A 108307-nucleotide genomic window follows, 5' to 3' on the forward strand; every position below is an offset into this window, starting at 1 on the left:
CCAACCTTCATATTCCCGGGAATCTCTTTCCAAATCTTGAAACAAACGCCTCCTTAGCTTCTCTTTTTTTTTTTGGTTACAGACTTTAGCTTCTCTTACACTCAAAAATTGAATCAACATCATCATTCAGTTATATATCAGCAGTTTAACTAGTTCCAATCCACCCATTTCAAGTGCAGTTGTGTACAACCATAGATTAGAGCCTTCTATTTCTTTTAAAAGCTATTTCTAATAGCCTTCTATTGTGTGTTCCGTTTGTCTCATCATCGTCTTATATCTTTTTTGAGTTTTTTCAATCCTACAATTTTTAATATCAAAAATAGTTTTCATATTTTTAACATAACGTTTGCAGAATTGATTCTAATATGTTTGAGTATTTTAAATGTAAGTTAAATTAACGTGATTCATATGAAATTGATTTCTTTAACAGACCTCTCTTTAAATAACTTGATTTGAATTGTTTTTGGATGTGTATAATATATAATGTCCAAAATGATAATATATAAATTAAAATATTTTTAAGTATATATTAATAAAAAAAATTAAATAATGATAATATATAAATGATATTTAAATTAATTTCATTAAGTTAATAATGATATATTTTTAATAATTAATACATGGGCAGAATTAATTAAGTTTAGATAGTTTCAAAAAAAAGTTTTATATTGATATTAGTTAGTTTTTTAAATCAAATGCTTTTTTTAAAGAATCAAATTTGTGTTAAAATATATAAAGACTATCCTTCAATTGTCAATTTCAAGAGGACAATAATTTGGAAGGTGAGGACCAATAAGGTGTAAATTAAATCCTTAAACATCTAGTTTAAGGTTTGTTTCCTGGGCAATGTGTGACTATTTTTACATATTCGTTGTCACCTTTGCAAACTGATGTTAACACACACTTCGAGATAAAAAAGTGAGTGAAACAAGAGTAAAACAAAAGCTCATTTTACAATAACCGGATATTCAAACACACTAAATCATGCTACACTTGCAGTCTTATGTCACACTCTGTCACAACCGGTCCCTAGTTACTTTGCAGAATTAATTATGATATGTTTATTTTAAATGTAAGTTAAATTAACGGGATTTATATCGGTTACATTTATAACAAAATGTATCCAAGGATGATGAATACTCACCATCACCGCTTTTCATCTCACTATTTGGTGGCCGTGGCGATGGTGGTGATGGAGGTAACGACGGTGATGGTGGCAATGACAAAGGTGGCAACAGTGACATTGATAACAGTGGTGGTTGCAACGACGACGGTGGTGGTGGTCAGTGGCGGAACTAGGATATAAAAATTGAGGGGGCCAAAATAAATAAGATTTCAATTCATGTCTATATAATATAAAAATAAAGATTAAACTAATTCATATACATTGAGGTTTTTTTTGTTACAATATAGTGAGAATTTATTATAAGTTAGAATAATAATTTTAAAATTTTACATTTCCTTTTATAAATTTTTTGATTTTTTAAATATTCTTGTACCCTTAAATAACATTTTTTATAACTGTTCTCACAAGGCTTTTATTTGAAAAGGAATTTAATTTTTTACTCTTAATTATTATTTTTTGAGAAAAATTTACCACATTCAAATGTTGTTATCTTAAAAATATATTTTTTTACCTTTAAACGTCATTTTTAATTATTTTGACAAGTTGATTAAAAAAAAAATTGACAAGACTTTTTATCTAAGCTCTTGTTAGTTATGTAAAATAGTTAATAGGCTGAGTTCAAAAAAAATGGATTTGAACCTGGTTCCTTGCGTTAAAAGGGGAAAGCAGTAACCACCGGGGCTCTGTAAGTTATTTGCTATAACATTAATATTTATAGTACATATACAAGAACGTTTATAAAGTTTGGGAGGGCCATGGCGGCGGTGATGGTGGTGGTGACAATAGTGGTCGAGGTGGCGATAGAGTGGCAGCAACAGTGATCGTGGCGGTGGTGATGCTGAAGGTGGTGGTGGTTGCAGCGGTGACGACGACAACAATGATGGCGACGATGAAGGTGGTGGTGGTGGTTGTGATGAAGACGGACCATAACTCTGAAAACAGGTTTTTTGTTTTGTTTACTGGTTTGGTCATATTTTAGAAAATATTTTCGAAACCAAACGTGTTTTTAGGTGTAATTTATGTTTTCTTTGAAAATGAAAATAGAAAAATAGACAAATCAAACACACTTCATTGTCACTATATACTTTTCTTAGTCTTCTAAAGAAAAATGTAAAAGTGATTGAATGCTCTCACGTGGCCTCGATTTCTAGTTGGGAGTGTCCAGGCTTGGATCAAATACCAGGTGTGTGGTCCTCATGGTTCCTTGTTTGCTACAGCTCTTTGGGGAATTTGGCAGTGGCGTAACAATGCAATCTTGGGTGATAAGTCTTTGAACGCTATTAGTACTGTGAATTGGATTTCTACAGAGCATCACGACTATTCCTCCTTTCTTTCTAGTGATCTGTCCACGACATTGGGCATGGGTGGAGGTGCGTTTTGGAGAGCTCCTCCCGCAGGTGAATTCAAGCTCAACACTGATGGTGCCTTTGACTTGACCGGAGCCAGGATGGGTATGGGGGGCTTAGTGAGGGATGGAACCGGTAATTGGGTAACCGGGTTTTATGCTGGCAGCAGTGGGGGGAATCCCATTACAGCGGAGATTGGAGCTCTTAAGCATGGTTTGGTTTTACTATGGAACGCCAACATTCGAAAAACGATATGTGAAGTCGATTGTCTTGAGATTGTGAAGGCTTTATCTGAGAATAGGTATCAGTTTCATGAGTATGCCTCAGAGCTCCTTGATCTTAAACTCTTGTTGGATCGAGATTGGTGCATAGAGCTTACCCATATTTCTAGGGATGCAAATGCAGCCGCGGATTGTCTTGCTGGCATGGGGGGAGGGCTCCAATGTCCTATAGAGTATCTTGAGGCTCCGCCTCAGCAGTTAGCTCCCATCTTGGCTAGGGACTTGTTAGCCTTGTAGTTTTTTTTTCTGTTGTCTTTAATTTCCCGATGTACCAAAAAAAAAAGTGAAGGTATTTAATTTGATAAATATTCGTTCATGTTAATTTTATTTTGCAAAATATGAATTAATGTTAATTTCCGATGTACCATAAAAAAAAATTGCAAAATGTTCCTCATCATCTCCCTCCCACAATTGCTAATACTTAAAACCCTATCCATTGAATTCTAAACAAAACCCCAATTTTGTAAGACGGAAAGCGGGTAGAGATGGAGGAGTGTCTTCACCGGAGAAGTGAGAATCTTCAATCGGAACCCTAGCTTCTGCAATCGCTTTCGATCTTGCAGCTGTTCAACGCCGGCCATGTGCTTGCTGTTGCTTGTGTTTTGGAAGCGAAGCGCCACTAAGCTGCACTACGGCGTCATTGTGCTTCTGCACCAATTCCATGAATTGCTAGTGTGAGTATTCATCATCCATGGAGAATTAGTAATTCATTTTAAAATTACTGCATCATCTTTGAATTATCTTCTCATCTTGCAACAATTTGAATTCGTATCATCTCAATTTATAAACACTGGTTGCCGCTACTACTGTTTGGTTTAGAATTTAGATGGAAGGTAATTGCAGAACCAGAAACCATTTAAGTACCAAAATAAGCTTCCTCATTGCTAGATATAAGCATAAATATCTCAAGTAACCAAGTATTGGTAGGAATATGAGTATGACTCAAAAAACATTAACAGGAGAAGAAAAGAAGGAAATGCCAAAATGGACAGATTCTTATATAATTATTTGTACCTTACATTCAAGTGTGTGATAACTTCATTTTGCAGGCACCCAGATAGTACAACCAGACAGAATGCGTCCTTTCCAACTCTGAAGCATCCAATTGCTGTCTTCATCAATCAAAAAATTATCCGGTTGCCATTTCCTTAACTTGCTCCTAAATTTGGCCATTAATTTCTGGTTCAGAGGAAGCTGCTTGAAGCCAGCCCTTGTGTTCCTAACCTGCCATTGTTTGTATGTCTCAGGCCTCTCAACCCTCTCAAAACCTTCACATGCTATTACATTCATAGAGTTCGGACCTATGATCTCCCTCTCATTCATCATCCTCCATTGGTTTTCCCGGGATATGACAGTGTCAAGCATGTCAAAAACAGCAGAAAAATGGAACAAGGCCTCCCTAAACCGTGTGGCAAAGAAAGGGGTACTGAAAGATCCATTAATGATGGCCTGAGCGAAAATATCTGGATTTATCTTCCTGATCAAAAGCAGAACAGCATCTCTGGGACTGTTCATTTCACTAGTCTCATCCAGCAAATTCTTGAACCTCATCATGCAGTTTACCGCAACAAACTCGTTGCTCTTAATTTTAAGGTCTTCAACTCCAATGGTTTCCCAGTTCCGTGATGCTATGGCAGTGTACTCAAAGGGAACATTGAAACGCTTGCAATAGTTAGCCAAACGACGACCAGTCTCCTCAATCCTTTGTGTGGGGCGAAAGCCAGGTAAAGGGAACTCTATCCCTGTGATCCTCAGCTTCGGAGGTCCACCTTCTCTTTCTGATAAAAACTTGATGAGTAATGGCCACTGGAAGCCATATAAGATACCAAAATCAATAATATGCAGAGTTTCAGCTTTTGCAGATGCTTTCTTAATCATTTTGTTAGCATAGAAATGTGCAAACTTTCTGCTTGGGTTAGGAGATAGATAAACTTGGTAACCTTTTAAGAAATCATCAGCAGAGGTTGTCTTGTGGGTAGGAGTAGAATTAAATAATTGTGCACCGGTAACATCCCCAAACAAGCGTGCCTCAAGGCCATTGGCAAAGTAATGAGCCAATCTTTGTGACCCATCACCAAAGGGAGAAGAATGCTGCCTTATCTGCTTTAGAAGTTCACTAGCGCCCCTGTTGTCATTGGTATGAATAGCTTGTGCACAAAGAAGCAGAAGTGCCCTCAAATCCACTGTTTCTTTCTTCCTGCCTTGTTTCTTTGGATGAGCCTTCCCTCCATCAGATGATGGTGTCTTTTCACCTTGCTGCATCTCTTTTGCTGCGCCACTCTCTCGGGAACCGTGTTCATTACCAAGTGGCAATTGTTCCATATGAACCAGCACTCGATCAAACATATCAGATAAGTCATCCACCTCATCAACAACACCAACTGCTGATTGCTTGTTACTTCTCTTTTCTTCCTCAAAATCACTTTCTCCACGCTCACGATTCTTTCTACTACCCTTTAAACCAAATGAATTCTCTGCAACTGTATCCGATGATTCTCCACATGACCCTACACCAGTCACAATCTGGGGTTCTGGAGGAAGAAGAAACTTGGTAGCTTCCTCTAATCCTCTCCTAAATTGGGAGACAGAATCTGCATGACTGAAAATATTTTGTGCCAATTGATTGGTAACAGAAGAATCCAAGTCTAGCAGTCCATGAGAGTTAAGCTGAAAAGCATGATCACCAATAACAGCTACTGGGGTATCAAGAGGAGGGGGATTCAACTCACAAGAATTGTAGTGTAAATTGCTGTTGTTGTCACTGTCACTGCTAGTGGTTTCACCGTAAGGGCTTTGAACATCTAAGGGGTGTTGATTAGGCGATAGAGATGAGTTGTTGTCTATGAGAGCATCATGGAATGATTTCTCTGTGAGTTGCAGGTCCAGGGAGTCATAAAATGGACCCTGTTCAAGGTTCTCTTCCATCAGGATTTGGCTTATGAACTTGGTGGTTTCTGAGAAGTCAGTGTCTTCCAGAGAAGGATCTGTCACAGAGTTCATGGACATGGATGTCACAGAACCTTGTACAGGGCTCGTATTTGCTGCAAAACCAAGGGGTTCAACATCTAAGAGGTTCCCATGTTGATGAAACACATCCCAGTATTCTGCATATGGATTTGGATCCGCGACAAATATGCTCCCTTCTTCACAAAACTGGTATCCGTTTGTGAAATCGCTGGCCCCAGAAAAGATTGGATCCATCTTCCTTTCTTTTTTCAGAAACAGTCACCAATACCCAACTCAGATACTCAATGAATGCTTCGTTAGAGAAAGCATTAACATACAAGAAAATGGAACTATGGGAGAGAATAATATTAAATAATTAGATATTGTGGTGAGATAGGTTTGAATTCAGCTAACCCTGAATTATTGTTCATTCATTTTAAGAAGGAAAATCATTGTAGACATATAATTCAGACATTTAGCCGATATTAAAAGTGAGAAAAGAAGATTCAATATGGAAAAAATTGAAGTGATAAGAAGAGTGTGATAGAGAGAAAACTGAGGTGTTAGTTAGATATCTATATGTATTATTTATAATATTCAAATATCATCACTATTTTAAGTAAGATCCGAGAAGAAGAAAGAGAGATGAGATGACGGTGAGAGACAATCTTGTGTAATGGCGTTGACCGTTGCCTACAAAAAAATGAGATGAGAGGACCGGAAACATCCTGGAATATAATCATTATCTAATAATCTAATACATCCAATACAAAGAACAAACTTACAGATAATTAAAGATCCGATATTAATACATAAAAAAATGAATAAAATTAAAGAACTTCAAACTTGATGAAGAAAAAAAATTAATGGTCAAATTAGTTATTGAGTTTGTGAACGAGTTTGATTTTAGTTTCTCTGAGAAAAATGACGTTTAGTAACTGTAAAAAACTGCTGGTAATTGTAAAAATTACCGTTGTTAAACGTCATTTTTCCTTTGAGAGACTAAAATAAACTTATTTACAAACTCATGGAATAATTTGATCATCACCCAAAAAAACCTTCAAAACTTTACCAATTTCTTTGTCAAAAAAACTTGTTGAACTTCAAACATTAATATTACAAAATATTGTTAACTAATATTTGATTAGACCAAAAAAAAGAAAAAAATAATAATATTTATAGAGTTTAATGGATATGCACTATCGTTGTAAAATAGTTTTACACTGACATCTAATATGTTACGTAGGAGAGATAGTTACATTTATTTTTAATTTAAATTAAAATATTTAAAATGTTTAATTTAATTTGTCATATCATAATTAAATTTGAATTGAAAAATATTTAAAATGGAATATGATTGGATGCATGTGTAAAAAAAATTATACTGTTAGCACATGTAAGTGAAATCCTATTCATAATATGTTAAAAACTAGTGTGTTTTACCCGTGCGTTGCACGGGGAATTTATTTATTGTATTTGAAACATCAATTAATATTTTAAATTATAAAAAAATTAAGATATTAATAATGTAAGAACAATCATAATAAAGATGTAGATATTTAAAGAGCATAAATTCAGAAACTCAATTCTAGTGCTTTGTAAGCATATACTGAATTAACTAATATAAAGTGGCCAAAAAGATAAATTATCATTAAGACTTATTTTGCCTTCCAGATGTTGCATAGAAATCATATCAAAACTTATTTCTCTATGCTCGTTCCCCTCGTATGAACTTTTAATTCTTTAAACATAAATAAATATAAATTATATATGTACTAATGTTTTCTAATCTCCGCACAAAAAAAATTACCATCAAATTGAGAGTTGCCCAAAAATAAAAACATGATATTGTGTTGTATAGTATAAAAATTATATCAAAACTTATTTCTCTATTAAATTTTTCATGCTTGTTCCCCTTGTATGAACTTTTAATTCTTTAACATAAATAAATATAAATTATATCTGTACTAATATTTTCTAATCTCCACACAAATATTTTTATCATCAAATTATCAAACAGTTAATTATACTTACATCTAAAGTTGGTTTTAAAAACTAAAAAAAAGTACTGAAATGATATTAAAATTAATTTTTATGTTAGTTTTAACATGAAATTATTTGTATGCGAATATATTAATAGTTCTCTAGTCGTCGTACGACACATAATTTTAAATGTTACATTGAGATTAGTTTATGGAGCATAAGCCATAAATTACATACATGGAAGTGAAGAGATATTTTTCATGACATAATTCACTTGCAAGCAGTGGCGGAGGCACAGGGGTGACTTGTCCATACTTAGTCACCCGTGAATTTTGGGAATGTCTCAAGAAAAAAAAATTGAAGCAGTGTGAGAGTTGAGAAGGAGAAGAGAGAAACTACTCACTACAAATACCATAACAACTTTTCTTTGGACTTTGAGATGAGATCAATCCCCCATTCTCCCAAAACTTTCTTTCACCAGAAAAATAAAGTTTGCAGACCAAAGATCCAACCCAAGGACAATGGTGATGATAGCATTTAAAAATTGTCACAATACTTGACCAGACTCAACTTACTTAATGCAAAGCAACCGCAATTGAGAAGACAGACTCATAGAATGAAGCATAATTATCTCATAACAATGAAGAAAATCCTGATACACAAATGAAAAGAAAAACTTATAAGAAAATAAGCATAAACAATGACAACTAAGTTCAACCTAACAATGAAATTGAAATCTAGTGAAGAAAGGATTTGAATTTCATCATTTAAGCGTTCTCATCTTATCTCGGCTAGCAAATTAACTCAAAAGAGAAGGAACATCAATTAATTAGCCTTCATGCATCATAACCAACTTGAAAAGAAATATAATGAATGATTAAACATAAAAGAGATTTTTGATACCAAATATCTGAGTTGAAGCCATAGGGAAAATCAGCAAGCACCTCCGAGCACCTGTAACTTGGGGTCTCCACAATCTAGCATGAATCTCACCAATGAAGTAATCACAATCTAGAGGGGGGGGGGGGGAAACTTATAAAACATTCTCACATCGAACCTGAATCAGAAACTCACCACTCACGCGGACTTAGATTCTTCTTTCTTCTCTTGTCAATTATTGGGTTCCTATAGTTTCTTCTCGTTAGGATTCTCTTCCTCCTACTCAGAAAAGAACAAAGAAATAAAATGAAAACAGAAAATAAGAACCTAAATAAATATTGATAATCCAAAGCAAGAAGAGAAACAATACAGAATTGAATACCTTGAAACGCGAGATGGAGATTTGACTCATACAGAAATACACCGCAAGCTCCTTCTTTTCGAAAAAAAAAAATCAGGGCAGAAGATGAATTAGTTTCAATTGCAAAATTCAAATAAGGGACATTGGAACAAATATATCAAAAGAGGATGAGGAAAATAATCTAATTACTCAACAACATTTATGTCAAACACTTTCACAATTATCACATTACACAATTATCAACACCACATGAAGCAAGTTGCATACTCGAGAGATCTTCCTCATTTTTCCTCCATGTCAACCAATTCACAGTAGAAGCATATAGGGGAGGAGATGAGAATTAACTGAGAATGACACGTGGAATTTTTTTTATGAGAATTAACGTGAGAATGACATGTCACTAAGAATTAACGTGGGAATGACACGTAACTAAATCAGTGTTTTTCTTTTCTAATATATATTGATTGATATTGATTTAAACATTTTTCCTAACTTATTTCACCTACTTTATTTTACTTTACATATTTTATTTATTTCTAATATAAAAAATACATGGGTTATATTTTTTATTTGGGAACCATGTAGTGATGAATTTCTATTAAATATGGGCTAGTTTTCAAGAAAAATTGAACTATGATGCAAACTAGCCCTGCTCTCGTAAACCTTTATTTATTTTCTTTATCTCATGTGAGAGTTAAGTCATAGGGTATTTCTCTCTCTCAATCAATCTGATGCTTTGTTGCAACTTGCAAGACTAGCACGAACCTCTGTCACTCATATATATATATATATATATATATATTTTGGTCAAAATATTTCTTTTCCATTTTTCTCATTGCAATCACATAAGTCGAACAACAAGACTAATCGGAACGAATGCTCTCATGTAAAATATTTTTGTATGAAGATAATCAGAGCGATGATAGGATGTAAATAAAAGAACATTTATTAGAATTTAGATAATGTATTTTCTGTTAGATATGTTTCAATAAAATCATGTTCAAACAAACTTACTGACAGTTGGAAATTTGAAGGAAAAACCTCAATCATTTATTTTCCAAATCTTGCACTAGCTATGCGAGCTCTTCTAGTGTGCCCACACTTCCCATCAATGTGATTGTGAAGGGGGAAAATTAGAAGTTGAACGAAAGAAGAGAGATATGAAGAGAAATAAAGTAAAAATGAGATAAAAGAAAAATAGAGGTATGCATGAATTGTAATCTTTTCGAATGAGTTCATGAACCACCCTGAGCTTAAAAACGATTAATTTTCTTGGATTTAAATATTTTTTCTTTTTTTTATAGGCTAAAGATTATTACTTGATTATTAGTTGCTTGTGGTTTCTCTTACTCCAAACTAGACATTGAACCAACTCTTAGTCAAATTTCGGCCTGATTTTAATAATCATAGTAAATTCACATAATTAGAACTTTGGTGGCTAATTATTAATATTCAAAATGACAAGAGACTAATATGCACCATTTTTAGGTGGTGTAATTTTACACCACCTACTTTGACCAGGTATAGCAGGTCAACACATTATTTTTTTAAAGAAAAAATATCATTAAAAATTTGTCATATATTAAATTTCTTTAAAAAAAGATGTGTTGACCTGTTATAGCAGGTTAAAAAAAGTGGTCTAAAATTAGACCACTTTAAAAGTGGTCCACATTAGGGGTCACCTTGATTTATTACTCTTTCAACTTTTCTCTTTGGTGGATTGCTTTGTTCCACACAATTGTTTATATAGTTTGGGAGGTGCGAAATGAGGAGTTTTTTTCGTGGGAGGAGGTTTTCCTTACCAGCAGCAATGCGACGAGTGGTTTCTCCAAGATGTTTTCCTTAGCATTTTTCTTCCTTAACCAACATTAGCAATGAGAGACTTACATTTACATTGCAATACACTCCAACATGTATAAAATATCTTATCATGATGAGTCTCTCATTCACCCTCTTCATGAGCCTGCTCACATGATTTGGGTTCACCCGGTGGGTTGGTGTTATGAAGTCAGGGGAAACAAATGAAGAAGGAATTAATGAAAAGGGCATAATAGACAAAGAGGTGGGTCACGTGGCACATGACAATGAGAAACAGAAATTGAGAAGAAGCACTAGAGAGAAAATAACCAATTCTCAATTGAGGGATTACGTGTGTGGCTGAGAGGGATATAAGCATGGTTGGGGGAATGAGAGAGGGTGGGGAATATTGTGGACTCACCTCTCTTCTCTAGTCTAGTCTCTGTGTCTCTTCTGAGTGTTGTTATCTTTTAGTTATTTCCATTCCATAGAAACTCTACATCCATTGTAAGAAATTTCATACAGAAATACAGAAAAGTTTACCCACGTACTCTATACTGGTACTGTTATCCACTATAATTCAGAAAATTCTCTTAATTGCTTGTTTGTTCTTTACATTTGGTGCTTTCATTGACCTCCATGGCTGAGAACACAAGGTTGAAGGAATTGTCTGCTGATGTGAAACGGCTTATGGAATTGATGGAGAAACGAGATCTGCAATATTCTGAGCGATTTGATCAGATTGATGCTGCAATGGGCAATCTCGGTCAGATTCTCGCCGATGGCGGCTCGAACTCAAGTCGACCTGTGCAGCCATTTCAGGTAAGGAACATTAAGCTTGATTTCCCACGTTTTGATGGTAAGGATGTGTTGCAATGGATTTTTAGGGCTGAACAATTTTTTGATTATTACAAAAACCCTGATGAGCAACGTTTAACGATTGCTGCGGTCCATATGGAGAAAGATGCTGTGCCATGGTTCCAAATGATGAATCGAAACAATCCATTTCAGTCCTGGAAGGGTTTCACCAAATCATTGGAGCTGGAATTCGGTCCATCCCCTTATGATTGTCCACGAGCTACTATGTTCAAGTTGTCGCAATCTGGGTCTGTGAATGACTATTATGTTGAGTTCACCGCTCTTGCTAATCGAGTTTATGGAGTTAGTTCTGAAGCATTGGTTGATTGTTTTGTGAGTGGGTTGAAAGATGATATCAAACGGGAAGTGATTGCTCAATGCCCCACTTCCTTACTCAAAGCTGTGTCTCTAGCCAAACTCTATGAAGAAAAATATATCAAACCAAAACCAACTTATCCAAGTTCATTTCCCAGAACTCAAAACCAATCATACAGAACTCCCACCATGGCTCCAATCTTACCAACACCAAACCTTAAACCTACCACACAACCTCAACGAAATTCTAATGTCAAAACCATGTCTCCTGCTGAGATGCAATTGCGCAGAGAAAAAGGCCTCTGTTACACATGTGATGACAAATTTTCCTTCAATCACAAGTGCCCAAATAAGCAGTACTTGTTTTTGCAATTGGTGGATGATGATAACATCACTGCTGAACCTGAACCTCCTGACAATTCTGTTCAAGATGGTGGGCAAGAAATACTTGAGCATCATTTATCTTATAATGCTTTAAAAGGTTCTACGGGTTTAGGAACTATGAAGTTTCAAGGATTGATTAATGGTCTTCAGGTGCAGATTCTCCTAGACAGTGGCAGTTCTGATAATTTTTTGCAACCAAGATTGGCTCATTGTCTCAAGTTACCTGTAGAACCTGTTGCGGAATTCCCAGTAATGGTGGGCAATGGTCACTCTTTAGCTGCTGAAGGACTGATTAAGGAAGTCCAAGTCCAGGTTCAGGGTCACACTCTTAAATTACCTGTTTATCTTCTGCCAGTTTCAGGTGCTGATTTAGTTTTGGGAGCTACTTGGCTTGCCACATTGGGCCCTCACATTGCAGATTACAGTGCTCTCACCATAAAGTTTTATCTGAATGGTCAGTTTGTAACACTTCATGGAGACCAACCTCAGTTACCATCTGCAGCTCAATGTCATCATCTCCGGAGGATGAGTAACACACATGCTATTGCAGAGTTATTCACATTGCAGTTTCAGCTTGTTGACACCTCACATGATCAGTGGTTGGACCTTCCTGATGATATGGAACCTGAATTAGCTCTACTGTTGCATAATTACAGGATCATATTTTCTCAACCTGTTGGCTTACCACCACCGAGATCACAGGATCATTGCATTCCCTTGCTTTCCGACAGCACTCCAGTTAAAGTGTGACCTTATAAATACCCACATAGTCAGAAAGAGCAAATTGAAAAAATGGTGCAGCAAATGTTAGAGGAAGGCATCATAGTTCCAAGTAGAAGTCCTTTCTCTTCTCCTATTGTATTAGTCAAAAAGAAAGACGGAACTTGGCGGTTTTGTACAGACTACAGGGCTCTAAATGCAATCACGGTGAAGGACAGTTTTCCTATTCCTACTGTGGAAGAATTATTGGATGAGTTATTTGGAGCACAATATTTTTCTAAACTTGATCTTAGATCTGGGTACCATCAAATACTGGTGAACAACAATGATAGGTATAAAACAGCATTTCGGACACATCAAGGACACTATGAATGGCTTGTGATGCCATTTGGGCTAACCAATGCCCCTGGCACCTTCCAAAGCCTGATGAATGATGTGTTTAAAGAATTATTAAGGAAATCAGTTTTAGTTTTCTTTGATGATATTCTGGTATATAGTTCATCATGGTCTTTGCATTTACATCATTTAGAGCTGGTTTTACAAATTCTGCAGCAGCATTCCTTATATGCTAAACTGTCCAAATGTTCTTTTGGACTCACTGAGGTTGATTACTTGGGTCATACGGTTTCGGGACAAGGAGTAGCAATGGATAAGACTAAGGTTGAAGCAATATTAACTTGGCCCATTCCCAATTCTGTCAAACAGCTGAGAGGATTTCTTGGGCTTACAGGTTACTATAGACGATTTATAAAAGGGTATGCAACGATTGCAACTCCTTTGACAAACTTGTTGAAGAAGGCTAGTTTCTCTTGGGATGATCAAGCAACTGCTGCTTTTAAGTCATTACAGTTTGCTATCACTAGTGCCCCTGTACTAGCTCTACCAAATTTTTCTCAGCCTTTTATATTGGAGACTGATGCCTCCGGGACGGGTATTGGAGCTGTACTAAATCAAGGAAAACACCCTATAGCTTTCTTCTCTAAGAAATTAACACCAAGGATGCAAAAACAATCTGCTTATGCAAGAGAATTCTATGCTATTACAGAAGCAATTGCTAAATTTCGTCACTATTTGCTGGGCCATAAGTTCATCATTCGTACCGATCAAAAGAGTCTCAGCAGTCTTTTTGAGCAACCGTTGCAAACACCAGAACAGCAAGCGTGGTTACATAAATTTTTGGGTTATGACTTTACCATTGAGTACAAACCTGGTAGAGAAAACCTTGCAGCTGATGCTCTTTCCCGGTCTTGTTTCATGGCATGGTCACAACCAAAGCTAGAAATTCTCCACTGTCTAAAAGAAGCCATTGCTGCTGATTCAAAACTCACTGAGGTGTATAAGTTGTGCATTCAAGGTAAACCGCCCGATCTTCATTATTCAGCACATGATGGGCTATTATATTGGAAAGGAAGATTAGTGATTCCACGGGACCATTCTATGATCCAACAAATATTGCATGAATACCATAGTTCTCCCTTGGGTGGTCACTCCGGCATCACAAGGACACTAGCTAGAATTGCGTCTCAGTTTTTTTGGCAAGGAATGCACAAAGATGTTAAAACATATGTGCAAGAGTGCCTCATTTGCCAACAGGCCAAGTCTGCTACTACACTCCCAGCAGGCTTATTACAACCTTTGCCAATCCCAATGCAGATTTGGGACGATTTAGCCATGGATTTTATTACAGGTTTGCCTCCTTCTAATGGCTTCACAGTTATTATGGTGGTCATTGATAGGTTATCAAAGTATGGTCATTTTGCTACATTGAAGACTGATTATTCTAGCAAACAAGTGGCTGAGTTATTTCTCAAAAACATTGTGAAATTACATGGTTTTCCAAAGACAATTGTCTCTGACAGGGATAAAGTTTTCACAAGTCAATTTTGGCAACACTTATTCAGGTTGAGTGGCACTACCTTAGCTATGAGTACAGCCTACCACCCTCAATCTGATGGCCAATCTGAAGTTGTAAACAAATGTATTGAAATGTATTTGAGGTGTTTCACTTTTGAGAAACCCAAGAGCTGGACTGAGGCACTCCCATGGGCTGAATATTGGTATAATACTTCATTCCATTGTAGTATGAATATGACTCCCTTCAAGGTAGTTTATGGAAGGGACCCTCCCACTATTTCTAAATATGTTCAAGATGCCAAAGACCTTCCATCCTTACAGGAATTGCTTATGCAAAGAGATATCATTTTGTCTCAATTAAAGGGAAACTTGTTAAAGGCCCAGGAAACTATGAAGAAATATGCTGATCAGAAAAGGGTGCATAAAGAGTTTCAATTAGGTGACTTGGTGTTGGTCAAATTACAACCTTATAGACAGCATTCAGTGGCATTGAGGAAGAATCAGAAATTGGGTCTCAAGTATTTTGGACCATTTCCAATTGTGCAGAAAATTGGACAGGTTGCCTACAAGTTACTGCTTCCTCCTTCAGCAAAAATACACCCAATATTTCATATTTCACAGCTGAAACAATGCAGAGGAGGACACCACATATCTTATGTTCCTCTACCATTTAAAACAAATGAAGTAGGCCCTGTTTTATACCCTCAGTCAGTATTAGACACTAGAACCATCATCAGAGGCTCTCAACAAATTTTTCAAGTCTTGATCCAATGGGAAGGACTAGACTCTACACAAGCAACATGGGAAGATGCTAAGGAATTCAACCAATCTTATCCAGACTTCAACCTTGAGGACAAGGTTGTTTTTAATGGGGAAGGAAATGTTATGAAGTCAGGGGAAACAAATGAAGAAGGAATTAATGAAAAGGGCATAATAGACAAAGAGGTGGGTCACGTGGCACATGACAATGAGAAACAGAAATTGAGAAGAAGCACTAGAGAGAAAATAACCAATTCTCAATTGAGGGATTACGTGTGTGGCTGAGAGGGATATAAGCATGGTTGGGGGAATGAGAGAGGGTGGGGAATATTGTGGACTCACCTCTCTTCTCTAGTCTAGTCTCTGTGTCTCTTCTGAGTGTTGTTATCTTTTAGTTATTTCCATTCCATAGAAACTCTACATCCATTGTAAGAAATTTCATACAGAAATACAGAAAAGTTTACCCACGTACTCTATACTGGTACTGTTATCCACTATAATTCAGAAAATTCTCTTAATTGCTTGTTTGTTCTTTACAGTTGGTGGCAATGACTTAGCATTGATGCGTATCAATGTGTCGCTTCCAGTAACATGTAGCGTGATCTTTGTCATTTTAGTCTGTCAAATTCATTTATCAAAAATTGGATGCAAATGTGCAATAGGCCAACCCTATTTTACATGCTATCATAAAACTTCATTTGTTATTATTTATAAGTCAGTTTTCATTAATTTTCACCTAAAAAATATATGTCACTTTGTAATATTAATGAAACTGAAACGTTAAATATTCTTTTAAAGTAACACTCATGTTTAATATGAAAGAGAAACACCTTGTTATAACTTGGAAATAGATAAATTAAGGCCAGCAAGGGGAATTTACAAGCTTAATTTTGACGTTGTTGTGGCATCAATAGGGGCTGCGGGGTTTGGCATGGTTACGCGAAATGTGAACGAGGAGGTGCTTGCGTCGGCGGTGCAACACTCTATGTACGCTTCCGTGACGATCCTTGGGGAGGCTATGACTTTCAGATGGCATATGAAACTTGCTATTGATATGTTTTAGGCGAGTTCAGTTTGAGACAGATTACTTGCAGCTGTTCCAGCGTTGGAAAAAAATCCCGGATGGTCGATCTCATTTATCTACGATTCTACATGATTGTTTTATGTTAGCTCGTTTTTTTGATTTTGTGGATTGCCTTTTGTTCGTCGTTGTGACAATTATGTGGCTGATTTCCTTGTTGGCATCGCTTCTAATTATACGGACATGGTTTGGTTGGAGGAAGTATCAAGTGAGACTTTACATTTTGTGCACTTTGATGTAATGGCTTCTATGCCTTCCTTTGATTAATATATTTGCAGTTCCATTTAAAAAATATAAAAGAATAGATGAATTAGGGCAATGTTTGGATGAGTTTATTTGAGCTTATCTAATAGCATAAGCGCTTATGTTAGACTATGTTTGACATGTCATTTCAGCTAGCTTATAGCTTATTTGACTAGCTTAAAGTTTATTTGACTAGCTTAAAAGCTCTATAAAAGTGTTTGGTGAATAAGCTTATTTCAGTAGCTTAAAACTTTAAGCTATAAGCTATCTCAGGTAACTTAAAGCTTAAAGCTTATAACTTATTAAATATATTCTAATTTTTATCCTTACTATTTTATTAAAATTCCACCTTTAGCCTTATATGTTTTTTACTAAAAAATCTATTTACTTATCAGTTATCACAATTGTCTCATATGCACACCGTTCCCACACACAATTAATTACTACTTTATAATAAAAAATAATAATTTTATATTACAAATTATTTGTTTTATTATATTTAATTTAATAAAAATACTGAAAATTAAATAAGTAAAAATTATATTATATATTTTTAAGATGATAAATAACTTGAGTGAAATTAAAATATTTATAATAATTTTAATATTAATATCAAATAGGTATTAATGTGAAGATAAAGTAATGTTAAATATAAAAAGAATTATACAAGTATGTCATTTTATGTAATTTTACTTTTACCAAACACTATTGTTCAAATTACGTAGCTTTTCAGCTTTCAGCTTTCAGCTAGCTTTTCAGCTATCAGCTAGCTTTTCAGCTTTCAGCTAGCTTATCAGCTAGGCGTGCCAAACATAGCCTTAGTGTTTGAGAGAACTTATGCAAATAACTTAAGGCCTACCATAAGCAGTTTTGATCATAAACTACTTGGGATAGCTTATGAAAAAGAGCTTATGCTTATACATATTTTATTTTTAATTTATTTTAATAATTTTTTTAAAATAACTTATGAATAAGCGCTTATGACATCAGTGCTTATGAGTATAAAAATGAAGGTATTTAAATTGCAAAATATTCCTAACCATCCATTGAATTCGAATTCGAAACAAAACCCCAATTTTGTAAGACGGAAAGCGGGTAGAGAAGGAGGAGTGTCTTCACCGGAGAAGTGAGAATCTTCAATCGGAACCCTAGCTTCTGCAATCGCTTTCGATCTTGCAGCTGTTCAACGCCGGCCATGTGCTTGCTGTTGCTTGTGTTTTGGAAGCGAAGCGCCACTAAGCTGCACTACGGCGTCATTGTGCTTCTGCACCAATTCCATGAATTGCTAGTGTGAGTATTCATCATCCTTAGTAATTCATTTTAAAATTACTGCATCATCTTTGAATTATCTTCTCATCTTGCAACAATTATTCAAATTATGTGGACCAAATTGAACAGTATCATCTCAATTTACAGTGCACTCTAATTCATTATGAGAAGATGATAATCACTGGTTCCTGCTACTGAACCATGTGTTAGGTTTAGAATTTAGATGGAAAGAAATTGCAATGATGCCATTTAAGTAGCTCAAGTAATCAAGTATTGGTAGGACTGTGACACAAAAAACATAACTGATAGTTATACCTTACATTCAAGTGTGTGATAAGTTCATTATGCAGGCACCCAGATGGTAGAACAAGATAAAATGCGTCCTTTCCAACTTTGAAGCATCCAATTGCTGTCTTCATCAATCACAAACTCATTCGGGTGCCAGTTCTTTAACTTGCTCCTAAACTTGGCCATCAATTTCTGGTTCAGAGGAAGCTGCTTGAAACCAGCCCTTGTGTTCCTAATCTGCCACTGTTTGTATGTCTCAGGCCTGTCAATCCTCTCCCGACCTTCACATGCTATCACGTTCATAGAGTTTCGACCTATGATCTCACTCTCATTCATCATCCTCCATTGGTTATCCCGGGATAGGACAGTGTCAAGCATGTCTAAAACAGCAGAAAAATGGAACAAGGCCTCCCTAAACCGCGTGACAAAGAAAGGGGTACTGAAAGATCCATTAATGATGGACTGAGCAAAAATATTTGGATTTATCTTCCTGATCAAAAGCAGAACAGCATCTCTGGGAGACTGGGACTGTTCATTTTACTAGTCTCATCCAGCAAATTCTTGAACCTCATCATGCAGTTGACAACAACAAACTCATTGCTCTTAAGTTTAAGGTCTTCAACTCGAATGGTTTCCCAGTTCTGTGATGCTATGGCAGTGTACTCAAAGGGAACATTGAAACGCTTGCAATAGTTAGCCAAACGACGACCGGTCTCCTCGATTCTTTGTGTGGGGCGAAAGCCAGGTAAAGGGAACTCTATCCCTGTGATCCTCAGCTTGGGAGGTCCTCCATCTCTTTCTGATAAAAACTTGATGAGTAATGGCCACTGCAAGCCATATAAGATACCAAAATCAATAATATGAAGAGTTTCAGCTTTTGCAGATGCTTTCTTAATCATTTTGTTAACATAGAAATGTGCAAACTTTCTGGTCGGGTTAGGAGATAGATAAACTTGATAACCTTTGAAGAAATCATCAGCAGAGGTTGTCTTGTGGGTTGGAGTAGAATAACATAATTGTGCACCGGTAACATCCCCAGCCAAGCGTGCCCCAAGGCCATTGGCAAAGTAATGAGCCAATCTTTGTGACCCATCACCAAAGGGAGAAGAGTGCTGCCTTATCTGCTTTAGAAGTTCATTAGCAGCCCTGTTATCAGTGGTATGAATAGCTTGTGCACAAAGAAGCAGAAGAGCCCTCACGTCCACCGTTTCCTTCTTCCTGCCTTGTTTCTTTGGATGAGCCTTCCCTCCATCAGATGAAGTTGGCTTTTCACCTTGCTGTTTCTCTTTTGCTGCGCCGCTCTGTAGGGAATTGTGTTCATTACCAAGTGGCAATTGTTCCATATTTACCAGCACTCGATCAAACACATCAGATAAGTCATCGTCATCAACAACACCAACTGCTGATTTCTTGGTACTTCTCCCTTCTTCATTAGAATCACTTTCTTCACGCCCACGATTCTTTATACTGCCCTTTAACCCAAAAGAATTCTCCTCAACTATATTGGATGATTCTCCCCTTGACTCTAGACCGGTCTCAATCCGGGGTTCTGGAGGAAGAAGAAACTTGGTAGCTTCTTCTAACCCTCTCCTGAATTGGGAGACTAAATCTGCATCACTGAAAATATTTTGCGCCAACGGTTTGTTAACAGAAGCATCCAAATCTAGCAGGCCATGAGAATTAAGCTGAAAAGCATGATCACCAATTACAGCAACATGGGGGGTATCCAGAGGAGGGGGATTCAACTCACAAGAATTGTAGTGTAAATTGCTGATGTTGTCACTGTCACTGCTAGTTGTTTCACCATAAGGGCTTTGAACATTTAAGGGGTGTTGAGTGGGCGAAAGAGATGAGTTGTTGTCAATGAGAGCATCATGGAATGATTTCTCTGTGAGTTGCAGGCTCAAGGAGTCATAAAATGGACCCTGTTCAAGGTTCTCTTCCATCAGGATTTGGCTTATGAACTTTGTGGTTTCTGAGAAGTCAGTGTCTTCTAGAGAAGGATCTGTCACCGAGTTTATGGACATGGATGTCACAGAACCTTGTACAGAGCTCGTATTTGCTGCAAAACTAAGAGGGTCTATATCTAAGAGGTTCCCATGTTGATGAAACACATCCCAGTATGCTGCATATGGATTTGGATCCGAGTCAAATATGCTCCCTTCTTCACAAAACTGGTATCCGTTTGTGAAATCGCTGGCCCCAGAAAAGGTTGTATCCATCTTCATTTCCTTATTTGAGTTAGTCCGTTAAAAAAACCTTTGATTATAACTTGAAATTACATCTTCACATTCCAAGAACTTCACCATTTTTCAAATGATCAATTGATATCTAAGCTAAAAGCTTCAGTAGTTCATTCTCCAATTTCACATAGCCTCTCTAATGAGTTTTTTCAACGTACAAGTCAAAATAGCAGCCTATAAGATTCAATGTACCTTGAAATGCTTTAAGCCATCGTCACATTTCATATATCAGATCTAGAACAATGATTAATTGCACTAAGACAAGTGGATGAGAAACAGTGTTTAGTGAGTACACACAACTTGATGCGGGAAGGCTTCCAATAACTTCCTCTAAGTGGAAAATAATTGTGAGAGACTAATTTATGAATTTCTTGTTTATATTAATAAGACTTTTTTTTTCTCAAACAACATTAAGCGAGTGTTTAGATTGACGTTTGTCACAACTCAAAATTGATTTTAATAAAATTGATTAATTGAGTTGAAATGAAATGATTATATTTTTATACATTTATGAAAAGTGATACTTGTATAAAAATGTTGTTAAGTGATTCTGGGTGTGAAATTAATTATATAAAATGGTTCATGAACATCAATATTTTCATTCAGAGTTATTTTAATTTTCCAGAATTGGCCAGGATCCAAACACACTCCTTCTTATCTTGTCTCTTTTTAGCCAAACAGAATGCTGACACTTGGACTCTTGGCGGCTCTATGATTTTCAACGGCAAGAAAGAAAAAGACATGGTGCAGAATCTCCCAAATGCAAGTTGTTTCAATATCTATCTGCAAGTGCAAAGTATCCTTGGTTTTTTTACATTAGTATTTTTTAACGTAAAAAAACATTTTAGCATTTTTACTACAGTGTTAGTACAATTATTATCTGATTCAATCTGTCACCTTTTTCTATTTCTTCCGTCGAGCATATGATTCACTTACATTATGTACATTTTAAGCCCACTCATTAACTATACAATTTAATCAATTAGTTTTTTTTTAAATTTCCCATTCTATTTCTCTCAAACATTTCCGTTTCAAGAATAGAGGAGCCAGATATGTACCCGTAAGTCGTATCAATCCATTGATCTAATCTTTGTGTCAAAATCAGAATTCATAGCTATGGTTGGATGATTAATATGTCAGCTGCATCATACAAGAAATACTTAAGTATGTTTAGTTTTAAGTTTTTAACCTACTTCCAACTGTACATGCATTGCTAGAGTCTAGAGACATTGTATATATGAGAGTTGGTAGTGTTAAAGCAAGTAATGCATTGCACCACATTATTATATCATATCCTCTTTTTTTTGACATAGTATTAAAAAATTGATCCCCTCCATCATCTTTGACAATTGTCCCATTTGATCCTTCTCCGAATATTCATGGTGTGATCCCCAAGTATTGTTTACAGATTATGCTCACAGTCATAGATTAGTTAGTCAAAACTCAAAACAGCTGCATCTCTGACTATATAATAACACAGAAATCCAAACATCTCTTTCACCTTCATCTCCATCGTCCTTCAATCAAACCACTATCATAAAACCAGCAATTGTTCATGGTAATCTTTCCTTCAACCATATCAAATTATTATCGGATTAACTTCTTTTTTCTCATAATTAATTCTGTCGCATGAAGTTACTTCATGTTTTCATGTTCATGCTTTTCATTTGCTTTTTTATGTTTCTCTGAACAGAACTATTGAGTTGTGTGCTTTGTTGGTGACTGTTTCTCAAAAAGGAGAAGATGACAGATCCATGGTTTGCTGAAGAAGGAAGCATACTTGTCTCAGATCCAAATCAATATGCATCAGACTGGGATGCCTTTCAACAATATGAAAGCCTCTCAGCGAATTCAAACCCTGTAGAAGGTTCTGTTTCATCCATGTCCATGAACACGGTTACAGATCCTTCACTAGAAGACACCGATTTCTCAGAAACCGCCTTGTTCATCAGTCAAATCCTCATGGAAGAAAACGTTGAACAGAGTCCATTTTATGATTCACTCAGCTTGCAACTCACTGAGAAATCATTCCATGATGCTCTCATAAACCCATCTCTGTCCCCCAATCAACAACACCCCTTTGATTTTCAAAACAGTGAAACCACCACCAGCAACAGCAACAATAGCAGTAACAGTTCTCGTGAGTTGAAACCCCCTTCTCCGGATACCCCTGTTTCTGTTCTTCGTGATAATCATGATTTTCAATTCAATTCCCGTCCTTTGCATGATTTGGATTCTTCTGCTACCAATTTGTTGGCACAAGATATCTTCAATGATGCAGATTCTGTTTCCCAATTCAAGAGAGGGTTAGAGGAAGCTAGCAAGTTTCTTCCGGTGGAGCCTCGGATCGTGACCGGTCTAGACTCGAATGGACAACCGCCAAACATGCTTAGGTTGAAGAATCGAAAGCATCATGATCGCGAAGAAGAAAGTGATTCTAAGGAAGAAGGGAGGAGAAGTAACAAGAGAGGGTTAGAGGAAGCTAGCAAGTTTCTTCCGGTGGAGCCTCGGATCGTGACCGGTCTAGACTCGAATGGACAACCGCCAAACATGCTTAGGTTGAAGAATCGAAAGCATCATGATCGCGAAGAAGAAAGTGATTCTAAGGAAGAAGGGAGGAGAAGTAACAAGCAATCAGCATTTAGTGTTGTTGATGAAGAAAACAATCAAGACCTATCAGAAATGTTTGATAAAGTGTTGCTTAATCTGGAACATTTGCCGCTGTGTAATGAAGTCCATGGCTCGCAGAATGGAGAAGTGAAAGCGGAGAAGGAAGGTGAAAAGGATAAGTCACCTTCAGCTAATGGAGGAGGGAAGGGTCGTCCTAAGAAACAAGGAAGGAGCAAGGAAACGGTGGATTTGAGGGCTCTTCTGCTTCTATGCTCACAAGCTGTTTACTCAAATGACAACAGGGCTGCGAATGAATTTCTAAAGCAGATTAGGGATCACTCTTCTTCCTATGGGGATGCATCACAAAGATTGGCTCATTACTTTGCCAATGGCCTTGAGGCGCGCTTGGGCGGTGATGGAACCGGCGCACAAATATTCTATTCCTCACCAAGCTCCCAGAGGATCTCTACTGCTAAGTATCTGAAAGCTTACCAAGCTCATCTAAGTACAAGCCCATTCAAAAAGTTTGCATATTTCTTTGCAAATAAAATGATTATGAAAGAAGCTGCAAAAGCAGAATCTCTTCATATCATTGATTTTGGTATCCTATATGGTTTCCAGTGGCCAATTCTTATTAAGTTCTTATCAGAAAGAGATGGTGGACCTCCCAAATTGAAGATCACAGGGATAGAGTTCCCTTTACCCGGATTTCGGCCCACGGAAAGAATTGATGAGACCGGTCATCGTCTCACCAACTATTGCAAGCGTTTCAATGTTCCCTTTGAGTACAATGCCATTGCATCAAAGAACTGGGAAACAATTGAAGTTAAAGACCTTAGAATTCAGACTAATGAGTTTGTTGCTGTGAATTGTATGATGAGGTTCAAGAATTTGCTGGATGAGACTATTGAAGAGAACAACAGTCCTAGAGATGCTGTTCTGCAATTAATTAGGAAGATCAATCCGAATATTTTTACTCAATCAATCTCTAATGGATCTTTCAATGCCCCTTTCTTTGTCACGCGGTTTAGGGAGGCTTTATTCCATTTTTCTGCTACTTTTGACATGTTTGACACTGTCATATCTAGGGATAACCAATGGAGGAGGTTGATTGAGAGAGAGAGTGTGGGGCGGGAGGCTATGAATGTGATAGCATGTGAAGGTTTGGAGAGGGTTGAGAGGCCTGAGACATATAAAAGGTGGCAGGTTAGGAATACAAGGGCTGGTTTCAAGCAGCTACCCCTAAATGAGGGACTAATGGACAAATTTAGGATCAAGTTAAAGAAATGGTACCATAAGGACTTTGTCTTTGATGAAGACAACAACTGGATGCTTCAAGGTTGGAAAGGCCGCATTATGTATGCTTCCACTTGTTGGGTACCGGCTTGATGAACTCATACTAGGTATGTATGATTCTGTGCATGTTTGGAAAACACTTCTAGAGCTATTGAATTTCAAAATTGATTCTGATGAAATAAAAGTTTGATCCAAACATATTGTCTATCCAATTTTTTACGTCCTTCTTTTCCCATGTTAATGTTTTGAGCTATAGTCCTACTAATGTTTTGTGGTTACTTAAGAATTGAGACATTTCATCATGTATGTTGCATTGTTGAAGGCATGAAGCTTATTTTGATCTTTAAATGGTTTCAGGTTCTGGTACTCCTTGTTACTTGATCATCAGGTGCTGTGATGAATATTCTTCAAAAGTCTTCCACCAAGTTACTCTAGAAAATTATGTCAGAACAACTTCTCTTGTAGAATTGAGACTTGTGAGTGTAATGCTAATTCAGTAATGATAAGGAGTGTGTATTAGTGTAGGAAGGCCCTTATAGTGTTTGGCATTTTACTTCTTACCAATAAATTGATCATAGGTTTTTGCAGGATACTTGTCTCTTGAGACATATTAGCTACTGAGTTGACAATATGTTACTAATTTGAGATGGATGAATTTGTTTAGTTATTTTTCAAGACTATCAATGGATTGATTATTGGCCTTTGATACAAATAGATTTTCAACCTGTTAACACAAGGACAGTAATTTTTACCCACAAAAGATACAATTCCAAATGCTTATTTAGAAGAGCATAAGAACAGCTCAGTTTGGAAAATCTCCAATGAGTACTAGTATTTCTGTCAAGTATTCAGAAAATAAGTTTCTAATCAACTTCAGTATAGACTACTAATATCAAACATTGATGACAATTTCGTTGGTCTGGTACAGTGACTTAGCGAGTTGGCGACACCTATATCTGAGTTCCTTTAACAGCAGGACATGCCGTTGGTTCATGCTCCATGATAAAAAGAAGTTTTAATAACAGAGAAATAGGCCCGGTTCGAATGGGCTTGAGCTTACATGAGAGATAAACAATTTGTGCAAGTGTTAAATAGAATGAGATTGTCTAAATGATCCATAATAAAGTTTTGGTTAAATAACTCATCATCCAATCACATTGGATATAAATGAGTTGGAAATAAATTAATAAATAAAATATATAAATTTCAACTCACTTATCTCCAATGTGATTGGATGATGAGTTATTTAACCTAAACTTTATCATGGGTCATTTAGACATCCCGAAATAGAATTTATGTAAAAAACTTACAACCTACCTTTTATAAATGATGTATTAAGCTTATTTTCAAATGTTACTTAAATTATGAATAAGGGTTTTTCTTTTTCATATTGCCACCGTACGAAATTTATTATTCAGATGTGATTTTACCTTTTAACGGATAATTAATTCAAGTAATACTAGTTTTTTTTTTTACATCGGAAATATACATTATATGACAGATCATAAATTTTAACTTGTGGGATTGAATGCACATATCAACTTATAGCATGGAAAATAGAATAATCCATCTTTTTAAAATAATTGTTTACGAGAAACATTTGTTTCATGTTCACTTATAATTTCAATTAATTGATGGTTTTTTATAAAATGCCTATGAAAACAATAAATACATAATTATAAATACATTTCAAAATGATGAACTAGGAATACGAATAATGTTAATTGATTTCTTTCTTTGTATACGTGTTTGGTCTCTTCTTCTTCTTTTTTGACAACTTTTGTCATCTCAACATAATTATATACTTCTCCTCATATAAAAATTCGATCACCTGTTATGTATGTGACTTCGGTAACCAAAAAAAAAAAAAAAGAAGAAATATGACTTCACATTTTAATTTCAATGAAAATGGATGGTCCGTGTGGATATTGCTATATGGGGGAAGTAAAGAGAAATATGGATAAGTGGATAGTAGATAACAACAAGGTTGAAAAAGTAAAAATATTTGAACTTTCAGTGGAATAACATCAAAAATATAAAACTGTGGGGGAGTTTACGAATGTCTTCTTGGGGAAATCAAACGCATGATATTGCATTACCTTATACATTATTACATTATATTATAATAGGGGACGGAGGAGTAATATTTTGTGGAGATAATTTGTTAGATTATAATAAAATACAATTCATGTGACTTAATATTTGAAGTTTTTGGAATAATTACTTTTTTAATATAGTATTAGTGCTTTTTTACCCGCGCGTTGCACGGGGAATATGTCTATTGTATTTGATACATCGATTCATATTGTAAATTATAAATATTTAAGATGCTAAGAATGTAAGAATAATTATAATAAAGATGTAGATATTTAAAGAGCACAAATTTTGAAAAACACAGAAGTTAATAAACCAAAAGCTTTAATTTTTGCATATGTGAGGTATAACTGAATTTTATTTGTGAAAATGTATACTCGTGTTGCATAAAGGGTACTGCTTTTGTGTTTTAGATATATAACAATACATAAATATATAATTATTTTTTAAATTATTAAAAATACACTTAAGTTATAGAAAATGAATTTTATTTTTTTTAACTCGTACAAATTTTCATTTTCATGTAAAATGTTTCTCCCCGTGAGATCTCGTAACTCTAATTTGTTAGCACTGATAAATTCAGGTCATAATTTTATAGTACAGATGTATTAATATTTTGTATTCCTCGTACTTTTCTTACTATCAAATTATTATAGTTATATACTTATATAAATATACACTCTTAAAATTTTGAAAATAATACTAAAGTTAATTATATTAAATTTATTCTATTAAAATAATATCAATTAATTAGTTTAGAATATAATGATTGTATAAAAAAAGTATAATGATACATTTTATATAAAACAAAATCTCACGTAGATAGCATTATAGTACTTTAAAATTAAAACATACAATTGAAAATTATACGCAAATACAAACAACAACCGCTTTTAGGTTTCAGAGCAGACTTAAATGCAAATCATCTTACTCAATGGATTCTCATTTATCAGAGAAACAAAATCTTATAAATTTCATAAATCAATATAGAAGGGAAAATTCTAGTGTTTTTTTACCCGCGCGTTGCACGGGGAATATGTCTATCGTATTTGATACATCAATCAATTATTTGATTATTTAAAATATATTAAACAACATATGAAATAGAAGGGTCTCAAATGCTAAGCAAAGTGGACCAAAAGACTTGTCATCTAAGCCTGATTGAGATCAAGATGAAATCGTTTCACATTCTTCATGAACATGAAAACAATGACACAAATAATAGATATAAGGAATCACCAATAAAGCAAACGATAAACACATAATATGGAAAAAAAAGGATGTGATAGTAACACTAATCAGGATTGTAAAAGATAAATCATAAAGTATGACATCATTTTGTGCTTATACCAAGTCATCCAAGTTTGAGTCAATATTGCAAGGTACCAACAAAATTTATGAAATATATCGGAATTTTTTGTTGTTGGTTTGCTCTGTCCTGTTTTCTTTCCGGCACTTTCTAGGTTTTCCTATCTTTCTGTCTTTGGGTTTCTTCTGTTTGGTTTTTGTCTGGCTCGATCTTTGGGTGTACTTTCGGGTTTTTGCTACCGGTGTTGGTTGGTTTGTATTTCCTGCTTAAGAGTTTGCTCTCAAGCCTTTTGATATTATATATATATAGAGGATGTATCTTATGAGAAAGGTAATCTTATGTGAGAAAATGAGAATAAATCACGACCGTTAGATCTAACCATCAACGGTCAAGATTAAAACATTAAGTCATGTGACTTTTTTAAGTGATCATGTGACAATCACATGACCATTAAATTTTTTTAATCTTAACCGTTGATTGTTAGATCTAACAGTCGTGATTTATTCTCATTTTCTCACATAAGATTACCTTTCTCATAAGATACATCATATATATATATATATATATATATATATATATATATATATATATATATATATATTAAAAAAAAGTCTGACTTTTTTATTAGTCGTTTGTCAACACTACTTTAGTTGCATATAATAATAAAATGTGTAAGAAATATATATTGATTAGTCTACTTGAAGTTTGTCTTCTAAAGGAGAAGAGCCGAAATATATAGGGAGTTTATTATCTTTTATAGTATATCAAGTAACGATTTTGTGTCTAAGGGTGACGACTGTCCTATTACCACAACGTGATTCCACCCTTAATACATTCATTAAAAAATTATTCTTTTTTTGAAAATGAAAGAAATAGCACGTGATTCTTTTTCAAAAAATTCAACATGTCAATACATTAGATAACAACTGTGATTCTGTTACATATTTAATTTTTAAAAAAAGTGATTATTAAACAATAGATGAAATAGAAGAGTCTGAAATGCTAAGGAAAGTTGACAAAAAAGAATCACCAATAAAGTAGATGATAAATACATATTAATCATGGAAAAAAAGAACGTGATAGTAGCACAAATCTGAATTGTGAAAGATAAATCATAAAGTATGACCTCATTTTTTTTATTTCAAGTCATCCATGTTTAAGCCAATATTGCAGGGTGCCTACAAAATTTAAGATATATATCAGACTTTGTACATACTTGTTTTAATCAATAAAGAATTATTACATTGTAAGGAAAAACAGAACAAACCTTAAACCGACAATAATATTTTTGCATCAGATGTTCATAAACTTATAAGATGTCATAGACATCATGTTAACAATGAAATAAAGTTAGGTCACTTAGAAGTCAGTTTGTATTAAAAAAACTATTAAGATAAAAAATTAAACTAACCACTCATATATTCTCAAAAACTTCTTGGTAGACAACATTGCGCTTGGAGTTTGAAGCTACCCCTTGTTTATCCCCTAGTGTTTTTTATCCGTGCGTTGCACGGCAAATTGATTGTTGGAGTTGACATTAATAAAAAATATAACAAAATGTGATGAGTATAGAGAAATACGTGTGGTATAGAGTAAATTATATAAGTTGTTTGTATGAGAGTTGTGATAGTAGAGAAAGAATGACGTAGATTCTCTCCCATCGTTGGGTTAAATAGAGAATAAGAGAGGGAATTAGTTTGCCATGAATCGACATTTAAATAAAAATAAAAATATCAAAATATAAAAACAATGATAGGCTTAATAAATTAATAAGATTACTCCCTCCCAATAACCAAAAAAATTAATAAGATTACAATTGGAAAGCTAAAAAAATTGATCAAACTCTGTTCTATGTCTACTCAAAATGAGAAGATTGAAAAAATACATTGGACCCACAAAATCTGCCCCCTTTATCTCTCATCCCTTGCCAATCAAACACACTAACTTTTATCTCTCTCTCCTCTATTTCTCTCTTCTCTTTCACTACCATATCAAACAAAGCATTAGAGAACCTAGTTGAATAGTTTAGCAAGGCTATAACAAAATGGCATAGGAGTTCTTGGAAAATAATTTTAAAATTTCTTTAAATTATTTTTCAAATCTTATCCAATATAGCTTTTGTTTGAAAGTAACATATCCACTTCATTAGCATTCTTTGTGTGCAATCACCATCCTCTCTCTCTGTCTCTCTATTCTCCTGCCTACAACTCATTTCCTTCTTCTAGCTTCTCATACCTTATTTCAAGCAGTGCCTTGATTTCTTTGAGGCATTTGATTCAAATTAGCCTAATTGAACCAACCAAAACACATAAAGAATAAAATTAAAAACAGACACATAAGTAGCTTCAAACCAATACATTAATCTTATGAATCAAATGCTAGACATAAAGAACTTTTAACTAAAAGGATTCATTCTCCTACCTCAGAAATTAAAAGTATTAAGACACATGCTTTTCCTTCCCAAACTCTATCTCGAGCCTTTAATGTACTTCAACAATTCTTCTCTAATTTTTTTTTGAAATCTCCTGCATTCTTCATTCCTTAGCATAGTCTGAGAAAACAAATCATAATGTCTTAGATCAAGAAAATCATTTCAACCTACAATATTATATCAAGAAACTGATTTTGGAGCAACACGCGTAGGTAGATTGGCGGAACCATCACCTATAACCCGAGTTAAAATAAGATTAGACATAAACAAAACTATGCGAAGAAGAAATTTGAAGAGGAAAAGGGATAATGCTCACCACTTTTTCCAGCCAGCTCTCCAATTGAGTCATGGAACGTAACAAAGAGGGGAGTCGAAGCCATCATTATAAATTTAGTAAGGAGTAGTAGTAAATCTTCTTTTAAAATATAATTTATTTAAATCTTAGATAATTAGGGAAAATCTTTTAAAATTCAGGTTTCAAGATAAAATAGCACAACATAAGAGAGACTATCTAACAAATTGACAATAAAAACAAAACAAAATCTTTAAAAAATATTTTATAAAAATACGATAAAAATTCGGATTTTTTTAGAGTATTAATTAATTTAAGATAAAAATAAACAACCTAAATCCTAATTGATTTATACTCTAAAAATAACTCTAAAATAGAATAAAATATTTCCTGTAGAATCACAAACAAAGGAGAATCAGAAAACATAAAAAACAAATCAAAATATTGCAAAATTCCATATAGAATATAAAATGGACTCACCATCCATGACTTCCAAAGAATCTCTTTTGGTGGAATATCTATAAAAAAAAACCTGAAGAAAAGAATTTGAAATTAGCATGGCAAGTGATGAACGAAATTGACCTTGAAGTCAAACATGAGTGAATGAAAGTTAAAGGTAAAGTAAAATAAAATTGAAAAAAACCATAACATATTATGCAAGCAAAGGAAGAAAATAATTTGAAACCTCCATCTGCAACCTTCCCAATCAGTCCAAGGCAGCAAATCGGAGGGATGCGATTGCAAGTCGATGGCAAAGTGGTTCCGTTGAGAGATGAGACGATTTTGTGGGGGTGGTTCCGTTCAGTGGAGAGATGAGATGAAAATTGCATGGAGGAGATAAATTCCATGGAGGAGATAGTGGAGGTAGGCAGGGTTTTAAGAGGGTTTTTGCTTATGGGATGTATTATTGATTTAAATCACTTATCACAGATTTTATATTAAGTTAAAATCATGAAATAAACAACATAAATCCTAATCAAATCTAAAATTTAAAAATGTACCAAATAAATATAGATAAACACTATCAAAATCTAGCAAATCACAATAAAAACTCATAAAATCCGGAATTAATTAAAAATCCAAAAATTCAATAAAAATACCATAAAAAAATAAATAATAATATAAATTAAGATAAAATACAGAAATAAACAACATAAATTCTAATCAAATCTAAAATTTAAAAATGTATTAAATAAAAATAGATAAAAACTATCAAAATCTAGCAAATCACAATAAAAACTCATAAAATCCGGAATTAATTAAAAATCCGAAAATTCAATAAAAATACCATAAAAAATAATTAATACTCTAAAAATAAATAATAATATAAATTAAGATAAAATACAAAAATAAACAACATAAATCCTAATCAAATCTAAAATTTAAAAATGTACTAAATAAAAATAGATAAAAACTATCAAAATCTAGCAAATCACAATAAAAACTCATAAAATCCGGAATTAATTAAAAATCCGAAAATTCAATAAAAATACCATAAGAATTAATTAATACTCTAAAAATAAATCAAAAATAAATTAAGATAAAATCAAGAAATAAAAAACCTAAATCCTAATCAAATCTAAAAATTAAAAATGTATTTTTTTATTAAGGAGAAATAAGGTAAGTAAAAATCAAGGCACATGTGGCAAGTGGGGCTAAGGAGAAAGAGCTTACATGTAAAATATTAGGTGAGAATTAATCTGGGAGCGACACGTCACTAATTTGGCCTGTGAGAGCGACACGTCATGCTAGAAGTTGTTCTTTTCTAATATATATATAGATATAGATTAGAGCCACCGTGAAAATGATCTTGAGTTTTATCATTGTTGCCTCATTATTTATAAAAATATAAAATAAATTTCAGCACATGATATGTAAATATGTCCGTTTCAAACTCAAGTGACCATTGCATGAGTGAGTCAAAAATATAATAAAAAATCATTCATATAACATTTACACATTAACCCGAAAACTTGACTTTAATTTTAGTTACTTAACACAATTGCCCCTTATAAAATAAGTGTTCCAACTGTTAGATTAGGTTGGATAATGATTTAAAAGGGGAGCCCAATTGCCCAAATGTATGAGCCAGACTCTCTTTCTTCATAATTTGAGAAGATTGAATAGAGAGGGTAGGACCGTAGGATGCACCATTTTAATCTCTCTGCCCTTGTGCGATGCCTACCAAAGTAGGGAGCACTCTCTTCTCTATTCTTTCTGCTTAAATCATATCCAAACAAACACAGTTTTAGAGCATGATGGCGCAACACACACAAAAAAATCCCATTATAGTTATTATGTGTATTAATTGCCCCTGGCTTCTCCATTACTTTTATACTTCCCTCACAATCTCATTAAATGTAAATTTACTGGAAGTGATTTTAAATTCCAAAAGCATTTCCTACTTTTGAATAAGGCACCATATATATGGTGACCATAAATTTTTCTTCACATTTTTTTACTGCCCCCCTACTAGTGGAAATTTCTAGATCGGTCATTATAGTGTACCTACCTACCACACATGATTATTCATATCCTCGTATCATGATAGTCATAGTATGATACATTATTAATTAGGTAGTCAAAATCCTTCCCATCTTTTGACAACAGTGTGTCAAGTCTCAACAACATGATCTTCTCCGAAGGTTCGTCGTGGTTAGATAAGTCTTGTTTACTTAGGTCCCGTGCCGGTGGTTTTCAGTTTGAGTTTTCAATAAGTTAAGTTGAATTCAAATCTTTCATACTACCACATCAACCTCTCTGTGAGACACTTGTGTGCTTTGTTGGTAACTTTGAAACCATGCCAATGAACTCGGTCATGGATCCTTCTCTAGAAGACACTGATTTCTCAGAAACCGGCAAGTTCATCAGCCAAATCTTGATGGAAGAAAACGTTGAACAGAGTCCATTTTATGATTCCCTCAGCTTGCAACTCACTGAGAAATCATTCCACGATGCTCTCATCAACTCATCTCAAAATGAAACCACCACCAGCAACAATAGCAGTAACACTTCTCGTGATTTGAAACCACCTTCTCCGGATACTCCTGTTTCTGTTCTTCGTGATAATCATGGTTTTCAGTTCAACTCCCGTGCCATATATCAACCTCTGCATGATTTGGATTCTTCTGCTACCAGTTTGTTGGCACAAGATATCTTCAATGATGCAGATTCTGTTTCTCTATTCAAGAGAGGGTTAGAGGAAGCTAGCAAGTTTCTTCCGGTGGAGCCTCGGATCGTGACCGGTCTAGACTCTAATGGACAACCGCTAAACATGCTTGGATTGAAGAATCGAAAGCATCATGATCGCGAAGAAGAAAGTGATTCTAAGGAAGAGGGGATGAGAAGTAACAAGCAATCAGCATTTAGTGTTGTTGATGAGGATAACAATCAAGACCTATCAGAAATGTTTGATAAAGTGTTGCTTAATCTGGAACATTTGCCAATGTGTAATGAATACAAAGGGTTGCAGAATGGAGGAGTGAAAGCGGAGAAGGAAGGCGAAAAGGAAAAGCCACCTTCATCTAATGGAGGAGGGAAGGGTCGTCCTAAGAAGCAAGGACGGAGCAAGGAAACGGTGGATTTGAGGGCTCTTCTGCTTCTATGCTCACAAGCTATTTACACAAATGACAACAGGGCTGCTAATGAATTTCTAAAGCAGATTAGGGACCATTCTTCTCCCTATGGCGATGCATCGCAAAGATTGGCTCATTACTTCGCCAATGGCCTTCAGGCGCGCTTGGGCGGTGATGGAACCGGTGCGCAAATATTCTATTCCTCTCCGAGCTCCAAGAGGATCACTGCTGCTGAGTTTTTGAAAGCCTACCAAGCTCATCTATCTTGCAGCCCATTCAAAAAGTTTGCATATTTCTTTGCAAATAAGATGATCATGAAAGAAGCTGCAAAAGCAAAAACTCTCCATATCATTGATTTTGGCATCCTGTATGGTTTCCAGTGGCCAATTCTTATTAAGTTCTTATCAGAAAGAGATGGTGGACCTCCCAAGTTGAAGATCACAGGGATAGAGTTCCCTTTACCTGGCTTTCGCCCCACAGAAAGAATTGATGAGACTGGTCGTCGTCTGGCCAACTATTGCAAGCGTTTCAATGTTCCCTTTGAGTACAATGCCATAGCATCAAGGAACTGGGAAACGATTCGAGTTGAAGACCTTAAAACTGAGGCCAATGAGTTTGTTGCTGTGAACTGTATGATGAGGTTTGAGAATTTACTGGATGAGACTATTGAAGAGAACTGTCCTAGATATGCTGTTCTGCGTTTGATCAGGAAGATCAATCCAAATATTTTTACTCAGGCAATCTCTAATGGATCTTTCAATGCCCCTTTCTTTGTCACACGGTTTAGGGAGGCTTTGTTCCATTTTTCTTCTATTTATGACATGTGTGACACTGTCATATCCAGGGATAACCAATGGAGAATGATGATTGAGAGAGAGTTTGTGGGTCGCGAGGCTATGAATGTGATAGCATGTGAAGGATTGGAGAGGGTTGAGAGACCTGAGACATACAAAAGGTGGCAGGTTAGGAATACAAAGGCTGGTTTCAAGCAGCTACCATTGAATGAGATTCTAATGACCAAATTTAGGACCAAGTTAAAGGAATGGTACCATAAAGACTTTGTCTTTGATGAAGACAATAACTGGATGCTTCAAGGTTGGAAAGGCCGCATTTTGTATGCTTCCACTTGTTGGGTACCGGCTGGATGAACTCATACTAGGTATGTATGAATCTATGAATCAGTCAAAGGATTTCGAAACACTTCCCCACTTGATTCTGAAGTTAGAATTAATTCTGGGAAGAAGCTTCTTTGAGTAGTTTTTGAGTTTTAGAATTGATTCTGATGAAATCATAGTTGATCCATTTTACTTCCTTCTTTTCCCATGTTAATGTTTTGAGTTATAATCCTACAAATGCTTTGCAGTTACTTGAGAATTGAAATATTTATTATGTATGTTGCAATGCTGAAAACATGAAGCTTATTTTGATCTTTAAATGGTTTCAGGTTCTGGTATCCCTTGTTACTTGATTTTCACATGTGTTGTGATCTTCAAAGCCTTAAACCAAGTTACTCTATTAAGTTATAGCATAACAACTTCTCTTGTAGAATTGAGACTTGTGAGTGTAGTGCAAATCTTTAATGATAAGGAGGGTATATTAGAGTAGGAAGGCCCTAATAGCATGTTTGATAACAGGTTTTTGCAGGATACTTTGTCTTTTGAGACAAATTAGCTACTGAGTTGCAAAATGTGACTAATTTGATATGGTTGAATCTGTTATAGTTAGTTTTTCCGGTGATAGCTCTTGGTTGTATTTGTTCCTTCTTTGAAACTTTGTTTAATGCAACTACTTCTGTGGAACTTTTGATTTCCACTCATAGCATCTCAATGTAAGAATGACTTGTAATTTGCTCCACCTGTGTGGTTGCACAATCTTTGATATTTTTCAAGACTATTTAATGGATTGAGTATTGACCTTATATGCTGCAAAATAAGATGCTTTCTTTTTTAAGTACCAGTGCAAAAGTGACTTTATACAACAGATTTTCAATCTGATAAAACAAGCACATTAATTTTAACCTACAGAAGACATAATTCCAATTGCTTATTCAGAAGAACATTACTCGGAAAATCTCCAATGAGTTCTGACTGGCATTTCTGTCAAGTATTCAGCTTAGTTTAGACTATTAATATAAAACATTGATGGCATCACTCTTGGTTCATGCTCCATGATAGAAAAAAGAGAGTACAAAAAAAACAGAGTTTATTGTTTGGGGCCTTCAAACATAAACTTTCTGATATTGGCCTGCAGCCCAGCAGCACACGCCCTTGGTTATTATTTGGGCGTGTTAATAAACTCCCACCAAATACTGCATTTTTATTAGTATTTGGCGGTAGTTTATTGGTTAGTGCCAAGAAAACGTTCAAAAGAATCCTTTTTTTTTAGTGGTGTTGTTGTATCATGATGATCCAAAATGAATTATAGAACATTTTTTTGAACAGAAGGTAGAGTAAAACAAAAGCAAACTACACTAGAGTGTTCATACATAAAGACACAATAACTTTCGGAAAATGGACTCTGCCAAACACGAAGATAAGTACCCTCTCTGTAAGCTTGATGGGCTAGAAAATCCGTAACATTATTTTCTCTCGTAGGACATAGTCAACATCCATATTTCAAGCCCAAGAGAGCATGTGGATCTAATTCTAGTAATGGTTTCTCTTGCCTAGTACGTTGAAACATCATTCATGTTACGAAAGACTTGCACCACATCAATGCAGTCTCACACACAACCGATGTCTTAGTAACGAAGCTTCCATACATGCCGCAATCCTACTTCCACCACCAAAACCTCGGCCAGGACGACATTTCCAATCCCAAAAACTCACGGAAACCCCGACAAGTCAAGTGCCACGAACATCGCATATCACAATTTCACAGTCCATGCATCTCACGGAAACCTACCCCAAGCTCAGTGCTTGCTTATGCTGCTTGTTATATACTCCCTCCGTTCCAATTTGTTTGTTGTTTTAGCTTATGCTAGAAATTCTAAAATGGTTGTTGTTTTATATATTCAATGCATTTTTTCCCATTTTCTTCCCTTTATACCCTTGTTGAATAATTAATTCAATGTTTCTCAATAAACCAACCTACCACCTAAATTAACTATCCCCACTATCTCTATTAATTACTGTCCCTATTTACGAAAATGTAAGCCATTATTCTGGTCAAGTTTCTCTCTTGTACTAGTAACTCAAATTTTAAATTCACATTCTCTATCTTATATTTTCAATGGAGAAGATGTGAAATTAGCAGTGTGAGTGTGGAAAATGAGGAAGGAATGATTGACATGAATGAAAATAAATAGAGGTATTTTGGTGAAAATATTAATCTAATGATTAGCTCTTAAACTGTGTGCAAATGCTAAAACAACAAACAAATTGGAACGGAGGGAGTAATATAGAATAGCAAGTAAAGTTCTAGGTATCTGTAAATGTAAAAAAATTCTAATTAAAAGCATAATATGTATATTATATTTTTGAATTTGTAATGAGGAAAACATTTGAAAAATTACATATTATAATTATATATTACTCCCCCCGTTCCTAATTATAAGACCTAGTTTAAAATTTTTCATGTTCCTAAATATAAGACCTTTAACAATAATCTAGCAAAAAGTATTCTACTATTCCATATATATCCTCACATTAATTGTGTGTTTTTAATTCCAAAGTTTTAATTACCACCTACTATTAATTAGTGAGAGAAAATGACAAAGGCTAAATATGGAAGAATGTATGCATTTTTAAAAAATCAATACACTAATTAGACGCATTTAATGTTTTCTTAATAAGCGCAATTTTTTGTATTAAATCTTATAATTATGAACGAAGGAAGTATTAAAGTACAGTACAATAGGTGAGAAAAATCATATTTAATTTTTTATAGGTAAATGTTAATTGGTAGTAAATTAGTTTTTTCACCGCTATTTTTAAGTGAGAAAAATTATATTTAATAAAGTCCTACTAGCGATTATTTAGATACTTGACAGAACGAGAAGAACAAAAAATTGAAAATAATTATGAAACTAAAGTAAAGGTGCAATTCATAAAAAAATGCTTTGTTTTCAGCATGACCATGCATGTACCCATATAAAAAGATGGTAAATTGGCGATAGTTAAATTAAAGCTCAGACAAAGGTGTTATTGTCACTATCTAGACAAAGTACCACCAAATATATAGCTAGCTACTTTGTTTGGCTATCGATTTGTTGTGTGTACATTGATTAATTGGCGCCTTCTCTTGAATGAATAATGTTTCTTTCCCCCCAACCCATGAATCACGGTGCATTTGTCAGCCACGTCATGATGGTGTTGACAGAAACTCCTTTAATTTGGCTTCATGGGGCATGTATCTATGTCATGTGATGCTTAGTCCTCCTCCTTTATATCTCTGGAAAATTCGTAAAAATGCCCTTCATAGATGGATGGAGGAGAGGGAAATAATATAAACTTAGTGGGAGTAATCCAAATAATTGAAGCCACTGATTAATCACATCTTGATGAGGGGAACAAAGATTAGTCTGATTTTTTTTAACTGACATGATAAATTAAAATACCGTAAAAGCTCAAGTGAAAATGATTTAGGGCTGATCTAATTGAACATATATAATTAAGATTGTCTTTGTCTTACATCAAGTTGACAACTCTTGAATATTTTCTGGCTGGCGTTTCATCTGAGATAATAGTTACCCATGAAATTGTCACTCAATCAATGAAGACGGCTCATACAACCTATTTTGTTCTGATTCATGTGATCAATTCTCACTTCTTAGAAAGTGTTTTGATATTTTGGTAATTTCACAAGGTTGTCAATTTTCTTTAACTTACACATGAAGGTGTAATCTGAATCTCTAACCTGTATGTAATTAGGATGACAATTCACACTTGAAAATGAGAATCTTTGTGGGAATTGCTTTGTTTGATCCCATATTTCAAGAAATTTTTCTCAGTTAGGATGGGGGCGAGGATAATAATTTCTTCGATAAAAATTTGTGAAAAAAAATGAGATCATTGCCTGCGGGTTCTTGCCTCATATACAAGTGAATACACTAATATTTTTATAACTATTAAATTGTTTATAATGAAGACTTCACATTTTAGATAAGTTGAATCTTCGATGAAATATTTTGAATTGTAAACCTTATATTTTTTATGGGTTGAATGTTGGATTTTGCATTTCTTATCTATATCTTCAACCATGCATTTTCTTCACGTGTTAATTGACCAACATATGTGTGTGACCAAACTAATGTTTCTTCTCTTTCATGATCGTGTAAACCGGCTGCGCTTAAGGTGGGTTTGTTTCAAAACTGGCCCACCGTGGTCCATTTTCATTATTAGGTTAAAAGACACAAAGCCCCCATCTTCCCTGTTCAAAAAAAAAACTGAAAACCTTTTTTTCTGGGTTCATCGTTGAAGAAGAGAGAGGATGAAGAAGAAAAACTCAGATCTCTCTTCCCCTCTCTCACCGGGACCTGCACCTTGCCATAAAAAAGAACCACCTGAACTGGAAGCTCTGCTAGAAGAGAAGTTGTTGTAGGAGGCGAAGAAACTGCTGTGGGAGGAAAGGAAGAGATGTGCGACCCAGATCGCGACCCACTCCTCCTTGTTCAGATGGAAGAAAGTGTTGTATACGGTATAATTAATTAGGTTACCTTGTGGTTATTGTTGTTGTTGGTGGTCAGGGGATGATGAAGGGAGGTCGAGGGCGGCGCTTGAGGCGGGGAGGGAGTGGACCAGAGAGAAGGTGACGAACATCGTAGCGATCGATGGAGAGGGAGTTCCAGTCAATCAGAGCTTCCAGCGAGTTGACGAACGCTGCCATGGCGTCGTCGTCGAAGAACATCGCGTGTCGCCCAACCAACTCGAGATCCATTGATTCTCCACCCTCCGATTGCTTCGATTTGATGATGATTGTTCGATCAAAACCCAACTTTGTGGGCTCTCTCTCTCTCTGAAACATAGATGATGAAATTGAAATGGTTGCTTTGACCATGGTTTCTTTAAAAGTAGAATCTTCTCCTTGATAATTTCAGATCTTGATGATTTCGTCTTCTCTTGCCTTTCATCTCCAAGGCTGTTAATTTGGAAGTATGATGTTGAAAAATGAGTTTGAGGCATGAAAGGTTTACACTACTGCAATTTTTCCTACAATTTTTCTTTCAAAAAAAAAAACGAATGATGATGGACTTCAGAGTTTTAGGAAATTAATATGTAAGAAGGGTGTTTTAGGAAATTGATATGTATTAAGTAAATGAATTTTTTATTGTTAAAAAATCTGAACCGTTAATATTAAATTTTTTACATCTAACGGTGATTAAAAAAATTGGACCACGGTGAGCCAGTTTTAAAACTAGCTCACCGTAGGCAGAACCGTGTAAACCACATGCCACTTTTTGCCACCAACCTCTTTCCACTTTCCTAAGTCTTCCGTTACACTCGAATTTTCTACCTCTAGTGTTTTTATGTGTAAATTGTAACATGTCTTTATACGACTTAATACTTCTCACTCTTCTCACGCCTCAAAATCAGAAATTCCTTTTTGACAAGCTTCCATAATCAAACCTAATGATTTTAGTTTGTTGCTTGTTCCTAATGTTGTGTCGTACTCTTGCAACTAAGGGTTTTGTCAAGCACGTGAGACAACAATGCTTCAATCACTCCTATAAGTATAAGTTGGAGTAAGGAAAGACATAGTTCCTCTTCAGGTGGTCATAACACCCACAATGTGAACATAAGATATGCAAACCCTCATGTTTTACATTAAACAAGATATCAACGCAAACGCGTTTCGAAACAGGCTTGTTAAGATTTATCTCAACACAAACGCGACCAAACCTCCCATGGCAATGTGTAACGTATTTTTATCAACCTTAATGGGTCTCCCAATCATTGAGACAATCACGAGTAGAAGACTCACATCGTAAAGTAACAACTAGAGATAAGGGATTTTAATCCAAACCATAGTTTTGTTAATATGTGCATGTAAGCCACAAAATCCAAAGACCACTTCCTTACTAAAAGCTAGTGATCAAAGATGATTCATAGACCCCATTATCGATATTTTCTTTATCATCTTCCTGATCGAACTTCACCACATAGAATCCATTACTCGCATCAAGAAATAAAAAACCTCCAAATAGCTTCCATAACGCCTTCAATTTCACCCTTGTGATAGCAAATCCAAGTTTCTATCCCAACATTTTAACCACCAACGCATCCGTCCAATGATTGCTTGAGAAATAGAGTTAACACATAGGATTCTTAAGCAATATATAAAAACTGTGGGGGAGCTGATTCAGTTACTTTGCGATCTCAAAACCTTTCTCAATTTAATTCTCAATCTTCTTTGGTAATTGCTTTTCTTGCTTGCGTGATAACAACAACAACTTCAACTTATATTTGCCTAAACTATAAATTCACCCCTAAAACTGATTTATTTACTTAGTTTATTGGGTACGATAACTAAAACTTTTATATCTTATATAATATTACATGAATAATAGAATGCACTTGCCCCTAATTGCACGTGTGTATTTAAAACACAACACGTATAACCTTCCACTAGTTCAAAATGAATCACCTTCTGCATTTGTTTATCCAAAAAAACCTTATATGTTTCATTTATAGACTTTTTTTTTGGGTCAAATTCATTTATAGACTTAATTAACCGGACACCGGTGGTGTTGCACGTCTTCCCATTACCTTATCACGAAAAGAGACCCTTGTCCCTTGCTTTCCCACGTCATCTGGTTGATCTGGCTGTAGTTTAGGGGTGCCAGTGCCACCACCATAATCTTCTATAGTACTGTCCTCCAAAAGTCATGCCCTAAAGAAATGTTATATACCATGTATACAAATTAAATCCTTAAACTTGTGTAGTAGACATGGAACTAGGTAAGTAGTGGTATATTGGCGGGAATATTCTTTATTCACTTAGCTAGCTACCTTCGACAGCAGGAAGAGTATTGGAGGGAATATTCTTAGTTTAATACTATTTTCTAATAGCAGGATTTTGTTTCTCCTTAAAAAGAAAAAGGAAGACAAACATTATTCTCATCTTTTTTTGTTTTTGTTTTTATAGATGAGGTTGTTGGGTTTTACTTTTACATATAGAAATATCTTGGTCATATATCAAGAAGTGATAAGGATGAGAAGGAAGAAAAAGAATGTGCTGCATAAATTACCCATGTAAATTTGGGTAAAATTATTATAATTTTAGGCGGTTTAATATGATACAGTTAATTTTTTTAACATACATGTTAAATTATTATTGAGCTAGTTAAATAAGAGTAATTTTATCTCATATTTAGTTCTGGTGTTTTAGACAAATCAAAATGAAAAATGACAAATATATATAATGTTATTGAAGCGGGATTTGATAAAGAAGAAAAAATAAAAATAAAGAACTGTGCAGGATAACTAAATGAAATTATATATATATAATATTCTATTCATGCATGGATTATTGTTCCAATTAAAAATTATTTTTGTGTGGTCCAACTGGGGTATCAACTCAGCAGAAGATCTGCCATGAGCCATTTTTTTGTTTATTTTATAAATTAATAATAATAAGCTGTATATTTAATTCGAGTTTTGTAACTACGGCATGTAAGATAGCATAGAGGCGAGTATGACTTGCAAAATAAACAAGACGAAAGAGAATTAATAATTATATATTACTAACTTTTTTTTGAACTCAATTATATATTACTAAGTACTAACTAATCCATATAGTAGAGCTATGTTACTTTCAGTAGTCCATTTCTTCTATTATATATATTTTTTGTTTTATGCCAATATACCATTTCTTTTGCCTGAGGAGTCCAATACCACGTTAATTATTCCTAAAAGGCATTGAATCATGGGATGCGGAAATATGTAGCGCTATGTATATACCCCTTCCATCCCATGTATTCTTATATAATAAGTTAATAACTCTATCAATACTTTGTATAAAGAGTAACAACATTAAAAATACATTTAGTATTTTAAGAACATAATAAAAAGAATATTTTCCTAGTTTAGCAATTAGACTAATTATTATTTATTATAATGAAACGAATATTTGATCACAAAAGGAAAAGGAATGCGTTCACATTGGATCGACATATTTAATGTAGCAATTGGCCAAATATATCTTGATGGACAAGGTCTTCCACATCATATGATATAATGTGAGCTTTTGACTACACACTTTAATTTCCTTCGTTGACTATTTCGTGGAATCGGTGGAGAAAGCGTTAACTTTTAAGTTTTAACTGCCTCATGAGTCCCGTGTGTACATACTTTTTTTTTTTTTAAATGCCCGTGTGTACATACTTGAGAGTATTACATTGCACTTTAACTAGGAATGACAATGTTCTAGGAAAATAGTTAAAGTAGTAGGAATTAGGGGACATATGAATTGGGTAGGAGGTCCAGAGATTGATTTCTGACGAGTGCAATTTTATCTTTCCAATTTAAAAAAAAAACTATAAATGACAATATCTACTTTTTTTTTCTTTGAAAAAGGACAATTCTACTTCACAATATCTATTTTTTTTCTTTGAAAAAAGAAAATTTTACTTCAAAATAGAGATCTATTTAGGAAATACTCTATTTGGGAGCCCCATTTTAGAAACAATCCCCCCTGGAGAGACAGGGATAGAGCAAAAACATTTCATAAGAATTTAGAGACAATAATGAGATTATTTTCTCTACCCTATATACTTAAGTAAAAATACAATAACCCACTTTATAGTATCGAATTACTTAGGATGAAAACTACACATTTTATATGAGTTTAATGCTTGAGAGAATATTCTGAGTGTAAAACTTCACCTTTTACATGAGTTGAGTGTTGTACTCTATGCTTCAAATTGTTTATTTTGTAGGAGTTCACATGTTATGTGGTAATTATATAAATGTATAAAACTTTAATACACTGTCAATGCATATAAATTATATTTTTTGAATTGTCTAAATTATTCAAGATAAATATTTAGCATTTGGCACGTGCGATTAAATTAACAAATCATACTCCCTTTCATCTTATAATAACTAAATTAATAGAGGGTGCACTTTAACCGTTTTCATAATAACCATAATGAATTATGCAGCATATTAATTAATTTTTGACAATATATCTTTATCTAATTATGAAATCACATTACTTATCCTTAAAAAAATCACATTAATTATAATTAGGGTGGAAATAAGCCAAGCAACTTTGCTGATTTATTAAAAAGGTCGGATTTAGGCTTTTTTAATGTTTGATTAACAAAAAAGGTTAGGCTCAAGCTATAAGAAAAACATCTTTAGCTTGATAAGCCGATTTGTTTATGTAATATTATTTTTATTAATAATATAAATAACATTATTCGAGAGTAATGATATACAAATTTTATTATTTGAAAAGGAAATGCAATGGTATATAAAAAAACATATTTGTCCGCTGGTATATTAGTCTGTCGGCTTATTGGTCTTCTTTATTTACAATTATTTGTTAAATAGACTTTTAAGTAGGTTTGTGGGTCAGCCCATGACTTAACAAACCAAGACAGGCCTTAAAAATTGACTCATTGAGAGGCCACAGACCAAGCATGGGCCACAAAAAGAAAATGTAAGCCAGGCCTGGGCCGCACAAAACTTAGCGTGGCCTGACTTATTTCCGCCCCTAATTATAATATCTCAGTTTTCACTCACTCGCTAACACTTTCTTTTACATTGAAAACTTAGTTATGTCTATGTAGGACAACTCAAATGATCGGAGTTGAGGACATATGAGTTGGGTAGGGGGAGGTCATGTGATCGATTTCTAGCGAGTATAATTTATATTTCCGATGTAAAAATTGAAAATTTGGTTATATGAGTAATTTTAGAAATTTATTACTATTTGAAAATAAATTAAATGAAATTAATAAAATTAATAGCCTTCTTATCAGTATTTATGAATAAATTAAATGCAAGTCATAAAATTCATAACCTTCTTATCAGTATTTATGAATAAATTTAATGCAATTCATAAAATTAATAACCTTCTTATCAATATTAATGAATAAATTAAATGCAATTTAATAAAATTAATTAATAACTTTCCTAAGAAGTGTGATGTAACTAATTTGTTATTATATATAGTGAGTAGATCAATATTACAATTATCCAATGAGCTATCAACTTTTCACAACATGGCAAATGCTAAGGGCACTAAAGAGATGGCTGCTGAGTGGCTTCCTAGAACCTTCAATTAGCTCTGTTCTGTTCTGTTGTCTATCACAAAAATAGTTCCCTCTTTTTCCTAAAATTCCTATACTATATAGCAAAGGGATAACCTCTTCTTCAGGAACCCTCTGCTAGGTACTCCTTACTTCAATTCTCCAATCTCCTAGCTTCTCATAATCTCATCCACAAAACTTTTTACCTTTGTTACTTTCTAGAAGCTCTGTTAGTTTTTCCCTATTCATTTTTATTGTTTCATATTTGTCCCTTTACAATCTCAAGTATATATCATCATCATTCATAAGAACTAGGGTTCAGTTTGTACCTTTTATTGTTCTTCAGATTTCTGAATTTTGCTCCTTGTTAAGTTGTTATTACTATTTGATTATTCTAGTAGTCCCTTTGTTCAACATATCATTGGTTCAATTGCTAGATCTGAACCTCTTCTGTGTTTTATGCTAGTTAGGGTTTCCCCCCCCCCCCCCCCTTTTATAGCTGAAATTGAAAAGAAAACCCCAGCTAGATCTCTGTGGAAAAAAGTGTAATTTCTTGTTCAAGTTTTAATCTTTGGTAAGCAACATGATCTCTATGGATTCCCTTTTGGAAAATTTCCCTGGTTCCCTGAACGGATGCATGTTTGGGAACGGTCCTGTATCTGTGTTTTCAAATCAGAACCCAGGTAGTGGGTTGAATGTGGAAGATTCATCATCCCCTTCAAACCATTCAGAATTGGCTGCTGATTCTGGTCCTTCTGCTGCTGCTGCTGTTGGCACAACCTCAAGCTCAAATGGGGAATCTGGAGAGAGTAGTAAGCATTCCAATCCCATTCTCAGATACATCAGTGACATCCTCATGGATGAAGAAGACGATCTGGAGCGTAAACCCTGCATGTTGCAGGATTGTTTGAGGCTCCAAGCTGCTGAAAAATCATTCTATGATGTGCTCGGTCGAAGCTATCCTTCATCGCCGCACCAAGTCCAGGGTGGTTTCCGTGATGATAACGCTGATCCAGATGATGGTTTTGGTGGGGGAACTACTAGTTCTGAGGGATATAGCAGTAACACCACTGATACTTCATGTGAGTCTGATTTGGTTAACGGTGCTGGTGATTTCGAGTCTTATTTTCGGCAAAGAGCTCTAGTTGATTCCCCAGGCAATAGCTCTGAGGTTTTGGATGGAGTACCTCTTGATCCATTGAGAGGTACACAACCTGGTGCCCTTTTTTCAAATGGAGCCTTGGATGTGATTCAATGGAAGGTTAAGCCACAGGTGATTCAAGAGAGTGTGATTCGGGGTTCTGCGGCAACCAAAGGACCAAGGGAGAAGAGAGGTCATCTTATGAATAATTTCTCACATGTGGAAGAGGAGAGAAGCAACAAGCTTTCAGCTGTTTACTCTGATGATTCGGAGCTATCAGAAATGTTTGATGAGGTGCTGCTTTGCAAGGATGGTAAAAGTCCATCTTTTTTTTGTTTTAATCATGAACCATCACAGATTGCTGGCTCAAGAGGATCTAATGGAAAGACATCGCGTTCAAAGAAAGGTTCCAAGAAGGGGACGAGTCCAACTACAACGGTAGATTTATGGACCCTGCTAACTCAATGTGCACAGGCCGTGGCTAGCTATGACCAAAGGAATGCGAGTGAGATACTCAAGCAGATTAGGGACAACTCTTCACCTTTTGGCGATGGACTCCAGCGTTTAGCTCATTATGTTGCCAATGGGCTGGAGACGCGATTATTTGCTGGGACACCGAAGTATACACTCCTTCAGTCTTCATCTGCTGCTGATATGTTGAAAGCTTACAAAGTGTATATCACAGCATCTCCATTTTGGAGGATGACAAATTTCTTGGCCAACAGAACAATTCTAAAGCTAGTACAGAATGTGAGCAGTGTTCACATTATTGACTTTGGGATTTTCTATGGTTTCCAGTGGCCTTGCCTCATCCAACGTCTATCAGAAAGACCGGGTGGGCCACCAAAGCTTCGAATTACCGGAATTGATCTTCCTCAGCCGGGATTTAGGCCTACAGAAAGGGTCGAGGAGACGGGGTGGCGCCTTGCGAAGTACTGCAAGAGGTTTGGAGTGCCATTTGAGTACAATTTCCTTGCACAGAAATGGGAAACTATAAGACTTGAGGACCTCAAAATCGACATGGAAGAAGAAGTAACCGTGGTGAACTGTTTGTACAGATTGAAGAACCTCTCTGATGAAACTGTGACTGTGAACTGTCCAAGAGATGCTGTGTTGAAGTTGATCAGGAGGGTTAATCCAAACATCTTCATACATGGGGTAATCAATGGAACTTACAATGCACCGTTTTTTCTGACTCGGTTCAGGGAGGCACTCTTCCATTTCTCATCATTGTTTGACATGTTTGAGGCTACTGTACCGCGCGAAGATAAATATAGGTTGATGTTTGAGGAAGGGTTATTTGGACGGGATGCGGTTAATGTGATAGCGTGTGAGGGTGCAGAGAGGGTTGAAAGGCCAGAGACCTACAAGCAGTGGCAGGTTCGGAACCGCAGAGCAGGGTTCAAGCAACTTCCATTAGCGCCGGAACTCTCGAGTAGAGTGAAGGAAATGGTGAAGAAGGAATATCATAAAGATTTTGTGGTGGATGAGGATGGCAAGTGGGTTTTACAGGGATGGAAAGGGAGGATTCTTCATGCTGTTTCGTGTTGGGTTCCTGCTTAGGCAATGACCTTCTTAGGGATTTTTTTATATTTTTCTTTCATAGTTTGTGTATAAGGTACCAAGTAAGGATATATTAATCTTGAATTTAAATGGTCTGAATTGGAAATCACAATATACTTAAACTAGGATGGGATATATTCTTACTCGTACACTTCATAGAAGTTTATTTCAGAGGTTTATATGCCTTGGTCAATGCAAAACATTTACTATATGTGTTTTTCATTTTTCCTATCTGCATTTGAGTTTTCTATTTTAGATACTGATTTTTCTTGCTGGCTTGGATAATCATGCTAATGCACCTGCGTTTGGCTAAAACAGTAAAACTTACATGACAAACTATCCTGAAATCAACGACTTGATTAGAGGATATCTATTATTTTCATTGACGTGCACGTTTTAAGAGACATGCATAGAAGCAAAATAGAAAGGAGTTAGCACTTGCTATAAATTCATCTTCGATGATCAGTACATAGACCATTGCACTTGATAAACTGTATGTTAAAATATTGTTTTATTTACATTTGGGGTATATTAACAGTACAGAAGATTTAAAAATTAGTAGATTGCACTAAAGAAATAGATCATAGAGAATGAAGAAGAGGGGGTTCCTTATCGCATTAAACGTTAATATATCCCTCCTTTGCAATCTTGGTTAAAACATGAGTTCTAACTTCAGATTGATTTTTCTTCCCCTCATATTTGTGCAGTAAATTGACTATCAAGTATCAGATAGGGTCACAGTGAGTCAATTACAAAAACCATATAAAAAAAATTAGGGAGTCAATTATCAGATAGGTAGCCAACTTATACCATTCCCAGGTGTTGACCACACAAAAAAAAGAAAAAAAACCATTCCCAGGTAGGTGGTAGTATTCGCAGTCTGCTTCACATTAGAATAAAATTCAAATCTATTAAATTAGTCAGGTTAATTTATTTGTTTTCCATAATATTTACCCTCTGTATATTACTCCCTCCGTTTCTATATATAAGTCACAAATAGCTAATTCTCTTAGATTAAGAAAAATAGTTACTAGTAATAAATTTGTAAAAAAAATGATTTACTTTCCTAGATTTACTTTTCTCTCTCCAAGTTAATACTTCTAAAGTTTATCATCTCTTTCATATTAAATATGAGGGTGAACTTGGAAAAAATTATTTAATGCTTTCTAGATATTAGAAAGTGACTAATATTTTGTAACAAATTTTTTTCAAAAAATGTGACTTATAATAGGGAACGGAGGGAGTACATTTCAGTACTCAATCTTGAATTTTCGTGAAGTCACATCATCGATTGTTTTCTCATGAAGCCACATGAAAAACTCTCATGTAAATAAAAATCAAAGTCATATGAATTACTTCTATTAATAGATATTCAATCAAAAGATATTGCTAAATTTTTTATTTTTAATCAACAAGAAAATTTATTCAACCAATTTAAATTATTAATTAATTAAATTAAATAATTTTTAATTTAATATTTTAATTTCTTCAATTAATTAACATTAAACAAATTGAAATATCTATATATGATCATTCAATTAAATCTCTATCAATAAAATTATTTTAAAAAATTCAAAGATGATGTAGAATTCTTAATATAATTTTATGTCTCAAAAATTAAAATACTCATGTATTGCACTTACTAATTTTTAACTATATTTTTTTTGGTCAAATAATTTCAATTATATGATATCATCATGAGCTGGTATTTAAATTTGTTCAGACTTGGGCCTTCTATGGTCTGGCCCATGATCAGTTGGGTTAGACACAGTCAGTGTTTTCGATTGACTCAATTGTCATAAAGCCAATATCTTCAATTGTCTTATGTTATTAATTATTAAGAGCCTATTTTTTGGAGAAAAATGTTATTGCTAAGATAGTATCATAAAGATCACTTTTTCAAACAATTGAGTTTTTTCATTAAGCATAAACAAATGAATCTTAAGTCTTGCGTAACCATAATTGCTGTAGGATTAGTCACTGGTTGAAGGACTATATGACCAATGAGCCCTCTAAAGAAGTCTTGTGAGATACAACAACTCTCCTTCTCATGTACCTTTCAAGTGTATATATGCCTATCACTTTCCACCAATTTCATCCGTAATTCAATTCAATGACGCTGCCAAATAGGTAAAGATAAAGATTAATGGGGAAAAGAAAACTGGTTAGCGCATTTATTTATTTTTCGTATTGAAGTGGGGATAGTTTTCACGCATTTGCTTCTTCATGACTATATATCCACATTTATCTTTCAATGTCATTCTCAACTGTGATGACTCTGACCATCATATTCCAATGATTAATTTCTAACCACAACTGTATTTCTAATAGGATCTGACTTATATGCTAACAATATATCAAATAACCCACCTAAAAGACACATTCCACTCATAAGCAGCTGGCTGATTGAGTATTTTTTGGCATTTAGAACAAAATCCAAAGAAAGAAAAAATATGGACACATTGGCTGGGGGAATATGGAAAAAAGCTCCACACTGCATAAATGTGTAATAGTTAAAATTAGAAAGTAAGATATATATAAAATTAATCAATTAAAAAATAATATATGACCTAAAATCATAATGAACCTAAAAAGGTTATCATATTATATTGATTTCTAAGTTCTAACTAAGTTTTCCCTTTGATACCCTAAAATTTCACTAAGACAATAGGATAGAATATTTAATAGGATAAGTGTATCTATTCAATAAGAGCATTAAATATAATATTAGAATAGGAAAGCATAAATGTATCTATAGTTAAATTAATGTCATCGACATAAAAACTAGATAAAACAAAAGTAGGTGAATATACTTTTTTTTTAATTTAGTGTGTTTAGATTTAAGTTTGCAAAATAGTACTATTTGAGTTAATGTGAGTTTGCAAAATAAAATTTGAGCCAATGTAAGTTTGTTGTCGTGTGAGTTATGCTGCCAGTCTACCACGTAGGACTAACATTTACATTCCATTTTTATATATGTGACAGTAGAGCTGTCAATACGGGTCAGCCCGACCCATATGGGTCAGCCCGTATGGGTTGGGTTGAAAACGGGTTGGGTTGTGTCAACCCGGGGCCTTAACGAGCCAGAAAAATATGAACCCAACCCGGCTCGCTACGAGCTCGCGGGTTGGCGGGCTGGCTCGCGGGTTGGGTGAAAAAAAATATAAAAAATAGAGAAATTGAATTAGAAAATGTTTAAAAAAAATAATTTCACAAAAATACTTAAAGAAATTGGTAACAACTCATAAGAAAGAGGTTTATCAACCCATTAATTTGTATGTCACATTTGAAATATAGTAAAGTAACTTTTTGTTTACAAAATATAGTAAAATAATTTAGTTGATAAGATTTAAAAACACAATTATTTTACTGTCACATTTAAAATAAGATAAATAATAGAATAATAATAAATAAAACACAAAAAGTTGACTCAAATTTAAAAAATAAAAATTTCCATTTTTCTATCTAAAAGTAATCTATAAAACTAACCTTAAATTAAAGACAAATAAAATAATTTTTTTAATAAAAAATAACTCTAACCCGACGGGTTGGCTCGCTTGACCCGCAGGTTGGCCCGTCTAACCCGCGGGTTAAACGAGCCGGGTTACACTAATCCAAGTTCTTTTCGAGCTGGAACTTAACCAACCCAACCCAGCTCATTTAGCCAACCCGTCGAGCTGGCTCGCGGGTTGGAACCCATATTGACAGCTCTATGTGACAGAAAACAATTGAGGGTCTATGTAAAGAATTTTTAGCTGACGGTGTACGGAAAAGAAAGGTTTGAGTTGGGTTGAGTTGAGTGTGTGTTTGCTTAAATTGGGTGACCTAGGTGAATATGTTTTACAACATTTTATGCAAAAGCACATTAGGGCCCAAACAGAAATCCAAATATGTTCTTAGTGTATGTTTGGGTTAAAGTTGAACCCTAGGCTGAAAACGTGAAAGCAAATGATCGAAGAGTTGACGTTCAATTTAGAGCAAAGATAAAAAAGGAAAAAAACAAAAAAACTGTGTTGTTGCCGGCTAAAAAGGTAGAAACACTATAATCATGTAGCTTGCTCACAATGAGAGCCTATAAAATGATATGAATGCTAAATTATGATACTTTTAGATTTTTGCTTGAACAAAATATTATTAGATTATAAGTTGAAAAAAAAAAGATTGAGGGATATTAAGAAGGGATAAAGTTAAATTAAAGATAGAGTATCCAATGAGTGTCGGTTGCAGTGGTAAAAAATGATTATTTAAATTCTTAAGCTCGATTCCTAGGAAAAATATTTGACTCTCATCACACCCTAATCGGAATTGCGATAGAAATTTATAATAATAAAATAATTAAAGAAATAGTAAACTAATTTTTTAATCAAACATGACTATATTCTGATAAAATAATTTAAATTTTAATCTAATTGTACAAAATATTCAACTTACAATCAAGATACTTTTTTCTGTCTTTAAATCTTACATCTCTTGAGTTTCCCTTCTTAAAGATTTAAATAAAGAATAAATCTCGGAGTGAGAGAGGTAGCTCACTTGGTTAGCTAAGTATAGAAAATAGATGTTGGAGATGGAGGTCCAGGGTTCGAACCCTGAGGATGAGCATTTCTAATTACTAGTAACAACTAACCACTAACATTTGTCTATCAAAAATAAAGTACAAATCTCATCAAACTTTCATTATTTCAAATCATTTGAATATATTTTTACATTATTGATGTCTTTTATTTCTTGAAATTCAAAATAAAGGCCAAAACAAATCTCATCATCACCGCGTTTATTTCAAGTTGTGATTTTATTTCTTAACTAACAAATGAGAATTAAGAATAAAAAAGATTTCATTTCAAGTTGTGATTTTATTTCAAGTATATAATATCTTGTTGTATGTACCAAAAAAAAAATATCTTGTTGTTTTTTTATTATCAAAAGTATATAATATCTAACATACTTCTTGATATGGAATATGGGCCGTGGATCCAGCCTAATAACAAGTCACTTGATTCGTCCTTGGAAACCTATAAAAACTTGACCGATCTTCGAAACCTGAAATTAACTTCATTCCAAACTATTATACTTCTCTCACTTGTCTTGCAAGCTTTGATCTTCGTCAATTTTCTGTACATCGTATTCGTCAACTATGGTAAATAGTTCTAGTTATTTAAATAGAAAACTTAAAACCTGAATGATTAACTTGATAGTCTCTTCAATATCATGATTAGGGATGAAATTGAGTATCTGATCATAGTGGTTTTTGTTGCTTATGATTGATGAAGGGGTCATGTTCATGTGTTAACTCTTTCTTTCTCTCTATTTTTGAAGGCTTTTCAGGATGGTAACTGGGGCTACGAGAATGATCAGCTCTTTGAACACCATTACCGTTGTTTTCCTGTGTCCAGCATTAACAAGGCATGAATCTTATCACTGTGTTTAACAATATCTACTTCTAATTTTAAGTGTAACAAAAAAGAGGTTCTTTAAGCAAGTGGGTTAGGGTAGAGATTCAACATTTTTTTCCTTAAGTAAATGATTGAGGGTTTAATTCTCAAGTCACGTGAATGATAAAAACTCATTGGACGGTCAACCCCTACAGCTTAGTGTTTTAACCTTAATGTGAAAGATTAGCAAGGCAAAACAAGATTAGGATTCTTTCATCTCACGAAATTTTATATTTATCTGTCTCTATATAAATATTTGTATGACCCCACTTATTTCATACATGTTAAGCGAGGGATTAGCAGAAATTTCAACATGATAATGTAATGTAAAATTGACCCATCTTATTTATATATTGATTTCTTGAACCTTCATTCCAACCTCTAACTAGTTTTGAATTATGATATTTTGTAGGCAAATCTGGAAAACGGTGATAAAAGTATGTGTACCAACAGCTTACATTTTAGTCTTTGATGTGAAATTTTTGATAGCTTTTTATGCCTATGTAGTTTGCTAATGAAAATTCTTTTTCCCTCCAGTTATCATGCCCCCTTCTGCCTTATATCAACTTGGTAATAATTCTATATATTTGTCTAACTTCATCTTTTTTATTCTTTTTTCCCTCCTGCTAAATATGTAAATTCATGTGAAAACCTTCCAGTAAATTTGCACATGGAATACCCTATGTTATTTGAACTGAGGAATCCTTCTGCTGAAAAAGTCACTCACTGTGGGGTCCTAGAATTCACTGCTGATGAGGGAATGATATGCATACCAAACTGGGTATGACATTTTTCCTTCTGTTTATGTTTCTTTCTTTTACTTAGTGCTGGATACACGGTAGATTTTCACGATTGAAGGAGAACTGATTCCGGGAGAAGTGTTTTACTGACTCCTAGTAGCTTCTGTGGTAGCACAACTGATTCGGGAAGATCTGAACTTGAATCCAAACATGCTATTAATAGATTAGACATTTTTCCTTACAACTTCTGATTGTGATTGTTAGATGATGGAAAATATGCACCTAAAAGAGGGAGACACTGTGAATATGAGAAGTGCCAGCCTTGTAAAAGGAAACTTTGTGAAGCTGCAGCCTCACACCAAGGATTTTTTGGATATCTCCAATCCAAAAGCCATGTATGGATTTAGATACCACATCTATTTCAACCTTTAATTTCTTAAATCTTGTAACTGTTTCTATGAATACTTTCTTAATTCTTCCTTTTGGTCATTGGTCATTTTGCAGGCTAGAGACTTCATTGAGGAACTACTCATGTTTAACAACTGGTGACACTATAATGATTGCTTACAACAACAAGAAGTATTACATTGATGTGGTTGAAACTAAACCCTCCCCTGCAGTCAGCATAATTGAAACAGACTGTGAAGTTGATTTTGCACAACCTCTTGACTATGAAGAACCAGAGAAACAGTTGCCACCTGCTGAGCTAGAAGGTTGTGATTCTTTTATCTTCTGTTGTCTACTTTAAGCATTTTTTGTGTTTTCTAGTATAATAGCATGTTTGGTTTAAAGGTTTGCTATAGATTCTAGAATCACTTCTCGTTAGAAGTTACAAGTCTAGAGTCTTAGCTTATGAGTAAATGTGGAATTATCTTATGGAATATGCTTTTAGCATTTTTGCTTTTTCTAGTATATTAGCATGTTTGTCTCAGTGTGAAATGTTCTATAATCACTTTTGGTTAGAAGTTACAAGTCTCAGCTTCTGAGTGATTGTCTTTAATACTGTGCTTATCATGAAACCATACATGCACTAAAGTTCATTGGAAGATTTTGACTATAATTCTATGCATTTCAGATGAAGATGTGCCGGCAGCAAAGAAATCTCGAATCATCCCATTCAGTGGTTCTGCAAGACGTTTGGATGGCAAACCCTCAACACAATCAGTTGAACAAACTCCCTCTTCAACGCTAAAGCAGCAGCAACAGACTGCAAATGCAATCAAGAGTTCCAATAGAGCTTCTGGAAAGCTTGTATTTGGATCAAATGCAAATACACCCAAGACTCAAACACAGCCAAAGGTGAGTTTTGTCTATAATCTCTGTGTTACAATAGAGAATTACCTTAAAACTATGGTTTATTGACATGAATTGCCAAATTTCTCTTAACAGGCTTCTCTGGAAAGCACAAGTCAAGAGTCACCTCAGAAGGTAGAAGAACCAAAATTCCAAGCTTTCTCAGGAAAGAAGTACACATTAAGTTAATCCTTGTTAGGCTGCTTAACACTGGATCGTAGAATTTCACATTTCCGAAATTATTTATATCATAAAAATATCCTAACACAAATCACTTTTCTTTCTACTCATCATAATTAATTTTATCAAAATCAATTCTTACAATGTTAATCCAAACATTTATGACTTAACTGTCATTAAAATTAAAAATATACCTTAATTTTTAAGGGGAAGTCATTTACTTGAATGCTCATCCTTGTGAATGGAGAGAAACGTATCTGGTAGTAGATTTTGTGTATCCATACTAAGTAATATTTTGAGACACTTAACCGCATCGATGAGGAAATTTAACCGCACTTTGAATTATTAACAACTAAAGATGAATACAGATCTTGAATTGCTTTCAAGCTATGGTACATTGTTATTTTTGAGAAAAACAAAATTAAATTAAGATTCTTATCTAAACATATCAAATTTAAATAACAATTACATTAATTAGGTGCCAACACAATACAAAACACCAACAACAATTCTGAAGGGTTAAACCTCTAAGCTATGCTTCCACTGTTGTTTCAACTGCAACTTTATACTTGACAATTTCACGCTTCTCATCAACCTCCCATAGCTCTGGAAATGCCTCCCTGATATTATGGATACTCTCTAATGCATGATCCACTCCAGTACTACGAACAGATGTACCCACCTGCATCCATGTAGGGGTTCACATTTAAAACACATTGTATTGTATCGAAATGATTTTATTTTGATTGTGATGATGTATTCAGATAATCACATCAAAAGTGTATTCTATTACGTTATATGCACTGAAGGAAAAACAAAATTACAGACAAACTTTACAATGTTCATTTTTTCTTTTTCTTCACTCTCCCCCTCTCTTTAACTCAAATCCCTCAAAGCTAATTAAGAGTTCCAAATTCCAATGTAAAAATAAGAAGACTTGAACTTATCAGTAACAAATAACAGTACATACCGCGACTGTGTGGAGGCCCAAGCGCTTGGCTGTCTGTAAATTGCGGATACTGTCCTCAAAGAACAACTGAGAAGAGCAAAAACAAATGAAGTCAATAAATATTGGTATTGTCAGTTGTCACAAAAGAATTTCTGAAGATTAGAAGGGAAAGTGGAAATTTTAGACTGAAGAGCCAAATAGTGAAAATGCAAACAATAAGGACAACTACAAGGTTTCCCTTTCTGTGGAAGATATCAGCAGTCATTAGTTGTTCATGTTCAAATTACCATAGGAAGGTTGTGAATTTAAAAAGTGTATACCCAAATTTGAGACAAAAGAAAGAAGCTAAACAACTAATGGGAGAGGTATCTATGCTCTTACTGTTCTCTGAGGGTCAATGTCAGCCAACTGGAAAGCCTTTTCAAATGCATCTTCAAAGGGTTTACAGACAACTGGTGTCCTAGGAAGCACCTTATCATAATCAGTCCCTCTCGTGTACTCGCAAAAATCAAAAATTTCTGCAGTGACTGGTTTCATTTCACTGCAATCTTTGCCATCATTCGGAGTGATGTTGTTGAAGGAATTCAGAGTGTCAAAGCTTATAATTCTTTCAAAGCAGTCCTCCAGTCCAAGGCTTCGAAGCGCTCTCACTGCATGAGCAGTGTCTGCATTGGTAAAAATCTGAAAAGGGAAACAAAGAATGAACATATATCAATATACCATACATACATAATATCAATATAGAGACTTGCCCTCCAACCAGATACTGACCCTTTAAAAAGTAACAAAAAACTTACAATTTTTCTAACAGGAAGGCTTAGCAAAATGCCCCTGAGAACATGATCCGGCTTCAGTAGACTTTTATACGGCAACCTCCCATGAACAGAACTGTTCAACAGAACAAAAAAAAAGAGTTTAAGATTTCCATATCAAGTAGTTTCAACTTGAACAAGATGAATGGCCAAATAGAAAAATGTACAAACAATTATGTAAAGACAAGTTACCTATGAAAGTCATCATAGTCAATGTCATAACCAATTGCCTGGGGACAAGAGAGAAAAGTGTTCCGGTTCGTTAATCATCATCATCTTTGCACAAAGAAATAGTTGTTAGCATAATTCAGTGAAAAATGAAATGAACAATACCCTTAGACCAGCCATTGTTGTCCCATAGGTCTTGTATAATGAAAAGTTCAATTCGGAAACTTTAGCAGGCTCTACCCCAAGTTTTTGAAGCATGTACTCTGATGATGACAAGAATAACAACAACTTTAGGCTATAATTCAGTACTACCAATTACTTTTATACACATCTAAGTCCTCGTCATATATATGGAAGATACTAGTGCGGGTGAATACATTACCTTGAATATTTTTTGCTATCTGCGCTGATATTCCAGAACTCAAGGGATAAAGGGTATCATCGAGATCTGAAATTATGAAAAACAAGTTAAACATAAACAATGATTATGCAAGTGAAAAGAGAAAAAATAGAACTTAGTGTGAATGATTACGTACCAAATAAAAGACAATCATATTTTGGGTTTGAAACTTGCCCGTTTTCCATTGCAACTCGAGCTTTGTAGGCTAGATTGGAAAAGTAAAAATGTTAATAATAAACCTCTAAACACAGCAAACATCAATTGAAGCCAAGATTGGAAATGCACAAACCAAGACATTGCAGAAAGATAATTTGTAAGCAGAGGAGAATGAGAGAATCAGAAGTGAGAGATGGGTCATCGAGAAGCAAGAGAGAAGAAGAATGACAACTTACTACTGTATGTGGTGAGCGAAAGCGAAAGCGAAAGCGAGAGAGAAAGATGAAGATTGAAGATCACAGAACAGAGAATGGAGAATATAGAGGGAAGAGACCAGTTTAAATAGAACAAGAACAAGAGAACGTTGAACAACGGAATAGAGAATCGCGTTCGTATTTTGTTATCACGCAGACGCGACTTCTCAGACTCTGTTCTGTGACATCAATGATTCTTTCTTTTTTAATTAATTAATTATGCTTAAGAATAACAAAAAAAAATTAGTAAACCACGGTACAGTAGAAACACCTATGGACACCGATATTTAAACCGCCGCAATTTTTTTTTCAAGGTTGCAACTTTGTGGCGGTCTTGAACCGCCACAAAAATCGGTGTATAGACACCTTTTGGTGGTCCAACATAAAAGTAACATACACAGTTACTAACCATTAAACCAACTCAAGTCTTTAATAACATCTCGAATATTAATTATTATAACTAAATTTTATTTTAGGGGAAAGTTCAATATGAGAATTTTGAAACTATATACAAACATAATCATGTAGCACTGAAATTTTCTCCAGAAGCATGGTTGTAATTGGGTTAGTCAATAGTCATCGAATTTGTTTTTTTTCCTAAGCCATCTCTTTCTGACTTGTCTAACGTGTTCACTAATATATAAAACGTTTTCTAATTATATTATTATTTTGTAACAATTATAATATAATAACCAGTTAACCACCATAGTACCTAACCATCTGGCGTCTGTTTTTTCTTTTTCAATAAAAAATATTTCTCATCTTACGCGTCTTCTCTCTTCTCCATGACATTGAAAGTAGAACACCCTTTCACATTTGGTCATGTATTTTTTGGAAGGCATTTGGTCACAATTTAATTGGTTTCTACTTTTAAACTACCGCTAAAGTACAGAAATTCAAAATTATATTATGATTGAATTATAATTAAATTACGACATGATTGATTCATGTCCCAGTAAATTTAACTGGTACAGGTAATTTAAACAAATTTAATGAATTTTTTTGAAACCACGTTTTAATGTTAAAGTAGAAAGGAATCCAAACAAAAGAAATATTGGTGTTTTGTTTTCACGTAGAAGTTAATATGTATGACCACACCACGTGAGTTTTACTTAAGCAATCAATTTCAACAACAACAACAAAACTTGGTTGACCTTGTTGGTTTCCATCATATTTCAGTACAGAAATATAAAATATGAAAACATTTTAAAATGGACTTATACATCATTTTATTTCACCTATAGTATATATCCCATGAAATTAAATTGATTTTTCCTTTTTTTTAGTAGAGTAATCCAGTTTCGTGTTGGCAGAAAATTTGTTCGAGAGTTGCAACACATCACATTCTGAAGATAAAGGCTGGTGATTGAATTATCTTTTCTAAACTGAGGGGGTGCACTATAGATTATAAAGTGCAAAGTTAGTAGTTGAGAAATATCAAGTGTTTAAATTGTTATAGAATAAATGCACATATCAGAAGGTATGAAATTAATAAAATCTCAATTGCGTCATGAAAAAGGATAAAATATGCAAGTAAGGTTTCAAAAAAAAATAAAAAATAAGAGAGAACGTGAGAGAAACAAAAGACAAATATCACATGGAAAAACCTCACAAGCCATTTAGACAAGAGTTGAAGGCTGAATAAGATGAACGAGTACATGCATTCGCTTAACCTGCGATTCTAAGTATGATAGCTTTACTACCTATATTGATCCTACTAAATGGAAACATAATTCACAATGCCTATGGTACCAACCGAGAACATAATTACTTAATGTGAAGGATGCATGCAATACTAGAAAAGGTAAAAACAAGAAATAGAAAAAGAAGGCTTAAACAATTGAAAATTGAATTTGGTTTGACATCCCATAACATATTAACCCCTACAAGAAAAATCATAAACAAACTAAGTTATCTTCAATGACAGCACAAAACCCTATATCTAGGATCCCTTGGCCCGTGTAAGAACATAAATCTTCTAATGTGGAGATGCGTCTCAGTTTCTATTTGTACGAAGATTTTTTTTTTTACAATACATTTATACTTATTTCTCTTTTACTATATACTTTTAAATATTTTTATTTTTCTATCCGATCACCTAATTAATATATACTTATATATTTTTTATATCTTCATCTCTTTAGGGGTTGAAATTGGGTTGCCACTCAACCTATCGCCTCATGTTATATGGCAATGGCATTAATTGCTCTTATCTTGACCTCTTGTACTACATCATTACATGTGAACACTTAATGAATTGAAGATATGTTTTAATTTGTCTGCTATCCAAGAAAATAAGCGACAGCTACCACTTTTCTTATGCGTGTGAATTTATGAGAATAGAAAATAGTTAGATATAAAATACAAGTAAAAATGTTAGAAAAATATGAAAAAACGTCCGTCTCAAATATTCAACCAGCAATGACCCAAAAAGAAAAAAAAAATCATCAAGGTAATGAATATTGAAAGTAGGTAAATCAATTTTTTTGAGAACAAATTGATTTAGTTATTTTTTTTACAACAAATTGATTTGGATTTTCTGAGGAGCACGTACATCATGACTCATGAGAGTAGTGTTGTTTTTTATGCTTATTTCACATTTTTATTGTATTTATTGGGTTCACTTACAATACACAAGAAAAAGTTTGTGTAAGGTTGCACAAACCTAAAATGACCTCCTCTCACATGCTTCCTAGCCAGTCACCATTAATTAAAATTAATTTTTTTTTCTATAAACATTAAAAATCACAAATTTAGAAAGAAAAAATACACACGATACTAGTTTACTAATTAGAGTGAAGTGCGAAATTTAGTGGTGAATGTGCATTTTCTTAAGGGATTTCGCCTAGGCTTCTGACTCGGGTTCGGGTTCGATCCCCTTTGAGGTAAAAGTTAAAACCGTTGTGGTCAGAGACATCACTACCGTATCCCGAACCAGATTAGTCACCTGAGTCATTTTGGGCAATTGATTCACACTTCAATTGGTTAATTGGGTTGTCAAATTAAAGACCTTTCTGCAAGGAGCATGAAAAAAGAGAGACCTTATCTTATATTATCTAGATTTATGGCAAAGGAAAATAATCCATTGAATACCAAAAGCCCAGGTAGGATTAGAGAAGGAAACACAGCAAAGGCACTGCTAAGAGATTAGGTCATTGCACCCCAAAACCCCAACCATATGAAGCTTCTCCGTGCCGTCGCCGCCAAAACCTTCCGCGACATCGGCGTGATCCGCGGCTTCGCCACTGCCGGGAACTTAGAATTAGAATCGAAGAGAGTGGAGCCTAATTTGGTTTCGTTCAATGCGGGCTATTCAGGATTTGTGCCGGAAAAGTAGTCTGAAAGAGGCTGAGGCGATGCTTGAGGAGATGAGTCGGAAGGGTTTGGCTCCTGATGAGAGGACTTACACGTCTCTCATTATCATGTACTGTTGTCAGTTGCAGAGTTGTAAGGCTTATAAGGCTTATACTGTTCTGTTCGAACCTTGTCAATTATCGACACAAAATCTCACATCCTCTCCCGTAGATCAATCGAACTGCCATCCATTCCACAACTGAATCGGAATGTAAACATCAATCATCACCACAACCATAGGTGGGTTGCTCTGGCACCGGAAGCCGACCCCGTCGGCGTTTGATTTGGCGGAGCAGACTCAGGCTGGTTGTCCTGTTTTTTACTTTCAACCTGAGAGACAGAGCTCAGCAATTGCCACCGGAAGTCTTCAAGTAAGCAGTCCTAATTGAATTTATTTTTATTGCAACAATTGTTTCAATTCAACTTTCTAGCATCTCATGATCAATCTATAATTTAGGTGTCAGGTTTATACTTCGCTTTGGTGCCAGATCTGATTTGTTTCATGGATGATAGTTAAGAGGAATTCAAGTCGGCTGACCGGAACCACAAGTTTGGTTTGGGAGGAGACCACGGCCATAGTTCACCCTTCAGGAGCTGGATCTTAATATTCAAGTTTGGTTTTCTTTCCTCCTCTCCCTTAGATCGATCGGACGTTTCTCTGGATCAAATCAACCCAAACACGAAACGGTAAAGATCACATATATGGTGACCAATTAATGATTATTCACTATTGTCATGTTTTTTACTTTCAGCCTGAGAGATAGAGCTCAAGTTATGCAATTGCTGTGATACATTATTGACGAACGGCTGGAAGATGCTGAAAACAAATGAGTCTTCAAGTAAGCAGTCCTAACAGAAATTTTGTTGCAACAATCTTTACATTTCAGTGTTTCAATTCAAGTATTCAACTTTCTTGTTTACCCCATTTTAGCATCTATTGATCAATCTATCTGATGATTAGTCTATAATTTAGGTTTCCATTCATTGCCGGTGAGGCCTTTTACTTGTGAAATTGAAGACATTGGTGCATGAAGATGAGGTTTATACTCCGTTAATCTTTGTCAAGGAGATTCAGATGTCAGTTCCTTTTGGGATCGTGAAGTATTATTCGGATTAGAGCAATGTTAAGCTAGGATTGGGGACTTCGCTTGATGCACATCCCGAGGGCAAACACTCAAGTCCGCGCTTCCCAAACAGGTATTTTTGTGTCTCTTTGCTTGTGCTTATATATTGACAATGTTAGATTAGAATGTAATGTATAGCATGTTTGATTCTGTGTTTGATTATGCGGTTGGGATTGTCATAATCACTAATAATGGTGAGAAGCTTCAAAATTTAGCTTCTAGTATTGCCATGCTTTGGGTTATCTGTCTATTGCCAATCCAAATAAGCTTGTAGTTTGATAGCACTGGTTCTTCAAGATAGAGAGAAAGAGAGAGAGAGTCGACTATGCAAGATTCACAGAACAGAACTTGTATATTGAAATTGCAGAAGAAGATACAACTGTGAAGAATATAGAGAATTCTCAACTGAATCCCTGATAAACTTGAATCCGTAACTACCCTAACTGAATTGCCCACAATTCAGTTTCTCCAATTTCCCAAATGACAAAAGCTATCTATCTTGAGCTCTAAGCTCTTATTTATACTATTCAGTTACTGACTGTACATACACAGTCAGTAACTAATCCCTGATTCAGTTGAATCCGTAACTACCCTAACTGAATTGCCCACAATTCAGTTTCTCCAATTTCCCAAATGACAAAAGCTGTCTATCTTGGGCTCTAAGCTCTTATTTATACTATTCAGTTACTGACTGTACATACACAGTCAGCTAACTAATATTTGTTCTTATTGCGCCCAGTAGGCTTGTCCAACTTTTTTGGGCCCGACCGAAACCGACCGGCCCGCTACCAAAAAAGGCCTTCTCGGTTCGGTCGGGTCGGGTGGCGGGTTGAGTAATGGAGAAAAACCGGCTCCATTTGGGTTGGTTCGGTCGGTTACGGTTTGGAGCCTGGTCCGACCGAACCCAATATAAAAAAAAAAAATTCACCCGGCCCAAACCCAACCCAAACTAAACCTATAAAAAAAAAAATTCACCCAGCCCAAACCCAATCCAAACTAAACCTAATAATCCGGCTCCTCTCTCTTTCTCTTCACTTCTTCCTCTTCTTCTTCTTCTCTCAATTCTCAAACCCGCCGCCGTCGCCAGTCGCCACCACCACCCTTCTCCTCTTCTTCTTCTTCTCTCAAACCCAGAAACCCTACCTCTCAAACCCGCCACCACCACCCTTCTCCCCTTCTTCTTCTCTCCAAACTCCAAACCCTAGCCGCCACCACCCTTCTCCTTATCCTCTACGCCGCCATCCTCTGCACCCTCACACATCTCAAACCCTAGCGGTCTAGCCACTCCACCACCACACTCCACAGTGCAACAGCATCTGCATGAGCTTCTTGCCTTCTTCCCTCACAGTCTCACGCATCTCAAAGACTCAAACCCTAAGCCTCTGAAATCGGTTCATCCTCCGTGGCTCCATGCTTCTCTGATCCGAAATAGCCTGTTCATCTTCATCAATCGATTCTGATGTGAAATCGCAAGGATGAAGTGAACATGCTCTTTCGCATGAGAAAAGCAATGGAAAACATTCTTGACTTCTTGGTAAGTTGATACTTGGTAGTATCTCTGGAATCTGGATCTGATCTGAAATTGCTCAAATTGAAATTTTTCATCTACTTGATCTCTGCGAAACCGACCCAACCCGCCCGACCCGCCCATTACCCGAGAAACCCGAAACCGACCCAAACCGAAAGATGTCACGGTCGGTTATGGGCCAAGTTTTGTGACATGCGGGTTCGGTCGGTGGAGCTTTTTGGGCCCGAAACCGACCGAACCCGACCGGTGGACAGCCCTAGCGCCCAGTGTAAACCTTCACAATAGGAGGCTTGTGCATCCTCTTTATTTTAGATATTGCCATTTCAATCTGGTCGTTTGTTCACCATTTTGAGGACTAGCCTGAAAACCTTGTGAGTGCTCTCTCTATTATTATTTTAAATTTATGTACATAACATATGGATAATCAAGGTAATATTATAATAGGTAATTCTGGTACAAAACAACATTATCCTTTTAGAGATATGACTAAAACATGCCTTGAAAACACAAACACTTAATAACAAAAACTGTCACCTTAGACTTCAAAACAAACACATAACAGGCCTTGAAAAGATAAACATTTAATAACAGTAACTACTACGTCATTAGTGGTTCAACACAAAAACATAAACATTAATGACTACTTCATCACAATCCCGATCTGGTTCTTATCATCTTCGAGGATTTGAAGAATTCGTCTTCACCTTTGGGCTGCTCATTAAACAACTTCCCCTCATAGTTCAAGTGTTTGTATGCTATTTTGGCGAGACAGTGCGCAGCTCGGTTACCTTCCCTGGGAACATACTCGAACTTGAGGATATCAAATGATTCATTGAATCCTAAGATTTTCAGCATTGCTTCTTTGTCCCAATGCTTCAACAATTTCTTTCTTTTCTTCAGTGCATTGACAAGGTGTAAATTGTCACTGTAGACAATTAACTTTCTGAATTTTTTCTCCACACATTTGGGAAGTCCTTCCAGCACAGCGTTTCGTTCAGATATATTCGAAGCCTGTTCTTCAGATGAAGGGTACAGCTGATTGTATCCATAGTGCCATTTACAATCGCTGTCCCTGACTATACCTCCTATTACTGACATGTTCGGGTGGTCTTTGACGCCATGGCCACCATCACTGTCCCTTTTTCGGAAGGGCTTTTATGGCCTCAATTGTGATGGTGGCCATGGCGCCAAAGACCACCCGAACATGTCAGTAATAGGAGGTATAGTCAGGGACAGCGATTGTAAATGGCACTATGGATACAATCAGCTGTACCCTTCATCTGAAGAACAGGCTTCGAATATATCTGAACGAAACGCTGTGCTGGAAGGACTTCCCAAATGTGTGGAGAAAAAATTCAGAAAGTTAATTGTCTACAGTGACAATTTACACCTTGTCAATGCACTGAAGAAAAGAAAGAAATTGTTGAAGCATTGGGACAAAGAAGCAATGCTGAAAATCTTAGGATTCAAAGAATCATTTGATATCCTCAAGTTCGAGTATGTTCCCAGGGAAGGTAACCGAGCTGCGCACTGCCTCGCCAAAATAGCATACAAACACTTGAACTATGAGGGGGAGTTGTTTAATGAGCCGCCCAAAGGTGAAGACGAATTGCTTCAAATCCTCGAAGATGATAAGAACCAGGTCGGGATTGTGAGGAAGTAGTCATTAATGTTTATGTTTTTGTGTTGAACCACTAATGACGTAGTAGTTACTGTTATTAAATGTTTATCTTTTCAAGGCCTGTTATGTGTTTGTTTTGAAGTCTGAGGTGACAGTTTTTGTTATTAAGTGTTTGTGTTTTCAAGGCATGTTTTAGTCATATCTCTAAAAGGATAATGTTGTTTTGTACCAGAATTACCTATTATAATATTACCTTGATTATCCATATGTTATGTACATACATTTTAATAATAATAGAGAGAGCACTCACAAGGTTTTGAGGCTAGTCCTCAAAATGGTGAACAAACGACCATATTGAAATGGCAATATCTAAAATAAAGAGGATGCACAAGCCTCCTATTGTGAGGTTTACACTGGGCGCAATAAGAACAAATATTAGTTAGCTGACTGTGTATGTACAGTCAGTAACTGAATAGTATAAATAAGAGCTTAGAGCTCAAGATAGATAGCAAGTCAAAACTCTAAATCGTTGTCAAGTAAATAAATTCACTTAAGAAGCCCGTTAGCCCAAAACCCGATCAAGACTTTGTAAGGATTTCAAAAAAAAAAAACTAATTATGAATATTAATGAAATGAAATACATAATTCTTTCATATACCTGAATTCTTTCTACAAGTAATGATCGACCCACTTTCATGTAGGTTGCGTCATCAGCATTTCACCATTTCTCCATCAATTATTATGCTATGTTTGGATGTAGGAGTGAAAATTGTATTATATAAATTTATTTATCCATCAACTCACCCTTAGATATCAAAATAATGTATTAAATAGTCCACAATGATGGATAATGCTTGATAAGATTTGACGTATAAACCACCATCACCACCACATCGATTGTAAGTGGCACTATGGATACAATCAGCTGTACCCTTCATCTGAAGAACAGGCTTCGAATATATCTGAACGAAACGCTGTGCTGGAAGGACTTCCCAAATGTGTGGAGAAAAAATTCAGAAAGTTAATTGTCTACAGTGACAATTTACACCTTGTCAATGCACTGAAGAAAAGAAAGAAATTGTTGAAGCATTGGGACAAAGAAGCAATGCTGAAAATCTTAGGATTCAAAGAATCATTTGATATCCTCAAGTTCGAGTATGTTCCCAGGGAAGGTAACCGAGCTGCGCACTGCCTCGCCAAAATAGCATACAAACACTTGAACTATGAGGGGGAGTTGTTTAATGAGCCGCCCAAAGGTGAAGACGAATTGCTTCAAATCCTCGAAGATGATAAGAACCAGGTCGGGATTGTGAGGAAGTAGTCATTAATGTTTATGTTTTTGTGTTGAACCACTAATGACGTAGTAGTTACTGTTATTAAATGTTTATCTTTTCAAGGCCTGTTATGTGTTTGTTTTGAAGTCTGAGGTGACAGTTTTTGTTATTAAGTGTTTGTGTTTTCAAGGCATGTTTTAGTCATATCTCTAAAAGGATAATGTTGTTTTGTACCAGAATTACCTATTATAATATTACCTTGATTATCCATATGTTATGTACATACATTTTAATAATAATAGAGAGAGCACTCACAAGGTTTTGAGGCTAGTCCTCAAAATGGTGAACAAACGACCATATTGAAATGGCAATATCTAAAATAAAGAGGATGCACAAGCCTCCTATTGTGAGGTTTACACTGGGCGCAATAAGAACAAATATTAGTTAGCTGACTGTGTATGTACAGTCAGTAACTGAATAGTATAAATAAGAGCTTAGAGCTCAAGATAGATAGCAAGTCAAAACTCTAAATCGTTGTCAAGTAAATAAATTCACTTAAGAAGCCCGTTAGCCCAAAACCCGATCAAGACTTTGTAAGGATTTCAAAAAAAAAAAACTAATTATGAATATTAATGAAATGAAATACATAATTCTTTCATATACCTGAATTCTTTCTACAAGTAATGATCGACCCACTTTCATGTAGGTTGCGTCATCAGCATTTCACCATTTCTCCATCAATTATTATGCTATGTTTGGATGTAGGAGTGAAAATTGTATTATATAAATTTATTTATCCATCAACTCACCCTTAGATATCAAAATAATGTATTAAATAGTCCACAATGATGGATAATGCTTGATAAGATTTGACGTATAAACCACCATCACCACCACATCGATTGTAAGTGGCACTATGGATACAATCAGCTGTACCCTTCATCTGAAGAACAGGCTTCGAATATATCTGAACGAAACGCTGTGCTGGAAGGACTTCCCAAATGTGTGGAGAAAAAATTCAGAAAGTTAATTGTCTACAGTGACAATTTACACCTTGTCAATGCACTGAAGAAAAGAAAGAAATTGTTGAAGCATTGGGACAAAGAAGCAATGCTGAAAATCTTAGGATTCAAAGAATCATTTGATATCCTCAAGTTCGAGTATGTTCCCAGGGAAGGTAACCGAGCTGCGCACTGCCTCGCCAAAATAGCATACAAACACTTGAACTATGAGGGGGAGTTGTTTAATGAGCCGCCCAAAGGTGAAGACGAATTGCTTCAAATCCTCGAAGATGATAAGAACCAGGTCGGGATTGTGAGGAAGTAGTCATTAATGTTTATGTTTTTGTGTTGAACCACTAATGACGTAGTAGTTACTGTTATTAAATGTTTATCTTTTCAAGGCCTGTTATGTGTTTGTTTTGAAGTCTGAGGTGACAGTTTTTGTTATTAAGTGTTTGTGTTTTCAAGGCATGTTTTAGTCATATCTCTAAAAGGATAATGTTGTTTTGTACCAGAATTACCTATTATAATATTACCTTGATTATCCATATGTTATGTACATACATTTTAATAATAATAGAGAGAGCACTCACAAGGTTTTGAGGCTAGTCCTCAAAATGGTGAACAAACGACCATATTGAAATGGCAATATCTAAAATAAAGAGGATGCACAAGCCTCCTATTGTGAGGTTTACACTGGGCGCAATAAGAACAAATATTAGTTAGCTGACTGTGTATGTACAGTCAGTAACTGAATAGTATAAATAAGAGCTTAGAGCTCAAGATAGATAGCAAGTCAAAACTCTAAATCGTTGTCAAGTAAATAAATTCACTTAAGAAGCCCGTTAGCCCAAAACCCGATCAAGACTTTGTAAGGATTTCAAAAAAAAAAAACTAATTATGAATATTAATGAAATGAAATACATAATTCTTTCATATACCTGAATTCTTTCTACAAGTAATGATCGACCCACTTTCATGTAGGTTGCGTCATCAGCATTTCACCATTTCTCCATCAATTATTATGCTATGTTTGGATGTAGGAGTGAAAATTGTATTATATAAATTTATTTATCCATCAACTCACCCTTAGATATCAAAATAATGTATTAAATAGTCCACAATGATGGATAATGCTTGATAAGATTTGACGTATAAACCACCATCACCACCACATCGATTGTAAGTGGCACTATGGATACAATCAGCTGTACCCTTCATCTGAAGAACAGGCTTCGAATATATCTGAACGAAACGCTGTGCTGGAAGGACTTCCCAAATGTGTGGAGAAAAAATTCAGAAAGTTAATTGTCTACAGTGACAATTTACACCTTGTCAATGCACTGAAGAAAAGAAAGAAATTGTTGAAGCATTGGGACAAAGAAGCAATGCTGAAAATCTTAGGATTCAAAGAATCATTTGATATCCTCAAGTTCGAGTATGTTCCCAGGGAAGGTAACCGAGCTGCGCACTGCCTCGCCAAAATAGCATACAAACACTTGAACTATGAGGGGGAGTTGTTTAATGAGCCGCCCAAAGGTGAAGACGAATTGCTTCAAATCCTCGAAGATGATAAGAACCAGGTCGGGATTGTGAGGAAGTAGTCATTAATGTTTATGTTTTTGTGTTGAACCACTAATGACGTAGTAGTTACTGTTATTAAATGTTTATCTTTTCAAGGCCTGTTATGTGTTTGTTTTGAAGTCTGAGGTGACAGTTTTTGTTATTAAGTGTTTGTGTTTTCAAGGCATGTTTTAGTCATATCTCTAAAAGGATAATGTTGTTTTGTACCAAAATTACCTATTATAATATTACCTTGATTATCCATATGTTATGTACATACATTTTAATAATAATAGAGAGAGCACTCACAAGGTTTTGAGGCTAGTCCTCAAAATGGTGAACAAACGACCATATTGAAATGGCAATATCTAAAATAAAGAGGATGCACAAGCCTCCTATTGTGAGGTTTACACTGGGCGCAATAAGAACAAATATTAGTTAGCTGACTGTGTATGTACAGTCAGTAACTGAATAGTATAAATAAGAGCTTAGAGCTCAAGATAGATAGCAAGTCAAAACTCTAAATCGTTGTCAAGTAAATAAATTCACTTAAGAAGCCCGTTAGCCCAAAACCCGATCAAGACTTTGTAAGGATTTCAAAAAAAAAAAACTAATTATGAATATTAATGAAATGAAATACATAATTCTTTCATATACCTGAATTCTTTCTACAAGTAATGATCGACCCACTTTCATGTAGGTTGCGTCATCAGCATTTCACCATTTCTCCATCAATTATTATGCTATGTTTGGATGTAGGAGTGAAAATTGTATTATATAAATTTATTTATCCATCAACTCACCCTTAGATATCAAAATAATGTATTAAATAGTCCACAATGATGGATAATGCTTGATAAGATTTGACGTATAAACCACCATCACCACCACCCTCTACTACAACTGACGTATATCCGTTATGCCCTTGGTGTAAGATCTTGAAATTATTGAATAAGTATTTCGAAATAAGTATATTATTATGATAATATCTATATTGTTTGATCTTGGTTGTTGACTGTTTTCCGTTGATTAACTTCTGTTGATTCATTTCTTGCTGTTGTCAATGTGAAAATTTTGTGTATTTCATGCTTACATAGTGGAGGCTCTTAGGACAACACCCTTGTTGTTGATGTTGTGTTGTTGTTGTGATCATCATTGGTTTGACGTAGGAAAACAGCATAGAATAATATTTCTGTAATTAGTTGACTGTAAACGACAGAAATGAGTTATATTTGAAAATAGACTTAGGTTAATTATTTATTTAACCTTATGAATCATAAAAATAAAAATAAAGTGAAATAATAATTATTAAATTTGTAGATTTCGAGGTTGGTGACTAGGAGAGGGAAAAATAGGGTAAAAGCTTAATTTAGAATTGTTGAGGGCTTTTGTATAAAACTTGGATAAATCTTTTGAAAATAGAGAAGTTGATGAAAAATTCAAATAAAATTATGATGGGTCTGAAGTTACTCAAAAATATTTATTTTATTAAAAAATAAATTATTTTCACAAAGAAATTCGTAATTTGCTATTTTTGAGTTTTTAAGGTAAATTGAAGTTTATATCTTTAACATATCATGGGAAAATTTGAAATTCGAGTTAGTAAAATTTATAAATAATTTTTAGGGGTAACTAAAAACCCTTGGGAGGGGAATAGGTTGAAACTCCTTTCCCCTAATTTTTTATTTGAGAAACCCTAATTCCCAATTTCTTCCCTGCTTTATGGGTCTGGTGTGTTTGCACTTCTCTTCTATGGTTTAAAACGTGCATAACAAGTCCAATGTCTTAAATAGGTGACTTGTATATTATAATTGATCGTAGAAAACAAGCAAACTCTCATCATCAATTATGTTTTCATTCAAATTACAATTAAAAAATGGTCTCTGCACCGTATTTCATTATCTTTGCATGAATATTTGCAAATAGCATAGGCTTAATTTTGATGTTAAACCAATAAATCCCTAATCACCCCCTTAAGAAATGTATGCCAGATTTTCTATACCGAAAAGACTATGCACACAAGAAATGGCGCAAGACCAAAAACTTCATCAACAGAGAAAGATATGTGCAGTTGGGGGATTTTGAAAACCCATTTGAAAATGGCATTACGAATGGGGATTAGGGTTGTCACTTTTGTTTTTTAAAAGGAGTTATGTGTTATTATTCTAAATGATTGGTTTATTGTGCAAATAAATTATTTAATAAAAATAAGGCTTAATTGCAACTTTGGTCCCCGACGTTTATCAATGCCACGATTTTGGTCCCCCACCTAATTTAATTACATGGATAGTCCCCGACGTTGTAGGTCGTGTGCAACGTTAGTCCTACCGTTTATTTCTTAATGGAGGAGGTTTACGTGGACGTCCAGTAGGAGAGAGAAAGGAGGTATGAGGAGAGAGGGAAGCACGTGAGTATCACGTGACCCTTATCTAAACTCATTATACCCAAACCCCTAACCTCCCTGAAACGAAGAAGGTAACGCGATTTAAATCCCTAGGGTTTCAGATTTGGGTATAATGAGTTCATATAAGGTTCACGTGAGTTCACGTGATACTCACGTGTTTCCCTCTCTCCTCAGATCTCATTTTTCTCTCCAACTAGACGTCCACGTAAGCCTCATCCATTAAGAAATAAACGGTAGGACTAACGTTGCACACGGCCTACAACTTCGGGGACCATCCATGTAATTAAATTAGGTGGGGGACCAAAATCGTGACATTGATAAACGTCGGGGACCAAAGTTGTAATTAAGCCATAAAAATAATAATGAGATGAGTTGGAATTTATTAAAACACATGTTACAATATTATTGGAACACGTCATCATGGGTGATTTAACCCAATTTTTACCTTGGGTCCGACAACCCTTTTTTTTTACAACAAATTGATTTGGGTTTTCTGAGGAGCAGGTACATCATGATAGTAGTGTTGTAAATTTATTATGGTCATCTAAAAACTTGTGTAAGGTTACACATTTGCTTTTTGACCTGGTACATCGGGTTTTTTGTATTTTTTAGTATTTTTGAAAAATAAAAAATAAAAACTGAAAAAATATCTTAATCATAAAATTAATCCTTAATCTTTTCATCTTCCATAATTTCTTTCTTAAAAAAAATTCTGAAATTTTGACCCAACCACCATCTCTCTGAAACCTCCATGACCACCCAGCCATCATCTCTCTGAAACCTCCATGACCCCACGACAACCACCGCCCCCTCCACCTCCACCTCCACCTCTAACCAATAATCTCTTTACTCTCCTCTTTCCTCTCTTCTTCATCTACTGCAGACATAAAAAATTTGGATCTTTTGTTTCAGGGGTTGAGAAAAGCTTGGATCTTTTTCTTCTGGGTTTGGAAAAAACTCCACCATCTCCAAAATGTTCTTAACCTTTGCAACTCTCTGCAAAAGAAGAAAACTTTGCAGGAAAATTGATGAAAACAAGCAAGAGACACATTTTCTTCATCAAGATCTGGTTTTTTTCTTTGCAACCCATATGGTTCTTCATTCCCCTCTTACCCACCCACTTTTCTATCTCTCAAAGCTTCAACATTTTCAATAAAAAAGCAATAAACAACGGAGAAGTGAAGAGCAGAGGGTGGAAAAGCCGCGAGCTTTACAAACACATGCTGACTCCAACACAAAGTGGATCCTATCCTATCAACAGATAAAACTACAGAACCCAAAACTTATTGTGAGATAACCTAACAATTAATACTCCTCCCAGCATATGAACCCAGTTGTTTGCATCCGCATATGTGTTATTGACATGGTCTCAACGCAGCACCTGTAGACTTCCAACAATTGATAGTATTATACCCCTTCATGCTCCTCCTTTAGTAGATGAAAAAGATCCATATTCAAAATGGACAGATCCAGATTCAAAGGGGGAGGGAGAACAGATCCATATGCAAAGATCCAAACTTAAGTAATTGAACATCTCCGCCGGAGCCATAACTGTGGCCGTGGGTCTTCTCACCCTCGATCTCCCTTCCTCCATCGTAGTCTTCTTCCTTCATCTCCTTTTTCTGATTTGGGTATGGATTTGTTTGATTGGCTTCATCTTCTGTTTGGTTTGTCTTCATGGTTTGGGGCTTGGATATGCGGAGGAAGAAAAAGGGCAACTTTGAGAATGAAGAACCAGATCTGAGATCCAATTAAGCTACTGTAACTCAAATTATGTCAAGTTAATTGTTTTGATTAAGAAATATGAACACGCAAATCTGCAGGAGGAGAAGGTGGACGGTGGCTGGGTGGGAGGGGTGGAGAAGGAGGACCTGAGGAATTAGGGAAGATGATGATGAACAACCATTTTTAATTTAACATTTAAAAAATTGTGAAAATCTTAAAATTGGATTATTCACTAACTATTTCCCTAATTATACAATAATTTATTAAATATTTGTATTTTTAAAAAATAGGAATTACATGCAAAACCTGCTAGTGCAGGTCAAAAGGGCATGGTGTAAGGATGCACAAGTTTTTAGATGTGCATAATAAATTCTTCCTTGTTTTTTATGCTTATTTCACATTCTTATTGTATTTATTCACCTTTTTCTCTATTTCAAGCTTGTTTGGTTAACACTTTTCCCTATTTTCCTTACAAATAACTGAAATAAGTGTGTTAATATATCATATAATATATGTGTTCGTTCTTAGTTTTTTTTTAAAGTGTGTTTACAACAATTATGAATAGAAATATATTTCATTAAGTTAAAGTTTATTTAGTGTTATTTCACAAAATTACTCATCTTGAGACTTTATCTTATATCTATCATCTTATGTTAGTGTGATTTTAAAGATTGAAAACATAATCTTAAAAATGAAAAAGTACAAAGAGAGATTATTCTAAAAAGAATTCAGAGATATGAGTTTTGATTCGTGTTACATGGTTTTATGACTAAACTCCGCAATTTGTGGCGGTTTTTATCCTCCTTGCTAATACCAGGTGTATCTGCCACCAAAACAATACGTGGTACACTAATAATCATTTTGTAAAAATATTTTAAGTTTTTTCACTACATATCAATCATACATCATATTTTATTTTCGGTAAAGAGCATAAAATTATCATTATCGAAACATCAATATTGCAGGTTTCAGCTTTCCATTGTCCCATTGTTATATAAGTTACACAACCCCTGTCTCCATCGTCTTCCTTCTTCTATATAACAAGTAGTAGCAGATCAAGCGCTCATAAGCAAACATGAGAGCGGTGGAATGTTACAAGATCCTCCTAGTGGTTGTGGTATCAATTGTGCTAGTCTTCCCAAATGTTTAAGGCAGGGGAGAAGAAGGGCATTCCATAGTTTGCAAGTTCGCTCACGTATCAGCTAACATTAATTTCTCTAATGAAAGTTTTACACTAGTGATCATTCATGCAGTGGTATTAACAATTTAGTAATATTAAATTAAGTTGCTGAATTATTGAGGGGTTAATGGCATACTATTTTAGGTATCTTTCTTTATTAGTATGTGTTGTTTTAGGTCCCTATAGGATTAACTTGTTATTATAAAAGTGTTTAATATTCATAAGTTTACTCGAGAAACTTAGCTCAAAATAACTAATAGATAGATAGATATAAGTTCTTGTTAATAAGCTAATTTGAGAAACTTATAAAAATAGGCATTCAAGAGCTTATATGTAGGTTATAAGCGATTTCGTACCCTTAACCAAACAGTTTGATTAGATGCTTATGCTATAAGTTAAGCTGAAATAAGCTATTCCAAGCGATCCAAATTCTAGCGGGCTACGTACCGTGACCTAAATGCTTGGGTTATTAGTGATTTGTGTTTGGCACAGGCACATTGATGACCCCAAGGGCCATATGATTTGGTTTCTATAATGTTGTTATGGTATGGATCAGATGAACAATGGAGTTTTATTGATACATAATACTATATGCATGGATCATATGGCCCTTGGACAATTGCATGTTTATTATCCATACTAATGCAGTGACGTCCAATTTCTCTTCTCTCCTTTTTATTTTTCTGCAATAGCACGTTTCTGTGCGTTATGGTAGCAAGATTGAAATTTGAGGACCTGTCTATATACTATTCCATGGACTATCAAATAGCACAGTATGGAGGGTGTGCTTTGTACACTGGTGGTGCATCTGACCATGAACCACATCTTTGCCTCCACCTTGGTTTGACAGATTATAGGTCTCTTCTCGCTACCCTACTTGTAAATTTACGCTCTTATTTAGCATGGCTTGGGATAATGATAGGATGATAATAACTATATAGTCTTGAAAAATATTATAATTTAATTTTTCATATGGAAACTTTGATGATCCTACCCTATATCTATTTTAATTTTTAACGTTCACTCATGACTTCCAATGCACATTCGTTAATCGTTATTGATAGGTAAATAGGAATTAAGAGCTAATATGGAGTAAATCAGTTGGAAACATTTGTATTTCTGAATTTCTGAATTAAATCTCAAGATAATGGCGTCCTTTGGTTGACATGATTTTGTGCATGATATATTACAATATAATTTTAAGTAAATACCAATTCTAGGAGTTATTCGTATTTCGTCGTGAATGTCATCTATGGTGCGTGGTTATTTTTAGTGTCCGAAACCAATGGACTTCAATGCTGTCCTTGAGCATAGTTTAATCTTATTGCTACTTGTTCCTTGTAGTTTCGCTTATCAGTTCTACTTTTCCCCAATTTTTTAATTATTGGGTAAACTTTCTTATAGGACTTTTGTGGGGACAAATTTAAGTCCTTTGTGGGAAAGATTCCTGATTCCATCAGAAGGTAAATAGTTACATTAACTCCTATCACTATTGTGGTTTTCCTGTGATCTAATGCTGTTAGAAACTGAACGGCCTTAGGGAAATACAGAAACTCACTTCCAAAGAATTTGTATGATATTGATGTCGAATATTAAATTATCACGAAATGAACAAGTGGATGGAGGTTGAGTTAAGAAGAATCTAGAGGCAGCATTAGGGCTTCTATTTTGTAATGTCCTGCTTACCGTGGAATTTTGCCCTTTATGTCTGGAGATATGATGGTCTCCCCCTCCTCTCTGTTCCTGAAGTAGAGGAGGTATCACTAAATCTTGAAACCATTAGGCTGTTGGGTATTCATTGATGGTCGTAGTGTCTAGTTGAGCATCTCATAAATCTATCACCGTATCTCTGTCCAATGTCGTAGCCATTCCATAAATTTATCACTGTATTTCTGCCTATTAGTCATAAACTCATACTGCTTCCACAAATATTTAATCACTGTAGAAACTATGATCTTCTTCCAATTCATAGCCATTTAAGTTCATCTGTCTCCTTTGTGTCTTGTCCTCTTGTTTGAACTTGATTGTGTATTGGTGTTCCATTTGGTCATCAGAAAATTAATATAGAAAAGTGAAAAGGATGGGAAGCAAATGGCATATTCCCCCCTCAATTGTCATGTTATTACACGATGTATGCTTGTTTAAACTTTAAACATGTTGACGTCGTTCAAGGCTTAGATTATTGATTATTTGTTTGATCTGACCTCTTTCAGTATAAGTAATTGAATAGTAGCAGATGAACCGATGAAATTATAAGGACTAAAATAGCAAAGTCTTTATGTTCCCCCTCCCTCCATGTCCTTCTTTCTCTCTTTTCATGTGAATTGTTATTCATCGGTCTGTCTTAATCTTTCGGCCATATATTTCTTTCTCAGATGATTCCGTTATTTGTCAGCATACCTCCAGGGCACTAGGAAATGGTGCAGTGGTGGAGACAATTGACAAGAAGATACTAGTATTACAACGAAGTAATAATGTTGGTGAATTTCCTGGATATTTTGTTTTCCTAGGAGGCCATCCTGAGGTATTCAATGGTGCAAGAAAGTCCGGAATCTTTTTATTGATGCTATCTAGTAGTGCAGTTATAGGTTTATTTCCTATTATTGATATGAAATGGGCTGTTGGTTTTGAAATTACTTTGATTTGTTTTTTGGGTTGTTGATGTATTTATTTTTTGTGATATCTTCTTCTTTTTACCTGATTTTGTCTTCTATTTTATGATCACTGATTAAAAGCTCATAATATTTATATTTATGTATATCCTGACTTAAAATTGTTATGTAGACTCTGCTATTCGCTGAATTCATTTTTCGCGATTGACAGCCTCAAGAAGTTGGTATAGCATCCCATCAACATGTCAGGGAGTTAATGGAGTCTATTAACATTAAGGTTTCACAGGAGATGTTTGACAGCATAGTTCGTGAAGTAGTTGAAGAAATTGGAGTGCCAGCTTCTTCCCTTGTAAGTTTGGTTCCTACTTTGATGTGACTATGAGTGAACACAAAATATACAGGGTTTGTACTATAAGTGAGGAAACTTCAGAGCCAAGTAGCAGTGCTAGCTTTGGTGACTTTGTGATTTATAAGTTATACACCAGTTATTTAAATGTATTCATTGCTGATAAATTTTGTTTGGGTTTCTAATCTCTTGTCACTTTTGATTTCTAAATTGAGGGGTTGTATGGTTTCTAAGACTGAGTGTCTAACTTTGATCTTTTGTCATGCAGAGCAACCCTGCTTTCATTGGTATATCTCGCAGGGATTTGAATGTGAGGCCAGCTGCATTTTTCTTTATCAAATGCAATCTTGATTCAAAGGAAGTTCAGCAGTTTTATTCTAGTGCACAAGATGGCTATGAATCTACTCAGCTATATGCTTTTCCAATGGTAAATCTGAAGCTTGTTTTTATTGTGTTGCCCCAAGTCCATTCATAATAATAATTTGATAATTTTGATGCTTCTGTTGAAGGTAAAAAAATACGCCTATATAGCACAGTGTGATCGGCTGGGGTTCATAAATTTGTTATTTCAAAGCTTAAAAGCTTGTTTATTGTTTCTAAAACTTTAAATCAATCATTTGAATGCCTATATTTTCATCCACCAACATGTGGCCTTGAAACAGTTACTTGTTGATTTTGTATTTTTCAGGATGAATTAGAAAAAATGGCTTCTAGGATGCCTGGATGTCATCGAGGTGGATTTGCTCTTTATAAATTGATGGTTGACACCATGAAGATCACTTGATGGAAGTTTCTAGCACTAACAGTTGTTAAGCATGGTATTGTACTAAAATAGATTATACTAATGTTTGTGGTCAATTCATGCCCAGATAAATTAAACAAGCCAATATAGTGGTGTATTTATGCTATGTCGAAAATATTGAACACCTCACTTCATTTCTCATTAATTTTCAAGAGACATTTATGCGATACTTGATTTATTGTATTTTGGACCTAATATAAACTTGTAAATTGTATATGTATTTGTGTATAGACACAGCAAATTCAATTAAGAGCCTCCTTGGAGCCATGGGCCAGATATCCATGTGAGAGTGAGGTTTGCAATCCTCTGGAAGGAATCTGCAATATCATTGCAGTCCTGCTTGTACGGCCACGGCCCTTCTTAATGCATAGTTGAATTCATGGTGAAAAATTACGGTGAGCCAAATTGTTATGAACAAAAGCAATTTCTTTTAGCTTAGTGGTTGTTTGCTGCGATTTCAACTTTGTCATGTATTCAAACATGCGCTTAACTACACAAAAAAACTTATACAATGCTAAAATAAGTGCAGCTTATTATTTTTATAACACAATCCAACCTTATTACAAGCTACATTTTGACACCTGGATCTTTGATGCCTGGGAGTTTATGTTGCCAGTCGAACTTGTTGTCGTTAAGGAGTTATAATAACCTAACTTAGTATATGCATTTGTGAAAGGTTTAAATACATGGACCTTTTCATACATATAAAGGTTGGGCCAAATGAATGAATGAATGGTGTCATTGGCGTATGCTTTTTTACATCTCAAAAACTTGGAGGAACTCATCTATATTGGACAAGAATTTGAATTTATTAAGTCAATCATTAGCGTAGGAAATAATTGTATAGTATTTCATCAATATTCATATTTTCCAATCCTTACACAATCGGTTGTTTTGGTTTTTGGGCTAATGGGCTTATTATTAACTCTTTTTTTCTGTTACAGTAGGAAAAGCCCCAATTTGACAAGGATTTAGGGTTAGGAATAAGAGAGAAGCAATTGTGTTGTTTGTTTCAGTTCAGAATCAGATCATGCTGAAGGCTGCTCCGTTCACTCTCCGCCACCTCCGGACACCGTGGCTTCAGGGGAACTCTTGAATGGTCCCACCGTGAAAACCAGAAGATTGAAAACCTGGAACATCGCAAATTCGGCACCTACGAAAATGCTGATCAATCCGAGGAGGAATTTCTGCTGATCAAATTCGGCCCATTTTCCCAATGTTGATCCCTAAAGGTCTTCGGTGAAGAGATATTTTAAATTTCAATTTCAACTGATTGATTTCCCTTTCAATTTTAATGTTCTTTTACATGTTGATTTTTTATTTGCTTTATGTACCTTTCTAGTTGGAATTGTGAACTGGTAATCAATGATCAACCTTTTAAAGTCTAGACTTTGGGATCTTGTAGGATATATTATATAGTGTGTGGAGATTGCAGGAAAGGTTCTAGTTGAGGTTTAGATGCATGGTGATGAGTCCTTTTAAGAGATTTCGAAATCAAGTGAAAATGGAAGGTTGTGAGCTAATGAGTCCTAGACAATTTATTCCCAAATCACACCATACACACCATTATTATTATTATTTTTGAAAAAGGAAAACTTAATTAAAAACAAAATCAAACAGGCTTATGAGCCAATACATCATGTTGAAGCAAAGGAAAGGTAACTGATAGAGCCTCTTCTACCCAGACAAAATTGGGGAAAGAGCTAGCATTCTAGGGCAAAAAATCAGCAACCCCATTACCAATATGACGAACAAACAAAAACTCAAAAGAATCAAAACTAAGGGCCTGTTTGACAAGTGTTTTTAAAAACAGTTTTCTGTTTTATAGAATTTAAAAACAAAAGCTTGTTTGGTTAGATTGTTTTTTTAAATTAATTTGAAAACTGTTTTCAATTTTTGTTTTAAAAACAAAAAAATCATAACATTAAAAAAAATTGTTTTTGTTTTCTATTCTTAATTTTTGTTCTGGAAACAGGAAAAACACGGAGAACATCTTGTTCTCTAATTTCTCATTAATGGTACTATTGTAATTATTAGTAACTAGAAAACTAAGGGTTTCAACAGAACGTAAACGAATCTTCCTCTTTGCCGCAACTGACGCTCCCCATTTTGAACTGAACGCCCTCAGAGTGGCAACGAGTTCTCTCCTCAAGGTAAACTTGCTCCTCCAATCCTCCTCTTAATTTCTCTTGCCATAAGGATTTGCTCCTTTCCTTCTCTTATTATTGATCCCGTGAAGTTAACTTGATGCCTCTACTCCTCGTCTTCTTCAATTTCTCTGAATGCAAACCTTCCTCTCTTTTTTATTCCGCATCCGTTATGGTTTTTGGATGTATGGCAATGTCCTAGGTAAGTCTACTAAGCGTGCTATTGGGTCTATTGAGGGTGCTATTATGAGGTTTTCATATTTCTGAAAAAGGGATTTCAGTTGGCTTTTCATTGTTGTTTGATATTTTGCTTTTGTGTCAGTTGTGGATCTGCTGAATTAGACTGCTTTAAGATATGGCATTATATTGAATGTTCAGTTTGCTCTCTGTTGCTGTACTGATTTTGTACCGATTGTGTGTCTTGTTAATTGAAGGTCATGTGGGTGTTGGCTCTGCAGATTTTGTCCTTTCCTTCAGTAGTCTCATTTGTTTAGTTGGAGTTCTAGTAGCCTCATATATGGTGGATTATTTAAAAGGGGAGGGAATTGTTTTCTGAGGTAGCATTGTAACCAAGGTTGTCAGACTCCTGAGTCTAAGCAGACTCGTTTTGAGTAGGTAGACTCGACTCGTAGATTTGTCGAGTCTACTAGAAATGAAAAATTACTAAATATAACCTTGTCACATGAAGAACAAATATAAACATATAATTATAAGAGCATCCAAGATGCATTTAATCAAATAAACTCAAAATCCAACTTCATAATAAAGCAATTAAGCAAAGTTTAACAAAGTACCACACCATAGGTAGTAAGTACCAAAACAAAGTACATACTCAAAGTACAACATAAGCATTAAAGCAAAGTACATAAATAACCAAAAAGCAAAGTAGGTAGGGATTTTAACAAAATTAGGGATTTTTTTAAAATGTGACTCGCTGACTCGGTCATTGACACGCGAGTCCACCGAGTCTGAGCTAGAAACGAGTCTTCTGTCGAGTCAACCCGTTTTCCACACCTAGACTTGCGAGTCTACCGAGTCAACGAGTATACTCGTGAGTCTCACAACCATGATTGTAACAACTGCTGGCTAGAATAGTTTATTGTTTCAATGTGGGTATGTGCTTGTATCTAGCTTCCTTAGCCTTGCTTCTCCTTTTCTTTCGTTTTTTCTCTTGGTTTCTTGTCTTTCTTCTCCATCTTTGTTTTAAGGGTTGAGGCACCCGGCACCCTTTGTGCCCCATTAATAATATCTTTTGGCTTGCATGCTTTGAGAGGTATTAGGCTTAAAAGGGTTAGAAACTGAGAATTGAAACTGATGAGGGATATTAGAAGCAAAAGCAAACATGCATTAAAGGTGTAAGTGGTATCATATACGCACCAAACCACAGTTCATGAACAGTTGAGCTAAGGCCCTCAAGGAATCCTTTCGACTGATTTGGTTATCCTTTTTGCCTATTTCTTTTTAGTGTATGATTATTTCACCCACATCTTTTAATCAAATTCCCAATATGATCACAACTTTTCAATACTGTGGGACGTATTGTATAAGCTTATCCATCAAAGTCCTCTTATACGTTAAAATGACGTATTATTTAATCCATTATATGAGTGATGAATAAGACATGATAAGGTTATGACGTATAAGTCACCATCACCACCACCCTCCATTGCTTCCAACTTACACCACCATTGGCACCACCACCGCCATCGGTGTTGCCGCCACCACCTGATCACCACTGTCGCCGCCACCACCACCACCGACACCACAACCACCACCCCATCACCGCCACCGACCTACTGTCACCACTGGTGTTGCCGCCACCACCGACACCACAACCACCACCCTATCGCCACCACCACCATAATCGCCGCCACCACCCTATTGCCACCACCATTGCCTCCACCCTCCACCGGCGCCACCACCCTACTGCAGCCGCCACCGCCTTACCACCACCCTATCGTCGCCAACACCACAACCACCATCGCTGCCACCCGATCACCGTCACCGCCGCAGCCACCACCGATGTTGTCGCCACCGCCACCACGACACCACAACCACCACCCTATCGCCACCACCACCACCATTTCTTCCACCCTCCACCGTAGCCACCACCCTACCGCATGCGCTACCGCCACTGCCTTACCACCACCGCTACCACCCTATCATCGCCACCGCCACAACCACCATCAATGCCACCACCACCACCAACCTATCTCCACTGTCACCACCACCGCCACTAACACCAACCTACCACCATTGCCACCACCACCACCAACCTACCACCACCGCCATCAGCGTTATAATCACCTCCATATTTGATTTTTATTATATATCATTATTTAATACTTCACTAAATAAGAAATTGCATTAATTTAAACGATACGGTATATTATACAGAGTATGACCAAACGCTGGATAGTATAAGAAAGTTATCAGGGCTTATACTATCAGGCCTAATACTATACGTCGCACCAAACGAGCCCTAAAGATCGTTTGATATGTCGTATTGGGCATAATTGTATAAGCTTATACAATACATTATGAACTTATTCATTGTTTGGTTCTAACATTGTATGGTATAAGCTTATCCATCAACTCACCCTTAGACATCAAAATGATGTATTAAATAATCCACAATGATGGATAAGGCTTGATAATATTTGACGTATAAGCCACCATCACCACCACCCTCCATTACTTCCCCATTCACCCCCCACCACCACTACCGCAACCGCCACCATCCTCCATTGTCGCCGCCACCACCACCACCACCCTACAGCTACCACAACCACCACCACTACCATCGTCGGCACCACCACCGACACCGACACCACCACCCTGCCGCCTCCTCAACCACCGCCATCGCCGCTGATAGTAATGGTCCTCGTCTTTGAAATATTTTTGGGGCGGATCCTGATCAAACAATAAGCGTGTGGTATGTAACAAGAGACGGTGAGAACCCAGTAACAAAATCACACAAAATACCATTGTGTATCATTTCATCTTGCAAATGAAAAGCCTTACTGAATTCACCTTCAGCACAATAAGTATTCCTCAAACTAAAATAACTTTGACTTACAAAAGTATACACACCCCCGCATAGCATCTCTCGGAAGAGATCAAAAGCTTCCGACAGTCTACGATGCAGGCACAGGTCCCGTATAAGCCCCCAATAGGTGGCAGCATCAAGCAAGAAGCCCTTCTTAACCATCTCCTTCTTGATTTCAAACGCCTTCTCCAGGTTCTGGATTAGGCAAAACCCAGACATAACTTCGTTATAACTAACAACATTAGGGGACAAGCCCATCTCAGCCATGTCCATCAAAATCCGCACAGCCTCCTCAAGTGTCTCTGTAATGCAATACTAGTGAATAAGCTTGTTGAATGAAGCAACCGAGGGTGAAAAACCCCTAACAACCATTTCAGTCAAAACCTTGTAAGCTTGTTCATAAAGAGACTGGCAGAAGAACAAATGAAACATAGCCTTGTAAGTCTTCTTATCTGGGGCCAAACCCTTCCGATTCATCTTCTCAAGCATCACCATAGCCTCTGGGATCCTACTTTTCCGGCACAAATCCTGAATAACTTGATTCGACGAAACCGAATTTGGCTTCTCAGTTGGGCCAAACGGTTGGGCCACCTTCTTCTCCGACGATTGGATCATGGCATTGTAAGTGTTAACGTTGCTGTATTGGAGCATGTGGCGAAAGGTTTTGAGGGTGGCGGTGAATAAAACACGATGATGATGACTTAGGAGCTTCATAGTCATAGTCAAAGGGTTGGGTTTTTCCGGCAACGATGCAAGCAATAAAGTAACTTCAAATATTATAAGTTGACTTAAAATATGAGAGTAAATTAAAAAAAAATTAAGTTTACCAAAAAAAAATTATTTTAAATGTTTTATAAATATTATAAGTTGACTTATATTCAAAGATTAAAAAAAATCCTAAAAAGTGTTTTATAAATAGGAACATAGTAAGTGTGATGGTATGCATCATAACATGTGCCATTTTGTTTGAGTATTTTTGGGTCAAATAATATTGTACTCTAAAAAACAATGTACAGAAAAACTATTGCTATTCATATTTTTCCATTAAGAAAAAAAAAAATGAGTGTTCATAGAACTCTTTACGCAGGCACCTATTCTGGCTTCACCAAAGGCCATAGCCAAATTTCAGGAATTGATCAATTTATGTGAACATGGATAACAAAACATGTTGCTTGCTTGCTACATCGATGGAACTCTTTTCCACATAACCACGTTAGCTAACACCGAGATATTGACGAAAATCCAAAAACAAATTTTTTACCATATTATCAAATTCACAAAAACATTATTCAACTATGTCGTAACTACCTAAGGATCTAAAGGTGAATCCCCGCCACCCTCCTCATGTCCCTTGACGGTGCTTTATATGATTTTTTCCTCATCCTCATGGAAGCCTTGCATAAACCTAGCTATTATAATCAGCGTGTTCACCGGCCTTGAACGGACGCTCACCCAAAACTTAAAGCAAGTCATCTTGCCTGTGTATTATCTTTGTACTTTGGGTTGGAGTACCTATTTTACTCCTTATCTATATATTCAGAAAAATCAAACGAATTCTATTTATTTAGCTATTATCTGACCGTTTTTGTCCATGTTATCAACTTCAAAAAAATAATATATTCATGTACACTTCTTTTTACAGAGTTAGACCTGAGACCGCTTTGGTAGTAACTTTTTTGGGCTATGAAATGAAATATTCTGAAGATAAAGACCTGATCACTAGAAATAGCTAAAACACATTTACAAGAAAATTTGTTTTTGCTATCTATTTCTACTTAAGCCAGGTGTAATTCAAATCACTGTTTGCACTTTGCAGACTACCTTCCTTTAAATATTTCCCATGTGACAGTTCTAAAGCATACCATATGAGTATAACTGGAGTCTGGAGTATTGATTTTAGCAAAAAAAAAAGATATTCTTGCGCACTGGAAAAGAAAAACATGAAATTATTCAACCATGTGAGGACTACCTGAGGATCTAAAGTGAATCCCCACCACCCTCCTCAAGCCCATCGACGGTGTTTTCTATGATTTTTTCCTCATCCGTTTGAAAACCTTGCTTTGACCTATCATAATTGGTGAGTTCACCAGCCTTGAAGGGACGCTCTCCCAAAACTCGAATCAAATCATCTTGGTGAAGTACTTCTTTTTCAAGCAGCAACTCTGCAATTTGAGCTACATGCTCCTTGTGTTCCTCAATTAGCTGTATTGTACGTTCATACGCTTTGTTCACCAATTGTCGCACTTCATTATCAATGATTGCAGCAGTTTTGCTGCTGTAAGGCTTCGACATCTCATATGAGTCTTCTCTTGAAGGGAAAGAGAGGAGGCCCACTTTGTCACTGAAACCATAGACGGCCACTTGAGCATAAGTCATCTTGGTCACTTTTTCCAAGTCGTCCTGTGCTCCAGTTGAGATTCTCCCTATGAGAACCTGCAGTAACGAGGGAGGGAAACAATCATTTTCTCATTTCTAGGCTTTGGAGGTGCTGAAGAATCAGATAAGAGAAAAACATTATACAATAAAATAAGGCAGTAATAAGATTTGTAATTTAGAAATATAATAAGGAATGTACTTATATCTGCATTAGAATTCGGGCTGAGCGTTACTTTACCCTTAAAACAAGCTCAGGAGTGAGAAATGCTCTATCCTATGTAGAGACTTATTTATTTATATCACTAATGTCAAGGGCTGGAAATTTGGAGCGAGAAGTTTGCAATACTAAACATGGGTAGTTCATTTATGGGTGATCTCCAATAAATAGATCTAGGAGATCTTGATACCGTATTTGAATTCGGGCTAGACCTAACTTATCCCCAAAGACCAAAAGCTAAGGTCAAGGTGAGGCATGCTCTACCATATATAATGACTTATTAAGCGATATCACTAGCTAATCAATGTGAAAAAAAAAGTCTGAATCATATTACACCCTTTAACTAGAAAGATCAGTAATTCAGCATTACTCATACAACAAAGAGCTAATGAAAAAACAGAAGACAAAAACAGTAAGTAAACAAAATAGGAAATGCTATACAACCTGCTCTGCAGCCCGACCACCAAGGGTCATACAAGTCATATCGAAAAGCTGCTCCTTTGTCATGAGAAGGTTCTCACTCAGAACATACTGCGCAAATCCAAGAGCAGCTGTTCCACGAGGAACAATAGTTACTTTCAACAAGGGTTCAGAATGTTCCAAGAACCAACCTGCAACAGCATGGCCTGACTCATGGTAAGCGACAGTACGCCTTTCCAGCTTGCTTATTACCTTGATATGAAACAGGGTATTAGATAAACTTTAACTAGTAACTGAAAAAAAGCAAAGTGAGAGCTCCAAACTCAGTTCAATACTTTCAATTCATTGCAGCCTATAGTCTTCATCATATATCATGAAGTCTTAAATTGCAACAACAGCCAAAGAACAACTATTTCTGCAGATTAGATACACAGATAGACTAGAAGATTTGGGGTATAATGGACGGTCTACTCAGGAACATTATCATTCTCCATCGTAAATAACCAAATATCATGTGGAACGATATTTACTAAAATAAATGAACAATATTATCTGCTAAAGATTCATTTTGCTCACAATGATGATGAAATAAATGTAATATGGAAAAAATGAAGGCTACAACTATGCCTAGTGTACAGAACTTCTAGCCCGCCCATTTCCTATAGGCTAGATCTTTCTAAATATTAATATTAAAACAAAAAATGGCATACCTTGTTCTTCTTCTCCAAACCACCAATGATCTTATCAATAGCTGCCTCAAAATGGTCCATTGTGACTTGTGTTTTGTCACCCCTTGCAGCAATCAGAGCAGCTTCATTGCAAACATTAGCAATGTCGGCTCCAGCAAATCCTGGAGTAAGGGCTGCAAGTCTTTGTGAAAAATATGAAGGCTCATGGTCAAGTTTAATCTTTTTCAAGTATATCTGAAATATCTGGTCACGACCTTTAATATCAGGTTTATCAATGGAAATCTGGCGATCAAATCTCCCAGGTCTAAGTAGGGCTTTGTCTAATATATCAGGTCTATTTGTTCCAGCCAGCACAACAACTCCAGTAGTTGTTCCAAAACCATCCATCTCCACCAACAATTGATTTAAAGTATTTTCACGCTCATTATTTGCTGCAGAGTAAGAGAAACCTCCACGTCCCCTTGCTCGACCAATTGCATCAATCTCATCAATAAATATTATACTGGGAGCACACTGCCTTGCTTCCTGAAACAAGTTTCTCACCCTAGATGCCCCGACACCAACAAAAATTTCCGTGAAATCAGAACCAGATATAGGAAAAAATGGTACAGCAGACTCTCCTGCAGTTGCTTTTGCTAAAAGGGTTTTTCCTGTGCCTGGAGGACCGACCAGAAGAGCACCTTTTGGAATTTTTGCACCAAGTTCTTCATATTTTTTTGGGTTCTTGAGGAAGTGGACAAACTCCATAATTTCTTGCTTTGCCTCATCACACCCCGCAACATCTTTGAAATAGACCTTACCAAATGAATAATATAAATAATGAAAAATATAGTCTCTTTAATGAACTTATTAATTACCAATTGGAAAGAGAAAACTATAATCCGAAAGGCAATGATGGCAACTATGGAGCAAGCTCTTAAACACAATAACCAACATAGAAAAATAAGAAAGCAACTGACCTTGTTTTTGGCACTTTTATCTACTTTAGAAACATGGGCAACACGAAACCCATTTAGTCTTCCTACCCTATAAAGAAAAGATGCCGAAAGCAACAGTGTTGAAGCGAGTGTCACCAACCCCATGACCCAAACCATATCAGAAGAATATGTAACAGGTACATAATCATGATGGTCAATGCCTAGTGCTTCTTGTGCTTCCTTTAACTTCGCCTCAAAAGACTCAATACTTCCAATATTGAAAAAATATTTGTATTGGCCTCTAGATCCCTCTGAAGTTAGGTTCCCTTGGACCATTTCATGGGGAGAGCTCCTTACATAAATTTTGGCAACTAATTTTATTTTTGAGACAACAATATGGTCAACTAATCCTGGTTCCAATAGTTTATATCGGAACTCCTTAAAGCTAACCTGCAAAGAGTCAAATTCTAGTCCAAGTCAGCAAGATGATGACAAAGAAAAAGAAACCAAAAATATCCAGCACAACACAGAAGAAAGGTATCCCATTGCCAAAAGACATGTGATTGGAATTAGATTTACATCCCAATTATCATACAAAGATACCCAGAGAACGAATAAGATATAAAGAAATGTCAAGCAATCTTCAAAACTCAAGCTAGGCTAAGACTTGAATCAGATGCTAGAAATCAGTGAGATATAAAAATCTCAGATATATCCTAATAACAACCTTTTTAATGGAGCTTCAACTAAAGCGGTCAATGACAGCAGCATAAAGCTTAACTGACAGATATACACACATTTTCAACAACAAAATCGAAGTCAACAGTGGATTTAATCAAATAAATATTTATCGAGTAAAGTATGAGTCGAAATTTATCCATTAATGCAGCTTCGTGTAAAAGTTAATGAAAAGGAAGGAAAAGGACTCCAGTTATATACAAAAGAAGGAAATAAATCATAAGAGTTACCCAAGTAAGCACTAGAGGAGATATTAAACAAATAAAGTGCACCAGCCATGGCAGGATCCAGAGAAGGGTCGAACCTGTTGTAAGTCTAAAATAGACAGCCTTAACTTGCAGTTACAAAATGCTAATTTCAACAACTTCCACCGTTACACCAAAGCACCCCTAGGTTTAAGCGTATTATTATAATAAATTATGTAAGACTCAAAAATAGGTTAACATAATCTCTTTTGTATTATTATTCTTACCTCCTCGTCAGGACCAAAAGAGAAGGTCGCCAAAAATAGCCCTATCAGCAATAATACCAATACTGAGACGATTAAAATCTTTCGAAAATTTCCATGATCTGAAATCCAAAGGAGAGTAAGTGTTAAATGTTAGTCGTGGTCCCCTTTTATCCTAAGATCAACTGGGAAAACATTCACACACTAGTTAAACAAGTATTAGTCTGTTGTCTCCAATACTTGAATATCATGTAGTCATGAAAAGGGCATTCCTCTATATTACTCATTATATCAGCTATGACCACCATTTTCAAATAATTTGCTATGGCAGCTTCCTAGTTCATAAGAAAATAAGCACATCCTTTTACCTTTAAGCTTGAATATTAGGTTGATTCTCTTGAAAACTCCCTTGAAAGTTTCCTTGAAAATACTCTTCTTTCCATTTGGGACTTCCTTCTTCCCCTTAGGGGAGAGTTTCTCAGAATCTGAAATCCAAATAAGAGTTCAAGTGTTAAATATTGGTAGTGGTCCGCCTTTTATTCCAAGTAAATACATGATTAATTCCTAGACACACAAACAGACCAAATTAAATTAAATCATCGCATGTTGAAAAAACATTTTGCATTGCAACACATATAAAAAAAAATCCCCAAAACACAACATGCACGAGTTAAACAAGTATTAGTCCGTTGTGTCCTATTCTTGAATTTCATGTAAGTGCATTCCGGGTGGAATGAAGGGTCAGGCGTCAGGGTTCAAACTCTGGTGAAGGAACTAATTTACTAACATTAGTAGTAACTAACATTTGCCTATAATAAAAACTAATCAGAAGTTCGGAACCTAGCTGAAGCACAACGCAGTGATCAAGAAGCAATGCGGAGAATTGGAGTTTCGTTGCTAAGAGCAATAGAATTAGAAACAGTTTCCAGTTCATCACGCTAGACATAAATTACGAACCAAAAATATAACCCTAACTTACTTTGCTTCTTCTTCGGAGCTTCGCTAGGGTTTGTAGAACCTACATTGCAGGTGGAAGAGCGTGGAGGGGAACCCGGCTCCTGAGCCATCGGCCGGTGGTGGCAGACGGCGGGTAGGAGAGAAATCAGGAAAGTGAGAATCAGAATTTGAAGAAAATGTGGTTCTTGATTCTAAGATGTTAGCAGAGATATTTGCAGAGTGAATCAATCACACGTTGAATCTGCATGAAAAGGCTTTGAATTTTTGTGTTGATTTATACTACTGATGGGTTTCTCTTCTATACTTCGCTGGTCCATCATATCACGCTGCTCCGTCCGTGATTTTATGCGTGTTTCTGGAACAGAGGGTCAGGGTGCGTGTATCATACGCAAACGGAGGATATTTACCTCTCAGCAATGAAGATTTTTTAAAAACTAAATAAATCCCTAAATCTTCTTTTAACGAAATTCCCTAAATCTATAGATAGATTATTTAGAATCCCTAAATCTATGTTCTATTTTTTTCATCTATATCTATTTATATGCATATCTTAACTCTTATAGATAGCACCCTCTCTATGTAAAAAAAATGACAATTATGAAGCACGGACACCTCTCACATATGAAGTTTCCCGGTGTCGGATACTGACACGACACTGACACCTCATACGACACCAACACGACACGTGTCAGACACTTCTTCACGATGTCAGATTAAAAAAATATTGTTTTGCGGCTCGGACACTCGAGCCGCCACCTTTTCTTGGTTAGACATACACTTATATTTAAAAAAAACATATAATTTTTAGAAGTGAAGCATGAAAAAAATTACTAATTTATCACATGAAGAATCAAAGTCAAAGACATTTACAATGATGATGATTAATAAGGAAGTGAAAAATCAGTAGATAGATTAGCTCTTTTGTAAATAAGTTAGTCTTTTTACAAACAAAACATCAAAACAAGTTTATAAGCTTTATGACAAAAGCTTCATAAAAATATACCAATGGGTCCCCGACCGTGTCTTGGTTTTTGAATTTTAGTAATGTCGCAATTCCAGTGTCGTGTCATGTCTGATATTCGTGCGTATGTGCTTCATAGGATGACACCCTCCTAGTCTATGTGGTCATATTTAATCCACCTGCACCCCATCTCATTAGGCCCATAATTTTCCCTACTTGATCATCTTCTTCACTAGGGAGAACATACCCTAACACCTGCCACCCTAATTAGCTCTTTCACGGGCCACCATTTCCCTCTTCTTCATACCATGCCCCCAACTCTTCAACTCCCCTTAGCTTTTAAAGCGTATGAAAATGAATTTGGAAGTAAAAAAAATTTCTTTTCTATCAACGGTACTTAGATAAATATCCAACAGCCTAGCTGCACTTACATTAGTGAGACCAAAATTTCAAAGAATAATACTACAATGCAATCAAATAAATCTTGAAGAACAAAGCATCAAGACTCATGCTAATACAAGTAGCTAATAACCTAGCAACCCAACAGAGCCCCTAAATTCTCAGGGCCAACAATGAATCAAGCTGACTAACTAAGCAAAAATCTTTGATCTTTTATAACCAACAACTTTCTCTTTAGCAACTCACTCGACTCTGCCAAAATTACGATTTGTATGCCTTCATGGGAACCTACGTCATGATTAAAAAAAAAAACTCTTAAAAAGTGACTTATAAATCAGAACATAGTGAGTAAGTCGGTGTGTTAGCATGCATCATAACATGTGTCATTTTGTTTGAGTATTTTTTGTTCAAATAATATTGTCTTCTAAAAAACAATGTGTTTATAAAAAAGTATTGCTAATTTTTGCATTAAGAAAAAAATGTTAATGTGCTAAGTATTCATAGATCGCTTTACGCAGGCACCCATTTCGGCTTAAGCTCCTCCTTGGCAAAGTCTGAGCCAAAATCATGGCCAAATTTCAGGAATTGGTCCATTTATGTGAACATGGATAACAAAACATGTTGCTTGCTACATCAATGGTACTGTTTTCCACATAACCACGTTAGCCAACACCGAGATATTGACAAAAAACCGAAAACAAGATCATGCCTAGATGAACAAGTTCATGCATTATCATCCCACAGCTGTATGAAAATTTCCATTTAACAGATGTGAAAACCAAGAATATTAAACTTCCATAGATACTTAATATACAACACATGGTATGAGAAAAATAAGAAACGAATTTTATTTACTTAGTAGTGATAATACAATTTTTGTCCATGTTATCAAATTAACAAAAACAAAATAATAGCTAAAACACATAAACAAAAAGATGTGTTTTTGCTATCTATTTCTACTTAAGCTGGGTGTAATTTGCATCACTGTTTGCAGACTACCTTCAAATATTTCCAATGTCACTATTCTAAAGCATACCCCATTAGAGTTTAAATGAAATTTTTAATTTTAGCTAAAAAAGATATTCATGTACACTTAAAAAAACATGAACTTATTCATGTCAGGACTACCTGGGGATCTAAAGGTGAATCCCCACCACCCTTCTCAGGCCCATTGACGGTGCTTTCTATGATTTTTTCGTCGTCCGCTTGGGGACCTTGCTTTGACCTATCATAACTGGTGTGTTCACTAGCCTGGAAGGGACGTTCCCCCAAAACTCGAACCAAGTCATCTTGGTGAAGTACCTCTTTTTCAAGCAGCAACTCTGCAATTTGAGCTACATGTTCCTTGTGTTCCTCAATTAGCTGTATTGTACGTTCATACGCTTTATTCACCCATTCTCGCACTTCACTATCAATGATTGCAGCAGTTTTGCTGCTGTATGGCTTCAACATCTCAGATGAGTCTTCTCTCTGAGGGAAAGAGAGGAGGCCCACTTTGTCACTGAAACCATAGACTGCCACTTGAGCATAAGTCATCTTGGTCACTTTTTCCAAGTCGTCCTGTGCTCCTGTTGAGATTCTCCCAATGAGAACCTGCAGTAAAGAGGGAGGGAAACAATCATTTTCTCATTTCTTGGCTTTGGAGGTGCTGAAGAATCAGATAAGAGAAAAACATTATACAATAAAATAAGGCAGTAATAAGATTTGTAATTTAGAAATATAATAAGGAATGTACTTAAATCTCTGCATTAGAATTCCGGCTGAGTCTTACTTTACCCCAAAAACAAGCTCAAGAGTGAGAAATGCTCTATCCTATGTAGAGACTTATTTATTCATATCACTAGTCAATGAGAGATTTCTCAACACACCCCACACCAAGGGCTGGAATTTAGGAGCGAGAAGTTTGCAAGACTGAACATGGGTAGTTCATTTATGGGTGATCTCCAATAAATAGATCTAGGATAGACTCTAATACCATACTCGAATTCGGGCTAGACCTAACTTGACGCCAAAAGCTAAGGTCGAGGTGAGGATTGCTCTACCACATATATAATGACTTATTTAGCGATATCACTAGTCAAAGTGAAAAAGTCTGAATCATAATAAACCCTTTCACTAGAAAGATCAGCAATTCAGCATTACTCATACAACAAAGTGCTAATGAAAAAACAGGAGACGAAAACAGTAAGTAAACAAAACAGGAAATGCTAGACAACCTGCTCTGCAGCCCGACCACCAAGGGTCATACAAGTCATATCGAAAAGCTGCTCCTTTGTCATGAGAAGGTTCTCACTCAGAACGTACTGCGCAAATCCAAGAGCAGCTGTTCCACGAGGAACAATAGTTACTTTCAACAAGGGTTCAGCATATTCCAAGAACCAACCAGCAACAGCATGGCCTGACTCATGGTAAGCGACAGTGCGCCTTTCCAGCTTGCTTATTACCTTGATATGAAACAGGGTATTAGATAAATTTCAACCAGTAACTGAAAAGAAAAAGCAAAGTGAGAGCTCCAAACTCAGTTCAATACTTTCAATTCATTGCATATAACTATGCCTATAACGTGCAGAACTTTTATAAACTTAAATACCAAGCCCCACCCCACCCCTTTCCTATGCCTTTCTAAATAATAATATAAAAACTTAAAATGGCACACCTTGTTTTTCTTCTCCAAACCACCAATAATCCTATCAATAGCTGCCTCAAAGTGATCCATTGAGACTTGTGTTTTTTCACCTCTTGCAGCAATTAGAGCAGCTTCATTGCAAACATTAGCAATCTCTGCTCCAGCAAATCCTGGAGTAAGGGCTGCAAGCCTTTCTGAAAAATATGAAGGCTCATGGTCAAGTTTGATCTTTTTCAAGTAGATCTGAAATATCTGGTCACGACCTTTGATGTCAGGTTTATCAATTGTTATCTTGCGGTCAAATCGCCCAGGTCTAAGTAGGGCTTTGTCTAATATATCAGGTCTATTTGTTCCTGCCAGCACAACAACTCCAACTGTGGTTCCAAAACCATCCATCTCCACCAGCAATTGATTTAAAGTACTTTCGCGCTCATCATTTGCCCCAGAGGAACCTCCACGTCCCCTTGCACGACCAATCGCATCAATCTCATCAATAAATATAATACAGGGAGCACACTTCTTTGCTTTCTGAAACAAGCTTCTCACCCTAGATGGTCCGACACCAATAAACATTTCCGTGAAATCAGAACCAGATATAGAAAGAAATGGCACACCAGACTCCCCGGCAGTTGCTTTTGCTAAAAGGGTTTTCCCTGTGCCGGGAGGACCAACCAGAAGAGCACCTTTTGGAATTTTCGCACCAAGTTCTTCATATTTTTTTGGGTTCTTTAGGAAGTGGACAAACTCCATAATTTCTTGCTTTGCCTCATCACAGCCCGCAACATCTTTGAAATAGACCTGGCCAAATGAATATAAATAATAAAAAATATAGTCTCTTAAATGAACTTATTACAAGTTATTCACCCATACTACATATACTCCCTGAAAGAGAAAACTACAATGAGAAAGTGGGAAAGGCAATGATGGCAACTATGGAGCAAGTTCTTAAACACAATAACCATCATAGACAAATAAGAAAGCTACTGACCTTGATTTTGGCATTTTTGTCTACTTTAGTAATATTGGCACCACCAAATCCATGTAGTCTTCTCACCAGATATACGAAAGATACTGAAACCAACAATTCTGGAGCCAATCGCATTAACTCCAGGTACCAAACGATTTCAGAAGAATATGTAACAGGTACATAATCATGATGGTCAATGCCTAGTTCCTCTTGTGCTTCCTTTAACTTCTTCTCAAAAGACTCAATACTTCCAATATTGAAATAATATTTGTATTGACCTCCAGATCCCTTTGGAGAGAATGTCCCTTGGACTACTTCATTGTCAGTTTGATCACGGGGAGAGCTCCGTACATATATTTCGGCAACTAAGTTCTTTGAGACAACAATGTGGTCTACTAACCCTGGTTCCAATAGTTTATTTCTAAACTCCTGAAAGCTAATCTGCAAAGAATCGAATTCTGTTCCAAGTCAGCAAGATGATGGCATTGAAAAAGAAACCAAAAATATCCAAACACAGAAGAAAGGTATCACATTGCCAAAAGGCATGTGATCAGATTCACATCCCAATTATCATACAAAGATACCCTCAGAATAAATATAATATAGAGAAATGTAAAGCAATGGTCAAAACTCAAGCTAGTTTAAGACTACCAGATGCTAGAAATCAGTGGGATATAAAAATCTCAAATATATCCTAATAACAACTTTTTTTATGGATCTTCAACAAAAGCAGTAGATGACAGCAGCATAAAGCTTAACTCAAAGACATACACATTTTAAACCACAAATAAAAGTCAATAGTGACTTAAGCCAAATAAAAATGAAAAGAGTAACGCATGAGTTTAAATTTATCCATAAATGCAGCTTCACGAAAAAGCTAATGAAAGGGAGGGAAAAGACTCAAGTTATATACAAACACCTATGGATACAGAGGGAAAAGACTCAAGTTATATACAAACACCTATGGATACAGACGAGCAAGAAGGAAAGAAATCACAAGAGTTACCCAAGTAAGCAATAGACAAAATACTAAACAAACAAAGCACACCAGCCATGGCAGGCTCCAGGGAAGAGCTGAACCTGTTGTGAGTCTAAAATAGGCAGCCTTAACTTGCATTTACAAAGTGCTAATTTCAAAAAAATCAGCCGTTATACCAAAGCTCCCCTAGGTCTAAGCCAGTGCAGTATTATTATAAATTATATAAGACTCAAATCCAGTTTAACATAATCTCTTTTGTACTACCAATTTCCGCATTCATCATGGCAGCACAAGGTTCACTTCTCATGCATTTGAAATCATATCTCAAGTTCTCAACTCAACCCAACTTCACCCACATAAAAAAAAATTAAAACAATTTGCCTGGTAATTCACTTTAAGTTATTCTTACCTCCTTGTCAGGACCAAAAGAAAAAGGCACAAAAAATAGCCCTATCACCAATAATGAGGCTATCACCAATACTGAGACAGTTAAAACCTTTCGAGAATTTCCATGATCTGAAATCAAAAGGAGAGTTCAAGTGTTAAACTTTGCTAGTGGTTCCCTTTTATTTCAAGATAAACTAGAAAATAGATACATGATTAATTCCTAGACACAGAAACACACCAAATTAATTAAGCTGAGAAAACATATTAGTCATTATATGACCTATGACCACCATTTTCAAATAATTTGCAATGGAGCTTCCTAGTTGATAAGAAAATAAGCACATCCCTATACCTATAAAGTTGAATATTTGATCAATTCTCTTGAAAATACCATTGTTTCCATTTGGGACTTCCTTCTTCCCCTTGGTGGAGAGCTTCTCAGAATCTGCGAAAAAATGGTAATACTAATCAGAACGCTAGCTGAAGCACAACACAAGCCAAACAAAGGGGAGAATCGGAGTTCAGTTGCTAAGAGCAATTGAATCAGAAACAGTTTCCATTTCATAAAAAACATAACCCTAACTTACTTTGCTTCATCGAAGGGCACGGAGGGGAACCCGGCTGCTCAGCCATCAGCTGTCGCACGTTAGGCGGAGACGGCGGCGATGAGAGAAATCAGGAAAGTGAGAATCTGAATTTTAACCCTTGCTTCATCATGATTTTAACAGAATCAAATGATGTTGAATGCGCATGACAAGGGTTTGAATAGGGAATTGAGTTTGGAATATGGAATTTAAACTTCCGTATCAATACGGAAAATAAAATTCCGTATCTGTTTTAGTATATAATGAGTGGTTGAAAATGTGACACGCATGCTTAAATACAGTACGGAATTTTAAGTTCCGTATTCAATAGGTGACCCAACTCCCGTTTGAATAATTGAGCTATCCTCACTAATGTTAAAGCTGTCCAGAGACTGACACGTGTTTCCGCGTGCTGTTGTTTTTTCCCGCCCATTTCCCCAACCGTCCGATTTTTCTCATCTAGTATGGATTGAACCGATGAAACAAATGAACCAATGAACCAAACTAAATCAATTAAGTTGGTTTTGATTTTATAATGCTCGGATCCCAGCTAACCAATGCAAAACTAAAAATGATCTGTTCGATTTACAGTTTGAAAACTTGGAAACTAATAAACCAAACCGAGCATGTGTAATTAACAATTCTTAATAAATATATAAAAACATGCATATTTATTAATTATGAATTTGTTATGGTGCTTGTGGATTTATTTTTTGTATTTGACCGACTTAATAAGGAGTATTATGTATTTACATGGCTATATACTGCTGGTTACATATATATTGCCTTCATTCTTAATTAATTGCTTATCGAAAAGAGAAAAACCACACATATTAAGGAGTGAAATCAATTTTATTAATTTTTATAAAAATATTATTTTTTCCTATTCTACCTTTTAAAATGTAATTTATATTCCCTAATTTATTGTTCCCACAATTACATTAGTTGGAAAAACAACATTTAACGTTCTCTTAACATTATAAGTGAACATATATATAGAATAATTTTTTTCCACCTTTGAGGGGCATCTCAGATCAGACACTTTTAGATAGTGTCTCATATCTAATGTCATTCAATACCTAACACGTTAATCTTTCTTTTCATGTCAGCCAGTGTTTTTTTTTTTGGCTTAATTGTAACTTTGATCTCTAACGTTTACTAAAGCCACGATTTTAGTACCCAACCTAATTTAATTACATAAATAGTCCCTGACGTTATATGTTGTTTGCAACATTGGTCCGACCGTCTATTTTTTAACAGAAGAAGCTTAAGTAGCGTCTGAAAGCTTACATGACACTAACACATGCCTCTTCATCTCAGAAAAAAATAATAATAATAATAATTCAAACCCAGAAAGGTGATTAATTCTTCTTCTCATCTCCCTGTTCATCATCTTCATCTTCTTCAAACCTAACCCATTTTTTTTAAAAAAAATTATTCATTATCATCTTCAAACCTAACCCTCTGCAGATCTGATGCCACAATCCCCAACCCCATCTCCACCCATCACCACCCTTCCCTTCCTCCACCTCCTTGTAAAGCCACAACACTGGTTCAAGAATAGAGCCAGAGAAAAAGAAGCAAAAGAAAACAGAAACATTCATCATGTGTTCTTCAATCTCTGCTGGTTTCATCTGGGTTTCCAGATCTGGATTGGGTAGAGAAGGTAGCAACTTGAATCTAGTGATTCTAGTTTCAAGTGTGATTTAGGGATTTCAGAAAAGATGAAGATGAATGGATCCCTAGGGTGTCAGATTTGGGGAAAATGGGCTAAAAGGAGAGTCATGTGACTCCTATGTGCCTCCCTCTTTCTCTCTAGTGGCACTTCCACATAAGCTTTTAGATGCCAAATAAGCTGTTTCTGTTAAAAAATAGACGGTCGAACTAACGTTGCAAACAACATGCAACGTCAGGGACCATTCTTATAATTAAATTTTGTTGAGGACTAAAATTATGGTTTTGGTGAACATCAAGGACTAAAGTTGCAATTAAGCCTTTTTTTTGTTTTTCGTTTCAACTAATGGCGTCTCATTTGAGACGCCATCCAAACAGGTATCCAGATCTCCCACATGGCATAAACTACCCCACGGGGTGAATTGCTTCCGAAATGCAACTTTTTTGGTAAAAAGTTATTTTTTAAATTTTTAGATAAAAACCAAGGATAAGTTCAAATCAAGCAACATTGACTCAACGAGTATTTGTCACTTGCATGCTCGATCACTCTAAGCCATTGTCGGTGTTCTCTAACCATACTCTGCTAGTAAGTAGTAACGCATACAAATACAAGTATGAGCTACGAAATGTTTTCAAAAACTAAGGTACAAATATACTTAGTGGGGGTATTTCTAAACTACTCCCACCAATAGAGTATCATAACATTCAACACCTTTTATTTTACACTTTATATGCTTATTAGAATCTTAGAAAGGAAGGAAGTTGAGGGAAGAGTTCTAATTGGAAAATAGCGTTTTCCATGTGCGTTGGATCAACACGACTACAAGAGGAATGTTGGAAAAAGAAAAAAACAATTGGAGCAGTAAATAATTCTTATGCGCTTGTGTAAGAAAACTGTTTGTGTTGTGCTTCCCTCTTTTATCCTTATTATATATGTGAATGCTTAGATGCCTCTTCAAAATGGGGGACATTGGTGCCCCTTTTTTTTTACCTGCTATAACTTGTTTCAACATGCCATTTTTTTTTTGTAAATGTATATTTCAACATTTCTTCCGTTTATAATGTTAATAACCTCACTGCCTAACACATTTCTTCTGAGTTTTGTAAGACGATTCAAAAAAAGTTGGACGTGGCAGATACCCAAAATGCCACTTACAATGTGTAACTTTGAACATAAATCGAATTATGATTATTTTATTTTTAACAATAATAAATTAAAAGGTATAATATATATTATGATCATAAAATTTTAATTATAATTTGAAAATTAGATTACAAATAATATGTAATTTAAAAATTGAAATTTTAAATTTAGAATATTATAGGAATTACAATTATAATAGAAATTAATTTAAAATGGGAAATACTCAATAGTTCAAGATGAAAATAGGAAACCAACGATCACTTTACTTTTCATTTATATTATTTCACCTTGAACTCTTTTCTTTATATTTTTGTCCTCTCGTTTACACTATACATCTAAACCGAGCATTAGATAAAAATACCGAACCTTTCATTTTTGTGCACCCACTGCTTCTCTCATACCTGTGGTACCCTACAAACAAGCCAGGCTCCTCTGAAGGGAAGATTATGTTCATGCAATGCAATGGAGTGCACATTACCATGGGCTCGATCAAACCCGAAGACAAAATCATTTGACAGTTGCAGCAACAAAATCAGAAAACTCAAACTCGTCATTCTATGAAGAGGCTACTTTGGTTCCAAAATTTGGATAGGTTATTTTGCAACATAGGATATAAGAAAAGAGAAATCAGAAATAAATTGTATTTATTAGCAGTTATCGTACAAGTTTTGTCCATGTTATCAATTCACAAAAACATGATATTCATGTACACTATAAATCAAAACGGGAACTTATTCAACTATGTGGGAACTACCTGAGGATCAAAAGGTGAATCCCCACCACCCTCTTCAGCCACATCGACCATGCTTTCTATGTTTTTTGTCTCGTCCTCTTGGAAACCTTGCTTAAAGGTATCATAATTGGTGGGTTCACTGGCCTTGAAGGGACGCTCACCCAAAACTCGACGCAAGTCATCTTGGTGAAGTACTTCTTTTTCCAGCAGCAACTCTGCAATTTGAGCTACCTGCTCCTTGTGTTCCTCAATTAAATTTACTGTATGGTCATATGCTTTCTTCACCAATTTTCTCACTTCCCTATCAATCAATGCAGCAGTTTCGCTGCTATATGGCTTCGACCCAAATGAGTCTTCTTTCTGAGGGAAAGATAGGAGGCCCACTTCCTCATTGAAACCTAGGACACCCACTTGTTTATAACTCCAGTCTGTCACTTTTTCCAAGTCGTTCTGTGCTCCTGTTGAGATTTGCCCTATGAGAACCTGCAGTAACAAGGGAGGGAAACAATCATTTTCTCAGATTTGAATTGGAGAAAAACATTATACAATAAAACAAGGCAGTAATAAGATTTGAATTTGAAAAATATAATAAGTAATGTACAGTGTCTGAATTAGAAATCAGGCTAAGCCCAAGTTTACCCCAGAAACTAGCTCAGGGATGAGAAATGCTCTATCTATATAAATAATTATTTAGTCATATCACTAGTTAATGTGGGACTCCTCAACACACCCTCACCCCCGAGCTGAAAATCTGGAGCATGAAATTTTCAGGACTGGCCATGGGTAGTCGTAGCCCATTTATGGGTGATCTTCAATAAACAGATTTAGGATAGGCTCTAATGCCATATTCGATTTTCGGGCTAGATCTAACTCTAGCCCAAAAGCTAAGCTCGAGGTGAGGATTTCTCTACCATATATAAGGACTTATTTAGTTATATCACTAATCAATGTGAGACTAGTCAAAAGTCTGAAACATGTTACACCCTTTCACTAGAATATCAACATTAGTCATACAGCAAAGAGCTAATGAAAAAAGGAGAGAAAAACAGTAAGTAAACAAAATTGGAAATGCTAAACAACCTGCTCTGCAGCCCGACCACCAAGGGTCATACAAGTCATATCAAACATCTGCTCCTTTGTCAAGAGAAGGTTCTCATTTGGAACGTACTGCGCAAATCCAAGAGCAGCAGTTCCACGAGGAACAATAGTTACTTTCAACAAGGGATCAGCATGTTCCAAGAACCAACCTGCAACAGCATGGCCTGACTCATGGTAAGCGACAGTACGCCTTTCCAGCTTGCTTATTACCTTGATAAGAAACAAGTTATTAGAGAAACTTTTAACCAGTAACTGAAAAAAAAAATACAAAGTGAGAGCTCCAAACTTGGTTCAATACTTTCAATTCAATGTAGCATATAATCTTCATCATCATGAAGCCTTAAAATGCAACAACAGCCAAAGAACAACTATCTTTGCGAATTAGATATACAAATAAACTAGAAGATCTGGGGTATAAGGGACGGTCTACTCAGGGACATTTTCATTCTCCATCGTAAGTAACCAATACCATGTGGAACAATATTTATTAAAATAAATAAACTATATTCTCTGCTAAAGCTTCATTTTACTCACAATGATGATGAAAGGAAAGTAATATGGGAAAAATGAAGGCTACAACTATGCCTATAATGTGCAGCTACCCTGCCCCTTTCCTATAGGCTAGATCTTTCTAAATAATAATATAAAAACTAAAAATGGCATACCTTGTTCTTCTTCTCCAAACCACCAATAATCCTATCAATAGCTGCCTCAAAATGGTCCATTGTGACTTGTGTTTTGTCACCTCTTGCAGCAATCAGAGCAGCTTCATTGCAAACATTAGCAATGTCGGCTCCAGCAAATCCTGGAGTAAGGGCTGCAAGTCTTTGTGAAAAATATGAAGGCTCATGGTCAAGTTTAATCTTTTTCAAGTATATCTGAAATATCTGGTCACGACCTTTAATATCAGGTTTATCAATTGAAATCTGGCGATCAAATCGCCCAGGTCTAAGTAGGGCACTGTCTAATATATCAGGTCTATTTGTTCCTGCCAGCACAACAACTCCAGCTGTGGTTCCAAAACCATCCATCTCGACCAACAATTGATTTAAAGTACTTTCGCGCTCATCATTTGCTCCAGAGAAACCTCCACGTCCCCTTGCTCGACCAATCGCATCAATCTCATCAATAAATATTATACTGGGAGCACACTGTCTTGCTTCCTGAAACAAGTTTCTCACCCTAGATGGCCCGACACCAACAAACATTTCCATGAAATCAGAACCAGATATAGAAAGAAATGGTACAGCAGACTCTCCTGCAGTTGCTTTTGCTAAAAGGGTTTTTCCTGTGCCTGGAGGACCAACCAGGAGAGCACCTTTTGGAATTTTCGCACCAAGTTCTTCATATTTTTTTGGGTTCTTAAGGAAGTGGACAAACTCCATAATTTCTTGCTTTGCCTCATCACAGCCAGCAACATCTTTGAAATAGACCTGACCAAATGAATATAAATAATGAAAAATATAGTCTCTCAAATGCTCATCACCAACTTATTCGCACAAGACATGATTCCTTAGAGAGAAAACTATAATGGGAAAGACAATAATGGAAACTAGGGAGCATGCTCTTAAAAAACAATAACCATCATTTGTAGAAGAATAAGAAAGCTACTAACCTTGTTTTTGGCATTTTTGTCTACTTTAGTAACATGGGCTTTTCCTATGTTGAATATTCCACGAGCACCCTTACCACCGCCGCCACCGCCAACACCAATTCCACCTTGCATTCTTCTTCCCATATATAGGAGAGATCCCAAAAGCAACAGTGTTGGAGCAAATCTCATCAATTCCTGGTACCAAACCATTTCAGAAGAATATGTAACAGGTACATAATCATGAGAGTCGATTCCCAGTGCTTCTTGTGCTTCCTCTAACTTCTCCTCAAAAGACTCAACACTTCCAATATTGAAAAAATATTTGTATTGGCCTCCAGATCCCTTTGGAGGGAGGGTCCCTTGGACCATTTCACCATCTGTTTGATCACGGGGAGAGCTCCTTACATATATTTTAGCAACTGATTTGTTTGAGACAACAATATGGTCTACTAACCCTGGTTCCAACAGCTTATTTTTAAACTCTTGAAAGCTAATCTGCAAAGATTCAAACTCTGGTCGGGTCAGCAAGATGATGGCAAGTTAACAATGAAAAAGAAACCAAAATGCATATGATTGGATTCACATTCCAATTATCAGGCAAAGACACACTCAGAACAAAAAAAGATATAGAGAAATATCATGCAATTTTCAAAACTCAAACTAGCTTAAGACTTGAACCAGATACCAGAAATCAGTGGGATATAAAACTCTCAAATATATCCTAATAGCAATCTTTTTTATGGGCCTTCAACAAAAGCCGTCAACAAAAGCTCATCTCACAGATGAGGTGCACGAGCCATGGCAGGATCCAGGGAAGGGCCGACTCTGTTGCAAGTCTAATATAGGCATTAGGCAGCCTTTTCTTGCAGTTACGAAATGCTAATTTCATGACTTAAACATGTGACCTCCTAGCCACATGAAGAGCAAGAAGGAAAGAAATCATGAGTTACCCAAGAGTAAGTACTCGAGGAAATGAAGACAAATAAAGCGCACCAGCCATGGCAAGATCCGGGGAAGGGCCAAAAACGTTGTAAACCTAAGAATTAGGCAGCTAACTTACAGTTACAAAATGCTAATTCCAACAACTTCAACCGTTATACCAAAGTTCCCCTAGGTCTTAAGACAATGTAGTATCATAATCATAATACATTACATAAAGCAAAAATCTAATTTAACATACTCTCTTTTGTATTTCCATTTCCCCCTTCATCAAAATAATGAACACTACAATGGGATAATGTGTCAAGAAGCACAAGGTTCATTTCTTATGCATTCTAAACCATTGCACCCATCTATGGAATGCAGATATTCATGAATCTCAAGTTCTCAACTCAACCCAGCTTCATCCTAATAAAAAAATAAGAACAGATAGTCCTGGTAATTCGCTTGAAGTTATGCTTACCTGCTGCTGCTCGCGAGGACCAAAAGAAAAGGATGAAAAAAATAGGCCCATCACCAACAATGGGGTGAGTAGATTTTGAAATTGTTTCATGAAAGTTTCTTGAAAATTTCCTTGTTCATCTGAGTTGGTATTCGACTCATCTGAAATCAAACAGAGAATTCAAGTGTTAAATGTTGGTGGCAGTCCCCTTTTATTGATACATGATTAACGCACACAAATACACATTAGTTAAATAAATCATTGCAGGGTGAAAATACACCATGTAAATGAAATGGCATATGTTTGGCATTGAACCATATGTCTCAAAACCCCTAAACATACGCGCTCTAGTTAAACAACTATTATCCCCCGAGCTTGAATAAATTTAATCAGCTATATAATAACCAACATTTTCAAATGATTTGAGATGAGCTATTCACAAATGACTTATTCACAAGGCACAACAAATATTCCTTTTGTACCTTTAGACTCGTATTTTTTATCGTTGTTTCCGTTTCCCTTGGGAGCATCCTTCTTTTCCTTGGGATAGAAGTTCTCATAATCTACCAAAAACAGCAAGAAAGTCCAATCAGAACACTAGCATAGTAATCCAGAAGCAAAAGAGAGAATAAAAACAGTTCCAATTTGACTCACTCTTCTTAGGGGCTTCGCTGGAAAACAAGCGGTGGTGAAGCCTAGGGTTTGCGGCAACAGATTTGAAAGCAGCCAAATTGGAAAGGAGGCTGCCACTACTGCGAGCAGCTCCGACAGAAGATGCATATCCCCTGAAAAACCCTAATCCCCCTTCCGCCGCGACATTCGTTCGCGACGATACCCCTAGGGTTCCCAATCTGCCATCACCGCAGAAAAGATTCTACGACCCAGAAGACAATTGAAACAAAGTTAGAGTCTTTTGGATGTAAATAAGCGAATTAAAATGATGGGTAACGAAAAAGCTTACTCTAGCGCGAGAAGAACGCGACAAGGAGCGTCCAATCCTAGAAAAAATCATGATCAAAAGATGTGAGGAACAATGGTAGATCTGAAGAATTGCAACGTGGTTTAGCGATACAGAGAGGATTGATGAAGAGAGAAGTGAAGGAGATGATGATATGAGATGGTTTGTTTTGTGAGAAAGAGTGAGTAGCGGTGTTTTTGTTTGAGCACCAAATAAAAGGCTTGGCTTGAGGTCAACAAAGGGGCACGTTGGCTTCGTTCCATTAAAATTGTCTTGCCAAACACGGTACTCGCCCATAGATTCTTCCTCAACAAAAAAAAGAAAAAAAAAAATAGAGAGAGTACTTATCCGGATTTATTTATTATGGACCAGTTTTTTGTGGTCTAATGTTACACCACTCCCGGTTGACCTGATACCATAGGTAATATTGTATTTTTTAAATATTTGAAAACAAAATAATTAATTTATAAACCATAAATGATTTAATTAGTAAATAAAGATTAGTAGTTAATTGAAGGTAAATCATAGTGGTAATTGGGGAGGTAAAATGATAAGGTAAATCAGTTAATTACTTAATTACTCCTACTAATTACACCAAAAAATCATTAATTGTCTCCCACTTACTCACTTCAATTACTCCAACTACCCACTCACTTTAATTTTCAAAATCAGATCTAAATCACTTTCATTTTCAACCCATACGCCCCAGAAATCAAACACAAAAACCCATTTGGCCTTTTGTTCTCGAGAACTCTTTAGGGTTCATGGCCACCTTCATCGCAACCCACCTCCAGATCTAGCGTTCTCTTCGCCTTTCCTCTTCCTCCAACCACCTTCATCGAAGGCCGAGATCGTTCGTTCAGCGTCGCCTGTTCTCTTCCTCGAAACCCACCTCCCTTGATACCCACCATCCGTTGAAAACCCACCTTCATTCGAAGCCCAACATCGAATCCGGTTTCCATGGGTGGATTCGTCTCCAGATCTAGCGAATCCCTTTGTCACACATCGCGTTTCCTTTTCTCATTCCACCGAAGTGTAAGTTCTTCATTTCTCATCCCCTTCTCCTTGTTGAAGTTTAGGATTTAAAATTTTTGAAACAAGTTGGTGATCTAAGTGTCGTTTTCGAGTTCTGAAATTGGTTTTTCTTTGTTGGGTTTTTTCCAGATTAAGGTGATTTTGAAAATAATTACTGCATGAACAAGAGAGAATTATTTGGTTCAATTTTGGGGTTCTGCCAGATTAAAGCGATTTTGATCCGTTTTAGAGTTGAAATTTGGGTTTTCAAATTATTGAATTGAAGTCAATTTGAAATTAGGGTTGAATTTGGGGGTTTTCAAATTAGGGATTTGACATTATTCTGAAATTAGGGTTGAATTTAGGGGTTTTCAAATTAGGGATTTGACATTATTCTGAAATTAGGGTTGAATTTGGGGGTTTTCAAATAAGAGATTTCAAGTGTTGAAATTAAGTAGTGCATGTATGGGATGCGAAGATGTTATCCTGCAAACACTTTTTTAATTTGTGATTCGAAGTATTTTTGGTTTTTTCGTTACTTTGTTCAATTATTGGATTGAATGAATACTAACAGTAACACTTTTTGTTTGTGTTAAAACAAGGGAGGATCTCGGTGTGCTTGAAGGATAACGGTGAAGACATGAAACCCAGGTTATGGCGAAGACATGAATCCCAGGATAATCTGGGTATG

At 35.6% G+C, this 108307-nt stretch overlaps 11 protein-coding genes and 1 pseudogene across 19 annotated transcripts; 5 read left to right on the forward strand and 7 right to left on the reverse strand.

Annotated features, from left to right (window-relative positions):
- Positions 1–3263: 3263 nt before the first annotated feature.
- Positions 3264–6274, reverse strand: LOC130740567 (scarecrow-like protein 34). Of its 2 annotated transcripts, none has more exons than XM_057593219.1 (2): positions 3773–6274; positions 3264–3401 (listed from the first exon to the last, which is right to left on the reverse strand). In XM_057593219.1, exon 1 carries the CDS (start codon positions 5952–5954, stop codon positions 3792–3794), a length of 2163 nt encoding a protein of 720 aa, XP_057449202.1. In that variant the 5' UTR covers positions 5955–6274; the 3' UTR covers positions 3264–3401; positions 3773–3791. The 2 variants fall into 2 exon arrangements, with proteins under 2 accessions (XP_057449202.1, XP_057449201.1); XM_057593218.1 differs by having other exon boundaries at positions 3768–6274.
- An 11785-nt stretch (positions 6275–18059) lies between these two features.
- On the reverse strand, positions 18060–21376 carry LOC130740569 (scarecrow-like protein 34; annotated as a pseudogene).
- LOC130740568 (scarecrow-like protein 34) lies at positions 20560–25351 on the forward strand. The gene is made up of 4 exons (XM_057593220.1): positions 20560–20701; positions 21415–22291; positions 22427–24746; positions 24997–25351. The coding sequence occupies exon 3, from the start codon at positions 22477–22479 to the stop codon at positions 24730–24732; it is 2256 nt and encodes a 751-aa protein (XP_057449203.1). The 5' UTR covers positions 20560–20701; positions 21415–22291; positions 22427–22476; the 3' UTR covers positions 24733–24746; positions 24997–25351.
- A 7890-nt stretch (positions 25352–33241) lies between these two features.
- LOC130740570 (scarecrow-like protein 31) lies at positions 33242–36258 on the forward strand. Its single transcript, XM_057593221.1, has 2 exons — positions 33242–35499; positions 35785–36258. Exon 1 carries the CDS (start codon positions 33566–33568, stop codon positions 35486–35488), a length of 1923 nt encoding a protein of 640 aa, XP_057449204.1. The 5' UTR covers positions 33242–33565; the 3' UTR covers positions 35489–35499; positions 35785–36258.
- Positions 36259–45507: 9249 nt separating this feature from the next.
- Positions 45508–48463, forward strand: LOC130740571 (scarecrow-like protein 30). The gene has a single exon (XM_057593222.1). The coding sequence runs from the start codon at positions 46121–46123 to the stop codon at positions 48239–48241; it is 2121 nt and encodes a 706-aa protein (XP_057449205.1). The 5' UTR covers positions 45508–46120; the 3' UTR covers positions 48242–48463.
- A 5536-nt stretch (positions 48464–53999) lies between these two features.
- On the forward strand, positions 54000–56092 carry LOC130740573 (uncharacterized). Of its 2 annotated transcripts, XM_057593224.1 has the most exons (7): positions 54000–54110; positions 54211–54243; positions 54333–54454; positions 54678–54808; positions 54918–55126; positions 55489–55712; positions 55803–56092. In XM_057593224.1, exons 2-7 carry the CDS (start codon positions 54216–54218, stop codon positions 55893–55895), a joined length of 807 nt encoding a protein of 268 aa, XP_057449207.1. In that variant the 5' UTR covers positions 54000–54110; positions 54211–54215; the 3' UTR covers positions 55896–56092. The 2 variants fall into 2 exon arrangements, with proteins under 2 accessions (XP_057449207.1, XP_057449208.1); XM_057593225.1 differs by lacking the exon at positions 54000–54110 and having other exon boundaries at positions 54116–54243.
- Positions 56093–56203: 111 nt separating this feature from the next.
- LOC130740572 (uncharacterized protein C24B11.05-like) lies at positions 56204–58768 on the reverse strand. Its single transcript, XM_057593223.1, has 9 exons — positions 58608–58768; positions 58352–58420; positions 58198–58263; positions 57981–58078; positions 57840–57877; positions 57633–57723; positions 57217–57516; positions 56857–56922; positions 56204–56568 (listed from the first exon to the last, which is right to left on the reverse strand). The coding sequence occupies exons 2-9, from the start codon at positions 58398–58400 to the stop codon at positions 56419–56421; spliced, it is 858 nt and encodes a 285-aa protein (XP_057449206.1). The 5' UTR covers positions 58401–58420; positions 58608–58768; the 3' UTR covers positions 56204–56418.
- Positions 58769–61669: 2901 nt separating this feature from the next.
- LOC130740574 (nudix hydrolase 9-like) lies at positions 61670–80598 on the forward strand. Of its 6 annotated transcripts, XR_009020197.1 has the most exons (11): positions 61670–62350; positions 62437–62818; positions 62941–63176; positions 75185–76256; positions 76804–76862; positions 77775–77923; positions 78223–78360; positions 78626–78784; positions 79046–79175; positions 79391–79554; positions 80104–80598. XR_009020197.1 is itself a non-coding variant. In XM_057593228.1 (10 exons), the coding sequence occupies exons 5-10, from the start codon at positions 76108–76110 to the stop codon at positions 79139–79141; spliced, it is 750 nt and encodes a 249-aa protein (XP_057449211.1). In that variant the 5' UTR covers positions 61671–62350; positions 62437–62591; positions 62732–62818; positions 62941–63176; positions 75185–76107; the 3' UTR covers positions 79142–79288. The 6 variants fall into 6 exon arrangements, 5 of the variants coding, with proteins under 5 accessions (XP_057449211.1, XP_057449212.1, XP_057449209.1 ...); XM_057593228.1 differs by lacking the exons at positions 79391–79554; positions 80104–80598 and having other exon boundaries at positions 61671–62350; positions 62437–62591; positions 62732–62818; positions 79046–79288; XM_057593229.1 differs by lacking the exons at positions 79391–79554; positions 80104–80598 and having other exon boundaries at positions 61671–62350; positions 62437–62591; positions 62732–62818; positions 62953–63176; positions 79046–79288.
- A 3625-nt stretch (positions 80599–84223) lies between these two features.
- On the reverse strand, positions 84224–85075 carry LOC130737189 (pentatricopeptide repeat-containing protein At5g39710-like). The gene is made up of 2 exons (XM_057588947.1): positions 84715–85075; positions 84224–84657 (listed from the first exon to the last, which is right to left on the reverse strand). Exons 1-2 carry the CDS (start codon positions 85073–85075, stop codon positions 84224–84226), a joined length of 795 nt encoding a protein of 264 aa, XP_057444930.1.
- A 974-nt stretch (positions 85076–86049) lies between these two features.
- Positions 86050–91227, reverse strand: LOC130737190 (ATP-dependent zinc metalloprotease FTSH 3, mitochondrial-like). The gene is made up of 7 exons (XM_057588948.1): positions 91140–91227; positions 90529–90645; positions 90185–90282; positions 89017–89424; positions 88079–88852; positions 87393–87620; positions 86050–86788 (listed from the first exon to the last, which is right to left on the reverse strand). Exons 1-7 carry the CDS (start codon positions 91225–91227, stop codon positions 86333–86335), a joined length of 2169 nt encoding a protein of 722 aa, XP_057444931.1. The 3' UTR covers positions 86050–86332.
- A 2075-nt stretch (positions 91228–93302) lies between these two features.
- LOC130740576 (ATP-dependent zinc metalloprotease FTSH 10, mitochondrial-like) lies at positions 93303–98224 on the reverse strand. Of its 2 annotated transcripts, none has more exons than XM_057593232.1 (7): positions 98024–98224; positions 97828–97881; positions 97459–97565; positions 96092–96511; positions 95134–95901; positions 94694–94921; positions 93303–94070 (listed from the first exon to the last, which is right to left on the reverse strand). In XM_057593232.1, exons 1-7 carry the CDS (start codon positions 98067–98069, stop codon positions 93591–93593), a joined length of 2103 nt encoding a protein of 700 aa, XP_057449215.1. In that variant the 5' UTR covers positions 98070–98224; the 3' UTR covers positions 93303–93590. The 2 variants fall into 2 exon arrangements, with proteins under 2 accessions (XP_057449215.1, XP_057449214.1); XM_057593231.1 differs by having other exon boundaries at positions 97789–97881; positions 98024–98223.
- Positions 98225–101451: 3227 nt separating this feature from the next.
- Positions 101452–106824, reverse strand: LOC130740577 (ATP-dependent zinc metalloprotease FTSH 10, mitochondrial-like). Its single transcript, XM_057593234.1, has 8 exons — positions 106606–106824; positions 106299–106518; positions 106127–106207; positions 105666–105805; positions 104285–104758; positions 103335–104102; positions 102652–102879; positions 101452–102054 (listed from the first exon to the last, which is right to left on the reverse strand). Exons 1-8 carry the CDS (start codon positions 106654–106656, stop codon positions 101578–101580), a joined length of 2439 nt encoding a protein of 812 aa, XP_057449217.1. The 5' UTR covers positions 106657–106824; the 3' UTR covers positions 101452–101577.
- Between the last annotated feature and the right edge of the window lie 1483 nt (positions 106825–108307).

Source organism: Lotus japonicus, chromosome 2, assembly GCF_012489685.1.
Source record: "Lotus japonicus ecotype B-129 chromosome 2, LjGifu_v1.2".
NCBI lineage: Eukaryota > Viridiplantae > Streptophyta > Magnoliopsida > Fabales > Fabaceae > Lotus > Lotus japonicus.

Excerpts from the sequence above, each read along its gene's own strand:
- LOC130740567 (XM_057593219.1), bottom strand. The coding sequence starts at position 5,954 with ATGGATCCAATCTTTTCTGGGGCCAGCGATTTCACAAACGGATACCAG.
- LOC130740570 (XM_057593221.1), top strand. The coding sequence starts at position 33,566 with ATGCCAATGAACTCGGTCATGGATCCTTCTCTAGAAGACACTGATTTC.
- LOC130740572 (XM_057593223.1), bottom strand. The coding sequence starts at position 58,400 with ATGGAAAACGGGCAAGTTTCAAACCCAAAATATGATTGTCTTTTATTT. Across the intron at positions 57,517-57,632 it reads GCCTTCCTGTTAGAAAAATT|ATTTTTACCAATGCAGACAC; the intron begins GTAAGTTTTTTG and ends TTCCCTTTTCAG. Across the intron at positions 56,923-57,216 it reads ACATTGACCCTCAGAGAACA|TTGTTCTTTGAGGACAGTAT; the intron begins GTAAGAGCATAG and ends TGCTCTTCTCAG.
- LOC130737190 (XM_057588948.1), bottom strand. The coding sequence starts at position 91,227 with ATGGCTCAGGAGCCGGGTTCCCCTCCACGCTCTTCCACCTGCAATGTA. Across the intron at positions 90,646-91,139 it reads AGCTCCGAAGAAGAAGCAAA|ATTCTGAGAAACTCTCCCCT; the intron begins GTAAGTTAGGGT and ends TTTGGATTTCAG. Across the intron at positions 86,789-87,392 it reads GTGGTCGGGCTGCAGAGCAG|GTTCTCATAGGGAGAATCTC; the intron begins GTTGTATAGCAT and ends TCGTTACTGCAG.
- LOC130740576 (XM_057593231.1), bottom strand. The coding sequence starts at position 98,069 with ATGGCTGAGCAGCCGGGTTCCCCTCCGTGCCCTTCGATGAAGCAAA. Across the intron at positions 97,882-98,023 it reads GTGCCCTTCGATGAAGCAAA|ATTCTGAGAAGCTCTCCACC; the intron begins GTAAGTTAGGGT and ends ATTTTTTCGCAG. Across the intron at positions 96,512-97,458 it reads CTTTTGGTCCTGACAAGGAG|ATTAGCTTTCAGGAGTTTAG; the intron begins GTAAGAATAACT and ends GATTCTTTGCAG.
- LOC130740574 (XM_057593226.1), top strand. The coding sequence starts at position 76,108 with ATGGTAGCAAGATTGAAATTTGAGGACCTGTCTATATACTATTCCATG. Across the intron at positions 78,361-78,625 it reads GAGTGCCAGCTTCTTCCCTT|AGCAACCCTGCTTTCATTGG; the intron begins GTAAGTTTGGTT and ends TTTGTCATGCAG. Across the intron at positions 78,785-79,045 it reads AGCTATATGCTTTTCCAATG|GATGAATTAGAAAAAATGGC; the intron begins GTAAATCTGAAG and ends TGTATTTTTCAG.
- LOC130737189 (XM_057588947.1), bottom strand. The coding sequence starts at position 85,075 with ATGACTATGAAGCTCCTAAGTCATCATCATCGTGTTTTATTCACCGCC. Across the intron at positions 84,658-84,714 it reads GACTGAAATGGTTGTTAGGG|AGACACTTGAGGAGGCTGTG; the intron begins GTTTTTCACCCT and ends ATTGCATTACAG.
- LOC130740571 (XM_057593222.1), top strand. The coding sequence starts at position 46,121 with ATGATCTCTATGGATTCCCTTTTGGAAAATTTCCCTGGTTCCCTGAAC.
- LOC130740577 (XM_057593234.1), bottom strand. The coding sequence starts at position 106,656 with ATGATTTTTTCTAGGATTGGACGCTCCTTGTCGCGTTCTTCTCGCGCT. Across the intron at positions 105,806-106,126 it reads TAAAAAATACGAGTCTAAAG|ATGAGTCGAATACCAACTCA; the intron begins GTACAAAAGGAA and ends GTTTGATTTCAG. Across the intron at positions 102,880-103,334 it reads GTTTGGAGAAGAAGAACAAG|GTAATAAGCAAGCTGGAAAG; the intron begins GTATGCCATTTT and ends TTTCTTATCAAG.
- LOC130740568 (XM_057593220.1), top strand. The coding sequence starts at position 22,477 with ATGACAGATCCATGGTTTGCTGAAGAAGGAAGCATACTTGTCTCAGAT.
- LOC130740573 (XM_057593224.1), top strand. The coding sequence starts at position 54,216 with ATGCCCCCTTCTGCCTTATATCAACTTG. Across the intron at positions 54,809-54,917 it reads ATCTCCAATCCAAAAGCCAT|GCTAGAGACTTCATTGAGGA; the intron begins GTATGGATTTAG and ends GTCATTTTGCAG. Across the intron at positions 55,127-55,488 it reads GCCACCTGCTGAGCTAGAAG|ATGAAGATGTGCCGGCAGCA; the intron begins GTTGTGATTCTT and ends TATGCATTTCAG.